The 119,333-nt window shown below is 38.6% G+C and overlaps 2 protein-coding genes across 18 annotated transcripts; one reads left to right on the forward strand and one right to left on the reverse strand.

The window, feature by feature from the left end:
• Positions 1-2,243: 2,243 nt before the first annotated feature.
• Tigd4 (tigger transposable element derived 4) lies at positions 2,244-13,867 on the reverse strand. Of its 4 annotated transcripts, none has more exons than XM_074041296.1 (5): positions 13,728-13,867; positions 9,695-9,803; positions 8,581-8,890; positions 5,021-5,111; positions 2,244-4,869 (listed from the first exon to the last, which is right to left on the reverse strand). In XM_074041296.1, exon 5 carries the CDS (start codon positions 4,365-4,367, stop codon positions 2,829-2,831), a length of 1,539 nt encoding a protein of 512 aa, XP_073897397.1. In that variant the 5' UTR covers positions 4,368-4,869; positions 5,021-5,111; positions 8,581-8,890; positions 9,695-9,803; positions 13,728-13,867; the 3' UTR covers positions 2,244-2,828. The 4 variants fall into 4 exon arrangements, with proteins under 4 accessions (XP_073897397.1, XP_073897400.1, XP_073897399.1 ...); XM_074041299.1 differs by lacking the exon at positions 13,728-13,867 and adding an exon at positions 13,141-13,713; XM_074041298.1 differs by lacking the exon at positions 13,728-13,867 and adding an exon at positions 12,744-13,134.
• Positions 13,868-13,880: 13 nt separating this feature from the next.
• Arfip1 (ARF interacting protein 1) lies at positions 13,881-111,506 on the forward strand. 14 transcript variants are annotated; one of them, XM_020185830.2, is made up of 11 exons: positions 14,172-14,310; positions 26,638-26,693; positions 30,012-30,091; positions 48,031-48,132; positions 70,638-70,746; positions 74,804-74,899; positions 77,093-77,205; positions 80,452-80,673; positions 85,612-85,769; positions 91,725-91,899; positions 110,283-111,506. In XM_020185830.2, the coding sequence occupies exons 3-11, from the start codon at positions 30,014-30,016 to the stop codon at positions 110,436-110,438; spliced, it is 1,209 nt and encodes a 402-aa protein (XP_020041419.1). In that variant the 5' UTR covers positions 14,172-14,310; positions 26,638-26,693; positions 30,012-30,013; the 3' UTR covers positions 110,439-111,506. The 14 variants fall into 14 exon arrangements, with proteins under 14 accessions (XP_020041415.1, XP_020041416.1, XP_073897405.1 ...); XM_020185829.2 differs by having other exon boundaries at positions 14,309-14,442; XM_020185838.2 differs by lacking the exon at positions 30,012-30,091.
• The last annotated feature ends 7,827 nt before the right edge of the window (positions 111,507-119,333 follow it).

Genomic DNA, 119,333 nt, shown 5'->3' on the forward strand with positions numbered 1-119,333 from the left:
CCTCATCAGTAACCCATATGCTGGCCTCCTGGTCTCAGACTTCCAACCTCCAGAGCTGTGAGAAAACACATTTCTGTTGTTTAAGCCACCTAGTCTTCAGTAATATATCATGGTAGCTCAAGAGACCAACACAGTGGTCTATTTATTACTGAGAGTGCTTCCTCATAGATTAATGACAGCTCCAGGACAAATGAGTCAGCTAATGTGGCAACAGAAAGGTGGTGAGCACTTATTTTATTGTATTGCTTTGCAGGAAGATGAAGTTTTCTAAGATACCTTTATTTCTCATTCATAATGAAGTTTTGAACTCGAGAGAGAAGTTGCCCATTTCTAGAAATGTTGGCTTCCCTATTTTATTGCACAGAACAATGCTAATAAAATTGTCATTAGGGCTAGGGTAGCTCAGTGGTAGAGTGTGTGCTTAGCATGGGCAAAGTCCTGAGTTCAATCCTCAGCACCAAAAAAAAAAAAAGTCACTGCTGTCCTAGACTACAGTGTAATATCTGGGCATACTGCAAGCAGTAACATGGAAATACTTTTCTAGTCATTTCTTACAGTTATGGAGCACTTAAGAGTTTTCTATATGTACTTAACATGCAAAAATTTTCTTTCATTCCCAAAATAAATACAAATGAAGTATCATCAATGTCATTTTATGACTGGAGCAAACTGAGATTCAGAAATGGGTGTCTTTCACAAGGAAATATAGAACTAGATACAGATTTAATTTACTCCATTGAACGAATCCTTTTCTGAGAACTTGCGTGCACACAATGGCCTTGAACATGGGGCTTTCTGTCTATGGTAGGATCTTCCCTTCACCTGGTATAGCTGCTTGCAGGCTGACTTATGCCATTGTGTGCTTAGCTTTGGTAGTACCTAGTGCCTGAGATCCTGTCCACCACTGGACAGGAACCAACAGACAGATGTGGTAGGGCCCCTCTTAAGGTGTAAACCTCTCTCTGCTAGTTCGTACAAGCTAGAATCCCTATTGGACAAGAAAAGGGGCTTCTCTTGACAGATGAAGTGCTTGCTCAGAAAGCTCTCCTTCAACTCTCCTTTCTCTCTGCTTCCAATTAATCTGTTTTGCACACAATGAAAGGAAGGTTGGTGAGTTGAGCTCAAGTCTAAATGAGAAGCTGGGCAGGCAACAAGAAACCCACAGGTCTTGATTTACTCATTGCCCTACTTTATCCTGAACTAAACCTTTCACTAGTACTTCAGGAGCCACAGGTAGTGAAACAATGTCCCAGGTTCAATATGAGTTGTTCTTGATGAGAAAGGAGGAAAAACATTCTTGAAACAGTAGGATTTATAAAGCAAGAACAATGAAAATAATGCTACATTTAATGTAAAAAAAAAAGGCAAATTTGTAAATCAAGTTGTTTTTTGAAAAGAGAAATGGGACTCTTTTAAGATGCTCTTAATTTAAATAAACCATGCTTTATTTGAAAAAAATCTTGCAAAATATCAATATATTTTAAGGATACTACTAAATATCCAAAGTAGACTAAATCAACAATGAACAAAAAAGATGCTTCTGCAAATATTTTCTTCCAAGTGGGTTATCTGTTAGCAGATGAATAATTCATAATAAAAATAATTTTTATGCTTTATATTTTTATAAAATACTTTTCAAAGGGGACCTAAATTAGGGATAATAAATTAAATAAGCATACTGTTTGAATAGTGAACAATGGAAAAGTCCAACACAGCATTATAATTTTCTGTTTAAAGACTATTTTATACATAGAGATTAAGTAATTTCACACAGTATTTTAAAACATTCTGTAGATAAAACTTTTTTCAAAAAATTTTAATCCAAAATGTTACCAATTAAATTTAGGGGAAGAAAGGGTTAAGCATCAAAATATGCTGAAAGGCCATTCTGTTTTTCCTGAAAATAAGATTTAGTAAAACCAAGAAAATAATCAAATATCAGAAATTAAAAGCTTAGCTATTGATATTAGGAAAATATCTAAACACCATAGATTCTTCTTTAGTAACTACATTTTTTTTGTAATTTTTGGTTTTTTTTTTTTAGTAACTACATTCTTCACATTTACTTCTTAAGAGTAATACTATTAAAGTATAAATATATGAGCTTAATAAATGTTTCAGTGAAGTATTTTTCTATTAAACACATGTGTTTAGAAGGATCCATTTCTTCTGGTGACAGATGACAAACCACCTGAGAGTCACAGCCTTTCATTTGAACTTAAATACAAACGACTTGAAAGTAGTATGATGATATATACTTTTAATCTTTTTTTTTTTTTTTTTTTTTTACTTTTAATCATCTTGATGTATAAGGAGGTCAGAATTTATTTTTAAAGCTTTAGGTAATTTTTAATTAGGAAGATTAGCTAGACTACTTTGATACTTAAAAGTTTGGCTGGAATACATATGGCATATATGTCTTTATGAAAATAAATATCTAAGCTATAGAATTTTTTTTCTTAGACTAGGGAGATAAATTAAAATTTTCTAGAACAAGATCCAAACTTTAAAAAATACAAAGAAAATAGCAATCATCAATTGGATGTGTATGATGCAGACAGCTGAAGTTTTTATGTCTAACATGTACATTACATGTGCTAAGCATGAAGCCTCGGAAACATATTTTTCTACTCCCCAAAACCTTGCTCAACAAGATTTTGCATTTTTATTGCCTTAATCACTATTTACTAAGGAGCTTTGCTATTCAGATCAAAGGCTTTTGCAATTAAAAGATTGTTTTTTCATTTTTCATGTTTCTCTTTTACATACCTTACATAATAAAATACATCAGGAAAACTATTACTCTTCAGATGCTCTACAATAAGTAATTACTTAGGTGATATGGAGTTAATAAAATTTTCAAGGTCTGCTAAAGAATTATGAAGGCCATCATTCATATCTTGACTTCTAAGAAATCTTTTAAGAGTATCTAAAGCAGTTGTTGCTTCAGTTTTTGATGGTAAGGAGGGTTGTGTTTCTAGAGGCTCACTGATGTCCTCTTCGTCAGAAGTATCAAATCCAGTTTCGTCTGATTTCCGTTCCTTGTTCCACTCTGAGCCGCCGTCCGGAGCCCGTTCGCAGGCCTCCAGCTCGTCATCCAGGGCAGCATACTCCTCTACAGACAAGCCTTCCGGAAGTTCCACTCCTGCCTTCAGAGCATGCGGAACCAGATCAAGACCAGTGTCACCGCCTGCACTTGGGGGGTCATCTTCTCCCTTCTGAGACTTGAACCCTGCTTCTTCAAAGCTTTTAATGATAGTCTCTGGGGTTATAGCCCTCCAACAGAGATGCAATGTGTCAACTGCATCTAATAGCGAAAACGTAAATTCTTTGCTACCTTCAACAGAGCTTAAAAATTTCTTGATAAGGCAATGTCGATATTTGATTTTAAGGCTTTTAATAACACCTTGTTTCATAGCTATAAATTTGGAAGATAAACATGATGGAAAGAATGCTAACTCAATGGACTTTAGGTTCTTTACCTCTGGATGTGCAGGAAAAGAATCAACAAAAATCACCACTCTTCGTTGCTGGGCTTGAAATTTCTCATCGAGCTTCTGCATCCATCGTTCAAATATATCTGAGGTCATCCATGCCATTCTGTTAGCTTCATAATCCACAGGCAATGACTTTATACCTTTGAAGCAATGTGGACTTGGGTTTTTTCCAATAATGAGCAAAGGAAGTTTCTCTGAGCCGTCCATGTTTGTACCAACCACCACAGTTACCCTGTCTTTGCATAACTTTCCAATTGAGCATGTTTCTCCTTTAAATGCAAATGTATTTGTAGGCAACATTCGATAAAGCAGTCCAGTCTCTTTTACATTAAAAACATTTTTCGGATGATAATCATTTAAATAATAGGGAAGTATATTTTGGTGCCAGACAATTGAAGGGTCTACTGATGTACCTGTGGCTTCTTCAGGTTGTGCCCTGAATACTAAACCATACCTGGATTTAAAACGATCCAGCCAACCATTACTACACTTAAAATCATTATGTCCCAGTTTCTGGGCAAAATCATTAGCTTTTAGACGCAACATTGGACCATTAACCGGTACATTTAGACACTGAGCAATTCGATACCACCTCACTAATGCCTCTTCCAGATCTGTGTAAAAAGCAGTTCTCAGTCTTTTTCTCTTTGGATCAAATCTCAGAGATTCAAAGGCTTCTAGAACTTTGTCCTTATTCTTCATAATAGAAGACAATGAATTTTTCTTTATCCCATACTCAGCTGCAATCTCTGCTTTTTTCTTGCCGCTTTCCACCGCATTTATGATATCAATCTTCTCCTCAATGGACAGACTTTTCTTCTTCTTTACTGTTGCGGGTGGAGTTGAGGTGTCCACCGAGGCTTCTGCCATCTCAGTAGGTGCTTCTGTAGAGCTTTCTCTCTTCCTTCCTGGGATGGGTTTCTTTCATTTGCTCTTTAGTATCGTATAGATTGCTGCTTTCTACTCCACTTTATGTATTACAAGTTGGTAAATGTCTAGTAAGTCTTATTCCTCAGGAAATTGAAATGTTAGATGCAGCTAGGATGTTTTTGAAGAGAATCTTCCTTGTTAGGACCTTGGGTAGCTCAGTTTATAGTTTATTCACTGTTCCAGAAGTCAAGCTAAAATAGAAGTCTCATTATGCCAAACCTGTCCCGTCTTGCTAGTATATTTTTGGAACTTCAATCCTTTAAGATGATCCATTTTATCCACACACACATTCAACCTTTTATTAATTCTCCACAGAAGGCCTCAAAGATAAGGAAAAAAAGTTCAAAAAATTTTCATATAACTGTTACCCATTAAATTCCCAATCTCTTCAAGGGTAGAGCAGAAAATGGCAGGATTCTTCTATAACTTGCCAGTTCATCTTCTTGAAAATGCAAAAAAAAAAAAAAAATTAGCAACGTGTCAATTGAATATGAAAAAGAATACTTATACCAATTATCATGCTCTTAATGATGAAAAGACTGGGAAGATGTTTCTGAAAATGCTAGAACCAAAGCTTCCAGGAAAATGCTTACCTCCTGAAGGGCCTCTCCATAAAAAGCAGTCTAGCTCTCCTCTGTGCATCTGAGTTCTCGCTTGTCTTTGAATGCTTTGTAATATATACCACTGAAGTAAATCAGACAAATTTAATCTGTTTTGAAACTGTGAACATACCAAAATTAAAGAACTAAAAATGATGCCTTGATGGCTATTTTTTACATGAAGTCACAGACTGTACCCTCTGACTTCTCTAACAGAAAAAAAAAACATAGTCAGACAGTAGTCATGAGGCTTAACTTTTAATAGCACATGGGAGACAGTGTCTCCTTATAGGAGTCTGGTAGAAAATATTTCACTAAAAAAAAAAATCAAGTGATTGATAATTCCATTAAAAAATCTAAATCTCACTCTACCTAAAAACTAACAAAATCTTTTAAACTTTTATATCAATTTAATACATTACCTGAACATTTCCAGGTCAGAAATACTTGAGAAAATGCACAGGAATAAACATGTTATTTAGAGGGCATAATGTAGGGCTACAGGTAGGCTCAAGTGGTCTGTGTAGCAAGAGTGGGAGGCCCTGAGTTCAAACATTAATACCACCAAAACAAGCAAACCCCTCAAACTCCAATGATGACAAAGAGGGTATAATGTAGAAAAAGACCTAAACCAAAAGCAGAAAGTAGGATGATCATGGGTCTTACTTTCACAGGACTTCCACTACTCATGTATAAAAAAGGGACTTATTACAGTATAAGGACATAAGCTTTGGTGCTAGAAAGATCTGGACTGAGAAGTGACTCTGCCACTTAGTATTTACTCAGTCCTACTCACTTACTTAAGAATGCCTCAGCATTCTTATCTGTAAAAGGGGTACTACAGGATTGACCTCACAGTGAGATTCAGTGAGCAAGTATGAGACACCCAGCATGGGATTTAACAACAAATATATGGCAAATATCTCATCGCCTTCTTTCTTAACTCCTGTTAGCTGTGTGAATCTGCAATCCAGGGATTTTATGAAATCCCACCCGCAAATGGAAACAAGAATCCCACCTTAAACATCTGCTAGAAGCAGGACTCTTTTTAAGGCCAGCAGTAGTATGAGAACAGTTACAGGGCCTCAGTCAGCACCTCTTACCAGAATCTACCTGCTCCTGCCTGCTGCAGCCCAGATAACCAGAAGCTGAGTTGATGAGTGGATATTACCACTGTGTGGCACCCCGTTCTTCTCCCCCACTTCCAGGTTTCCCAGACTTTTTTTTAAGACAGGGTCCTGCTGTGTGGCCCAGGCTGGCCTTGTACTTGTGGTCCTTCTGCCTCAGTCTCCCGAATGCTGCGATTATAGTTGTGCACTGCCATACCCAGCCTGCACAGCATTATCTGTGCAAAACTTTTTGTCAAAATTCTTCTGCTCTTGTTGTCCAACTCAAAGGAACACTTTATTATAGGAATTACCAACAGACATTTGTTTTTCTAAATTGCTGTTGTGAAAAGGTTTTAATAATAATGATGACAGTTCAGGAATTTCTCTTCTGAAGTGCTTTATTACCTGTATCCCAAAAAATATAACAACAGTTGAGTGTCGTGGTATGAACCCATAATTCCAGCTGCGCTGAGGCAGAGGCAGGAAGATTGAGAGTCTGAGGCCAGTCCAAGGAAAAAGGAAGAGACACTGTCTCGAAAACAAAATAAAGCAAAGGGGCTGGGTAAAAGCAAAAGGGTGTAGCATGGGTAAGGTGCTGGGTTCAATTCCTAGAACCACAAAAAGAAAACAAAGAGCAACCAACTAAAAAAACTCACCAAATAATAACAAGGAAGGCAAAACTGGATTTCAGTGGCCACACAGTTGTGATTGAGTGCATTCTGGATCCAGGCATTTTGATGTTACTATGCTATAGCTCCCTTGAATCATACTAGTGGGCCTTCTCTGGCCACAGTTACACATTCTATGCTCCCAGAATCAAACCAAGTTAGTACTTCCAATACTAAAAGGCGGGGTGGGGTGGGGAGGTGGCCCAAACAATGTATACACAAGCAAGCAAATGTAAAAACTATAAAATAAAATTTAAAAAAAGAACAACATCAGGCCTCTGTGGAGGAACAGACCATTACCGATGCTGTGAACCCTGTTTGATTCTTTAGAGGGTAATCATTCTAAGTAAGATTTGATCATTTGACTGATGGAAAAAAAAACCAACAACCAAACAACAACCTTGCTCATATATATAGAGTCTCCCCATACACTTTCCTGTAAATCTGCAATTATCAAAAAAAATTTTTTAATACTTTGCTCTTATTAGGAAGATGCCAGCACTCAGAAAATTGAGGTAGCAAGAACCAGTTTTATAAGAAAAAAAAGAACTGACCAAAATTACTCTCTAAGAGAGAAAAAGTATCTTCTGTCTCCTCTCTCCCTCCTACCTTATTTCATTTGTCAGAAATAAACTCTGTCGTCTCAAACAACAAGGATTATAGAAAAAGCAACTTCAATTTCCTCTTTACCCCATCCTGATTACAGTGATACAATACAGGCTGAAACCCTGTATCTGAAACCCAGGGGACTGATAGATTAGGAATGCTCAACGGGGTAACATCTTTATAACTATTCCAAATCCCCAAAAATCCAAAATCTGAACTACTCCAGATTACAGGCTGCCTTGATCAAATTGAAAACAGTGATATCTTTATTTAGAAAGGTATTGCAACACCCTCCCTCCCCAGTTAACTAAAGCATTTCCTTTAAAAAAAAGTCAAAGCTACAATTTTCCAAGGCAAACTACAGCAGATCCCTAAACTATCATGTTTCTGATGCCAATACTACTTAAGCAATGAAGTAAGCATTCTCCAATTTCCCAAGATACAATGTCTGGCTTTTTTTTTAAGGAGTAGTGGCAGTGACTAACATTTCTTATAAGTACTCATCCTCTCAATTGAGCTCATTAATCGTTGTCCCCCCACACACACTACAACACAGAAATACTGTGCTACAAGCCAGGGAATATTTTTCCTTATGTTAACAGTAAAGGTAACCAAAGACCAGCAACAAAGCAAAGCAGATCTGCCACCTGAACTCCAAGTAAAGGAAACAGTGGTCACTCCTACTAGTAATAAGGAAAATATAAGTCCTCTTTTATTTGGCTATATTTTTTATTTTTGCCTTTGAGAATGGTAATATAGGCTATTAGGAAGCACATAAATTGGTATAAAACTTATGGAGGGAAGCTGGGTGTGGTAGTACATATCTCTAATCTCAGTACTTGGGAAGATGAGGTAGTAGGATCTCAAGTTTGAGGGCAGCCTAGGCTACATAGCAAGTTCCAAGCCAGCTTGGCTACATGGTGAGACCCTTTCTCAAAAACAAAATAAAGGAAAACAGTAACAACTTATAAAGGGTAAAGACCTTAAAAATGTGTATAACTTTTTTTGTTTTCTTGGCTGCACACTAGCAAGTCTGTATCCTAGAATTTTATCCCAAAGGAATAATTACAGATGTAAAAATAATTTCTTACAAATGTGCTAATTTTTTATTGCTATGTAAGAAATTACCATACACTTAGTGGCTTAAAACAACAACTATTTATTATCTCACAGTTCTGTAGGTCAGAAGTCCAGGTAGACTCAACTGAGTCCTCTGCTTAGGGTCTCTCAAAGCAGAAATCCTGCTGTCACTCAGAGGCTGGGCTCTTCTCTGGATGCTCTGGAAAGAATTTTCTTCTGAGGCCATAGGCGTTGTTTGCAGAATTCTGCTCCTTGCTGTGGTAGGACTGAGGTCTCTGGTCTTTTGTTGGCTGTTGGTAGGAACACTCTCAGCATCTGAGTCTCCATCAGTTCCTTGTCTGTGCCCTCTTTACCTCACAACACAGAACATTCCTCCTCTTGAATCTCTCTGGCTTCCTCTCCTGCACAAGAAAACCACTCTTAAAGGGCTCATGTGATTAGGTTAAACACATCCAAATTATCTCCCTCTTGACGAACTTAAAAAGTACCTGACTAGTAACCTTAATTACATCTGTAAAATTGATCATGGAAGTGTTATCCCATCATGTTCTTGAGGAGGGAATAAAACAAGGTAAGAGTCATTGGAGGTCTGCGAGAATAGTCCTCGTGCTGTTATATAATTATAGACAAAGCTAGAAAGGATCTTCACGCACAACAAAAGGGTTACTTAAAGTCACTTAAGAAACATGTTGAAATACTCCTGACACTGAGGGCAGTATTTAATAGTATGAGGGAAATCTATGGCATATTAAGTGAAAAAAGTAAAATATGAAACTATATAGCAACAAATACTGCAAATTACCTGAGGGGAGAGGCTCATAGCTATTCCTGCAGTGCTCAGTGCCAGCGAGTACAGGTTCTCAATAGCAATTTTGTAAATGGATGAAAAAAGATACAGAGGAAGAAAAAGAGACACTGGTCCAAAATGGTGAGTATTCCTTCTAGATAACTGAATTACAAGTAAGTTCAGTAATTTTATGGTTGAATTTTTTTTATAACTCTAATGTTCTTTTTGTATCATATTATAATAAAATTCCCAGGATTAGGAAACATAAAATTGCACTCTTCCCATTCAGACTATCTACAGGTAATAAGTTACTCTCTTTTATCAGTAGTTTACAGTCCTCAGCAGAGACTCAACCCCTTCCCAAACACTCACTCTTTGTCTTCTACAAAGAGACAGCAACCATATCCACATATCCTACCTGTACCACTGGTCTAAGCAGCAGCAGTTGCTAGTATTCTGGAATTTGCCTGGTGTTCAGCAGATAACACAATTCCATAAGTCAAGCAGTGTGAGTCAGATTCCTGGTGCTGTGAGAGAATAAAATGAGTCCATAGTTCAGTATTTAAAAGGATCATGGGAAACAGATATGCAGAAACAGTAGAATAAGGTCAACCAAATTGGGGCTCAGATCAAGAGATGTGGGGTTAGAGATGGCAAAAATGAATTCTCACAGGGAAGAGAGTAAGTTCATAATAGAAGTAGCACCTGAGCTCAACTGTATAGCACAGACGAGACATGACATACAAGGAGAGATAAGAAAATGTTTCTGCTAATGAGAATAGAGAGTAAAAACTTGTAGGAGGGCAATTACAGGGCAGCATGAAGCACATTAAATAGTTATACGTAACTACATCCTCCTATCTGTATTGATAGCTATATTATTAGTTGGCTAGATGAGCATATAAAAAGAGTGTTGCTGCCAGGTACTGGTGGCACATGCCTGTAATCCTAGCTAATCAGGAGGCAGAGATCAGGAGGATCGAGGTTCAAGGCCAGCCCAGGCAAACATCAAAAAACAAACAAACAAAACTATCACCAGTGGAGTGCTTCAAGGTGTAGGCCCTGAGTTCAAACCCCAGAACTGCAAATAAATAAATAAATAAATAAATAAATAAATAAATAAATAAATAAAAGCTTCTGTAGTTGTCTATGCACTGTATACACAAGAAAGCAAGATTGGGGCCAGACCTTGGTAAGCCCTGAACGCCAGGATAAGGAATTAGATTTTGTTTAGCATGGCCACAAATACCACTGGAAGGTTTTGAGGGAGAGGAGTGACAGGATCACAAGAGAAGTTTCCTCGGCTGTTATAACAAATGCATGAGAACACTCCTGCTTTAGAAAGAAGTGATTCTTAGAGCCTTAACATCACTAAGCTCGTCTATACATGAATGAATGAAGTATATGCACCTGACATACATGTACCTGATATAAAGCTTTCTTAAAATGCAAGAAACCCTAGTAACTCACACTGTACATCTTTACTTTGTAGCCTATTGGGGGATTGAACTCCAGGCCTCACACTTGATAGGCAAGCATTCTACCATTTGAGCCATTCCACCAGCCCTTTAGCTTTTTTTAGATAGATTTTTGTGCTCTTTGTTCAGGCCAGCCTTCTACCTATGTTCCCTACATAGCTGGGATTATAGACATCCACCACCATGCCTTGCTTGTTCTTTTAAGATAGGGTCTCTATAACTTTTTTGCCCAGTCTGGTCTTTCCATCTTTTTGGTTTTTTTAATTTTTATTTTATTCATATGTGCCCAGTCTGGTCTTCAACTTTGATTCTCCCAATCTCTGCCTCCCGAGTACCTGGGATTATGGTTGAGTCACCATGCCTTGTTCTATTTGGGAGTTCTTAAAATGTTCCATTATTCAGCATTCTCTAATAAAAGGTTTGTTTCTATAGGTTACACCATGAGCTCTTCCTAGCAAGCACCAAGTTCTGTACTGTGCAGGGGTGGGGGGGGGGAGAGAACTACTGATGAAGAGTGATGGAATTTCGGAGATAACCACAATTCCCATAGAAAAGATCTGAAGGTAGCAACTTTTCATGAGAAAATAATATCAATAAATAGTATACAGCATTTAGCATCAAAACCAGAGGTAAAGGAGGCATGCACATTTACTTCATGTACAAAGATTAAAACAATAGTCTTTAATCTGTTTGTCTCCTTTCTTTCCTAATACAGTGAAAGACAGGAAGGCCACTAGAGTCCTCCTCATGCTCAGTGAATAAACAGAATCTAACTTTTCATCACTGTATATGACAGATAGCTATTCCCTTTCTTCCCCCTAGCTCTCTAACCATCCAAGTGAGAAGAATGGTAATCCTCTATTCTTCTAACAGAATAGACTGGCAGAATTCCCCAAGCCTTCCATACTTCCTAGTATGGAAGAAAGGAAAGAAGGAAGGAGGGAAGAAAGGAAGTGGGGGAGCCCGGGGCTTGTGGCTCACACCTGTAATCCTACCAACTCAGGAGGCAGAGATCAGGAAGATCATGAATGGCGGCCAGCCCTGGACTCTATATCAAAAAAACCTTCACAAAATAAGGGCTGGTGGAGTGGCTCAAGGTGTAGATCCTGAGTTCAAACTCCAGTATTGGCAAAAAAGAAAAGAAAAGAAAAGGTGGAGGGGGGCAAGAAAGAAAAGAAGGGAAAATAAGTCTCCATCTAGACAGGATTAGGTTAAAATTCCGTCATCAAAATTTTTCCTCATTCCCTTGGTTTGATCCCCAAGGGGAAAAAAAAAGGGACGAAATTCCCTAAATCCAAAGCACATTAGCTTCTGCTTCTTTTATCCCAAAGGATGTACACAATTTTTCACAATTCTATCATCAGCTGAAGGAACTTCCAGTGCTACTTTTTTTTTTTTGGCAGTACTAGAGTTTGAACTTAGGACTTCCAGGCCCTCTACCACTTGAGCCACACTCCCAGCCCTTTTTGCTTTAGTTCTTTTTCAAATAGGGTCTTCCATGTTTTGTCCTGGCTGGCCTCCAACCTAGATCCTCCTACATACTCCTCCCATATAGCTGGGATTATAGTAGTGTACCATCATACCTGACCAGCTTCCAATATTTTCTTAGGACCAGTCCACATTCTAATTTCCCTTGGGGCAGTAAAAATCAGCAGTCCTGTATATATTACTGCTCATTATAATACCATGGGTGAGGATTAATCATACACAGTATGGATCTCACTGCACTGAAGACTAGTCAATGTAATTAACAGCATCATCAGCACAGAGCAATTAGCATTAGTTCCAAGTCCATCAGAATCTATCAAAATCATCAACAGTTGCCAAGAAAACTAACCAGCTAAGGGCAAAAAGCCCCAAAGCAAGTGTCCACCTTTTTACTATAAGAAACACTTCTAAGATGTCTAACAGACTAGACTGAAGCTAAACTCAAGACACAGCAAGCAGAAATCTTTAAAGAGATAGCAGCTCTAACTGTTAAGTGCTCACTGTCTGCATCATTCAAGCACAGAGGAGCCCTGCCAGGCACGTCCGAAGTCACCCTTCCGAAACGCTGGGAAGAATGTACACTTAGCTACAAGTTCTGTAGCTACTTTGTTCCCACACAGTAAGAGCAGTGATCACTCCGGATCGGCATCCTTTTCTTGGACTTGAAAAGATTCATGGCTCCAAACCAAGACGATGGCTTTGAACAGAACTGAAGTTAGGGCTTGAGTGAGCTGGCACACGTATTTGCTCTATCTTACAAAGAGCCACTATAAGGAAGTCTCCTTTCTACTGAATTGCTGTTTGGGGTGTCAGTACTGTTTCTGTAAGAGGCAATATCTTGGAGGTCTCAGATTTTAGTGTCACAGGTGTTTACTATTCACGAACCCGGGGAAGATACCTGCACAGAGCTGTTTTCACTGTCTATCTGAAACTTCGTGGAAGCATGCAGAGGTAGAGCTCTGTCTGGGGTACTTTGCCCTTAAAAATGCCTTGTCTGTCAGCTAACAAGGAAGGGAAGAATCCCGCCATGTGCGCGATTACTAGCGAAATCACAATAAAGATGCACAACCAAGGCTGTCAGAGGGAAGCCGTTCGAAGGGAGATGCGTGCCATAGGTCGGGGAGCGCCAGGTACGTGTAGCACCACTGTCCCCCGATTCCGTGCTGGGGCTGGGGTCGGGGGAGGACCCGAAGTGCAGGTTGGGGCCTGGACTTAAGCGGAGAGGGGATGGTTGAGCGGTTTCTGCAGACAGGACGACGATCTGCAGAGCTCGGTCACGTGGAGAAGCACGAGTATTAGGGACGGACTGTCGCGAGCGAACAGAGCGCGCGACAAGCGTCGAGGACGTGGGCGCTGGGGTCCAGTCCCTCCGAGGGAACAGCACGAGTGGCGTGGCCTGGAAAGGGGACTGTCCGGGACCTGGGGAGGCGGGGGCGCGGAGGCCTCTCCATCCCTCCCTCACCCCGCCCCCGGGGCCGGATTAACCTTCGCGCTCCCCGGCGGCTGAGAAAGCGGCTTTGGGTTCTCGGTGATGGCGTGGCAGGACGCTGCGTCCACCTCCACCTTTCCTGGCCTTGGCGCGCCGTCTGTGGGCGACGCTTAACTTGTGAGGCTGGGGTGTGGGGGTGAGAAATGAGAGACGCAGGAGACTCGGGAGACCCCCAGCCACTGGAGAGCAGGTCGGCGCGCCAGCGGACGTCTCAGGAGCGGAGCGCAAGCTGCACGACTCAGCCGCGGCCGGAAAATTACCCGGGCAACGGCGGAACCCCGGATGTGGTTGCTAGGGCCGCACAGGGGGCGGGGCCAGCCTCTGGAGAGGGGCGGAGGGAGTCCCGTGGGAGGTGCGCTGGCACCATCGAGACGTGGCGGCGTCGGGCCCGATTTCTGGAGCGAGAGGCCGTCCAGGGTTAAGGACACCACCACTTCCGGTCTCCTCACTTCCGGCTTGGCTGCTCCGGGTGCTGGTGCTGGAGGCCGGCTGGAGCGGTCGCTGATCCGAGTGTCCTCGGCGGTTGGTCAGTGTGAGACTGTGACAGCTGAAGTTGCTCCCCGCCCCCTAGGATCCGAGGTGCGTGGGGGAGGGGAGAAGGAAAAGGTCCGGGTCGCGTTTCCGCTCACTTCTTGCCAGGGTTGAGGCAATTCCCGAGAGCAGCGGCCGGGATAGTCCTGGACTTGAGCGCTGCCGGGTTCCTATAGACAGGTGAGGACCGAGCGGGTCCGCTGGGGCAGACGCAGGAGGGGGAAGATGGCTTGAGAGGGTTGGGGGGCGGACACGCCACCTCTGGGCTCGCCGCTCCCGACTTTGTCCACGCACTTCTGCCCCAAAAGCAGTGGAGTGAAGGGGGAGGACCGGCGCTGCAGGGCGGCACCCCGGCTTTGCATGCATGCATTGAGCAGAAAAAGGTTGCAGAATCCAGGTCTCTCCTGACTGAGTGTCCAGCCTTTCCCTCTCTCCTCCCTCCCTGCATCCTCCCTCTCTGCGCGCCTCCCTCTCTCTCTCTCTCTCTCTCTCTCTCTCTCTCTCTCTCTCTCGATACTCCCTTGGAGAGGCTCATCTGGCAGCGGTGCAGGGAGGGGCCCTGCCCATGAAGTGTCCCGAGCCTGACTGCTGGTGAGGACGTCCAAGGAATGCTGGAGTTGTGGAGAAGGGATTGTCACCCTGTCTACCACTGCGGGCGTCCTTGCCAATTTAGTGCTGTTTACGTGTCTAGGAAAGGGAAAGAAGTTTTGTTTTTTTTTTGAACAATTTTTAGACACTAGGCTTCCCCCACCCCTTTAATTTTATTATTGCTCTCTTTGCTTTGTTCTTATCTTCCTCTTGAGTCCTTTGATCTCAAAAAGTTTGTGCTTTACATTTCCTGCAGATCCTTTAGGATTTCTGCCCTCATCCCCCTTTTATTTTCTCCTACAGTAAGTCACTCAGTTCTTATTTGACAGGAAAAAACAAAGGTAGAATTGCAAGACTTTTCATTAACAGTGCTTTCCCCTGCAAGGGTGTGTTCCCGATTGCCATTTAATTAACTTCCTTGACTTAGAAAAGTGCATTGGATTGGTGACATTCACTCAGCTCTCCATACCGCCTCCAGTAATTGGTCATTTCATTATTGCTCTTTCAGAGCAAGTACAAGTACTGTATTTTAGCACTGTTTTAATTATACTTTTCTTCCTGTGGGTTTTTTTTTATTTCTTGCTCAACAGACCAACGCCCTCTTCCAACCACAAAGTCTAATGCATTATCTGGAAAAATAGAAAATGTTTCCACTTCTATTTTCTGGATTAAACTCCCTGCCTCAATTACTTTGAATTGATAAATTTGTTTTCCTTGGATTATGATTTGCCTTAATCCTAGATTATGAGTTTGGACCTGTGCTGTAGTTATCAGTGACTTTTAGGGGGTCTTCTTTATCCCCACCCCTATGTGCAGAATTTTGTTTGAATACTTTCCTTTTCTTTTGGGAAGAATGTCCATTTTTTTTAAATCAAATTCTCAACAGAGATATACAATGTCCAGATTGATAGAAACCATTGCTTAGCTCAGACAGTTTCTTGTTGAAGTTAGTGAAAACAGGTTGTTTGTGGAGCTGTTATTTTCGCAAATTTATATGGCTTCCTTGGGGGCTAAGGAGAGTAGACTGAAGGGATTGTAGCTTGATACTGAAATCTCCCACTACTTCTTAACTTCAGTGTTTCTAAATTCCTTCCTAGACTTACAAAAGGAAGCAACAGTGTCTACTAAGTAAGTTCCTGATTTGTGGTTTTGAGATTTCTTTTTAGGAATGACTGGCTGTGGCACTGCTTTGACAATTCAATGGATTTATAAGTTGATTGTGTTATTTAATACATTTTAAGTATCACCAACCCACCTGCTCAACTCAGAATAAAACATCAAAATTCTGGTTGAACTTGGCTTTTGTTTTCTTGCTTTCCAGTTGAGGCATCTGCCTTGGGCTTTGGCTCTGCTAGGAATGGCACAGATGCTTGAGTGGTATAGTCCATAAGCTCTTGGTATATTGTTGCTTTACAAAATACCTAATATATATCCTTTATATATTAGGTATTTTAATGATTGTTTCTCTCTTCTAAGTTAGAATCTTTCCAAGCTTCACGTAAGTTTCAGAGTGCATTATTTGCTTACTGACTTGGTTGTGAATTGTTTGTTGATTGTTGGTTTAAATTCTGAAGGTTTGAAGCTAATTTCATAGATTGTTAGAGCTTGAAGGGTCCTGCACAATCATAATCATTGGTCCGCATTATAATTTGTCTAAATTAAGCAGTTGGTTCTGCTCATACAGTAAAATAGATTTCTCCCTATGTAGCATCCTCACTTGGGGAAGCAATCAACTTAACTTGGTAAAGATTAAGTTGTGCTAAATTAGTTTCCTTTTAAGGCAATGACAAATTCAGAAGATAAATTATATCTAACACCATAATGACAGTTACATTTGTTTCTTACTGTGTGCCAGGAATTATGCTAAGGGCTTTATGTGATTATCTCATTTACTCCTCCGAGCAACCTTACAAGGTGGCTAACACCTCCCATTTTTGTAGATGAAGAGACTGAAACTGAATGTCTAGCTGAAGCTAAAATAATTTGCACGGAGTAACACTGGTGGAGCCCGGGTTTGATCCTAAGTGTGTGACTCTACACTAGACAGTTTCAATTATACTTCCATTGCAAGCTTTTTGGAATGAATTGTTGATTGCTCACCTGATATTCTGCCAGACATTAAGAAAAGGTCTTTTCAAGCTGGGTGCCAGTGGCTATCGCCTGTAATCCTATCTACTTGGAAGGCTGAGATTGGGAGGATCGTGGTTTGAGACCAGCCAGGGCAAATAGTTTGTGAGACCACCCCCCATCTCCAAAATAACCAAAGCAAAATGGACTGAAAGTGTTGCTCAGGTGATTGAGTGCCTGCTTTGCAAATGTGAAGCCCTCTGTTCAAATCCCAGTCCCACCCCTCCCCCCCAAAAGAGGTCTTTTCCCTTTTTACTCTTTAGTGGATGAACACCTAGTTGAATGTCCATACTAAAAGTGTGACAAAAAGAAGTGAGTTTGAAGGTGGTCTCTGGAGTGGTAGAAAATAGAGTTTTTTCATGCAGATGGATGTGAGTCTGTTGGGGAGTGTGTATTACGACATAAGAGGGGTGGAAATTATGAAAATCAAGGTTATAACCTTGACATAAGATCTGGAAGCATAAATGGATTTCAGAATGATAAATTTGGGATGGAGGAAGGAGTAAATTCAGCAGGGTACTTAAAATAATACAGGTATGGATAGAAAACTAGAAGTATTATTATGACTGGAAGATGACAACTTAGGGTCCATGACAATCTAAAAGTCAGATATGTACCAGTGTTACTTCTGATGTATATGAAGCTATAAAACAAAAGGGTCTGAAAATAATCTTGTTCTTGGTTTCTACTAGCCTTAGGCAGCCATTGTATATATGCATTATATATATGCTTTATACCTATGCATATATATGTATACATGTATACATATATACATGTGTATATATACACATATATGTACTGTATGTATAAAACTCTATAACTACATCTGGACACACACACACACACACGCATGCATACTCTCTTTTCTTTTTTCCTTTCTTATTCTTCCTCCTGTCTCTTATACCCTCTCCTCCAGTTCTTCTAAGCCTTTGTCTTAGGGTGGGTATAGGAAGGTGCTGCATTTTTCTTTTAGCAGTTGATTTCTTATAAAAGATTATTTAGTATCTTTATGAACAGTCTTTTTCCCTTTAGCATACATACTTACTGATTGAATATTGTTCTAAGTAGGCAGTCTTCTTTAAAATCTACTTCCAGAACTACTGTCAATTCATTATGAAGACATACAAAAGTCAAAAGGTCTTGTCTGGCTTTATCACTTCACCTGAATTACTACAATGTGAATAACTGTTTTGTTTTGTTTTGTTTTGTGTTTCTGGGGATCAAACCCAAGGCCTGGTGCATGCTAAGCACCAGGTAGGGTAGATGCTCTACCCTAGCCTATAATGACAGGGAGGAAAAACCAGATCCTTTCCCAAAAAAAGAAGTTTTAGAATATTTTGGTCTCTGAAAGTAGTAATTACCAGAACAACTGGTAATTGTTCAGAAGTTTTGTGAAAACATGGCTTTATTGTCATTTTTGCACCTAGGAGTTTTTCTTCGTTTTGTTTTTGTCTGATCATGTTGGAATAGCAGTTCCTTGAGGTTCAGACTCCCTTCTCTTTGATCCTTTGGGGAGCAGTGCTATACTGCTTTTGGAGTTGAACCATAAGAAGAGCAGAATTGGGGATTAGGCCTAAAGTCAAACAGAAGAGGGGATCCTTAGTTCCAGTGTCTGCTAGAAGGAAATAGTATTTTAAAGCAAGTTTTCTGAAGTTCTCTGCATTATGGAACACATAAAAAATGGTTCTATTTATGTCTCAGACCGTAGGTAAGCCCTCTGAGCTTCCTGAAAGCTGTGTGTGTGTGTGGGGGGGTGGGTGTCAGAATGTAATCACGTCTGTAATCCATTCTTGGCACATTGGATGGAATGCTTTGCCCTAGAGAAGCAAATGTTACTCGTTGTTTAATTCTTATTTGTTTAGCATGTAATAGGTTACAGAGCACTCTGGCTGCATTCTCATTTTTACTCCAGCCATGACATATAGGCAGAACAGTAAAATTACCCTGTTAGAAGTGAAGAGATTGAAATTTAGGTAAAGTGCTTGGTATAGGGTCATACTCCTAAAAAGGATGGGTCAAGAATCCAAGCCACAGGTAGAAAGAGTTTTCAGGGTTCAGGTAGTACCTGTAATGTCTAGGATGGACTTTATCTGCTTTGAGTGCTATTTCTAGAATCTGGGACAGTGCCAGGCATATGGAGCTCCATAATGGTTATCTTTCACTGAGTGCAACTCTGACTCAGCATTGGTTATAGATCTTATCTGTGTATTAGAAGGTCTTTTTTATTATTATTATTAACAAATGGAGAAACGGTACAGAAACCAGAAGAAATTATTGGTCCCAGATCATCAAAGTGTTGGAAGAATCACAGGACTCATAATCAAAGTGCTTGACTCCAAAGCTTGTAGTTTTTTCATTGCAGTGACTAGATAATTCCAGGACCTTGAAAGTAGAGATCAGGTTCTAGTTAAAGTGTGTGTGACGTTGGTGGTAGGGTGGTGGTGTGATAGGGTGGTGGTGTAATATTGCTAAGGGAAGTATGGCAGGTGAACTGTTGAGTGTTTATCTTTCATAGTTTTCAGGTAGAGGTCTAGAGATGATGGCTTTCCAAGATTTCCAAGGTGTTTAGGGTAGAGGTGGTTCAGAAGAGAAATGTGAAAGATAGTAAATTGAGCCACTAGTGGTGCAGGTATGTCTAACAAAATGGTAAAAAATGTAGGTCTTCTTCATAGATGGCTAAATATTAATTATAGATCTTTCTTTTCCTACCCCGTCTACTTCCCCTTTGGTGACAGGGATGAAGCCAGGAACTTGCATGTGCTAAGCTGTATTCCTAGCCATAAATTACTTTTTTTTATTTTCAGTGGTAATACTGGGGTTTGATCTTAAGGCCTTGAGCTTGCAAGATTGACACTTCACCACTTGAGTCATGCCCCCAGCCCTTTTTTGCTTTAGTTATTTTTCCAATAACATCTGTAGTTTTTGCTGGGGCCTGCCTCAGATCAATATCCTCCTACTTACTTGCTTAGCTGTGTTACAGATTTGTACCACCCTGCCCTGCTTATTTGTTGAGATGGGGTCTCCATAACTTTTTGCCAGGGCTGGCCTTAAACCATGATCTTCCTAATCTATGCCTGTAGGATAGGATTACAGATGTGAACTGCTGTACCTGACCTCTACATTATTTCTTAAAGATAGGCTTATAGATGATTTTTTCTTTCCTCTTTCTAGACTTCCTAATTTTTCTATAGTGCACTTAATTATGTTTAAGATTAAAAAATATTTCAGTTGCCAAAGTACTAAACTGTATATTCTTGAAATAAAGTTCAAAGCTCAGAAGCTGACACCCAAATACTGGCCCATTAAATTTCTAAGTTGATGGTGTTAAAGATTCAGGTCATAAGACATTGAGTGTAAATTTTTATAAACTTATAGTTGAAATAGCATAGTTAAATTACCAGACTAAATTGTCAGTTTTTCAAATATATAGAAATAAGTTATTAATAGTTATACCTTCTACTCCCCAGTCCCCATGACCCCTTCCCCAGTTAATTCAAAAAGTAGTTGTTGAGGATCAGATATAATATCTGAGGAAGGTCTAAACCTGTTCTCTCTAATACCATAGCCACTGGCCACATGTGGCTGTTTAAGTTAGTTGAAATTAAATACAAAATTCAGTTCCTCATTTGTGTCAGCCACATTGCAGTACTCACCAGCCACTGTGGCTAATGACTACTTTATTAATCAGTGCAGATTTAGAACATTTTCAACAACATTCACTAGCCCTGCTAAAACCTTAAAATGCTATGTGTTTTGTTACGTAATTAGTGTATTACTGAACCAAAGTTTAAAAAATCTTCAGTGTTCCTCATGGTGCCTAGCAGTTTTGTTTAGCTGATAAAATACTATTGCCATGTTTTCTCTCAGGTTTTTAACTAAATCCAGATGGTCAAAGTCTAAGTCTAATGTTTTTCTTGGATACTTGGTGATTACAGTTAGCTGCTTTTCTGGGATAAAGATATCAACTTTTCTAAGGGCATGAGTGTTTTCTATCTCCTTTGAGCTCAGATCTTGGTATCTTGCTGTATGGTTGACGCCCTCTTCTGAGTATCCTAAAGGTATCTCAAATCTAGTATGTTTAAAACTAAACTGATTTCCCTTCCTTCTCCTCCAAACCCTTAGCACATTGGTCTTCTTTCTTTCTTTCTTTCTTTTTTTTTTTTTGGTGAATGATGCCATTATTTCATTATAAAATCTAGAAATCTCACAGTGATCTTTAACATCTGTCTCCTGATAAATCACTTGTGTCCACAGGGTTTATTAATCTTACTTCTTAATGGCTCTTGAACCTATTTTTTCCTTTTTCCACTACCACCACTTCAGTTTATACCTTGCTTTTGCCAGTAGCCTCGTTCTTGTGTACTTTTGTCCCCCCTCTAATCCATTATCTATCCTAAAGTCACTGTGATTTATTTTGAAACACGTTATTCTTCTTCCCCTTGTGCATTAAAAATAAAACTCCTTAGCAGTGTGAACTTCTCCAGTCTTGGCTTGTATTATGTTCTGGGAAAGTCTCCATTTCAACCATGTTGGCCTCCTTCTATCCTTTGTGTCTGACTTGCTCCTTGCCATTTTCGCAGGGTTTTTGCACATGCTTTTCACTTTTCTTTTTGTTGGGATCATTGTTTCTTTACCTCACTTGTTAGCTCCTAGTCATCCTTCTCATCTGAGCTGAATGAAGTTTCGCCTCCTTTTGGAATACTCTAACCCTCCAGATTAAAGTAACAGCGTCATGCCTTTCTGCAGTTGTCATTTGTTTGTTGAATTATAAGGTTGTCTTTCTCTTCAGTGGAACAAACTCCATGAAGTTATTGACAATGTCTTGTCTTTTTTTTGGCTCATTATTGAATCTCTAGGACCTAGCTCAGGAGCTGACACCTAAATATTGTCTCATTAAATTGCTAAGTTGGTGGTGTTAAAGATTCAGATCATAACATATTGAGTGTAAATTTTTATAAATTTAATATTTAAAATAGCATAGTTAAGTTGCCAGTTTTTCAAATATTTAAGTAAGTTATTAATAGTTATATAAAATATAACACTTTTAGATTATTTATAATAAACTTATTTTTGAGTGGTTTTAGATATTCAGAATTATTGCACCAATAGTTCTGTGCATTGGGGATACAGTTCCTCTATAACCCCATATCAGGTTTCCTCTATTACTAACAGATTTCATTAGTGTGGCACATTTGCTATGATTAATGAACCAACATTCACACATAATTACTAACTAAAGTCCATATTTTATTCACATTGCCTCAGTTTTCCTCTCATTTCCTTTTTTGTTCCAGGATCCCATCCAGGGTGCCATATTCTGTTTAGTCTTCATGTGTTCTCTTGATTTTGACAGTTTCTCAGATTTCCTTGTTTTTGACAAGTTGATAGTTTTGAAGAGTACTAGTTAGGTTTTGTAGACTGTTCCTCAGTTGGGATTCATCTGATGTTTTCCTCATGACTAGACAGGGTAACATGCTTTGGGAGGAAGACTACAGTGGTTTTGCCATTACGTCATGATTGAGGGAACATACTGTTCGGGTGACGTAGCACTGTGGATGTTAACCCAGATCAGGTAAAACCTGGTTTGAGGTTTGTCCACCGTGACATTCCTCTTTTTTCTCCCTTCCTTTGAATGCTGTACTTTATGGAGAAAAAAATCTCTCCGTGAACTACACTGTTGGAGAGTGGGGAATTAATGCTCTACCTCGTTAAGGGTGGAATATTTACATACATTTTTTGGAAATACTCTGTAAAGGAGATTTGTCTCTTCTCTCCCATTTATTGACTTATTCAATTATTTAATCCGTATTGACTTATGAATACTTATTTTATAGTTTGGATTATAATCCAGTAGTACATTAACTTATTGTTCAAATTGTTCCAGTTTTGGCCATTGGGAGCTCATTTAGTTAATTTTTCTTTTTTTTTTTTTTTTTTTGCAGCACTGGGATTTGAACTAGAGGCTTCATGCTTGCTAGGCAGGCGTTCTACCACTGATCTACTCTGCCAGCCCTCATTTAGTTAATTTCCATATTTCTTTAACATACCCTCATCATTGAGCGATTTATTGATTTATTTATTTTTGGAGACAGGGTCTTGCTGTGTAGTCCAGGCTGGCCTTTAACTTGTGATACTCCTGCCTTCGCCTTCCAAGTGCTAGAGTTACAGGTATGCGACTAAGCACTTCTTTTTGTTGTTCATTTGTTTTTACTTTCTGAGACTGAAATAGGTACTCAGAAGCTGCTTTTACTAAAAAGTACTGACTCCTTACTTGGGCCCACAAATTAATGAAAAGCTTGGCATCTCTCTCTCCATTTGGTCTCTGTCTTTGCTCTGAGCCATTCACCTTGCAGCCACCTTGGAGTCCAGGAAGGACAAGATTGATCCTATAACATCTTTACAATGGAAACTACCCGTAAGCAAAGGAACATCGGGGTCTCTGCAGGACAGACCCCCTGCCAGGCAGCAATGACTCTTGTAAAAAGCGCTCTGATCAATCCTGAGACAGTGGGCTACTGAACCACTTGTACCCACCACCTATGACTATAAGAACACATCTGTGACTGGGCTGCTTCATAATTAGCCACACTTCTCTCCTTCCCCCCAATTCTTTCTCCTCTATTTAAAAGTAAAGCAAATGTCTGTACAGGGAAGACGGATTAAAATGCAACCTTGCCTCCTCCCACAGTATGGCTTGGATGCATCAGTTAACTCTCCTGACCTCCCTTTATTTGGCATATTGAGGCAAGTGGCTGGACCAGACCTATGGAATCCAGGAGCTTGGGTCTGGGGCCTAAAATTCCTATAACAGTACTACAAGATGGTCTAGGCTCCTTTAGTGTATTACCTGCCTCAGTTCTAGAATTAACCATTTCTCTAAGGAGCCCTGGTTCCTTTTATTGGAAAATGGTATTAGAAAGAATATCTGGGCTATGTGTATCCTCATTACTACTGGGATATCTTGGCCTTTAGGTCCTCTCAGCAGACAGAGCAAAGAAATGTACGTGTTTATGCTAATTCTTGTATATGCACATATCTACATATTTTTTTATATGTAATGATCCGCATCTGTATTAAGCTATATTGTTACTTACCTTGAGCCTTTTTCCATTGAAAAGAATTACCTGTGAATTTTGAGGGAATTTATTTGATATAATTTGGGAAATTTAGTAACAGTTACAGTAATTCTAGTTATCCATTACTAAAGAAAAACAACTCTGGGGAAATAGTTTGCCAGACCCCATCTCCCAAATAACTACAGCAAAATAGACTGGATGTATGGCTCAAGTGGTAGAACGCCTGCTCTATAAGCATGAAGTCCTGAGTTCAAATCCCAGTACCACCCAAAAAAAAACGAGAAAGAAAGAAAAGAAAAACAGTTCATACATACAATACCAAATAACAAGATATTTGATCTTGGAATGGAATCAGTTACAGCACACCCTGAACACATTGTACCTCTTGGTTCTTGGTGGCTTCACAGGTAATGTTCTGGAACTCAGCTAGCCCTCTATTGATGAATGAGGCTACAGTACACTGAATAATTTAGTTCTAGTTTTCTTTTCAGAGTAATGTAGTTTTGAGAGACTTATCATTTTACTTCTCATTGGTTTCTCCATAACATACTCTGAATGGGGAACATAAAAATTGCCCCAAACAGTTAATTTTGTTATTTGGTTAAAAATTGATTATGGTAATTAGGATGGGCATAGTTATATGTTAGATTGAGTTTTAAATTGTTTCTCTTTACTACTTGTAATTAAGAATTAGCTGTACTTGGTCAGCGCTTTCTACTTTTTAATTCTCTAGATGGATTTGTCTATCTCAAAGATCAACCTGAATTTAGTTTATTAGTATCTAAAATGATTTGCAGTTGTCTATCAAAATAGCTGTTAAAGTTATAGATAGCTGTCATTTAGTTATTCTGTTTATGAAAGGAAGTGTGTACTTTGAATTTATGTGATAAGCCATTTTCAGTTCAGTACCATTTGCATTGGACTTTAGGGAAAATAACCAATGAGAAAAAGGCTGGCAGTGTTCAAGTGGTAGAGCACCTGCCTAGTAAGCATGAGGCCCTGAATTCAGTTTCCAGCATGGTAATACATAGATAGATAGAAAGATAGAATCTAAATTCATGTCCTGGTATGGTACACCATATATATTCTGTTTATTTGTGCCCTGCTGGGTATGCTATTTCACATGTCCTGTGGTATATGAGCGCCTTAATTTGAAAACCTTAAACTATGATTTCTGTTCTGCAGCACTCATCCTGTAGTATTAGATCCTATAAGGACTTCTGAGTCTAAAGCCAGTGATACCATGGAGACTGTGAATGCAGGCTTTTTGCTTGATTTTCTGCTATCTGTGGAGTCTTGTTTCCTCTTATCTTAGGAGATATAGAAAGTTTAGCACCTCCTGCTCCCTCTTCCCAGGGTCCAAATAAGACTCTAAATGCATTTAAGAGTTGTAGAGTGCATAATTTTCCCTCATTAAATTCTCCCACATTAAAAATTATGAAGTGTTTTCCCTCTGGATAGATTTATTCAGTTTATAAAAATCAAAAGATGATTTTTATAGTAAAATCAAAGTAATTGTTTAATACCAGTTAAGTGACTTACAAACTTCAGGTAATATTATGTACACATTTTTACAAATGCCAATTAGTACTTTGCTTTGTAGGCTTTTGGTCCTTAAATGCATCAGTTAATACCTGTGGCTGATGAGAGGAGACAACCCTACCAATGACTTACGTCATTCTTGGCTTCCAGTATAATTGGCCTGTGAGGCCTGAATATTGGTGGTAGTTTATAGCAGTAATTTTCATTCCGTGCTAATGTTTTAAGAAAAATGAATTCATAGAAGGATGAGAAAACATATCTTTTTGTGGGGAGGGGGCGCTGGAGATTGAACCCAGGGCCTTGCTAATGCCAAGCATGGGCTGTACTACTGAGCTGGCCCTCAAGCAGAAGATGAATATCTTAAACAGCACAAATTACAAGCCATTAGCTTTTCAAATCTCGTCACTCCCACGCACGTTAGTCATCAAAGTAGCGAGTGACATACCTTCAGAGTATGAATGTGAAGTGGCTCAGAGCCCTTTCAAATATGAGTAGCATGGATTTACTACCTGTCCTTCCAGTTCTCAGGATTTTGTTGTTTCCCTATCTGCCCCAGGTTACTTTGGTCTTTTCTAGAGTTGAGTGATAATGTATTTTCTTAATTGGTGCTACTGTCTACAAATACAGTGGAACAGATGGTGACTCCTATTTTGCAAGAAAGTAAGACAGTGAAAGTGAACTGCCCAATCTGGCTTTTATTTTCCAGTCCACTCTTCACTGTTTCTGTAGGTTCCTTCCTCCTCCTATTCCTGTCGCAGTGGAAGAGATCGCTTCCCTCTAAGGGTAATTCCTTTACCTCTGCTCAGAATTTCTTGCTGTTATTCAAAAACTTTTTGATCTAATTTTAGACTCGCAGAACAGATGCAAAAATAGTACAGAGAATTTCCTTATATTCTTCACCCCACTTCCCCTGCTGCTAACATCTTACATAACCATAGTTATCAAGAGTCAGGAATTAACATTGGTGTAATAAAGTTAACTAAGCTACAGACCTCATTAGAATTAACCCAGATTTTCATCTGCTGTCCTTTTTCTGTTCCAGGATCCTTTGCAGGAACCCACATTGAATTTAGTTATTACTCCAGTCTCTTCTGATCTGTAAGTTCTCACACTTCCCTTTACCTTTTTGTTTGTTTGTTTGTTTTATGGTATTGGGGTTTGAACTCAGGGTCTCTTGCTTGCTAGGCAACTGTTAAACCACTTGAGCCTCACCCCTATCCCTTTTTGCTTTAGTTTCTTTTTCATATAGGGTCTCATGCCTATGCCAAGGACAGCCTTGGAACATGATCTCCCCTTTTGCCTCTAAGTAGCTAGGATTACAAGCATGTGCCACTATGCCCGGCCCTACCCTGGCCCTTCTGAAGAGTACTGATCAGTTATTTTTTAGAATGTCTCTTAATTTGTGGGGCTTTAAAAATTGTAAATTATACAAGCCAATAGGTTTGTGACATTTCATATATGAAAATGTTTGTCTGATGTTTCACATAACTGGTCTAAGCTTATGGTTCTTGGCAGGAATACCATAAAAATGATATATCCTCAGTACATTGCATTAAGGGGCTTATAATATTGATATGTTTACTGTGTATGGTTATTTGATCATCTGGTTAAGTTGGTATGCTAACTTTCTCCAAAGTAAATTACTGCCTTTCCCATTTTAGCTGATAAATATCTTGTGGATGATACTTGGAGACTGTGCAAATCCTGTATCTCTTTAAATGTTGGCTGTTTACGTTTTGAATCTTAATCTTCAATGTTTGTGATGTTTGCCTGATGTTTTCCTAATTGCTTTCTTTCTCTTTATGTGTACATATGTATGTATATATATGTGTGTACATATGTATGTATATATGTATATATATGTGTACATATATATAAGTATATTTGTATAAATATATATATATTTTTTTCTCTTGTGGTGCTGGAGATTGAACCCAGGGACTTTTGAATGCTAGGCAAGTGCTCTACCACTAAGCTAAATCCCCAATCCCCCTCTTTGTATTTTTAATTGAAGGTCTTTTGTTAAGAAAGCGCCTCTTTTCCCCTGTTTACTTTTTTGGTTATTTGTTTATGTCAGTATGGTTTCGTTAATGTTATTTTTATTCTGTGTGTTTAAATGTAGTACTATCATTTTTTTATTGTTTATTTTATTCTAGCTTTGACCATTAAGAGTTCTGCGACGTTAGCTTCTGTGTTTTTTGGACAAGCCCCATCTTTTTTTTTGACACCAGCAGATGTTTCAGGTTTGTCCTGAATTTTCTTGTCTCAGCCTTAGGGTCCACTATTTCTCCTTAAGAGCGTTGGTGCTTTGTTATTGGAGAACGGTGTTTAGAGACTAAGAGCTGGGAACCAGGTACATTTATCCATGTTGGAGCGTCATTGCTTGTAGGCCCCTCAGTGAGCAGAGCTAGGAAAGTAAGCTAGCACATATGTGCACACATGTATTAAAATCATGAGTTTGTACTGATAATCCTATTCCAGTCTTAACACTCATTCTTCCTGTCTTATAACTTGAGCCCAGTTCTCACTGTCTGCATTGTTTCCTTTCCTTCCTTTCCTTCCTCATTTGTAATACAGTTAGGTACTGTTATATGTACTATATTTGTCCTATACATATACTCATACAATAAAGTTTAATTTGTAAGTTAGGCACAGTAAGATTAACAATAATAAAAATAGAACAATTGTAACAATATGCTGTAATAAAAGTTATGTGAGTATGGTCTCTTTCTCAAAATATCTTAGAGTACTTTCACTTTTTCACTTACAGGAAGCACTTTATGGTTTCTCTTTGGCCTGTTTGACTGGCTAGCACTATTACTCTAGCACTCTGGAGTCATTATTAAATAAGGGTTTCTTGAACATACGTGCTGTGATGCTGTGACAGTCAATCTGATAACCAAAACAGCTACTAATGGATGAGTAGCCTATACAATGTGGATATGCTAGACAAGGGACGGTTTCTATTTGGGTAGGATGGAACAAGATAATGTGTGACATTGTTGATGTCATGCAAACTGAAACTTATGACTTATCCTGTAAATTTTCATTTAATATCTTCAGACCATAGTTAAGCACAGAAAATAAAACTGGCTAGGGTGGAACTACTGTATGTCCTGGAAGTCACTCCATATCATAAAGATTATCCTCATTCTTTTTTCCCCCACAGTTGCACAGTTGAAATGTATGGTGGTTTATTCAATCACTTTCATATGTATAGACATAGGTTGCTTCCAGTATTTCACAATTACAAGAAGTGCTGCAATGTGTATGTATTTTTGTATCTTTGAATGTTGTCATCTGTCCACAATAGGGGGTGTCTTTTCATTTGCTCAAGTCTCATGCTTTACATTCACGTGTAGAAATCGTTCTCATATAGGTTTTGCGTATTATTTAGCTTGTTTCTAGGTAATTCTTCTGCGTTGTTGCTGTTGTAAATGGGATTTTCCCTGCCATTATGGCCCCTGATTGTTGTTTTTGTATGTGGAGGCTATTGATTTCTTTATGCTTATGTTGTATCTTGCTACTTCAGTGAATTCTTTGATTTGTTAGTTGCTTTTATCATTGATTCCTTGGAGTTTTCTCTCAGACCTTCATATTATCTGCAAATAGAGATGATTTCTTTATTTTTCCTTTAATTGATTTCTGTTAACTAATTGGATTGTTCTTCATATATAGTTGACATTCTCTAAGTGATACTGACTAAATTAGAAACAGAAATAGCTCATTGAACTTGTATTGAGTGAAATCTGTGTTTTACTGAGACAATGAGCAATCATATCTGTTATCAATACAAAGACTATTCTCCACAAGGGTGGGAGGAGTGTGAGTTCTGGTTTGGAACTTAGTTTTGTATAGGTCACAAGTGACTAACATTTTGGCTTCAGATGTGTTTGGATCTCAGTTTTCCGTATGTCAATCAAGTTGGTAGTCTGATCTTATACATTGTTTTATATCTAAGTGATTTTATGAATTTCTTTCTTGTTTCTTTTTCTTTCTTTTTGAGACAGGGTCTTGCCTTGTAGTCCAAGCTAGCCTTGAACTCAGGAGCCTCTTGCCTCCAACTTTCAAGTGTTGGGATTACAGATGTGCACACCTGGCTCTGAAATTATTTTTAAGCATTCTGCCTAAGTGCTTCTTTTTAATTTTTGTTTTACGTATAGTTTACCTATTGTAATGAATAGATACTCATATAATTGTAGATGTTGTGGTGGTGGTACTGAGGATTGAACTCGGGCCTCTAGCTTTCTGGGTGAGTGCTCTGCCACTTGAGCCATGTCCCAAAGCTTTAGTTTTGAAAAGCAAATTATGACTATAAATAAGTTATGCTGTGGAATATTTGTAAGAGTATCAGTAGGATGATGCAGCTCTTTTAAGTAAACTATTTAATATGTTCCTAACACATTTTACTTTTAGGTATGTCTGACTGCAGCAATGGTACTACAGCTCTTGGTGCATCTAAGCCAGCCACGGAAGAAGTCAAGTCTGATTCCGAGGTGATTTGGTGGTGGTTATGTTGTAAAGTCAGCCCATGTGAATCAGGGTCTCACTGTCCATATTGACTGAGTTTCTCTAAATGTGCCATTCTGTAAATACACTTTCTCACACATACAGTGACAGGAAGAGGGTAAGAGGAGAGAGAGGTTTCTTAGTAATAGAAGGGCATCTGAAATTTTAGGCTTACATTGCGTCTCATTCACTGCCATCAGTGCTCTCTGGTGTGCGTCAGAATCCAGGTGAGAAGTGTTTAAAAACTATTGAAGTCCATTCTTGAGACTGACTGAACCTGTGGTGACAGACACTGCTCTGGCCTGAGGCATTTTTTTCTTTAGTAGCACATTAAACTAAGAAGAAAGATGAAGCAGTTAATTTTATATTGAATACAAGTCAATATAAATGGTTTTGAATTTGTAGCACTAATAATACTTTTATATTTATAGTGCTTAACGATTTACCAGATAATACTATTTTTTAGTTGAAAACAAACTTAACTTTCGGAGGGGTAGTGATTGATTGGAGGGATTGGCATGACAACATGGGGTCTTTTGACTCCAGATGTGGTGTTTCTGTAGCAATTCATGACTTGTATATGTGGCTCAATGCTAAGCACATTATTTTTTCAATTAAGCAAGATACTGTGAATCTGTGTGGCAGGGTTTGGCGTAGCATTTACAAAAGTATTTGGCAAATACGTATTATTGGTGGAGGATTTAGGATTCTTTGTGATTTAAAATAAGTTAGCTATTTGTTAGTTGCCACAGCAGTGTTGTAGTTGTACATAGTCCTGAAAAACTAGAGAACTGTGTGTGCTGTAGCCTAGTTATGGCTTTGATTTTGTATGATCAGAGCTCTGAGTCTGTACTGCTGTGGAATTCATAGTACTCTGTTCATGGTTTGCACCATGAGTTTCCTCTATGTGAATGTCCCTCGTGTAGGAGCTAGACTAGAAATGCAAATGAAGCAGTGAAGCTTAGACGATCTGAGGAAAATCACGGCCAAGTAATAGATTGTTCGAAGTTGTAAGTTAACATTAAAATCCATATTAGTCATTGCCTGTGTTTTTAGTCGTACCCAAATATGCAGTGTCCTTAGGGAACATAGTAATAATAACAGCATAACAATAATAATGATGATGATGGGTCAGGTGTGTGAGTATAAGCTGTGTAAGTACACTCCAACTTAAATACATGACAGGAGTATGATTTAGGAACTTTGCAACTTTAAAATTTCTTATTTCGAACAAAATCCTGTCATTTTTGAAAACAATCCATTTATGTGTCATTTGCACCTTTGCACCCACAGACAGAAGGTAATTTTATACAGTATTTTTAGTGTTTTTGTGTTTTGATTGTGATCTGTCACATGAGGTCACTGTGGAGCTTTCCACTTGGGATGTCATGTTAGCAGCATTTCCAATTTTCAGATTACAGGATTTTTGGAAACACCCATTCTGGTGTCAATGGAACTCCTCCAGTACTTGAGCTGGTGTTTGAGCTGAAGTTAACATCTTTATGTAGTGTTCATGTTACACAATACAGTATTTCACATTTAATTCCCACAGTAGCTATATGACATAAGTTTAGTAGTCTCATTTTAGGATGAGGAAATGAAAAGTTAAAGGGACAGTCAGAGCTGGACCTGAAGTCCATGTCTTGTAATACCTTGGCCAGTTCTGCGATGCATCCATTAGGCTTACTCACCTAATGCTTTTGAACCATGCTGAATGAGGGTTTTGCAGTAAATAACCATTTTTAAAAGATCATGTTTCACTAGTAGTAAGGCAATTTCAAAGAATATTTGAATTATGAATTTAATAGAATTGTTTTCTTTTTGTATTCAACCAAAAATCTGAATAATTTCATCCGACACAGAAGGCGATTGTGCTTTTTGGTGTTAGCATAGAATATGGTCTCTGTTGAGCTGCATAATTTAGTGTACTGAGAACTGCAGCCTTCGTTGTCTGAAGCCAGGGCTAGAATAATTAGCATTGAACATTTGCAGCTTCTCTTCTTTCTTCGTCCTCTTCGTTTACTTTCTTCACTGCTCTTTGTCCAGAATTGACTGAAGTGAAGAATTTAGTCCTTTAAATTGGAAGAAAATATAAGCATTTGATAGCAGAACAAAATGCCTTCTGACACGTGTAGTCAGTGACCTGAGCACCAAACTGTTCGACAGTATTTCTTACGACATTTTCAAATAACTTTTTAAAAAGCATGCACATTTAAGAAATAATTAGAAAAAGTTAAAGCTTATTATTATACGATAGCACTTTATTTTTGTTTGCTCCGTAGTAAGCTGGCTTAAGAACAATTTAGTGTGTGTTTGAGAAGACATAATGCCTCACATGGTTCCATGAGACCAACTAAGGCTAAGATAAGTTCTTTTAGATCTTTTCTAGAAAGTTTCTAGGTTGTTTCTAAGCATTTTAGATTAAATTTTCCCATACATAATATAATTTATTGATAATAGTAAGAAACTTCTTCTAATATGCGTTGAGATGGTCGTTTAATCTTTAGGTTTACCTTTGTTAATTTCTCTTCCCAAATGACATTTACTTATAAATGCTGAGTTGTCAGATGTAAAGCTTTTTGTTATGTTAACATCAAGGTATATTTTCAGGATTCAGAAAACATAAGTAGTGCAAGAAAAAAATTGCACGAACTTTTTTAATCCTAAGTCTGGAGCAGCTGAAAAAAGGCTCCAAGACTAGGAGTGGAATTAATGGGAAGAGAGTTACTGTGTGTCTTTCAGGCAGACATGAAGGTGGTGGGCCAATGTGGCCAGTGTGAAGAGAGTTGGGGGAGGCGGTGGTCTGAGAAGCGTTTGGCAAAGTGGGTAGGGGTCAGACTGCAATGCTTTGGTCTGTAGTGCCGAGAAAGCATGCTGGATTGCTGAGTATTTGGTTCATCAGAGGATGGCCTGGGGTGTCTTTCTCTTCTAATGCAGCTGAAGTGGGTTCTGTTCATGACATTAAAGTAAGGGAATGCTGAGACCTCTGGGGCCTGCTGTTCTAAAAAGCAATTTGTAACTGTAAAGTGCTGAGTTTCTTAGCACTTCAGTTTTGTTCGGCTAGATGATGTTTTAGTGTGGTGGATTGTTCTGTGCAGCATTGTAGACTGCTTAGTGGCATCCATGGCCTCTGCCTTCAGAATGCCAGTATCACCCCCTCCCCAGCTGTATCCATAAGATGTCACTGAATGTCCCCTGGCAAAATCCACCCTCCTCCCCTTTTGAAAAACCACAGAGTGATCAGGATCAATGACAGCATGTGTACATTTTCTGGCTGTTGGAGTAAATTAGACAGGAGTTGCTTGTTAACTATACATGATGATGTGGAAGTAGATGAAAAAACAGTGTAAGTTGGCAACATCAAGTAAGTAGTGGGGTTGAGGCCATTCACAGGGCTCATGTCTGTAATCCCAGTACAGGGGAGGCAGAGATAGAAGGAGCATGCATTGATGCCAGCCTGAGCAAAAACAAGTTAGTGAGATCCTATCTTAAAGAACAAACCAGGAGTGGTGGCATATACCTATAAATCTCAGCTGTGTGGGAGCTGAAAATAGGATTGTGGTCAGGGGGCACCCTGGGCAAGAATTCAAGACTCCATCCAAAAAATAACTAAAGCTGAAAGGGCTGATGGCATGACTCAAGTAGTAGAGTGCTTGCCAAGGCCCCAAGTTCAAAACTCCACTTCCCCCCACCAAAAAAAAAGTGCTATATATGCATGTGAGTCAGGCCCGTTGATGTGTTTCAGTCATCTTTGGAGAGGCGTGGAGTGTAGAGGCTGAAAGTTCTAATCAGGCTGCCAGGTATGAGTCCCAGTTCATCACTTGCTGTGTGTGATTAAATTTCCTAAAAACTGGAGTAATGGTACCTAGGTCAGAGGGTGACTGTGAGGTGACATGAGGTGATACACATGAAGTGAAGAGAATTGAAACCGTTCATGGGTGAGGAACACACAGAATGGTGCCTGGCTTGAGGTAAGTACTCATTAAGTGTTAGGCTTAGTCCTGAAGGGCTTCTTTTGAAGAGGATGCATTATTTAATTTATCTAAGTTTCTTAACCTTTCTAGGCCTTAGTCTTCTCCTATGTAAAATTGGGAAACCATATTTATCTCATGGGCAGTTGTGAAGGTTGACTACAGTAACTCATGCGGTGTGCTCAGCAGTGTTTAGCCTGGCTCTTGCAGACGTGCAGTCAGTTTTTAGTGATCACTGTTAGCATTAGAGTAGGGAATGACAGAGCTGTCAAACAAACTTCATCACTTTCTGATATCCTGAAAAGTTGCTAGACCACTTCAGCTATCTATGTACGCGAGCTATTCATAAAGATATCAGAAGACTTGTTTAGTTTATCCACCTCTGGGTGATAAGTCTGATGTTGGAGACTTAGGTTGCAAGCAAATGAAACCAGCTGCAGCTCTCTCACTCAGAAAAGAGGTAGGAAGTGGACACAGACGTGGCAGGTGGACTGGGAAAGCAGGATCCAGGCCACAGCTCTGAAAGCACTGACCCAAAGCATGCCCAGCATAGCTGTGGTGCCAGGCGCTCACTGAGCTGTGAGCTGCACTGATCTTCCTGCAGCCATTGCTGTCCCCAGTGACTTTCTTCATTTCTTTTTTTTTTTTAGTGGTGGTACTGGCATTTGAACTCAGGACTTGCACATGTTAAGCAAATATTCTACCACTTGTGTCATGCCCCTAGCAATCTTTTTCTTTTTTTTAAAAACACTAGATTTTGATTCTAAGTCTGGGGCTAGTGCCTTTGATTTGGAAGAGTGTAGGTGATAGGACAGTGTGCCTCAGAGCTTGGGAAATAAATATTAATGTGACTTATAAAGCACTTGCTGTGTACCGACACTTTATAGGTTTTTTTATTTATTCTACAAAAATGTTACGAGGTACATGCAATTATCATTTTACACCAAGCAAAGAGAACCTTAGGAGTTTGCTTAAGGTTTACAGCTAGGAAGTGGAGGAGCCAGGAGTTGAATCCAGGCAGTCTGACTCCAGATTGTTGCCTCATATTTTCTTTCTTTTCTTTTTTTTTTTTTTTTTTGGTGGTGGCACTGGGCACTGAGGGCTTGAAGGCAGGGTTTCATGCTTGCTAGACAAGAGCTCTGCCACTTGAGCCATGCCTCCAGCCCTAATATTTTCAGTTTTTGTAGAATAAGAGGTTGGCTCTGCCTTTCCCCAACGCTCAAATGTAGAGGCTTTCCCCAACATTGAGAGTGTGGGAGCTGAGCAGCCAAAAAGATCGAGATATAAGCAGTTCTTGGCTAAAGTCTGACTTGGCAAACCAGGGTTACTCCTGTTTTTGTTTTAAAAGATCTATGATGAGTAACAGGAATTTTTCCCCATGACTGATTGCAGCTGATGCTCTGCTGTTCTTTAGATATTTGCTATTCTTTATATATTCTCTTAGAGGCAGCACTTAGGATTTTCACACTGAACCACACGGGGGGGAATGAACTTTGACAGTGATACAGTCATTTTTAGTGAGACATTGTTATAATTTAGTTTTATAGGTGAGACATATTTTGGTAAATGACAAATTTCTTTTGCTCCTGAATTATGGCCTTGCAGTGACCTGCAAGTCCCTCCTTCTGGGACTGACTTCATCGTGCCTTCCTCACCATCCCCAGGCTGGTGCAGTTGCTCTATAGATGGATTTTGGGCTTTAGGGGGAAAGTAATCCTTTGCCATTAGAGATGCAAAGAGATTTCATTAGATGAACTTCTACCATTTTTCAAAATGAACAAGCAGAATATTGTGGTAAAATCTAAGTATGATAAAATGCACCTGTTTTAAATGTACAATCCAGTGAGTTTTTTGTTTGTTTTAGCGGTACTGGGGCTTGAACTCAGGGCCTACACCTTGAACCACTCCACCAGCCTTTTTTTGTGAAGGGTTTTTTCCAGACGTGGTCTCTTGAATTATTTTCCCAGACTGGCTTCAAACCCTGATCCTCCTGATCTCTGTTTCCTGACTAACTAGGATTACAGGCGTAGGCGTGAGCCACTGGTACCTGGTTTCCAATGAGTATTGACAAATATATAAACTCGAAAAATCACAATCACAGTCAAGGTGCCAAATGTTTTCCTCACCCTAAAGTTTGTGTCCTTTTGCAGTCAACCCTCCCCTACATCACCTCTCTCCCAGGCAACCATGGATCTGTCAGGACAGATTAGCTTTGTACATTTTGGAATTCTGCATAAATGGAATCTTACAGTATGTATACTTTTGTGTCTGACTTTTTTCACTCAGCTGAATGTTTTTCTAGTTTTGGGCTTTTATGAGTAAAGCTGCCATGAATACACATATACAAATCAGAACATTTGTTGTAGCTTTTCTTTGGTGAATGCTTAGATGTAGAAAGGATAAGTTACATAGCCAACTGTGTATTTACTTATGTAAGAACAGTTCTCTAAAGTGAAGTACCTTTTTATGTTCCCTTCAGCAGTGTACTCAGCTTTCAGTTGTTCTTGGCTAACACTTGGTAAGATCAGTCTTTTTTTTAACTTGAGCCATTGGAGTGGTATCTTATTGTTTTAATTTGCATTTTCTTGATGGCTAGTGAGGAGGAACATCTTCTCATGTACCCAATTTTTGTTGGTATTTTTCTTTTGTGAAGTGTACTAAAATTTTGACCATTATAAGCTGGGTGCTGGTAGCTCACGCCTATAATCCTAGCTACTTGAGAGGTTGAGATCAGGAAGATCTCAGTGTGAGGTCAGCTCAGGCAAATAGTTACGGAGATCCCATCTGAACTAGTAGCTGGACATCTGTCATCCCAAGGTACACAGGAGACCAAGATTAGGAGGATAAGATGTTCAAGGCTAGTCCGGTCAAGGAAAGTTTTTGAGTCCCAATTTTAATGGAAAAAACCTGCTGTGGTGGCATGTGCCTGTCATCCTAGCTATGGCAGGAAGTATAAATAGGAAGCTTGAGCTCCAGGCTGCCCTAGGCAAAAAGTGAGACCTTTTCTCCATAATAACCAGACCAAAAGGCTGGGGGGTGTGGCTCGGGTGATTATAACACCTTCCTAGCAAATACACAGCCCAGACTTCAAACCCCACTACTACCAAAATAAATTTTTTGACAATTTTATATTTGAATATTTTTATTGACTTGCATGAGTTGTTTATTTTGAGTCTCATTGTCTCTCATACAAACTCTTTTCTCCCGGTCTGTGACTTGTCTTTTCATTTTTTAATGATGTCATTTGGAAGTTTTAGTTTTGATAAAGTACAGGTTGTCAGTTTTTTCTTTGCTGTTCTTTCTTTTTGTGATGAAGAAATGTTTGCCTACTCCAACAACATGACTCAGTGCTCTCCTACCCCTTGATAACCACCTATTCTGCCTGCTGTCAACATCACTTACTGGTTTTGTTTTTGAATTGAATCATAGGATTTTCTTTTTTGTTCTGGCTTCATTTCTGAACATCAAATCCGTGAACTTTTTCTACTTGGTTTTTTTTTTAGTAGCAATAGTTCTGTTTCACTGCTATGTGGTATTCCACTTTGTGTGTGGGGGGGGCGGTTACTGGGGATTGAACCCAGGGCTTTGTGAATTTTATGCAAGTGCTCTATCACTTGGGCCATACCTGCAGCCATTTTGTTTTGAGATAGAGTCTTACTAATTTTGCTGGGTTGACCTCAAACTCGTGACCTTTCTGCATCTGCCTGCTGAGTAGCTGAGATTACAAGTGTGTACCACCATGTGTGGCTACCACAGTTTGATACACATTTGGATTACTTCCAGTTCTTGGCGATTCTGAATACAGCTGCTCTGAATATTTTTAATATTTGTCCCTTGATGGACATATGTACTTACTTTTTCTGGATATAGTTTGTAGGAGTGGAATCAATTAGCTATTAAATAGGCACATATTTAACTCAATACTACATGGTTTTCCAAAGAAATTTTGTCAGTTTTTACTTGCACCAGCAACATACAAGTCTAGTTGTTCCATGTATGTGTTCACACTTGTTTTTGGCCACTCTAATGAATCTAGAGTGCTGTCTTAACTTGGGTTTTAATCTCCATGACATGTTGAGCCAAGTGGCTTTATAGATCCTTCCCAACACTAAGGTTTTCTGTTTGTTTTAAAGAAAGGCAAAGGTTATGTAGCAGAGGTCCTTAAATGATCATAAGTGTTCTTGTTTGTTTTTTTTTCTTTAAAATAATGCAACAGATATTTGTTTGTGTAACTGATTTTGCTGTGTTCACCTTCTTCTCTTGTCCATGGCATGCTTATCAGTGGTTTTTGCTTGGCTGTACTTTTGGTGAGCTTTGAAAAGTAGTTCAAAAACTTCCATTCATTTAATGGGGCTCACCATTAAATGCGCCCTCTGTCGATGGCTAAAGCTCCCTGGGTAGTTGTAGGGTGCTGAAGGTTGACAACCATGGCATATGTGAATGAAGCGTTCCATTGCTTTGCTGTACATTTAGTAGTAGAATGCCACTATAAAGTCTTCTTTTTAATTTTTATTATTGTATTATTGTACTGGCGGGTACATTGTGACATTTACAAAAGTGCTTACAATTTATCTTAGTTAAGTTCACCCCTTTCATCACTCTCCTTTATCCCCCTCCCCTTCTTAGAATAGTTTCAGCAGGTCTCATTTTTCCAGTTCAAAAACTTTATTAGATATGTGCCCTGATAATTTATTTCCAATTTTGACCCAGTTAAAGGATTCAAGAAAGTAGTTCCCCCATTCCACTTTTTTGCTTATACAATATACTAATTTTCTAGGTCAGTTCCATGCAGATAAAGAGATACATACTTAGATAGACATTTGATTTTATTTTTTGGCAGTATGGGGGTTTGAACTCAGGGCTTCACACTTGCTGGGTGGGCACTCTACCACTTGAGGCACATCTCCAGCCCCATGCTCATATTTTCGATTTTGTATTTCTCTTTATGTTCCAGGCTAACTCTGGTGTGGGGAGGTTGTTTTGTTTTTGTGGCTTTTGGTGGTACTAGGGTTTGAACTGAGGGCCCTGCACTTGCTAGGCAGGTCTACTGTCACCTGTTTTTAAAAGTGCATCAACTGCATATGAATCAAGACTAGTTGGGTTTTATAAAAATGAATGCACTTTTTCTCTCAGCACATGAAGCAGTGTTTAGTCACATAGTGTTTGATAAACTTTGATCTTTTCCTTAAACACGACTGTGATTTAGAATGTACTTGAAGCTAACAAGGCATGAAAGGAAAGGGGCATGACTTGGTTGTTGCCTAGTAAAATGAAAATGAGTAAATGTGTTCAGGTTTTTATTCATCTATGAACAATAACAAAGATTGTTTCCAAAGGTGCAGTTAGATACTGTGTATGTCTAATACTTATTTCCTAACTTGGACATAATTGAGCAGTGGCAGAGCTGGCTTGTACTGACCTGCTAAAGCTGATTGTTAAATTTTCAAGAAATTGTAAGTCATCTTTTAAACATAGCCATTATTTACAAAAACTAAATGATGCAAACTTACAGATAAATACACATGTTAAAAACCAAGGTAATATATAGCCAAAATGTACTGCTCCTGTTTGTGTCTGTGGCATTTCTGTGGTAGAAAATCGTGTCACGTGGGGTACTGCACATCCCTTTCCCGCCTTGACTCAGTGAGGTCGTGTTGGATCTTGGAATCGGCCTCAGTACCAGTGTTGATACCACAGGAATAGACAGGTGCTAAGACCAGGGATATTTTTTTCTTAATTTGGAGACATAATTACTAAACACTAGCACATTATGAAGGCATCATTCTGTATTCAGTGAATGCCTGCTGTGTGCTAGCAGTCTTTATAAGTGCTCTGAATACACCTTTACTTAAGTTCCTCATATTTTATTTTATACTTTTAATTTTTTTTTTTTTGGTGCACTGGAGTTTGAACTCAGGACCTCATGCTGGTTAGGCAGCCACTCCACCACTTAAGTGGTGCCAACTATACTTTTAATTTTATGGATGAGAAAAATAAGGTTAAATTAAAGAATATTGAAAGCACATGTTGTAGAGCTGAGATTTTTTAACCCAAGTCTCTCAGATTCCAAAGTTCATATCCTCCTACTGGAACATTTGAGCTGAGTGTTACATTGTGGACAGGATTTTATTTGATCATGAAGATGAAAGAATATTTCAAACATTGGAGACGTTTAAGCATATGTTCAGAGATAGCAAAGTGCATTTTATGGTCCACAAATAACAAGATTTAGTAGTAGAGGATAAAGTAAAGCATGAGAAGTCGATTGGATCCTATTGAGAAGGCCCTGAAATAACATGGACCTTGAAACAAGAGGTTCTGTTTTTATCAAATGACATGGAGGTTTTGGTTTTGAGCTCCATTCTGCTGTTAATATTAGCTATTAATATTCAGTACCAAAATTAATGGTTAATGAATGGTATTTCCAAAATACCATTCATTCTCTGTGGGGGTTAAAAATGAATACAGTGTTTATACACCTTTTGGCAAATAAGTATTTGTTACCTGTTTTATGTCATAAAGTGGTTATATTTTTCATTTTCGGAACATTTAATTCCTATTTAAGGTCACAAACTAGAATAGTACATAGTACCACTGCTGTAATTTTCTCTGCTGTGTCTACATCAGGAACTGTTTACTCCTGGCCCCTGAATTTTTTTTTGCAGTGTGCTCTACATTTAATGCTTCTCTTGAATTCTCCTCTTGCTAGTCTTCCTTGATGCCTTCCACAACCCTGTAGTGGTAACTCCCAGATCTGTGTCTTTAGCCTGGAGCTTTAGCCTTGCATTCTGAAATTCTTAAGGACTTGGATACCCATGTGTGTTCTCAAATTTGGAATGTCTACAGCTGGGCCCGTTCTCTGACTTTCTCAAGGCAAAATGAATGATATTCATCTTTCCAGTTGCTCAAGCTACTGGTTGAGGAGTGAGGAGGGGTAAGCCATCTTAGATTCCCCTTCCTTTTTCATTTATAATGCAGTCACGCTGTACCTGCCTTCCTTTTGCCTTCTCCTCATAGCCTGAATTCAGATCTTTTCTTACCTGAATATAAACTAGCCTTCTAACTAGCTTTTCCACTCCTAATCTTTCCTTCCGTTCCCCAAAATAAATTGATCAGACGCTTCTGCTTTCTCTTTGTCCCATTTAGTTTTGTTTTTTATCTTCTCTCCTCCTCCACTTTCCTACCTTTTTATTTGTTCTTTGATTCTTTGAGTATTTTTTTAAAATCTCATTCTCATTTTCCTGGTAACTTTGCTCATACTTCTTTGCATTATATTTTACTGCTTGACTTAAGGATTACAGTACATATCCTGAACTTTTCATATTCCTCTTATAATTACTAATATAGTCACTTAAAGAATAGAAATCTTAGTCTTTTAGGCTCACATTTCCCTTATCTTCTCCTTGTCCTTTGATATACTTGCAGTGTATAGATGTCTAGATAAATTATGAACTGTAGAAGATAACATTTGCTCCAAGCAACTGTATGGCTTATAAAAAGTTGAGGGGAAAGACAAAGAGAAAAATCTTTGTGTTTCCCGCTGTTTACCATTTGTATTCCTCATTTTTTTTTTCTGAAGATCTGTTTCTGTCTGTCTGGTTTTATTTCCCTTTGGCCTAAAGAACTTCCTTGTGCATTTCTTTTTCTTTTTTTTTCCTTGGTGGGACTGGGATTTCTCACTTGTAAGGCAGGCACTCTACCATTTGCACCACACCTCCAGTCTACTTTGCTCTGGTTATTTTGGAGATGGGGTCTTGTGAACTCTTTGTCCGGGATGGCATCGAACTTTGATCCTCCTGATCTTAGCCTCCCGAGTAGCTAGGATTATAGGTCTGAGCCACCTTGCCCTGGCTCCTTGAACATTTCTTACCATGTAGGTCTGCTGTTGCCAAATTCTCTTTATCTGAAAATGTTTATTTCCTGTGTTCCTGTTGTGTGTGGGGGGAGGGTACTGAAGTTTGAACTCAAGGTCACACCAACCACTCTACCACCTCACCTGAGTCATGCCCCCAGCCCTCTCTTTGTTCTTGAAGTCTATTGTCACCGAATATAGTATTCTGAGTGGACAGTTTTCTTCTTTTATCACTTTAAAAAAAATTCCCTTCTCTTTTGACCGTTGCAAATTCCAGCAAGAAGTCAGCTATTAACTGGATTGTTGTTCCTTGATAGTAATGTCTTGTCTTTGGGGTTTTGGTGGTACTGGGGTTTGAACTCAGGGTCTCACGGTTGCTAGGTACAATGTCTTTCCTTTTGGTTTTAAATACAGTTACATACTGCATAATGATGTTTGGTCAACAACAGTGGTTCTCATAAGATTTTATCACTTAGTGACAGCTCATGTAAGTACCTGTCTTTGTTGACCTGTCTCTGTGATGTTTGTAGGGCAGGACTGTCTGACTCATTTCTCAGAATGCAGTCCCATTGTTAAGCAGTACATGACTGTAGTGTGGTATACCTATGCATGGAAATGTGCACACTGTGTGTGTGTGTGTGTGTGTGTGTGTGTGTGTGTGTGTTTGTGGTGTTGGAGTTAAACTCAGAGCCTTGTACTTGCTATATAAACACTCTACTACTTGAGCCATGCCTCCAGTCCTTTTTGCTTAAGTTATTTTTTCAGATAGGTCTTGTTCTTTTTGCCTAGTGCTGGCTTTGGGCTGTGACCCTCGTGTGTATGCCTCCTGCATAGCTAGGCTATAAGTGCATACCACTATAGCTGGCTTATTTGTTGAGATGGGGGTCTTGCTAACTTTTTGCCAGGGCTGGCCTTAAGCTGTAGTCCTTCCAATCTCTGCCTTCCAATGGGTCTGCTGGACCCATTGCCCTCGCCCTTTGGCATGGACTTCTTTGGCTTATTTTACGTAGTGTTTTTGAGCATCTTCTGTCTACAGTTTTGTCTTATTAAATTTGGGGAAATTTTGACCATTAAGTCCTTGTTTTTGTTTTTTAGGGTTTTATTTTATTTATTTATTTATTTATTTATTTTTAAGAAAGAGTCTCATTGTATAGCCTACAGTGGTTCTTGAACCTGCTATGCAACCCAGGCTGGCTATAAACTTGCCATCCTTCTGCCTCAGCTTCCAGAGTGCAGGGATTACAGAAGTGCACCACTATGGCCAGCTCCTTAGTTTTTCAGATACCTTTTCTGTACCATTTTCTCCCTCTTCTCCTGGTATTTCCATTATGTGTATGCTGTACTGTTTAATATCATCTAACAGGCTCTTAAAGCTTTCTTCTTCAATCAAATCTACTTTACGTTCTTACCCTTGGATAATTTATTTTTGTTTTTCTTAAGTTCATTTATATGGCTATTAAATCCACCCGCTGATTTTTTTTCCTGAAAAACTGTGATTTTTCGGTTTTACAATTTTCATTTTTATCGTTTACATTTGTGCACTCTGATTTCTGGTTTTTTGTTGTGTTGTTTTGCAGCGAACTACGGCCTAGTGTAAGAAGGGCAGGCACTCCGCCATTGAGCTACACTCCCAGGCCTGAGATTCTCCGCCTGCACTGGGATTTTCATTCATTGAAAATATTGCATTTTATTTACTTGATAATAATCAATAGCTTCTTTAAAATCCTTGTCAGTTTCAACGTCTGCTTCACCTCAGAGTCAGACGAGATGTGCGTTGACTTTCTTTTCCTTGGGGATACGTTTCCATTTCCTTGGTATGTAGTGATTTTGGGTTGCATCGTGAGCAGTGAGGTATGGAGATTCTAGAGTCTGATTTCCTCTGTTTTAACAGGTGGTTTTCTTGGCTGGGCTTGCACTGCACCTGTTTCTTGGCGGTGACTCTGGTCTTAGTTCAGCTCTCTTCTCTTTAGCTGCACTGCTTCAAGTCTGTTCTACCCAAGTGAATTTAAGGGTTAGTCAGAGATGAGGGTAGACAGAGTTTGGGACCTCCTTTGTGGCCCTTCCCTTTTCAGGATTCTTTATTTCCTTCTCATTTTCTTAGCTTTTGCCTGGCCCAGAAAGACTGCAGGTTTCCCTCCAGGTGTCTATGCTGTGCTTAGTCCAAACTAAAAGCCAAGGAGATGGAAACTCGCTTGCATGGTAAGTCTTTGTCTCCCTCCCCCAACTGACCATTCACTTCCACCAGTTTCTGCTTTTCCTTACTTTCTAGTACCTTAAACTGACTGCTTTTTAAATTGTATGCTTATATAGTTTTCTCTAGCATTAGGGAGATTGAGTAGGGTCTTAGTCTGTCAGTCTCTGCAACAGAAGTTTTCTGAGCTTGCACTCCTTTATGGTTCTCATCCTACCTCATGTGGCCTTCATCCTGAATTTCTTTTGCTGGCTCCTCCTCATTTCCCTGTGTTTCAGGTGTTGAGATGCTCAGAGCTCAGTCTGCAGACTCTTTTCAGTCAGAACCAACTTCCTAGGGCATGGGTGAGGCCAAATCCAAGCTCATTCATTTACACATCGTCCCTGGTGCCCTGGGCTATGACAGCAAGGTTGAAGATTTGCAGGGAGGATCTTTGGGCCCATGGAACACAGGATACTTACTATTCGACGTGCATAGAAAACATGTTGATGCCTGTTCTAGATGATGTCTTCCAGTCAGAAATTAAATGGTGTGCACACTGATGTTTTCTCAATGTCGTTTTCCACCTTCAGGCTTTCTCTGGATCTCATCTTTTCCCCTTGTCTATACCACAGGCTTATGGCCGTTGTGTCCTAAACGAAACCCTTGACATTGTCCCTTCATTTGCTTCTCCTGTAGTCTTCCCCACGTCTGTTAATGGCAGATCCATTTCTGTGTAGTCCAGACCCTTGGGAACTTTTCCTGACCTCCTTTTTAAAACTGATTTTTTGTTTTTTTAAAAGGTGTACATCTCACATGTGTGAGACCCTATTTAAAAATAAACTAAATTAAAAAGGGCTGGGTTGTGGCTCAGGTGGTAGAGTGTCTGCCTAGCAAGTGGGAGGCCCTGAATTCAACCCCCAGTGCTACTAATAAGCAGAAAAAAAAAATCAGTGCTTGAGGTAGATATGGCAACTGTGACTTAGTTCTTTTAATCTTTTTATTCCCCAATTACCCACTCAAAAAATTTCTACTTCTGCCAGTGTACACCAGGTCTTCCACACAGCCCTTCTATCCCCACTCCACCACCCAGGACAACACTTGCCATGTGCCACCCTCACCCCTTAGGTATTAAAAAAAAAGAGAGAACTGTGTAGGAGAGGTTCTGGCAAAGAGGCCAGCTTCCTGAGGATGTGGGGAAGAAGGGAAAGGAGCCCTCCTACACTGTTGGTGGGAATGTGTAAATTAGTCCAGCCACTACGGAAATTAGCATGGAAGGTTATCAAATAGCTTAAAATAGGTCTACCTGTGACCCTGCTGCATCACTCTTGGGCATACATCTGAAGGTGTGTAAGTCAACATATAAGAGGGACACCTGCACACCCATGTTTATTGCAGTACTCTTCACAGTAGCCAAGTGCTAGAGTCAGCCTAGGTGCTCAACAACTGATGAATGGATAAAATAAAATGTGGTATTTAACACAATGGAATACTACTGAGCTATAAAGAAGAAACAAATTGTGCTGTTTACAAGAAAATGAATGAAACTGGAGAACATCATATTGAATGACATAAGCCAAGCTCAAGAAGCCAGATATGTGGAATCTAGGTCAAAATGACAAAAAAAAAAATAGCAATAATAATGGGACAAGAGGCAAAAAGGGACACTGTGGGGGAGATGGAGAGGGTACAGGGATGAAGAGGATCAAAATATGTTACTTATACATGTATGGAGATAGCATAAAGAAACCCACCACATCCTGTTTTTAAAGGGGGGAGGGAAAAGGGAGAGTGGTTAAAGGAATGTAATGGAAGGGGTGAGCTTGCTCAAAACACACCATATGCAGATAGGGAGTTTTTGCACAAAACCCTGTTGTACTATTAATGAATCCTAAATTAAAAAAAAAATTAGGCCAGCTCCCTCCAGCTCATGCTGGTTGCAGTTAGGCTGGGCAGGAAAGGAGGGTGCTGCCCATGTTGTAGCACTCAGCCAGGGGCTCCTGGACTCCTGCAAATGGCAATGAAGGTCTCCTGAGATGTTTCCTTGTCCCCTCGTGACCAGCTGCAGGAGAGAGTCCGTGGAATATTCTTTTCTTTGTGTGTGTGTGTGTGTGTGTGTGTGTACACATACACACTTAGAGATAGAAACAGCAGATAGACTTTACTGTCCTCTTTCTGCATGAAGCACCATAGCAGAATGACCCACCCTGTCTCTGGGAGCTTTTGGTGAAGTGTGGACCTCCAGGCCTGAGACCCTGCCATGCCATTCTTGTGCCACTGTCATGCTAGTCAGACTTGGAGATGCAGATTTCACAGGATAGTCTGGGCATAAGGGCCATTTGTTCCTTTAGACAGACCCTGTCATGTGAATCTGGGGAGAGGAGGTCTATACTGCCCAAGTTGGGAGGCAGCTGGAGGTTTAGATCTTTGGGTAGCACCTGGAAATGTTGGGTCCTCACAGAGGTTGCTGTAGGCTGAGCACGTAAGGCTCCCTTTCCTGTTGGTTAAGTGGGAAGGTCAGAGCTTGTCTTGCTGCCTGGGTCATTCTGCGACTTGTGCTTGACTGTCAGTGTTGAGGGCTGGGAGCTGTGGCTGCCTGTGGCATGCCAGGTAATGGCAGCTGAAGTGTGCCCACTGACAGGAAGCAGAGGGGAGGAGGTGTCTGGAAGGAGCCAGCCTTCCTCTTGGCCAGAGGCAAGAGAAGTGGTTGAGTGGTTCTGGGTGGAAGAGGGCAGCTAACCCCCACAGGATTCTATATTTTCAGGGGTCTCCCATTCAAGACTTATCAGGTCCACCCACTGAGCTTCTGTGAAGAGCAGATGGGGCTCTGTTAGACTGGCAAGCCGTAGAGAATTGGGCCCTTGCATTGAGGGCCCCGCAATTACTTTAACTGCTTTAAAAAATATCTTCCATTGAAGAACTTCTTAGTAATATTTTTGGCAAGAGATTCAGGTCCACACACTTGCATGCATACTTTAGCCATTCTGTCTGGGTTTGGTAATTCTGCATAGTGCAGGTGTGGCAGCAGCTGGACTCAGATGTAAGCATTAGAACACGTGCACTCTGCAAGTTATTGATTTGTCCCTACCACGTTTCTGTCAAGGCCTTTATTCTAGTGGGCACTATTTGGGGAGTGTGTGTGTGTGTGTGTGTGTGTGTGTGTTCCCATGGATACACATGTAACTTTTCAGACCATTGGTGATTTAAAAACAAAAAGGGGGAAGAAAAGGGAAAATGTTGAATAAATTATTGCTTAGTTTATTTACTCTGAAATTTTAACGTTTTTTAAGTAGGAGAAAATAGATTTTAAGACCTTTTAAATATATGAAGTTTTCCTTTGTTACTCATTTTTAAGGAAAATCATGATTGGAATTTTTTTTTAACAGCCATAGTTGATGTTCTGTTTTCGATTGTTTGATTTCTGGAAAAAATTTATATTTTCTGTAGTTATAAAATTAAGAAGTGTGTTTTTAAGTATTTTTGGAACTGTGAAACCAAAGTATAAAACTTAACTCTTCTGGTACAAAGGTGTAAAATTTTTTGCTCTATCATGAAAACTCTTCTTTAGAGAAAAGCCTACTTAGAATCCTGTTAGATACAACATGAAAAACAGCCGCTGTAGGTGTTTCTTCCAGCTGTGAGCGGTGGCCTGTCATTACACGCTGTCAGAGCTAAGGACGGTAACCTCCTGGTACCTGTAACAGGTAACTTGTTTTTAATCAAGAAATTTAGATTAAGTGAAGTGAAAGCGGCCAAGTGTGTTTTTTAAATATATTACTATCATGTTTATTCAAGTATTAGGTAAGTGGCAATTATAAGAAAGAGTAAACTGATGACTAGTAAGTACTTTACACATGGACGCAGTCTATCACATATTTGCCTTTTTATAACTTGGTATTAGTATGCCTTTTTTTCTCTCTCTCTTTTATAAAGGAGTCTATCATGGCTCAAGAATCTCCCAAAAATTCAGCAGCAGAAATTCCAGTGACGAGTAATGGAGAAGTGGATAACTCCCACGAACATGGCTTTAACAGGGTAAGAGCACTTTCCTTTCTGGTTATGCAGAGGATCATGATAAGCCTTTAAATGCTGAGGTAAAAGTATTAGACAAAATTTAATATGAAATGTCTTCTTAGATTGGCTTATGAAGCTAATGTGATTGTAAGGGTGAGGAGGTTAGCCATGCTGGTGATTTGTTAAGATCACGCTCCAGAGCCAGTAGGCTTAGGTGTTTATCTCAGTGGTAGAAGAGAATGAAAGTGTGTCTGATAACTCTGGCATATAACCACATAAAACTGCTTAATTTTATTTGTCATAACTAAAATGTCAAATATAGATTATTTTTTAAAAAATTGGCACTGTCTAACCTCTTGACTTCATATCCTAAGTTCATAATTCCTCAGCAGCTGCTCTTGATTTTGCTGGTAACTTTCTAAAGTGGCATACTTAAAGAAATTGAAATTTGAGGTGCTTTTTTTTCCTTTTGATTTTGGGATTGAGCCCAGGGCCTTGGGCACGTTAAATACACATTCTACCACTGAGCTACACAGCCCAGTGCTTTTAATTTTGAACTGCCTCCATGTTGAAATTTAAATTTAATACATTTTAATGGAAACACCATGGGTTTAGAGGTAATCAGGTTCAAATTTCAGCTCTGTCATTTCTGGCGGTACAACCTTGAGAAGGTATTCAATGTTTTCCAGGTTTGTCTTTATAATGAACGTCTTACTTACTTACATGAGGATATTAATGTTGAATGGGATAAGTGATAGGCCTAATGTAGTCTTAGAAATGATAGTGATAGCTGTGACTTCTGGGATTAAACATCTTTTAATGACATTTAATACAGTTGTATAACTTTAAGTAACTTTAAAAACACAGTTTACATATTCTTGAAAAAGTAATGAGTAAAAGGTTCTTGAATTATTTTATAGTTTAATTAGGACTCTCTGCTTAATATGCTTAAGAAGAAGATCCTTTAGTTTACAGAAGGTGATGGTTTCCTTTGGGATTTCTCAACCTCAGCACTATTGATGGTTTTGAGGCAGATAATTCTTAGTTGTGGGGTGCTGGCCTGTGCACTATAGGTTGTCTAGCACATCTCTCGCCTTTTCCTCCTGGATACCAGTAGCACTCCCTGTTATAACAAGCAAAAATGTCTTCAAATGATGCCAGATGTCCCCAAGAGTGGGGAGAAACTCACCTCTGGTTGAGAACCACAGTTTTAGGTAAATCATTATCATATTAGAATATCATATCATATTAGAAACTTCCATTGAATTTCACTCATTTTTGCCTCAACATCTTTTGAAAAGTATCTTCAAGCTTGAGGATTATGTCTGATTCTGTTTTCTGTTGCTATAACAGAATAGTTGAGACTTGGATAATTGATTAATGAAAGAGGTTTATGTAATTCACAATTATGGAGATGGAAAAGTTCAAAATTGGGTGGCTGCATCTGTTGAGGTGTTCATGTTACATCCTAACGTTTCAGATGGCATCATATGACAGGAGTACACGTATGAGCAGCAAATGAGTGCATGTGGGAGGAAATAGGGCACAAAGGGGCCAAGTACTTTGTGAGAACCGTTCTTGAGAGAACTAATGCATCTCGAGGCCAAGGCCCCGTACCCCCTCAGCACGGCCACATGGCAGCCACATTTCAACATGAGTTTTGGAGGGGGCAGACACATCTAAACCACAGTGGCTTATTTTACTTGCAAGGATTTCAACTTGGTTTTGAGCATGGTCCAAAATAGAGTGATTCATAGAAGAAAAAGACTCAAATTCCAGGCTCATAAAGGAAATTTTTACCTCAGACTTCAGTTTTCTAAGATACATCTACATAATAAGGAAACTCGTGTTGCCATTGTTATCCTTTACCAGTTACTTTTAAACTTATATTATTGAAGTACTCATTATACTAAGATTTTAGTTAATGATTTTTTTTCAGATAACTTTTGGTAGCTATTCCTTTCATACATTTATTCAGCAAATATTGAGTATCTGCCAGTGCCCAGGCAGGCACTGGGGATAGAGCAATGAACAGAAACATCTGCCGCCAGGGAGTTGACATTCTAAAAGACAGTCCAGTGAAAGCCAAGGACCTTTATCCAAGCAAATGGATATATTTGAAACATTGCAGGGGTTGGAGTATAGCTCAGTGGCAGAGCATGCGCTTAGCATGTAGGGCTCTGGATGTGACTCCCAGCACTCCCCGCCAAAAGCATCAGTGTTGGGAAAGTCATCTGCCACCTTGAGCCTTATCCTTTGTTGTTGGAGTATGGTTTACACATAGTTCAAAGCACAGATGGGAGTGTGCAGCTCAATGGAATCACCACCCAGACCAAGACATGGAACATTTCCGGAACCTCAGAAGGCTCCCACATGCCCTCTCGTAGGCAATGCATCTCCCTCTTCCCAGGGTAACTACCACTAATGTGAGTCTGTCATCAGAGATGGTGTTTCGTTTTGTTTTTTTGAGACAAGTTCTCACTGTGTAACCCAGGGTAGCCTCAAACTCACAGTCCTCCTGTCTCAGCCTCCTGAGTGCAGCGGTTATAGGTGTGCAGCTCCTTGTCCAGTTCATAGATTGCTTTTGTCTGTACCTCAGCTGCGTAGCAGTGTGATCACACAGTCTGTACCTTTTGGACTGGCTTTCACTAAACATTGTGTCTATGAGACTCATTTGTGTTGCTGCAGTATTTCATTATTTGTAATTATAGCTTTCCATTCGCACATCTGTGTTTTAGTTGATGGATATCTGGGTTGTTTCCAGTCCGTGGCCATTATGAAGAAAGCTGCTGTTACCACTCTTGTGCAGGTCTTCCATGCACACAATTCACTGTTTCTTTGAGGTACATACCCAAGAGTGAAACTGCCAGGTCATAAGTACATGACTATGTGGCAAGCAGCTGAAGCAGTTTCACGTGCGGTGAATAAGAGTTCTGGGTTCTCAGCAGCTTTCCCAACTCGTGAGATTTATAACCCCTGTCAGTTTAGCAGCTCTGATGGAGGCATAATGGAGACCCATTTACTCCACTGTGCATTTTCCTGATGACTAATGGGATTGAGCACATGTTCAGGTTAATTGACCATTTGGATATGGTCTTTTATGAAGCCTTTTTTGAAGTCTTTTGACGTCTGCCAGTTTTTCTACTGGCTGTGTACCTGTTTCAGATTCATTTGTAGGAATTTATGTTCTGGGGTAAGTCATGTGTTTGAATGTATAACGCAGATAGCCTTTTATGGTCTGTCGTTTGCTTTTGTGCTCTATAACAGTAGCTTTTATTGTTTTCTTTTTGTTAACATATTAATTATAGAAGACAATGGGTTTCATTACAACATTTTCATACATGTGTATAATGTACTTTGGTCACATTTATCCTTAAGGCATGTTTTGATGAATACAAGTTGGAAAGTTTTTTTGTTTGTTTATTTTTGAGACAGAATCTGACTGTGTAGCTGAGGCCTGTCTCCTAGCTAGGATTACAGGTACACACCACACACCACCATGCCTGGCCAGAAGTTGTTGATTTTAACCAAGTTCATTTAATCAGTCTTTTCTTCTATAGTTAGTGATTTTTTGTGTTTCAGTTGTGAACTCTTTGCCTATGCAGTACCTTGAAGATACTTTGTTTCTCCTAAGAATTTTATTTTGCTTCTTATGCTTAGGTCTGTGATTCATCTCGAGTTACTTTTGTGTATGGTGTGAAAAAAGGGTCATGGTTTTTTTTTCCCCTCATGAGAATATCCATCCAGTTGATCCAGCACTGTTTATTGAAAAGATTGTCCTCTCTGTACACACATATAAAATAAGATTGGATCCTTACCTTACACCTGAAACAAGAGTTAACTCAAAATGGATTAAAGACATAAATGTAAGTCCTGAAACTATAAAACCTGTGGAAGAAAGTGTAAGAGAAGAGGTTCTGGCATGGTTGTGGCTGTGACTTTTTGGGTATGACATCAAAAGCCAGAACAAAAGAGTGGGAACCAAAAAGTTTCTGTACAGCAAAGGAAACTCAATAAGATGAAAAGGCAGCCCACAGAATGGGAGAAAACATTTACAAACCATATGTCTGATAAGGGGTTAATGTCTCAAAATAAGGAACTCAGTACAGCTCAGTACCAGAAAATAATCTCACTTAAAAATGAACAATGGATCTGGGTAAACCCTTTTTTTTTTTTTTTTTTCAGTGCTGGGGGTAGACCCCAGAGCCTAACATAGGATGACTATTATCAGTAGTCAAAGGCTAATTGTTGGTGAGATTGTGGAGAAAAGGAAACCCTTAAATACTGTTGGTGGAATTACAAACAGCCATTATGGAAACAGTGTGGAGGTTCCTCAAAAAAAAAAAAAAAAAAAACCAATAATAAAATAAATAGAGGTAGAAACAAGGGAATTGGACTTTGATCACATGATAAAGCGAGAACACACAAGGAAGGTATGAGGATAGGTAAGACACCCAAAAAACTAGATAGCATTTGTTGCCCTCAACGCAGAGAAACTAAAGCAGATACTTTAAAGCAACTGAGGCCAATAGGAGAAGGGGACCAGGAACTAGAGAAAAGGTTAGTTTGAGAAGAATTAACTTAGAAGGTAACACACATGTACAGGAAATCAATGCGAGTCAACTCCTTGTATAGCTATCCTTATCTCAACTAGCAAAAACCCTTGGTCCTTCCTATTATTGCTTATACTCTCTCTTCAACAAAATTAGAGATAAGGGCAGAATAGTTTCTGCCTGGTAGCAAAGGGTAAAGGGGCGGGTAAGGGGGGGGGTAAGGGAGAGAGTTGAGGGGAAGGAGGGAGAAATGACCCAAACAATGTTTGTACATATGAATAAAATAAAAATTTTAAAATAAATAAATAAATAGAGGTAGAGAAGAAGCAATTCAATTTCTGGATATATCTTCAAAGGAAATAAAATCCACTACCTTGAAGAGATGTCTGTTTATTAAAAGAAATCTTGGCTGGGTGTGGTGGCATACTTAAAATCCCATCACTCCAGAGACTGAGAGAGGAGAATTGTGATTGTGAGGCCAGCCTGGAATGCTTAGTGAGACCCTGTCTCCAAAAATACCAAATACAAAAAGAAGAAGAAAAATTTGACATTTGTGATAATATAGATAAACCTGGAGGATATTATGCTAAGTAAAATAAGCCAAACATAGAAAGACAAATACTGCATTATCTCACTTACATGTGCAGTCTAAAAAGTCCAAATTATAGAAACAGAGTTGAAGGGTGGTTAGAGGGGAAGATGAGGAAGGTGTTGGTTAAGGATACAAACTTGCAGTTAGTTCTAAGATGAGTCAGTTACTGGAGACCTAATGTATAACAGGGTAACTATAGTTAGCAATGCATTAAAAGTAGAATTTGCTGAGTGAGGTCTTAAGAATTCTCAGCACACACAAACAAGTGGTAACTGTGTCAGGTGATGGGTGTTAACTAGCTTGCTGGCGGTAATCATTTCATAGCATTACGCCACACATCGATGCATCAGTATATACCTTACCATTGTAGACAGCTTTGTCAGTTATTCCTCAGTAATTCTGGGGTCAGAAAGACTATCGTCCCTCCCCTAGGGGCTTTTACTAGCATCTGGATCATACATGTGTGAGTTTGTTTTTCCAAGTCTGTGCTTTATTTCTTGGTCTTTTTGTCTGTTCTCAAAACACCATCATGCCATCTTACTACGGTAACAAAGACTGGAGCAACTGTCAGCTGCCACCTTGGTACTTGGTGACTGATCCCTCTGGCTTTGTTCTTCTCCAGGGTTCCCTTACACATGAGGCCCATTCTGGGTCTCTAGTGAAGAATCTTTACCTTTGAGCAGCACTGAGGAAGTGCTTCGCTTAGGCAGGCAAAGCCATAATTTGCTGCTTTGCAGTTTTACTCATTGGTTAGTAACAGATTCTCCTTTTTTTGGAAGGTAGAGAAAAGAAAAAAGACCTTGTCCTGGAGGTCTCTCTCCTTACTGGTGTGAACCTTATCAGTGGGGAAGCCCTCAAAGAGGCAATAACCCACTTCAACCCATCCATCTACCTCTTCTCCCCACAAAAACTCAGCATCATAAAACCTCATTGCTTTTGTTTATACCACTTTTATTGAAAATATGCATATCATAAGAGTCTCATGTGTTTACTATCCTTTAATTAAGATAAAACTTAGCTATGTGCTCCCTGTCCCCGTGAGTGAAAACAACACTTGAGAAGATTTTTGTGCTTTACACTCAAGATCCATTAGGCATATGTATCTTTAAATGCTGGCTCACACTGCCCACTCTACCTTCCTGAGCAGTAAGAAAATTGTGTTGAACTCCCATTTTTCTGTATTTGTTTATTTAGAGGTAAATATCATAGAGACAATAAGGGTGAAGTGTATGGTGGGGCATTAATTAGACTGCAGCTGTGCATACGCTAGTGAAGTGACCTTGTGTAACTCTGCCTTGTATCAGAGTTTTCTGATTATTAATTCCACACATCTTTCTTTTATATCTAGTCTATATTTATTTTATATATCTTATATTTATTTGCTGTTTAAAATCTTATAATGAGTTGTATTTGATGCAAAGTCTTACATAAAATCAAAGTGGTAGCTTACTGAGTTGCCATCCCTGGGCTGGCCAGCTGGTGTCACTGTAGCACAGGCAATGACATTACACATTTTTTTTTCTGTTCTTGTTTCTCGTTGCAGATGTTTGAGTTTTCATTTGACTCTTGCTTAGTCTGTTCTAAGAGGCCCTGTTGCACCCATGCTCAGCATTTACACTTACATAGGGTTTATAATAGAAACAGTCATTCTGGAAATCCCCTCACCAGCAGTTTTATCGTTATCTTGATAGTGTTCTAGTTTTTAAGACAAGCTAACAAGTTTCTCCATTCCCAGTCTGGAGAATATGTATCAGAAATAGTCAAACACCTCCCACCCCATACCAACCCAGTGTTATAACTGATTTATTTATCATTCAGTCTTTATTTATTCATTTACTTTTCCTAAGAGATTACAATCACAGTTCAAGCAGAGGCGGTGTTATGGTTCACAGCAGTTGCTTTAAAGAAAAAAGAGAAGAATAAGGCTAGGCATGGTGGTACAGGTCTGTAATCCCAGTTACAGCAGAGGTGGAGATGGGAGGATTGTGGTGCACGGCCCAATCCAGCAAAAAAGTTAGCAAGACCCTATCTCAAAATATAGCTGGGAGTGGTGGTATAGCACTTGTAATCCCATCTGTGTGGGAGGCAGAGGTAGGAGGACTGCAGTCTGAGGCCAGCCCTCTACTAAATTATGATACCCTATCTAAAAGTAATCTTAAAAAAAAAAGGCAGAAATGGCTGGGGGTGTGGCTCAAGTGGTAGAGCACTTGCTAGTGTAAGGACCTGAATTCAAAGCCCAATACCAGCAAAAAAAAAAAAAAAGAATAAATTCAAGTATAAGGACTTAAAATTTGATGCTTTTTATTTTTGTCATCCTACCCTAGCATTTGAGTAGCGTGTGATGACAGCTTGCCTCCATTCTGTGTGGTATTACAGAATTCCATGCCCCTGTTAGTCACTCCTAAACACTTAGTGGCCCAGTCAGTGGCAACATTGATTTGACGGCAGCTTGTTCATGCCAGTTTTTGCCAAATGTACATTTTGTGACCCTTTTAGAGGTATAGAGAATGTTTTCCAAGGATTATGTAACCTATTCAAATACAGATTCATTTCTAAATTGATACACCAAAACTGTACATATCACGGGGTACCATGTGATGTATATATTGTGAAATTTCAAATCGGGGCAGCATTTATCACTTCTTTGTGGCAAAACATTCCAGATCCTTTCTTGTACCTTTTTGGGGATGTACAGCATGTTATTGTTACCTAATCATCCACTGTGCAGTAAGTAGCACGTCAGAGCGTCTAACTCCCGTCTGACTGTATTTTATACCTGTTGGCCAGCCTTTAGATTTATTTTAATAGTGACTTTTCATTTAGAGTCCTAGTACTGTTACCACAAAGGAAGAATTTTGATATGTATTTATTGTATGCACATACATGAAATTAATTCTGATTGAGATTCCTTGTTGAAAATTATAAATACATAATTGATATTCCTTGTTGAAAATTATAAATACATAATTGAGATTCCTTGTTGAAAATTATAAATACATAATCTGTAATGAAAAGCTGAAGCCGAGGGCTGGTTGTGTGGCTCAAGCAGTAAGAGCACCTACCTGCCTAGCAGGCGTGAGGCCCTGAGTTCAAACTCCAGTGCCACCAAAACACACAAACAAACAAACAAAACAGTTGAAAGGCTGAACCCCTACTTAATTATACTCTGTAGATTTGTGCCCTTATTTATAAACAGAAGCTATGGTGAATAATTGTTTTGATCTCTGAGAGGAATGATTTTGAACGCAGATACACACAGTTGTTCCCACCGTGATAGTCTTTGAATGAACCCGGCATCTGTTAGGTGCAAAGTTGGCCTATGATTTCATTCTTATCGAGTAGTTATACTTTTTAGACTCTAGTAAAGTGGGTAGGGCTGGGTGAGGCCAGGAGGGTTGGCAGTGAATAGACAAAAAGTAGCACTAATGTAAGTTCTTATCAAATGTTTGTTGAAAGAATGAATGAGATAGATTGAGATCATGCATCTGTATCACCTGTCTCTCTGGATAGCGATAACATGGACAGAAGAGATAAATCAGAAGACTTACTATCTTGGTCAGGTGAATTGTCATCAGAGTGAGATCCAGAAATGTTGTTCTCTAAGTGATGGCAGGTCCAAACAGAGGCCATTCGGGTTAGGGTGCCTCCGTGGAAGGGGGTTGGAAAGATGAAAGTCATTAGAAATGAAGGAGTTGGCCATTGTGTGAGACTAAGGCATAGGTTGGGTTGTGCTGCACTTTGTTTTGTTTTGTTTTTTAAATCTGCCTTTACTCTTTCTTAGTCTTTTGTCCACCTAAAATTCTCTAAGCCTGATTCCCATTACCAGCTCTAGGCATTCACACAAATACACTGAGGAGAAATAAGTCATGCACCTTTGTGTATTTTATTACTACGCCCCATCGTGCTGCATCAGCAGGGGTATTAGGCTCGTGCAATAGATTTTATCTCATTTTAAGTATTATACAATTTGTACCCAACATAGCAACATGCTGTGCTATTAGTGGACTATGTTTTTGGTGATCTGTGAGAACTTCTCAGTTTACACAGCTTATCTGTCAGCGTGGAAGAAATTGCTAGCTTGAACATATAATCATTCCCTAAAAATGTGTGCAATGGCACGCAGAAGGTTAGAAGCATTTGGGATGCTGAAAAATTAAATGTGCCAAGACCTCAGCTAGTATTTGGGATTGACAGGAAAGAAGGTAGATGACAGTGTTGAGATGGACGAGGGCAGTGAGGGTGGCACACAGGAAGCAGTGTGGGTGTAGGGCATGGGTCTTCTTGTACAGATGGGAAGACGATTCTCTACAGCAAGAGCCTCTGAAATAAACGAAGATCCCCACATCAGTCACCTGACTTGCTTGTTTGAAATTCTGACTCATGGGTTCCAGAATCATAGGGGCAGCTGAGGAATCTGCATTTCTAACAGGTCATCAGGTAATTCTTACTGGAATTGACATGTGAGAACTGATCATTTAGAAGTAGCAGGGGAGAGCTGGGAACATGTTGATCCAGCCTTCTAGCTGTAGCATGTTGGCAAGCAGAATGTTGGAGAATGTCTGCTTTGACTCAGGTAGTTGTAGAGGGACACTATAAGGAAGTGAATGGCAGTGTCATCACTGCAAACAGGGAGAATGCAATGGGGAGGCCATGTGAATAGTAGCTTTGCTTCTGGCACAGGGTCGTCATAGACATCTAGCTAACTGTTGAAACAAGCAAGTGGGTTTCAAGCTACCAAAATGCATAGAGCATTTACTAGGAGATTTGTGGTTTGTTTCTTTTAAAGTTATATTACTTAGCAGCTTTGGAAGATTTCGTCCATTTTAAAGAGTGAGCTGAGGCATTTAAATTGAGAAGGTTCCATAGTAAATGAAATAATAGGCACTTGGCCAGATGTTAAGAATTCAAAGGGAGCAAGATAGGTAAGCTCCCTGGCCTATCTTGGGGGGAAGGGCAATAGACAGATTAATATTCAATAGCATATGGAAAGTGATGCACCAGGCCAAGTGTAGCATGGTCTGAGAACTGGTGGGAGTGTAGGAAGATTGCCTGAGAAATTGTCCATGCTGAGAGATGAAAGATGAAGCAGGCAGATGAAGAAGAGTAAAGAATTTTCCCATGAGAGGCTCTTGTAAAGACCTGAAAGAGGTGTGAGGTATGGAATTGGAAATGCATATTGTCAGAGTCAGGGATGTAAGGTACACGGGTATGAGAAATGATACCAGAGATATAACTAGGGTGTACATCCTGCAAAGCCTTGGAACCAGGTTGAGGAACTGAACTTTACTGAAAGCCAGTGCAGAGCTACTAAATGATATAAAAATGGGGTGCTCAGTAAGATCCATATTTGAGGAAGCTGTCTCTGAGCCAGGCATGATGGCACACAGCTGTATACTCCAGCATTCAGGAAGCCTCCTGAAACAAGAGGAGATCAAGAGGATCATCAGTTCGAGGGCATCCTGGTCTGTGTAGCAAGAGAGACTATATCTAAAAAGCAAACGGGAAAAAATTTTAAAAAGGTATCTCTGGCTGCAGTTTGAAGATTCAGTTGCAGGTAAGCCCTGGGACTTTCTCTGGTAGAGAAACTAGAACCAGTGGAGAGCACCAAACCATGTTAAAAGACACAGACAGGGAGAACTTTAGGAGAATGTGCTCTCAGGAAACTAGAGGAGAAGAGAGCTGGGGTGATTTACAGAATACTTTGGGGCTCTTATAGCCTGCAGTTATGTGTTACAGAATATGCTTTCAGAATTGCTCCTGTATTCAAGATTTCTCCTCCTGGCTCTAAATAAAAGGGAGGGTTGATGAATAATTCTCCAGTTCTTCTTATAGATTCCAGTATTGTGTGTGTAATTGAAGATATCTATGTTAAAGCAGGTTTGCTGAGCATTTTTGTGTTTTTTATGGGTTGGTTTCACACTAGCTGTAGTTTGAAAGTAGATTGCCATTCTAAATTGTAAGTTATAAACATGTTTTTAACTTCATTCTTATTCTAGCCAATGTAAAAATGCAAAATGGAGGCAAGTTACTTTGGTTTGAAATGAGCACTACTTCACAGCTTTATGAAAAGGATGAGACTTACTTAGAGTTTTTTTTTTCCAAAAGCATTATTTTGTTTTAATTATCTAATTATCTGAAAGTGTATTTTTAAAAATGTTAAATGCTTTAGCATTATCCTATGAGCTTCAATAGAAGTTTATTTCAAGTTTATTTCACATTATTGTGCAACTGTTAGGCTGAGCCTTGCAGAGTCTTAAAAGTTTGAGTTGAATGTCAGCAACATAAAATGCAAATCATTGATTTGATATTGTTTGTGAATGAGCTTATTGTCTCTGAAATGTACTCTGAAGTCACAGAAACAACTGCTGTAGCATACATTTAAAAAGATACCAAGCTATGCACAGCCTTAGAATGGAGACACTTTTTAAAGTTTAGAGGTTATATGGAGAAGGCATGTTTAAAATTTTTGCACTAGCCAGAGCAATTAGGCAAGAAGAAGGAATAAAAGGAATACAAATAGGTAAAGAAACTGTCAAAATATCCCTATTTGCAGACGACATGATCCTATACCTTAAAGACCCAAAAAACTCTACTCAGAAGCTTCTAGACATCATCAATAGCTATAGCAAGGTAGCAGGATATAAAATCAACATAGAAAAATCATTAGCATTTCTATACACTAACAATGAGCAAATGGAAAAAGAATGTATGAAAACAATTCCATTTACAATAGCCTCAAACAAAATCAAATACTTAGGTGTAAACCTAACAAAAGATGTGAAAGACCTCTACAAGGAAAACTATACACTTCTGAAGAAAGAGATTGAGGAAGACTATAGAAAGTGGAGAGATCTCCCATGCTCATGGATTGGTAGAATCAACATAGTAAAAATGTCGATACTCCCCAAAGTAATCTACATGTTTAATGCAATTCCCATCAAAATTCCAATGATATTCATTAAAGAGATTGAAAAATCTACTGTGAAATTTATATGGAAACACAAGAGGCCACGAATAGCCAAGGCAATACTCAGTCAAAAGAACAATGCAGGTGGTATCACAATACCTGACTTCAAACTATATTACAAAGCAATAACAATAAAAACAGCATGGTACTGGCACAAAAACAGACATGAAGACCAGTGGAACAGAATAGAGGATCCAGATATGAAGCCACACAACTATAAGCAACTTATCTTTGACAAAGGAGCTAAAAATATACGATGGAGAAATAGCAGCCTCTTCAACAAAAACTGCTGGGAAAACTGGTTAGCAGTCTGCAAAAAACTGAAACTAGATCCATGTATATCACCCTATACCAAGATTAACTCAAAATGGATCAAGGATCTTAATATCAGACCCCAAACTCTTAAGTTGATACAAGAAAGAGTAGGAAATACTCTGGAGTTAGTAGGTATAGGTAAGAACTTTCTCAATGAAACCCCAGCAGCACAGCAACTAAGAGATAGCATAGATAAATGGGACCTCATAAAACTAAAAAGCTTCTGTTCATCAAAAGAAATGGTCTCTAAACTGAAGAGAACACCCACAGAGTGGGAGAAAATATTTGCCAACTATACATCAGACAAAGGACTGATAACCAGAATATACAGGGAACTTAAAAAACTAAATTCTCCCAAAAGTAATGAACCAATAAAGAAATGGGCACGTGAACTAAACAGAACTTTCTCAAAAGAAGAAATTCAAATGGCCAGAAAACACATGAAAAAATGCTCACCATCTCTAGCAATAAAGGAAATGCAAATTAAAACCACACTAAGATTCCACCTCACCCCTGTTAGAATAGCCATCATCAGCAACACCACCAACAACAGGTGTTGGCGAGGATGCGGGGAAAAAGGAACCCTCTTACACTGTTGGTGGGAATGTAGACTAGTACAACCACTCTGGAAAAACATTTGGAGGCTACTTAAAAAGCTGGACGTCGATCTACCATTTGATCCAGCAATACCACTCTTGGGGATATACCCAAAAGACTGTTACTCCAGAGGCACCTGTACATCCATGTTTATTGCGGCACTATTCACAATAGCCAAGTTATGGAAACAGCCAAGATGCCCCAGCACTGACGAATGGATTAAGAAAATGTGGTATCTATACACAATGGAATTTTATGCAGCCATGAAGAAGAACGAAATGTTATCATTCGCTGGTAAATGGATGGAATTGGAGAACATCATTCTGAGTGAGGTTAGCCTGGCCCAAAAGACCAAAAAGCGTATGTTCTCCCTCATATGTGGACATTAGATCAAGGGCAAACACAACAAGGGGATTGGACTATGAGCACATGATAAAAGCGAGAGCACACAAGGGAGGGGTGAGGATAGGTAAGACACCTAAAAAACTAGCTAGCATTTGTTGCCCTTAACGCAGAGAAACTAAAGCAGATACCTTAAAGCAACTGAGGCCAATAGGAAAAGGGGACCAGGAACTAGAGAAAAGGTGAGATCAAAAAGAATTAACCTAGAAGGTAACACCCACGCACAGGAAATCAATGTGAGTCAATGCCCTGTATAGCTATCCTTATCTCAACCAGCAAAACCCCTTGTTCCTTCCTATTATTGCTTATACTCTCTCTACAACAAAATTAGAAATAAGGGCAAAATAGTTTCTGCTGGGTACTGGGGGGGGGGGAGAGGGAGGGGGCGGAGTGGGTGGTAATGGAGGGGGTGGGGGCGGGGGGAAAAATGAACCAAGCCTTGTATGCACATATGAATAATAAAAGAAAAAAAAAAAGAAATGGCACCAGCAAAATTATGGAACCATAAAAAAAAAAATAAATAAATAAATAAAATTTTTGCAGGCCATGAGGCTATATTCTATTGCTTAGGGAATGAGTAATACAACAACAAAAAGACAAGTGGACAGAGTCAGAATCTGAGTGTCATCTCACAAGTCAGCCTTCCTGTCACATAACCCATCATGGTGGGTTGCCCCTGGCTTTGGGATCAACTGTCCACCTGCTGGTCCTCTTCAGAATTGGAGCGGGCCCGTTTGCACCACTTTGGGTTAAGCTTTTCTGTTAGTGGCAGCTTAGTGCTGTTCAGATTTTATAGCTGTTTACATGAAGGACAGACGTTTGTTTCTGGAAGAACTTTTGCTTGTTGAGTAAAGGAATCCTGGAGACTGTGGGGTTTTGAGTGAGGAGAACCAGCCTCAGCACTGAAGTCATGTAGTCCAGAGGCCGTGCATGACAAGGTGGGAGGTGGCTCCAAAACTTCTTAAAAACTCACATGGTCACAGATAATCTGTCTTTCCTATCTGTTATTTAGCCCCTTCTTAGCTCCCTCCTCCCCAGTACTGCTACTATAATGTCTCTTTTCTAAGAATTTATACAATATTCTCTGGGGAAAATGATTCAAATATTAATGTTCTTTCAGATAAATACCATGAAAAAGCAGACACAACTGTCCCATACCAGTATACCGTTTGTAGGTTGTTTGAAAGTGTTTAGATGATAGGATTTTTTTTTTTATTCCTCATATTTTGAGGAGTGTCTGTGATACTTTTTGGGCAGTACTAGAGGTTGCACTCAGGGCCTCACGATGCTCTACCACTTGAACTACCCCCCCAGCCCCTCTTGCTTTTAGGTATTTTTCAAGTAGGGTCTTGCATTTAAGCCCTACCCTGGACCACCAACCTATTTATGCTTTCTGCTTAGCTAGGATGACAGACTTGTGCCACTGCACCTAGCTTTTTATTGGTTGGGATGGAGTCTGGCTAACTTTTTGCCTGGGCTTTGAACCATGATCCTCCCAATCTGCCTCCCAAGAAGCTAGAATTACAGGTTTGAGTTACTGTGCCCAACTGGTGCTTTTTCCCTTTTTTTTTTTTTTGACAGTACTCTGGGCTTAAACTCGGGGTCTTCACATTAGCTAGACTTGCTAGGCAGGTGCACTACCACTTGAGCCACTCCTCCCTGATAACTTTCTTCTTAAAGAGAGCTTTTGTCTTCACTGAAAGATAAATTTCTGAAAAGCTGTCAAGACTTAAACAAGGGAGCTAGAGGTGTGGCTCAAGAGGTAGAATGCTTACCTGGCAAATGCAAAGTCCTGAGTTCAAACCCCAGTACCGCAAAAAAAAAAAAGACTTAGGGTAACATTCATGGAAACCTTTCCAAAACTAGTTGACTTCAGAGCAAACTTGCAAAATTTAAAAAATATTTCAGGGTTTGGCAGGATTTTATTTTGTAGAAAATCTATCTTTCATAGAGAGAATTTTCTGATTTTAATGTAAATATGAATAAAAAGAATACTAATATGTAAAAGTGGAAATCGTTGGTGTAGGTATTAAAAAAATAAATTGGAAAGCTAAAGGTTATTCATTCCACCAGATGAATAGACTCAGAGACTTGGTTTGAAAATGGGAAGTAAATAAAAATGAAATGTAAAGAATGCTTTCTGTTTCTTTCTTCTATTTCTTCTTCTTTTTTTTTTTTGTGGTGTTTTTGAGACAGGGTCTCATTTTATAGTCCAGCCTTGGCTCAAATTCTCAGTCCTCCTGCTTCAGCCTCCTGAGTGCTAGGATTACAGCCATGTACCACCATACTGGGCTCAAGAATATTTTCTTTCTGATTTTAAGTACTTCAAACAATAGTTGAAAAATACGTGCCATAACAAACGAAGTGAAACCAAATAAAAGTCCTGTTCACCTGTTTTGTATTCAATAGGAAATTACAAGTTGAGAACTTATTTTCATTAAGTGCGGTCTGAAATAATTATTTTAAAGAGGGTTTTCTTTAAACAGATATTTCAGAAAACAAACTATTAAGCTGAACTCTAAATCTCTAATCCATTGCTTGTAGCTATTTCTACTTCCTATACAGCTCAGTTAATAGTCCAACCATACTGCTAGTAATAAAATGACACACCTCTTCGTCCCAGCTGCCTCAGCTGTAAAATGGGAGTGGTAGTAGCACTGGCAGTGTTCTGTGTCAAGATTAAGTGAGGTCGTGTACACACAGTTCTTGCTTTGTGTCACTTTAATACACATTACTTTTGTTTAAATAGCACCAGTCCCACAATGAGACAGCTCACTCCCTCGCTTTGTGCAGAAGGCTGTCACATTTTGGCTCCTCAGAGAGACCTCTCTGTATACCTCATATAGAGTAGCAGCCTTAGCCTGTCACTCTGTTCTTCTTGACTTGCTCATGGCATACTCCAGTGCTGTTGGAGGCTGGCTCTCATTAGAGGCCGAGCGGTAAGACAGCCTTTATGTTTGGAGCTCATGCCGTGCTTTCTGCTCTTCGTTCTTAGGGACTTTTGTAGATTCTTTGTTCCTCTGATACTTCATTGTTTTTACTTTGGTTCCAAGTTCAACTTTTATGTTAATGTATATCTTGTCCCTCCAACGAAATTGCAAGGAATGTACTGTATCTTTTTCTTTACTCAGAAAGTCTAACATATAGTAAGAATATGCAGATACTCATTATAATAAATTTAAAAATAAACCAGTGGGTATTGCAGCTTCTTAATCTATATGCTGTGGAGTTGTAAGGCCTTTAGTTCATTCAACAAGTCCATTAATTCATTCAACAAATGTTTAGTGAATACATACTATTCGGGTGCTGCTATATAGCAGTAAACAAGATACAGGTAACGACTCTTGTCATGAAACTCACAGTATAGTAAAAGATGTATCATTTTGTGATAACTGACTGCTATGAGAAAAATAAGACAAGGTGTAGGGATTCCAGGTAGAAGAAACAGCAGATAGAAAGGGCCTGAAACAGGTGAATTTAGTGTTTTGGAAGAACCAGTGTGACTGAAGCAGAGTCAGCAGAGCTGGGACAAGTAGCAGATGAAGCCAAATCATGTAAGCCCTTGAGGACAGCTGATAGCTTGGGTTTTATCCCAAGCGAGAGTGGGCAGGACTAAAGAGCTCTGACTAGAGCTTCTCAAGAAAAACTCCTCTTGATACTCACCAGTGGTGAGAAACCATATATGTAAGTTTTGATTTTGCAAATTGGAAAGCTCAAAATGTTAGAAAGTTCTGAGTCTTCCCATTTAACCTTATGTTGTATGTGGTGAGACAGAGTGCTAAGAAAGGGTTGGGAGAATAGCTCAGTGGTAGAGAGATTGCCTAGCAATATGAGGCCCTGGGCTCCGTCCCTAGCACTGCAAAAGAAAAAAATTAAAAAGACATGTATCTTTAGTTTAATCATTAAGTTGTCATTGTTGTAGAAAACCAGTAGAATTCATTCATGGACTCTGGTTATGTAATTCCTCATGTCCACACCGGAGGAAAAAAGGGGAATTTTAATTAGAAATCTAGTGCTTCAGGAAACCCATTTGATACCTAAGACCAATATTTTTCTCTTCCTTTACAAGAGACTTATTTGGTTTACCTCTTGAAAAAAGGATTTTGACCTAAGATTCATGGTCTTGAATTCCTAGATGCCTGACTTATTGACTGTAAAGTGTATTCTTAGGAAATCGCAAACTGACAGGAGTGTTCCAATGGTTGTTTGAAAGACCTGCATTTCTTTCAGCTACATTTCTTTCTTTATCACTACTGATTTACTATAGTTTTATGGAAGTTCATGATTTTCCAGCTGGCCCTTTTCCCCTTACTTTTTTGGCTTGTTTTCTATATGTTCCTTACTTTTGGGATCAAATTCATCACTTATCTTTAAAGCATGTCTTGCCCACGTTTCTCTCTATCTTCATTTTTATTCACAGGCAGTTTCTGTTAAAGACACTATCACCGTATACCCTGAGTTGTCATTTTATTTTATTTTTATTTGTTTGTTTATGTTGAGATGAGGACTTTCTGTGCTGCTCAGGCTGGCTTCAAACTCCTGGGCTCACAGGATCCTCTTGAGTAGCTGGCACTATAGGGAAGTGCTACTGTACCCAGTTAGTGTGTACATTTTAAAACTAAGGCCTCTGAGACCTGTAATCTCTGTGTAGTTGTTCTGTTTTGAGTCAGTAGATATCAGAGGTTAATTAATATGGTTGTTTTCAGATACAAGCATGCCCTAGTTTAATTAAGGTGGCACTGTCAAGTGTAAAACTAAGGGCAGGAATCCTTATAATTCCATGTTTCTGGTATGATAAAGAGATACAGTAAGGACTTTGGTGTATTCTACTGTTGCGATTATTCAAAAAATAAAAAACACTCATTCTAAATTATATGAAAACACATATAATGCCTGGAGTTTTTTGTTTGTTTCATTTTTGAGGCACTAGCTATTAAGTCCAGGGCCTCAAGCATGCTAGGCAAGCACCCTATCACTTGAGCCACACCCCCAGGTCGTCTTATTTTGTTTTTGAGGTAGGGTCTTGGTAACTTTGCCTGGAATGGCCTCGAACTTGACCTCTTCCTGCCTCTGCCTCCCAAATTACTGGGATTGGACCACTATGCCCAGTCTTAAGTATAAGAAAACAATCTTTTATTGCTTCAACTTCAGATCTCCAAAAGAATTCTGTTTATAAGAGAAGGATGCTAATATTTCAAGTGCCAGGTGTTACCCTATATACTTTTTGTGTGTTGTCTGTGAAGTAAGAATTATCCCTTAGCCATCCTCATTTAGCAGTAAAGAAACTCCGTGATACAGAGAACTTGCCTGGGATTGTGTAGCCATCACGTGATGGAGCCAGATTCCATCTCAGGTTATCTGACCTGACTTCAGAGCAAGCACTGCAACCATTACATCAAGTGGTTGCTGCCTATTATTTTTTGAAATAATGGACACATTTCGAGTCAGAGCCAGTGCTCATGTGTTCAGTGATATCCAAAGTGCCATACAGTCTCGTTGGCCTTCTGAAACTCTGCTTGAGCCTCTCAGTCCAGAACGCATGTTGGAATGCAGTTGAAGAGGAAGTTAGGGTCCCTTGAACCTACCACAGTATGAATATCTCATACACTGACATTGATAAATGTTTTGGTTTCAACTACTCTTAGTAACAAATCACTTGACACACTCCTTACTACCAGAGAAGACATGAGTGTAGTGAAATCCCAAGGGTGAGGAGTGTCGGGTTAAGGCGCCATTTCCAGACACAATCCTCTCCATTTAATTTATTCCCACTAGCAAATTACTCAGTAACTGGACAGATACTTGTCTAGCTGGAAGAGGGAAATCAAGCTATGAAGTTGGAGATTTAAGATTGAATAAATAGAACAGAAATTCCCAAACTAAGCAAAGATGCTTTAAAACTAATGCATGTGATTATTTATGACAAAGTAAATTTCAGAGTTGCTATACTGCCTACAAACGTTAGACAATAGGAGGTCAGTATATAGGTGTTTATTTTACATTCTTAGGGCCTGGAGGAAAACCTGAAAATAATTTTCAATTTAATTGAACCAAATTAGTTCTTTTTGTAGCACTACTGGGATTTGAACTCAGGGCTTCCCACTTGATAAGCAGGTTCTCTACCAGTTGAGCCACTCTACCAGCCCTTTTTGTGTGTGTTTATGGGGTCTTATGAACTGTTTGCCCAGGCTGGCTTCAAACCTTGGTCCTCCCAATATCTGTCTCCTGAGTAGCTAGGATTTACAGGTGCCCAGTTCCAATTAGCTTTTTAATATTGTAGTTACTGAAGTGCTTTAGTAAAAATGTGTAAGAAAAGGGCTGGTAGAGCAACAAGGTCCTGAGTTCAGTCCCCAGTACTGCCCCCTAAATATATATATACAAATGTAAATATATAGATATATGCATATGAGTAGTTTTAAGCCATATTAAAGCTGAAGGGTATCCTAAAAGGATTATTTTAAATCCTGTATAATTTGAAATCATGTATTCCTTTACATGTTTACAGTTAGAATATGGAATTTAATGTAAACATTCAGCACATTCAGGACCTGGTACCCAGTCTTCATATGGTGAAGATTTGGGGCTCCTCCAAAAGTGATCTCAAAGTACAGAAAAGCTTTCCATACATGCACGGTCTTTATAAGGCTATTCATCCTCAGGAAGTGGTTTACTTCTCTGCTCAAACTAGATACCTATTTTCATTTACAGCATGCGCTTTCTCCCAGAAGCGTACCGATAATAAACCTCATCATTTTTATTGCAGTCCTGCCACTTTGTGCAACAAGAGCCATGTTGATAGTAGTGAAAAGTTTCAGGAAGCACATTGGGGACTGCTAGTCCATAGATCAAGAAAAACATCATGGGTACATTTAAGGGCTGGAAGAACATTAGAAGGCAAACTTCTTCAGCAAACATTCCAAAATATTGTATGTTAAACCCATATCATAAACACAGATGTCACTAAACCTGTGCTGTTTTGACTTCTCTGCAGATAGAAACAGTTGTTTAAAAACAGTTCTGTCTTTGACCAGTGGCTTAAATAACACCTTCATATCCTGGTTTATGTTTTTGGAAATTAATTTCTGTATAGGCCTTTATGTCAGTTACATATATAAGTCAGTTGTATGTATTATCCTAACTACGCTACTTTATTATTATATTTAATATTTTGCTATACCCTGAATTTTCATTAAGGTTTGTCTTTAATTACTGTTAATTATTCCTAAGCGTCATCTTTCCTCTCCATTCCCTCGGCTCCTTCTCTGGCCCTAGGCTGTCCTTACTGAGATCTGGTAGCATCTTACTGATTTTGCTTTTAGTGTCTAGCTCTTTTTCAGCTCTTCTTACATGTCTCCCAAATCAATCAAGCAAGCCAGCTATTCAAGACTTAAAACTTCCTAATCCAGTCATGGCCACATTTCCTGCCCTAGTATTTTATATGGTTTCCTCCTAATTCCTTTGCCCCCTTCTGTCAACATAGATAGCTGCATTGGCCATGGGACCTGGTTGCTGACCTCCCTGCTGTGCCAATGACATGATAATGACTGCCCAGGACCTCCCTGCATTCTCCCCAACAAGTGTTTTTATTAGTTTGTGAATGCAGCTACCTTCTCTTCATTCCATCTCCCCAGCCTTCTATATCCTCCACCTCAATAATGCAGCTCAGAATCCATCCCTTCCTTTGAGACTTGTGTTCCACAAAATATTGAGAAGAATATTTTAACTGCATCATAAATTGTTACATTCTTTCTTGATGTCTTGTCTTCAGCTACTGATTAAGATATGTATGTCCCATCCTAGTAAACATGTCTCCACTCCGCCTTTGGAGAAATATGCTGGCCCCTGCTGCAGGCTCCATTCTTTAGCATTACATTGAAAGAGGTGTGATGGCTTAGTAAAAATATATGACACTAGTTGTTTATCTTTATTATCTAAAATCTGATACCTTGAGCTACAATCAAGATAGTGCACAAATGTAGCTTAACTATTAGCTGCATTTATTTATAGTTATGGTCCTAAAATTCTTGTGAAAATGTGATAAAGGTAAATAGAAAAGTGGTTTTATTTTAAATTTAACATCTTACTTTGTGTCAGTGCATTTCTTTGAAACTCCAATTATGTAGATAGGCCAGTTCTTAGTCTACGGTAAGCCCTGAGATTTCATTTACGAGGTCCTATATAAGAATATACTTAACTTGATTTATGCCATTTAAAGCTTTTAAAAGTGTGAGATTCAATGTTGAATAGTATTTTTATTACGACTAAGGTTCAGTTATAAGTTAATTTATATTTAGAGCTGACTATTATCAGGATTTAATATATAATAAAAGGAAATTTCCTTTACCTCATCCTGATTGAAGCTAAAGGAACCCAGTTTACTTAGGTTACCTTGAAACTGAAGATAAATTGACATTGCAAGTCAATAGTTGGTTTATACTGCCCACTGGCTAGGTTCATTATGATTGTATTAGGCAGTCAGTCAGCTTCTAAATGTTAGACATGACAATTTATTGATCTTAGTTCTGCTCCTTAAATGATTTTTCTGATGTAGATTAACATTTTAAAATTGAATTTTAGTATCTATCTGCTGCTTAGTTGAAAATAATGAAAGTATGTTTGACATATACTTTACCACTTTACCACTTAGTAGCAAATCTTGCTAGACTCATAGAATACCATGACAGGCTGGACACAGTGACTCCAGTCTTTAATCCCTGCTACTCAGAGATCAGAAGGATCATGCTTCAAGGTCAGCCTGAGCAAAAAAAGTTAGTGAGACCCCATCTCAACCAATAAACTGAGCATAGTGGTACATGCCTGTCATCCCAGCTACATGAGAAGTATAAATAGGAGGATCACTGTGCAGGGAAACCCCATGAGACCCTACTGGAAAAATAACTAAAGCAGAAAGGGCTGGGGGCATGGCTCAAGTAGTAGAGCACTTGCCCAAGTTCAAACCCTACTACCACCGGGGGTCGGGGGGAACAGTAAAAGAGAAAAATAGTATGAGATGATATTAAAAGGACACAATTATTCTGAACTACTTTGTGATGTGGGAGTTTTTACAAAGTTTTTTTTCTTTTATTCAAATGTTACTAAGGATTTGAAGCATTCATTACCATCTGGACTTGGTCTCTCAGAAACTCAAATCACATCTCATGGCTTTGACAGTACCAGAGAGGGGGTTATTGAAGCGGGAACATACCAAGGTAAGCGCCCACACATTTTAAATACGGCTGGGGTGGAGAGGGGAGAGTTCCTTAGATGCTGCCTTTGTGAAGAAAGCACAAAAGTCCAGCTCTTTCATCAGCGATAACACACTGATCATAATCCTTGTCCTTTGCAATTAAGTAATTTAGGAACTCTTTAATAATTGTCTTTCCATAAATAGATCAGTGTGTGTACTTTCACTGATTATCACTTGGGGATGAACCCAGGGCCTCTCCCCCACTGAGTCATACCCCAAATCCCTCAGATTATTATTTAAGAATTATTTTTTAAATACTGAAATCAAAACTCAAAAATTATATCAAAATATGAATTTAGATTGCTTGAGCTTGCGACCACAAATATCTATAAGTATTGATTTATATAAATACGTGTTTTCTATTTCAAAACCGGTAGGAAGATGAGCTTTTATTTTTCCTGCTCTACATGGCATATGGCAGGTCTCCAAGGTTCAGTGATTGGCTAGGAGGACTCACAGGACTGTCACATTCATGGCTTTGCTTTATCACAATTGAGGAGACCAGGCACCATCAGTAAAGGCAAAAGCTGTGGGAAACAAAGTTTGTGGGAAGCATAAGCTTCCCAGGGTCTTCTCCCAAGGCCTTCACACGGACATTTCCTACTACCCTCAGCAGTGAGTTGTGATGACATACATGAAATGTTGCTAATGGGAATCTCCTTTACAGACTCAGTGCCCGCTTAGGTGGGCACCCTCTGTCCAGCAGTGTCAAGACTGCAGATATCCGAAGGAGTGTGTGCAGGCACTCAGCGTGAGCCATGTTGTTTGTATGAGCAGTCTAGACCCAGCGAGCCCGTCCTTCTGGGAATGGAGACATCCTTCCAAAGCCGAGGCTCCCAGGCGCCAGTAAAGGGCCAGTCTCGTAAGCAGTTAGATAGGCAGTTAGGTCTGCTGTGTTAACTCTTTTTTGCACACATCCTGTGTATATGAATGTATTTATATATGTATGTTTTAATAGAAAGGAAAAACTTACCCCCCTTAAATGGTCTTGCCTAAATTATTTCAAGCGTTCTTTCATTTGAGTGAAAGAAAAACCATGTAAACATTTGGATGTGGAAAAATAGATCATTTTCTAAACAGAGCTATTGTCAACATAGTTCATAGTTAGAGTTGCTGCTCAGTGAAATATCAATGTTAGTACTACCCTGTAATTCACAAAATGGAAAGTCTCCATGCCTTTGCAGTACTTAGCCCTCCTGCAGATAACAGCCATCTATATTTTTATTATATTATTGGGTAATTCTTAATTCAAGAACAATTTAGGTTTTGAAATACACTCTTTTTTGTATTGGTCCTGGAAACAGGCCTCTTGTGTAATCCAGGATCACGTGCTCTAGGCGGTGGTGAGTGGACTATTCAGTGACTTTTTTTTTCCTTTTCATTCTTATGTTTAGAGAAACAGATATAAAAAGGAAGCAAGCATGTCAGTGTCTTAGCAGTGTGCATCTAAGACCTCTGGACACTCTATGTAAAACTCTCGAAAACAAAACAGAACTTGATCTTTAAAAAATGCAATCTATACTTCATTCCCAAGTGTTGTGGCATTCTTATATAGGGGATAACTGAATTTGAAAGGTTGACTGACTACCTAACGTTATGATTGCTTGAAGGGTTAAGGCTTACTTTGCATAATTTGACACCATTTTTGGGTCAATCATCAGTTTCAGATTTTATTTATTTGTTTATTTATTTTGCAGTCTTTAGGGATCAGACACAGGGCCTTGTACATAAACCAACCCCAGTTTCAAAATTTAAATGTCAACATAGAATGAAACACTAATTTATTATTCAGATATTGTAAGTATTTTAAGTGAAGTTATTTAGCTTAATATTTGATTCGATCTCTGCCCTGAGTACTGAGATTACAGGTATGCACCACCATGCCTGACTATATGATTCTCAATTTTCAAGTGATATTGTAGTGGGTATTCATGAATACTCTTAAAGGGTTAATTTAAGTAAACCAGTTTAAAGGTTAGAATCCTGAAGACACAGAGAAGTTCAGTTACCTTGAAGGTGAGGCAAAAGAGCTGACAGTCCAGTTTCTGTTTCTGTGTGGAACCTAGGCCTCGTTTGTTATGTGTGACACATGTCTCATGCTCCACTGTGGCAGTGTTTCTGAAGCAAGATGAATGAACTGTCACAAGAACAACAGACATGGAGCTACTGTCTTGGACAGTAGAGATATCTTTGTTTTAAATGATGATTGGACTGGTTAACCTATTAAAATGCCTTCCAACTCAGCAACTGCCTTACTTTAGAGAAGTGTTTTATGTATTGCTTTCATAGGAGACAGTATGGTGTGGATTCATGAAACCTGAGTCTCATAAGAACCTTTTAACCTCTCTCGACCTCATTTTCATACAGTTTAACGTGAGAGTGCAGACGAGTTGATTACCATCACCCTGCCTCGTTTTAAATTTTATAGTCCAACAGGTTTAAAGAGACAAGTATCTCTTATTTTGAAAGGTAGTAACAGTCTATTTAGGTCTACGTTGCTTGAATTTTAATGTGAGAGCCAGGCTAAATTTAGATTTTCATCCTAGTGGAACTGGTGGCCTTTAGCAGAACTTAGTATATCTGGGAAATGTAGAATTATTCCCAATTACAAGTAAAGAAGGTGGGTGTTGTTTCATTCCTATTAGAATATTTAATTTTGTATTTTCCATAAAACTGGGAAAGATTATAATTGAAATAAAAGTACATTGTGGACATTAAAATATTCTGAGCTCAATGTTAAAGGACTTCTACATTTTTCTCAACATCTTCCCTTTTCCTTGGTTTATACAAGACATTAGCAACAATCATAGGTAGCCAGTATTTCTTACTCTGCAGATGACTAAAGGCTCAGAGATTCTAAGTAAACTGCTAGGGTGTTCTTGATACTATGTGGTAAACAGAGCCAGAATTTCAAACCCAGAATTAGAATGTAAAGCTCAGTTGTGTTTCACTCAAAAATTGCATTCTTTTCTCTAGTCCAACTTGGTGGTGTTTGAGAATCATCTGAGTGGCTTTATAAAACAACAGGTACCTGTTGCACTGGTTGGTGATCAGGAGATCTTAGGACGTGCCTCAAGGATATTTTCAAGCTCAAGGAGTGACTCTTAGGATCAGTCAGAAAATGCATCAACACTTATGAAACCTTCAGTCCATACAGGTCACCTGAGGATCTTATAACAGTGCACATCTGGCTCAGGAGGGTGGGCAGGGCCTGAGAGTATGTGTTTCTATCAGTCTTAAAGGTGACTGTGTGCCTGCATCCCCACTGGGAATAGCAGTGTTCTGCACTATGTGATGTTTGATTTATGATTTGAAATTTTGGGCTACAGTTCTTGTGAAGGACATAATTTATTCACATTTCTCTAGGTAGTATAAAAGCACACTTTCATATCCCTCATGTGCTTTAGGATTTTGACTTGAGTTTTCTCCATGTTTAAGAGTAGCATGCTATGGAATATTTACTTAAGCTTTGATCATTCAACTATGGGTCTTTGACCATACTCTGTTAATTGTTTTGGAAACAGCAGAGTGCAGGTAGCGTTGTTTAGATGTGATCTTGCCAAGACCTTTCGTGGAGCTAGATGGCTTTGTTTGGTTTTTATGAAAAGTTTATAGAGGAACTCAGTCTGGTAGCATCCACTTATTATTAGTCCTTTACAGCAAGAAGTCAAGCATATATCTTAAAAGAAATGTATAGCATGTTGGGGAGGAAAGGATTTTCAGTTAAATGTCTGCCCTTAGAGGGGAGGTGGCAGGGAAAGGGGATAGGAGGGTGAATAGGGTGCAAAAACATGTGTGCACATGTATGTAAATGCAAAAATGATACCTGTTATAACTATTCCATGAATGGGAGAGGAGGGGTAAAGGGGAGCAGTGGAGGGGTGAATTAAGTATGATATGGTTGATACATTGTAAGAACCTTTGTAAATGCCACAATGCTCCCCCACCCAACATAACAATAAAGGGGAAAAAAAAGCAAAAATAAAATAAATATGAAAAAATATGTCTGCCCTTTCCAGGTTCCCCAGCACCACCTTTGCCGTCTGTTCTATCTCCTAGCAGGGTTGCAGCTAGTCAACTGGCTCAACAAGGAAGTGATTTAATTGTTGCTGCAGGTATTCAGTACACCGATTGGATAAAGCCCTTCTTGCTCCTGTGAAGCTAACTAACTCAGTTTCATAATCACTTGCTTTGTATTCTTAGGTGTGTGTGTCTTTCTGGCTTTTGGTGGCTGTTGCTTTTTTCTTAACAATGAGGAAAGTAATTTTTCTAGCCATAGCCTATCTTTCTGCCTTTCCAAAGTGATTAGGCCACAACTCACACCTCAAATTTAATCTTTTTTAAGGTTAAAAAAAATGTTAGAACGTGGTTTGTTTAAATCATCCTATCTTTCCTCTGGGTGACGTAGGTTTGCTTATTTGATCCTAACCTCTCAGCTTTGCAGCTCTGTGGTTTTCAGCTAAGCCAAAAAGAAAACTTCAACAATTGCATTGTTTATTACTGGGAATGGGTCAAGTGGAAACCTTGCTAGCCTTGACTTACAAATAGTTTGCAGATCGCAGCAAAATGCTATGTAATTTACCAACTAGACCCAGTGAAAAACACTTGGGGAAAATGTGTCTTTGCACTTTAATGTTGCTGAACGATAAAAACAGAAAAAATGATCTGACATGGTGGTGTCCACTATAATCCCAGCACTTGGGAGGCTGAGGCAAGAGGATTGCAAGTTCCAGGCCAGCCTGAGCTACAGAGTGAGACCTGTCCCAGAAAATACAAACGATCCCCACATTTCTTTTTGTATGGAATGTTGGCGTTTATATTTTATTTCTATGAGAGTTGTGTAAAATTTTTAACGTTTTTGATTTTATATACCATTTTCAATCTCAGTTGTTAGTAAAGCTGTGTTAAAGTCTAGTCTCACTTTAAGAGTATGTCAGAAAAGAAATTTTTGCTCTGATTTTTTCAAATCATGTTTTATAGTTTCTTTTCTCTGTATTTCATTATTTTTAATTTATTAGAAAGTTTCCATCCCAAATCGTTGGTATGATAAACATTTATGAAACATTTTTCTGCTATGGAAAATATTTTACTAGAAATATTTTATTATAAACTCTAGAGTTTCTAATAGATAGTCACCTTACATACTTTCTATAGAAACTTTAACGTTATGTAAGAAAAATGAACTGGACATGGTTGTGCTCTCACCATGTATAGTTTCTAGTAATTCTGAGAAACTCTATAGAGTTTCTAGTAGTAGACATGCTTTTATGCCATAAAATCTTAATTGTTGGAACATATACCTAACTTCTTAAAACTTTTTTGGGGGGTGGGGGAGACTCTTGAGAAAAAGGTACTATTTAGGTCTTACTTCATCCCATTAGCCCAGCTTGTTATACTGGTAGTAAGGTGTTTTAAATTAAATTTGCCTTTTATATATAGTATAATGTTTAAATCAGGCCAAACATATCTATCTCCTCAAAGGTTTACCATTTTTTATGGTGAAAACATATTCTCTCTCTTTCTCTCTCTCTCTCTCTCTCTCTCTCTCTCTCTCTCTCTCTCTCTCTCTCTCTCTCTCCAGTACTGAAGTTTGAACTTAGGACTTTGAACTAGCTACCATTTAGCCACACCTTCAGCCCTTTTCCCTCTGGTTACTTTACTTATAGGGTCTCACTTTTTGCCCAGGCTGGTTGGACTGAGATCCTTCGATTTATGCTCCCTGAAGTAGCTGGGATGACAGGTGCACGCCACCATACCCAGTCATTGGTTGAGACGTAATCTTGTGAACTTTTTGCCCAGGCAGGCCTATAACTGTGATACTCCCCATCTCTGCCTCCCAGATAGCTAGAATTACTGGGCATGAGCCATGGGCAGCCAGCTGAAAACATTTTTTAAAGACAATTTGAAACATTTTTTTCAAATTGTACAAAATTATAGCAACATTCTATTGTTGTTCTGTTGTGCATAGTACATAGAAAGGATACCACTCCAGAGATTTTTACTGAAAAAACAGGCTACAAGATTAGTTGTGAAATTTTTATTTTTGTTGAAGTCAACATCAGCAGAATTTATTTTTTTAAAGAAGACAAATCACATGACATTTGTGTATAATGGATAAAAATGTTTCTTAAGTCATTAGGAAATTATCTTCCATGATTCCAAGAAGTTCTAGTCTTTCACTTTGTGGAAACCTTTCTTATTTTTCTAAATACATAAGTAGTTTAATTTGAACACCAAAGGGGCTTTGTTTTCTTTCTCCTCTGGTCTTTATCTGGACTGTCTTTTTGTCTTTTGTTATGATCATGCAGGTGGCCAGAGAACACAGACAAAAAGTGGACCAGTTATTCTAGCAGATGAAATTAAAAATCCTGCAATGGAAAAGTTAGAACTTGTTAGAAAATGGAGTCTAAATACATATAAGGTTTGCAAATTTTTTTTTACTCTTTTTAGCGTAAATGGTGCTTAAGAATTTTCATTTATATGCTATTCACATTGTTATATTACACTTATGTGGATATGTAGGAGAGAATAATGCTATCTAAATGTGGAAATACAGTGAGAAAATGAAATATTTTGTTATTGATCTTCATATATAATTTAAAAATTGGTACAGAAATGTAAAAACCTACCTAAATGCTTAACTGACAGTGTATATACTTGAAAATATACTGCCTTAAAATACATTTAATTGTAGAAACGGCTATAGCTATATTTGCCCCCTTTTCTTGGTACTTTACTTATTTTTAATTTTAAGAGATAGGGTCTCACTTTGTTACCCAGACTGGTCTCCGCCTCCTGCTCTCAAAAGATCTTCCTGTCTCAGCCTGAGTAGCTAGTATTACAGGCACACAACACTGCCCTATAGTCACTAAAGGTCGAAAGGCGTGTTAGTTCTCCAAAGTCTGAAATTCTCAGATCTTCCTGTAATAACCAAGTAGTGACTGTACAGATAGCACCAGATCACAAATAAATTCAATTTTAATAATTTAACATTACTTTCATTGCTTCATGGAAATTGTAGTTAATTTCCTTATGATTTCTGTAAAAACAAGCAAATTATTTAATCTACGGTATATTTGATGTAGTACAGACAGCCCAAGCCCCAAATCCACTTCATACTTGTGCATCTTCATAGAGATGAGGCAGTAGAATTCATGGAGTAGTTAAGTAGCTGAAAGTGCCACGAGCTCAGGCTACAGCATGAGGCACAACTCTGTACTTGGGATTGGCTGTTTTGTCTTAGTGCCTGGCAAATGAAGAACTGTCTACGTTTTTACACAGTAGTTCTCTTACATGTCTTTGTAAGAGTAAAACAGAGTGAATTACTTGGCTATTCCAAACCAGGTCACGAGAGAAAAAGAAAGTTCTGACTTACAAGCTCTGCAGGGCTTGTAGCCTGTTTGTTGGAGCTGACAACACCTCTCAACCAAAGGAAGCCCAGAGTATAATGACCTCAGTGGGTCTACATGACTTTCTTGGCTTTTTTACCTTTTTGGTAGCTATGTTATGCATTCGTTGTCATGGGATAATGCTTCAAATACTTGTTTTGATTTGGTTGATTTAGGACTGTGCCTGTTATTCTCACCGTTCTTGAATAACTTTATTCTGGTCGTGACTTTGACCCTCCCTCCTTCATGAGTTCTACCTTTAATTTCTTCTCTCTAGCAAATACTTTTGGGCTTTTCTTCAAAGAAAATGTTTAGTATTTCATTTTATTTTGTTGTTAATTTTGCCCGAAGACCAGTCCTGTGATTAAAGCTGAATATACAGTAGGAGGAATTTTAAGTTTGGGCCTTGTACTCATATTTATTCTCATCTGCAAAAATAGTTGTGAATAACGAATTCTGTTTTATCTTTTTGTTTGTCTGGTTTTGGTTTTTCCTAGTCTACAAGAGCACTTTTTGCATTTTTTTTTTGAGATGGAGTCTTGTAAGGTTGCCCAGCTTGAAATCTTTTTTTAGAGATAATCATCTCAGTTTCAGCATTCAGAGTTCTTTGACAACTTTCTTCAACAAAGCATTTTTAAAAATACTTTTTTAAAAGTGTTTAAGATTTTTCCATTAGCAACCACACTCTTATTAAATTAATCTTTGTTGACTTTAAGCCAGTATATTTTAAACTCTCATGTCTGTTTTTCTTGTCATATTGTCTCATTCATTTATTGGTTGAACTATTTCCCCCATTCATTTTCTTTTTATTCTCCCTTCCCTATGTGTCATCTTAATCACCATTTTTAAATGGCATTCATTGCTGTGGATTTATTCTTTTACTTGTACTTAAATGCCTTTATTTTTTTGGCATTAGGAAAAATCTCTTGGTGCTCCTTAAATACTTGGAGTACATAGTGACTATCTTATAAATTCATGAGCCACTACGATGATGACTAATGGCATTTTGTACACTGTGTATTATTTTCTTTCAACCATTCTTCCTCAAGTTAGAGATTTCTATAGGTCAGTGGTTTACTTTAGCTTCCTTCTACTCCTTTAATTTAGCTTCATTTGTTGGTTGCCTTCAAAATGAATTCTTAATTTATATAGACAACTTTTACCAAGCTGATAAGTGGTCTCCATTTAAAGGACTTTGAGGAAAGGTAGAGAACTTAGATTCTTAACTCTCTTCTATTTTAAACTTGCTCTAAACACACACTAGTCTTTAATTTTGCATTTTAATTTCAGTATGCATTGTACTAGGAATCAATTTAAATAAAAACCCGGTCTTCTGGTATTATGTGAGAAAATTCCTCTAAGACCCTGATAGAGGGAGACCCTGATGAGGGGCAAAATGCCTGGCCACCTCCTATCTTCTCACCAGAACTTTCTTTTCAAAGCTGGGCAACCTGAAGTGCTCTCATTTCCAGATTATTTCCAGCGCCCAGCACGAGAAATTCTTAACTATATAGAAAAATGATAGTACAAGCAAAGTAAGGGAAAAACCTCTAAGGGATTAAAGGAAGAGGGAATTAATTCACCTTTTACTTTATTCATTATCTTAATTTTTACAACAAAAATTAATCCTGAGACCAAACATTTGAAAGACAATAAAGAGAAAATTTAAGTTTCTATGGCAGAATAGCGGAACATACTTTATACTAAATTGTTATGCTGTCTGGACAAAAGTAAAAGAATTCAAGAACCTGTAATCAGTGTCTGTCTGTCTGTCTCTCACTGTCTCTCTCTCTCTCACTTCCCTCTCCCTCTTCTTTCCTCTTTTCTTCCCTCATTCCTCCTTCACATACACATGAAGTATGTAAGGGAAAGCTAGAAGAGACAAAAGCATTTGAAACCCATTCTTTATCACTCTTGTACTAACACTCTTAATTTTACACTTCACACAATGCCAGGTATCTCTCAATAATTTATCCAAGTGCAGTAAACCTGAAGTATGATTATGTGAGAGAATTGATCTGTTAGAATATAAACTAGCTAGATAAATCTTAAAACTTCCTCTGATTGCTGTAGTTATTAGAAATGCCTGGTAAATTTATTTTCTGACTCCTGATGAACATCCAAAGGGGCTGACCATTTCCAATTTGTTAGGCTAAGTCTTTTGAAGTTAAAAATAAACTGTGTATGTGATGTGCTCTAGCATTTGTATTTGAGATTGCTGTATTACTTTGTTCTTTTTTTTCCCCCTTGCTAAACAAAGTACATCTTTCTACTTTTAGTGTACTCGACAAATTATCTCTGAGAAACTAGGCCGTGGCTCAAGAACTGTGGACCTTGAACTTGAAGCTCAGATTGATATATTAAGAGATAATAAGAAAAAATATGAAAATATTCTAAGACTGGCTCAGACATTGTCAACCCAGCTTTTCCAGATGGTGCATACCCAGAAGCAACTTGGAGATGCATTTGCTGACCTGAGTTTGAAGTCCCTAGAACTCCATGTAAGATTATGTTTAAACAAACTATTGGGGAGGATGGTAATAGAAGTATTCTAAAAGGTAATTCCTTACATTTGTGACTTGCTGAACTCTTAATAAAATTGGAAACTTCGGGTTGTTTGGGTGCTGGGGATTGAACCACACTTCATCACTGAGCCACATGTCCACACTGTGTCATTGGAATTTTGAGGTATTCTTTTTAAGATATTTCATATAATCTTTAAGAAGAAGAACCAACTAACTTCTGTCAATGTATGATCCATTTTTACCCTAGGGTAGATGTCAGTTGGAGGTTTTAGAAAAAAAAAACTTGGTTCGTAGAGAAGGTTACCCAGCCTGCCAAAGCCTAGAAAGAATCATACCTCTGTGATTGCTTGGTGTGGATAAAAAGTAAATTAGTCTCTTAATGAAAATCTTACCCAGGCTCCAAATGTGTTGAACAGAGTATAAGTTACTTAAAATAGATCTGTGATATACTTTTACTGAAATCATTAATATGAATTATGAAGTTTAGGACTGGGAATGTAGCTCATTGTAGAGTGTGTGCTTAGCACATGCAAGGCCCTGGGTTAGATCGCTAGCACTGCAAAAATAAAAGAAATTATGGACTTTAGGATGCAATTATTCAACATTTATCTCTATAAGTATTCAGCAAAACATTCTGAAGAATTTCTTTTGCTATCTTGTGACCCTATTTGTGTCTAGATGTTTTTGTTTGTTTCTGAGCCAAAAGGCACAGATATTCTTTGCCTACAGACTTTTAACTTGAAGAATTAGGTACTTTAGAGCATTAAATGACTTTGAACAAAGAAAATTTGCTATAGATAGTGCTTCATATCATAGTAATGAAAATATTGAAATTCAGTTTTAATTGAGCATTAAACAGACAAAAAGAAGGGCTCACCTCGTATTTGGGATGCTGAGTATCAAAACAGCTGCAATTATTAAGTGTCCACAATGTAAATGCATCACACGTTAAGTACCCCTTACTCAAAATGTGTGGGGCCAGAAGTAGTTCATATTTAGAGTGTTTTGGGTTTTGGAATATTTGCATGGACTTTATTGGTTGAACATCCTAATATGAAATGTAAAATGCTCCAAATCCAAAACTTTCTGCTCATCCTACAATCAGGTGATTTTGAAGAGGCACTGCATGCAGGGAAGACAAAGCTGTTTGCAATCTGTGTGCTCCACAGATGTGGTCCAGGGCTTTTAAATATGTCTTATTAATACATATGCACATACCATAGTGTTCATCATGTAAGTGTGCAGTTCAGAAAACAGGCATTCAACTGAAGATAATTCTTACCCCTCTAAGAGATTTTTTGAGGGACTGCAATGTAGCTCAGTTGTAGAGTACTTGCTGGGTTCAATATCCAACCCCACAAAAAGAGATTTTTAAACTGATTAGTATATCACAAAGTGGTGCATTGGTTACCACTGTAATTCTAGAACATTTTTATCACCCAAAAAGAAGACCCCCACATCCACTGTCTTCTCCCTACAGCTCCTGGCAAATGCTAATCTACTTTGTCTCCGGATTTGCAGACTATGGACTTTTGATATAAATGGAACCATTCAGTCTGTGCCTTTTGTGTTCAGGATAATGATTAGGTTTCCTTTGGATGTAGCGGAATTGCTGGGTCATGTGATAGGGTTTTTTTGTTCGTTTGTTTTGAGGAATACTGTTGTGCATAGCCAACAGCATGTAAGAGCTCCTCTTTCTCCCTATCCTCACCAGCATTTTTTTCTTTTGTCTTATAACCAGTTTAACTGGGGTGAAATTATAACTCACTGTGGTTTTGATTTGCATTCCCCTTGCATTTTGATTAGTGATGGTGAATATTTTTTCATGTACTTGTTGGACATTCATTTGTTCTCTTTTGAGAAGTTCCCATTCAGATCTTTTGCTTATTGTTTAATCAGATTCTTTTTTTTTTTTTTGGTGGTGGTGGTACTAGGATTTAAATTCATTGCCCCACAGTTGCTGGGCAGAACTCTACCTTCAATTATTTGTTTTGTTGAGTTCTTTATATATTCTGGATATTAATCCCTTGTCAGATGAATAGTTTGCAAATACAGGACTTCCTCCCATTCTGTAGCTTGTCTCATTGTTTATTGCTTCCTTTGCTGTGCATAAACTTCTTAATTTGATATAATCCCACTTAGTCTTGCTTTTGCTGCCAAAAAAGTTCTCCAAAAAATGTTGAGGTCTTATCCAAACAACAATTGCCTATACTGGTGTCTTGAAGTGTTTTCCCCATATTTCCTTCAAGTAGTTTTGTAGTTTCTGGTTCTACATTTAGGTCTTTGGTACCTAAATGAGTGGATTTTTGTAGATGATGAGCAATAAGGATCTAGTTTAATTCTTCTGCATGTGGATATAGTTGTCCCTATACCATTTATTGAAGAGAACGTCGTTTTTTCCAGTGTATGTTGCTGATGCCTTTGTTAAAGATCAGTCTGCTGTAGATGGCACGAATTTATTTCTGCTTCTCTATTTTGTTCGATCGTTCTGTGCATTGGTTTTTATGCTGGTATGATACTGCTTTAGCAACTAAATTTTTAGTTATGGGAGTTGTGTTGACCCTCCATTTTCAGTGGCAGGTTGGAACTACAGCCCTATTCGTGATGGGTACACACTGATTATTCTGTTTATTTGTAATTGCTAAGGCAGTTTATGATAATGATTATTCAATTTAGAATACTAAGATAATTGTCATTGACTAAATAATTGTCATATTTTATCTTATTTTCAGTGCAAAATGTGTACTTATTTATAATCCATATATATATATGTATTTCCACTTCTTATTGGTGTTCTAATTATTTTATAATACTGACTACAATATTTTGCATCTTACTCTAATAAAAGCTTTTAATTTTAGCCAGTTTAGTTTTCAATTTATACATTAAACTCCTAAGGATTTTTTTATGTGTGTTTTGTTGTGGGCTTTCCCATTTCTCCACCTCTTTCCCATTGCTGGGAATTGAACCCAGGACTTCCCACATGCTAGGGCAGCACTTTACCACTGAACTATATCCCCAGTCCTAAAATCTGACATTTTATGCACATTTTCTTCCTAAAATTAAGGTGAAATTTACATTTGTGAAAAAGAATAATGTCACTTTGCTCTTCCTGTCTGCTTTGAATGTAGGCATTATAAATGAGCCTCTGGTGTAAATTTAAGATTCCAAATTCTGCTAACTCCTCAGTTTGCCAAAATTTCATCTTACTATACTGTTAGTTGTTATTTATTTATTTTTTTATAAAAGAGCAGCATTCTGTGTTGTATATATTTCACTGTGGTTAAATCAGGTCTTTGGCCATTTTCATAGTTAACAGTATGTATGGTAGATATTGGGAACTTTTAGAAATAAACAGTGTTGTAAGGAGATGGTATAATGGTACACAGTTTGTTACACAGGGAGCAGAAAAGGTTTCCTTACTTTTCATCAAGTGTAGTATTATATAAATCTGTCCTTCATAGTTTTCTTCATCATGTTGTTTTTTATTTATTTTGCTTTTTTATCTCTGAATGAACATCAAAGAAAATAATACTTGTGATATATTTTGTTAACATTTTCAAAAAGGTGTAAAAATGGTCTATCCTGTACTATTTTATTTAGTAACATTAGGCGTCATGTATAATTTACCTTGTAGAGACTGAGTGCCAAAAAATCTTCACTTGTTCTGCCTTTCATTTTAGTTTTTACATGCACTGATTAATACTCTTTATATCATCCAATATCTGCCAAAATTTGCAATCCAAGTCTATATAATTTTGAAGACTAAGTCCAGAGTAGAGTTACATTGACCTCTCTTAAGGGAAAATGCTCACAGCATTTTAAGATAATTTTACTGTCTTGCTCTTTATTTATCTAGAAATTTAATTATAATGATAGCACTAGCATTAAATTTTCATCTTCCATTCTAGTTAACTTGTTACTTTTTAGCTAAAATTGAAGTGTTTTATAACAAACTGGAGAATTTGCAAGGTGAATTATACATCTTACAATAAAATATTGTAAGATTTGATGGTGGATGGACTTCGTATACTTCCTTATATGAAATAAACCAAAAAATCCTTTTGCAGTTGTTTTAATTGGGATGGGAGTGGGTCAAGGGGGAAAGACAGTGGGCGTGATCTAACCAATGAAGGATCTACACCTATTTGGAATTGTCACAATGAATATATCAATAAAAAATTGAAAAAAATGCTATAAGATTGGTTTTTATTTGGTCAGCTATACTCCTGATTAATCTGTTAATTAATAAAACATAGACTGGGGAGCTTTCACTGCTGAATATTTAGGGTTCATTCTTACCATATCTGAAGGAGTTGTGTGTTATTTTGGTGAGCCAAGATGTAGTTTATTCAGAGAGAATGAGTTAAATCTGGTGCTGAGTGATCCTCAGCTGTGCCTCCATAGACCTGAGCTTGTGGTCAGTTGGTCAGTAAGTTTACTGTGTCTTGTTAATATTTATACTTTGAGGAGATTCAGTCAAAATATACAAAAAAATTGCAGTCTATTTTATGTCTTGATAGTTTTCACCAATTCTTACCTAATTTGGTTGTAAAAGTTAAAGTCTCTCTGATTAATAATCTGCTCTATTTTTCCCTAACAGCTGTGCTTATAGCATAATAGAAACAAAATGTAAAAACTAAAATACTCTTTCTAGTACAAAGTAGTTTAATGTTTAAAAATTATTCAGGTCTAGCTATGCATCTGAGCTGATGGCAATTTTGGTTGGCTAAACTTTTTGGTAATTAGGTAACTGTGATTTAGATTAAGTATTTAAAGATTAAAAGAAAAAGTAAAACTTTTGTTGCTAAATTTCTACATTAAATATTTTCCCATTAGAGATATGTTTGAGATTTTCAAAGTCATGTCTGCTGATGTATTAGTGGCTAAGTTAAGATGAATTCTTTGTTTTAGGAAGAATTTGGCTATAATGCAGATACCCAGAAGCTGCTAGCTAAAAATGGAGAGACTCTTCTTGGGGCCATTAATTTTTTCATTGCCAGTGTGAATACTTTGGTGAATAAAACAATTGAAGATACATTAATGACTGTGAAACAGTACGAAAGTGCCAGGTAGGTATCAATTATATTGGCCGTTTTACAAGTGACATTTATTTCAGTTAAGGTTTTTGGTTGCAAGCAACAGAAAACCACTCTGTCCAGTACTTGCAGAAAAACAATGTACCGGAAGGTTATAGGGTAGCCTACAGAACTAACAGAAAGGGAGAGAAACAAGCTTCTGAGACTAAGCAAGAACCAAAGACAAGGAGTGTCTCAGGATAGCTAGAGAGGACCCTGGCCTGGGTGCCTGTGGCACTTGATGCTGACACAGCTGCTGTAAGTAACGCTCAGGGCCACATGCTTGCTTCAGTGCCTTGAGAATGTGCCCGAACCTTGCCTGCTGGTGGGCAAAGAAATGGATCTTGGCTCCAGCTTCCTCAGAAGAGCACAGGGCCCTATGTCCTACCACGTAGGGAGGACATGGTCCTCTGCAATCTAGCTTAAGTGTACCTGTCCCTCATGTTTCAGGTGCTTCCACGCTGCACTCCTTTCTGTCTCCAAGATGATGTCTGTGGTATGGATACCAGCTTCCTGTTTTCTTTTGTCCAGTTGTAACCAGCCTTCATACTCTTCCACACTTTACCTTTTACATCAGTATTATTGGAGTTTGGATTGTTGTTGATGTTTGGGTTTTGGTTTGGTTTGGTTTGGTTTGGTTTTCTGTTTGTTTTGTTTTTTTGATACAGGGTCTTGCTTTGTAGCTCAGGCTGTCCTCAAATTCACAATTCTCAGGTGTGTGCCACCTGAGTCCTGGTAGGGTACTGTGTCCTACTAGGTAGAGAATAGATGGTCCTCTATAATCTGGCCCAAGTGCACCTGTCACTCTTGTTGCTGGGACTTGCCTAACATTTTGAAGCTGTCTGTAATGCAGACATTCCGTACATTCTACTTCATACATATATCTATCATAACCATTTTGTCAGGTGAATAAAATGTATGTTAACAAATGCTTACAGATGTCTAAAAGTAGCAAACCCATCATAGCACTGTTTAGCTTTGAGTCCAGGTCCCATTTTTTCCTCATATGCCCTACCGCTTTTATTTATCTGTCTAGTTGCCTTGGAGTTTTTTTCCTCTGAACACTTGAAGTTATTATAGTACAGCTGAAAATGGGTACAAACTTTACCTTTTACAAGTATAACTTTTCGTTTTTCTCTCTTGCCCTCGTTTAATGATGTGACAAATACTTCCGAGAACTCTTAAGCTCATCTAGTCCTTTTGCAGTTGAGTGCTTATTCTTTTTGTTTTTGTTTTGTTTTTTTTTTTTTTTTGAGACAAAATCTCACTATGTAGGCCAAGCTGGCTTCAAACTCACACTCCTCCTGCCTCAGTTTCCCTAGTACTACAGCACCACACCCAGCTTGAGTGCTTATTTTTATTTGAATATGCCTTTTACTTAAATAAGTAGAAGCCCAAATACTTGAAAAAGCTTATTTTTGATCTTTTCACAAGAGGAGAGGTTTCATCCCATACTGTATTTATAATTTTCAGTTTCATATCAACATTTGAAATTCTCATTGACTTAGAAATAAAGTTCAAGACAAACATCTGAGATTGTTTGGTGGGGGAAGGGCAGGATTAAGGCTTTGTGACTTTAATTTAGGCTTAGGTTTTACTTTTCTTTATTGTTTGAATGATTTATTAACATGGTATTAAAATGCGAAGGTAGAAAAAAGGAACAGAAGAAATCTATCAACAGGAAATCCTTCACGAACATTGAAGGAATCCATCAGTAAGATACCCTTTAATAGGGATCCGTTCAGTTACATTCCTGGAAATTGGCTTTACAGTTCTCATGGACATCACATTTTCACAGGATTCATTATGTGTGTATTCATTATGAATAAAGCATTTCATTTACATAGGTTCTATTCGATTCTTTTCTAAATTTGTTCCTTATTCATAATGTCCTAATTTCTTCATAGTGGTTACTGTTCCTTTCATCTCTCTGGTCGTCTTAAGCTTCTTGTTTTCCGGTCTTTTCAGTTACTCTAATACTCCTGCAATTTGAGGATGAGAATTAATTTGTTTTGTTCCAAAAGTACTCCCACCATCTTCCAGTTAAGAGTAAGTGAGCCTAGTTTATTTCTCTACTGCATAATTATCCATCTGTCCAGAAATATATTTTAATTACTTAGCATGTAACATTTTTCTCTTCAACCTTTATCTCTAGCATGCCTTTTAAAATATCAGCCCACATTAAAGAAAGCTAGATTTTTTAAGGCAAATTACTGTTGATATATAAAACATTTTATATTTCATTTACAAAGGAGAAAAATAAGGCTGTAGAGATTAAGTAGTCTGCTCATTTGTAGTCAGTTTCAAAGTCAAGATGAGAGCCCATTTGCTCCCTGTCTTTCACACTGGGTGAGGATTAATTTTAAGTTTTGGAATAGTTATAGTTCGGTGGTAGAGCACTTGCCTAAACTGCACAAGGTCTAGGGTTTAATCCCCAGCACCACAAAACAATAATAATATAATTTATTAAAAAACATAAAGTTTTCACATCTAATTATGAAAAACAGTTTTTACATCTTATAATAAGAAACCTAACTTAAAAGATAATGTGGTGTAAGACCTCAATTTGTACAACATATGTTTGTTGGAACTTTCGAATGAAACTAAGTTAAGTTATATATACTTGGTAGCTGGTTACTTAAAGGAAATCTCTTTGTGTGCTGGATAGAGCCACAGCAGCCTCACACCCTAATTTAGCCTCTTTTATTCAAATTATAAAATATATTATTTAAGCTTAGCCTGGGCTTTGGCTTCTGTTAATGAAGTAGCTGAGGAACTGGCTGGTTTTGACCCTGGAACACTGGCTGCTGAGAGATAATATTCAAAAAAGAATCCAAGGCGAGAAGTTTCTCAGTAGCTGAATTTTATTCTCTGTCAAAACCAGAATTGACTGACTCTCAGGGCAGAGGTCACCTATTTGATCAGTACAAAAAGTGGTAGTTTAGGCAATTCCTGGGTGGCCTTTTAATGCTCCCTATTCATTGTGTACAAGTATTTCCTAGTTCTCTGGCGCTTTGTGTATAGAAGATCTTAGACTCGCCCGTTCAGCTTTTCTCCACAGAAGCACCGACAAGGGAGTCAGTTGTGGTCAAGACTTGTCAGATGTGGACACCTGTGCTCTAGAAGTGTCACATGAGCCTTGAAGTAACCATTAATAACTGTTGATGTGGACTCAGTTTAGACTGGCAATCTTGAGTGCAGAGTTGCATTTTGAAAACTTAGTGCCCTCCCTTCTTGGTGGCAACAAGCACTGTTAGAGAAGTCTTGTGGGAAGTTTTGCTTTGACACCATCTACATGCGAAGTTAAGGAACATAAGTAAGGTCAATATTAAAATTTGAGTAAGTTTAAATTAGTAAAACTGCTGTAGAAATGTGCGCTAGGGCTATTGAAGGATGTTTATCTTTCCATTAAATCACCACATACCATTTTAAATTTAGTTCCTATTTTTTTTATCAGTACTGAGGTTTTGAACTCAGGACCTTGTGTTTGAACCTTGCCTTCAGTCTTTTTTGCTTTTAGTTATTTTTCAGATAGGGTCTCACACTTTTTGCCCAGAGGATTGCAATCCTCTTCCTACCTGAGTCTCCCAAGTAGCTGGGATTGCAGAGTGAAGTGCCATATCTTACTCTAGGTCTACTTTTTTTTATTACTTAATTTCCACAATGTTTGCTTCTAGCTATTCCTTTTCTAATTTGGCTATCATAATAAGCATTCTAAAGGTTTTAGTTATTACCAGGTGTCCTAAATGTGTGTATGAAGTTGGGAGCACAAAGAGATGCAATACTAGCTAAAGACATTGAAGCCAGTGAAGGGTGGAGTTGGGCTACTGAACCCATGGATTTAAGTAACTTGTTACTCTTAGAAGGTTAGTCCTGCATCTAATTCTTCTATTTGTCTCAGCTCCACCTCCTTTGTCTTGCTTCAGTAACTGATTTCTTGTAGTCTTACACTTGGTTTTCTTTCTTCTGCTTTCTTAATCTTCTGCTCCAGTCCATCACCATTCTTTGCACTACCATAACCAGAGTCATCTCTCTGTCCTAAACAAATAGAATCATGTTTCTTTCATGTCAGATCACAGTACTTCACTGGCTCCCATCACTTGTCCTACTGAATTAAGCCTGAACAGTTTAGCAGGACCCACAGGACTGCTTAATCTTAATCCTGCCTACCTGTCTTGATAAGTCTCTGTTTAATTCTTCCCGTTATCATGTTCTGACTTCACATTATACCATACTGAGTTAATTCCCTAATGGGTTAGAATCTTTCACACCCATTCCTTTGTCCACACTATTCTCTTCCTTGAATGTTCTACCAATCTTTTTGTTTCCAATCAACCCAGTAAACTATTATCCTTTAAATTGTAAGTATAGTGTTTTAATTCTGAGGTGCCTTTTTGGATACCTAATTAGTTCATTCTTTCTTTTGATTTCCATTATTCCTTACCTGCTACCCCCACCTGTAATGGTAGTTTCCCTTATTCCATTTTGTTATGATTAGGTACAAGCTTGTCTTTCTCTGGACCACAGATTCTTGAGGATACACTTACCTGTTCATCTTTGTAGCTCGTTTTCAAGCGAGAGCCTGAAACATAGAAGGTGCTCACTTGATAACTTGAGTGAGTCAAGGTATCAGTGAATAAATGAATGATCCTTTCTGGCCCTGAAATACCAAGTTTGTTAAATTTGGTATGAGTTAAGAATACTTTAGGATCAGCATGAGCAACTGATGTATTCCTAAGTCATGTCTGCAATATAACTTGTGCTATTTAAAGTATTCTTAATTCCCAGACCGAGATGTAAATCCATGCTATAGGTATCTGAATACCGTTAGTTTTAGAGTACAAGCTTTGTGATTCTGATTTTGACCAAATTAAAGGTCACTCTGCTTCTTTGCAGCTGAGTACTGAATAGTTGAGGCTGCTGGGTAAGTCACTGTATAATCATAGCAGTGTACTTGCTTACACAGGTGCTGTGGTAGAGGCATTAGGAAGTGCTGTGAGGGGGGTAGACTAACTGTTTCAGTTAGTGGTGGGACAGTATTGGGGTGAAACACCTCAGAACAAAGGTAGCAATAAGTGTTCTCCAGCAGATGCATGGTCACATACAGCAGCCACAGGTATCTGTAGATAACTTGAAATGTGGCTTGTCTGAATTGGTATGTAATGATAGTGGAAAATACACAGTGAATTTCCAAGACTTAGCACCCAACCCCCTTTTGTAAAATAGGTTATTAGCATTTTTTCACATTGATTACATGTTACAGTGATGTATTTTAGATGTATTGGAGAAAAGAAAATAAACTGTTTAAAAGCAGGAGAATTTTTTTTATCATTTTAGTGTAGCCACTAGAAGAATTTTAATTGCATATATGAGTCACGTTAACTTTCTGTTGTGCATTGCTATAGGACTATACTAAGAGCTACAGCCCCTCAGCCTAACTCCTTTTTTCCTGTTATTTGTATTATGGCATTCTAAAGCCTGCCAGCCTTTTCTGCTTTGCTGCATCAAGATTAATCAGTCTACATGGGGGATCCACGTCTACTCTTGATCTTGTTTTGACAGCCGTTAGGTTAACATCTGTTTTTTAAAACTGGTTTTTAAATTTTAGAAAATTTCTGACTGTACTTTGGAAGTTCTAGTCAATGAGATTATATTCTTACATCACACTTTTTTCTTCCCCCATTCATGTGTGTGTATGTGTGTCTTTGTGGATTTTGTAGTACAGGGCTCAAACACAGGGCTTCATACATACTAAACAAGCCTCCTACCCTACCTCCATTCTTATATTAATAGCTCTTTGTGTTTAAAAAATAATGATTTCAGAAGCATAAGGGAGAGAATCTATATGACAATTTTGTTATTTTATATGACACTGAATATTTTCAACCCATCTTCAAATGTATTTCACTCCATCTTTGTAGTATATATTATTTACTCTTTTCTTTCCAGGATTGAATATGATGCATATCGCACTGATTTGGAAGAACTGAATCTTGGACCACGTGATGCAAATACCCTACCAAAAATTGAGCAGTCACAGCATTTGTTCCAAGCACATAAAGAAAAATATGATAAAATGCGCAATGATGTTTCTATCAAATTGAAATTTCTAGAAGAAAATAAGGTAAATGTATTCTTTACCTTCTGACACCTTTCTGTGAACTTTATAATAAAGTCACCCCAAAGAGAAATTAATAGAAAGTTCTTTGCTTCTATTAACTCTTTCATGACAACTGTTAGAAGGAATTCCATCGATAGCCAATTTGCATTTTTAGAAGTATACAAAATATATTTGCCCATTATAAAAGTAATTATACAGTACCAATGTTTCATATCTAAAAAAAGCAAAAAAAAAAATGCTTGTGTTCAGCTGTGGCTCATCGAATTGGTGTTAGCAGTGAGTGTTTTAAATAGCTAAACAATGGTAACATGTAGTCTAATATTTTGAAACCTTTTTATTAAGGTAGGTGCAGATTTCAGGAAGAGAACTATAGCATTCTTCCCAGTAACTGATAAAGGAGTATGACTAAAGGATCCAGTGTAGGACTGAAGGTAGCATACCTTAGAAGGAATAAGTTAAGAAATCAACTTCCCACATTGTTTTCATGTAACATGAACACATCTAAAGACTAGGACAGTGAGAGCTGAGATGAACCTGCTATAGGCTTTATGTGGAGTTGTATTCATAATAACAGGCTTCTGAGTTTAGATCCTTTGGTTTTTTTGAGTATTGCAGTGCTAGGGATAGACACTAAGCCTCACACATGCTAAGTGCCTACCACTGAGCTACACTCTTCAACGTATCTTCAGTTTTGTGTGTGGGATTGCAGTTCTGTAAGTGGGAAATCCAGTAGTGGGCATAGTACAGAACAGGTGTAGCTCAGTCCTGTGAAGACAGGTCTTACCGTTGCACAATAGTAGTACCTCTCTGTGCTTTTCACATCCTCTGAAGTCTTGACAGGCCTTCAACCATACTTTCTTCCAGGTTCCTTCTTGAAATTATTGTGTTAGTCAGGTTTCCATTGCTATAACAGACACCTGAGATAATCAGTTTATAAAGAGGAAAGTTTTACTTTGGCTCACCATGTCAGAGGTGTCGGTCCTAGATAAATTGGCCCCATCACTTTGTGCCTGCAATGAGGCAATGCATCACAGCATGGCACTTCTCACCTCATGACAGCCAGGAAGCAAACCAGGAGGGGAAGACCCCTTCAAGAGCATGCCCCTGGTGACCTAACTTCCTCTCCCTGGGCCCCACTTCTTAAAAGTTCCAACACCTCCCAATAGTGTTCTAGGTTCATAACACACGGGCTTTGGTAACATTGAAGATCCAAACTGTAACAATTATTTTTCAGTTCTCCTAGGAAACAGTTATGTGTATATTATTGTCCATTACATAAAAGGGCTGTATTAAATTACTGTGTGTTGTTATCTTCTTATTTTCCTTAACCTGACCTTAGAAACTCTTAGGGCTATCATTAAACCTACAGAATAATACACTTTTTTTTGGGATCTACCAAATCCAGCCCTATCACTCATTTTTTTAAAGGTACTACAAATGAAACTTACTTACCTGAAAACATGTAGTGGCAGGAAAGGAAGACTCAGTAGATTCTCCAACATCGTTCAAACAAGAGTATAGCACAGACTTTCAACATTCATTAGCTAAGTACATAAGAGTGCATTCATTTCAGTAATGTGTTTGTCAGTTAACTTCCTCACTATTTTGATGGCTATGAATATGTCAATATTTAGATATAGACACTGTACATTTTGAATATAAAGATATTTTTGACATTCTTCCCTATTATCCCTATTTCAATACAATGTTGTATTGAAAGAGGTGTGCTAGAGGAATATGCCTGTTGACACCTTTGTAGCTAGCCAGGTCATCTCTGTAAATTTTAAATGTCAGACAGATGGGTTTCACTCACAACTTTATCTTATAAGCACTGAAAAGGAATCTTTTGTTTCCCAATGAAATGACAAGAGCCTAAATGAGTGTCGCTGTTATTGCAGTGAAATGCTGATGTAAGGCAGCATGACAGGGATAGGAAAATCCACATAGGAAGCTGGTTTGGCTTGCAGGGGGTGAGGGTGATGGATGGGGATTTGTTTTTTTGTTCCTTTTTATGTTTGACTATGTTTAATTTGAGATAATGCCAAAATGTTTAAGTGTAAACAATTGGTAGGAAGTTAATGGTGAGTTTGGAGACAGGATTTAAGCTTCAAAGATAAGGTTTTGGAAGTCATTGCTTTGAGAATAATTGCATTATCACATATTTTCTTTTTAACTATAAAAGAGAGAAAGTTGTTCCGTTCTTAAGGCTTTTATGTTGTTAGATCATGCCTTAGTTTGTCCAGGCCACTGTAACAAGGTACCATGCATTGTACTTCATAAACAGGAGTGTGTTTGGCAGAGTCCTTGAGACTGGCAAGTCTCACATCAAGGCACCAGCAGATTTGGTATCCGGTGAGGGCCTGCCTCTGGCTCATAGATAGCTTTCTTGCCGTGCCCTTACTTGGTGGAAAAATCTTTCTTAGGACTCTTTTAGAAGGTCACAAATTCCATTTATGCGGGCTCTATCCCTGTGAGACCTAGTCACCTCCCAAAACCCCCTTCTGACTTCCATTACCTTGGGGCTGAGGTTTTCAACATAGGAATCTAGAGGAGACCCAAGCATTCAGACCAGAGCAGCAAATTGCCTGAGATGAGATAGCCTGTTTTTGACTTCCCACCATTGCCATCAAGCTAGATTTCAGTGTGTACTTAGTAATCAGCTGTGTATAAAATAAAGCCTATATGGAATCTTCAATCTTATCTTGTTAACTCTTCAGAACTATTAGGAGATATTGTCAATGTGTTATTTTAAACAGTAACTAATTTGGATGAAGACTTAGATCTGTGAGAGAGCTTTGTTTTTGTTGCTATCGAGTAACTTTCACCCTTTTATTTTTGTTTCCACAAAAAAAAAAAAGGGGGGGTGGAAATCAAGCCTACTGTAGTATATACTTCCTGAGCAGTTTGATATGCCTCAGATCTTGGCGGAGGGGGATGTTCTTTTGTTAAAGTACAGCTGAATTTGTTCCTTACCATCTCTCTTAGTACAGATGTCAGCTAACCTACTGAGCACCTGAACTTTAACAAAATGTTGTATGTTGACTTTAAAAAAAAAAACAAAACAACGAAATATCATTGAGTATGCTGTTTTTAATTTGATGATGTCCTAAAGACCTGGTTTTCTACTTCTGCTGCGTTTTGGGGGGAAGGGGAGAATTTCTGATGGTTCTCATGTAATGTCTTTTGGAGTATCCTACTGTGGGAATACTCTTGCTAGGCAAGTGCCCTACCTCTGAGCTACATCCCTGGGCCAAATTCTCTTCTAAAATGAGAAGACAGATGGCAAGGAGCTAAAATGGTTCATAAAGTAGATGAGACTAGTCCTTGAGTATAGGACTAAGAATCAGTCCTCTGACTATCAGAAGTTCCGTGTTTAGGGTTATTGTTGGTTTCTTTTTAGACCTTTTTTCCCCTAATTTTGAGGCAGGTCATCAGTTAGGTTCTCAGTTCTATTTTAGAAGTTGAGGTGTTTATAGTGTGTGCTTAGTCTAGTTTTCCTTCCCTCTGACAAAACAAAGAGGGGTAGGTATGTAAAAGTGCACATTTTTGTATATGTGTATGCATTAATATTCAGTGGTAAATGCACATATCTAGATTTTTCATTTGCCCTTACTGTGAAACTTGAGTTCTCTTCATAATTTGTATTTTCTATCTCTCCACCCCATGATACAGGGCTGCCTTTAACCTGAATAGTCCTTATTAGTCTCCAATATTCTTCTTTGTTTACTAAACAACATTGAGTTGCATAGCAGTAAGAATTAGACTCTAGAAGAAACACTAGAACTGTTTCTCCTTTCATTAGTGTTTCTGTTTTTGGAGACCTTTAAATAATGTAACTTGAGCTTTTTGTAATTTGTTTACCTGTTATTGTTCCTTTCAAGGTTCAAAACAGAACTCAGGCTACTTTAGTAAAGAGAAGGAAAACTGACTTCCTACCGCTTTGCAGACTGTGTGAGAGTAGGTATATAATAGTCACTCAGCAAATGCATGTTTGCATTCTTCCTGGAATTAGAAGTACAGAATTAGGTAGAGAAAAATAGGCAGATTAGTATAAGCAACTTGTGTTCGCTTTTAAACAAACAACTTTTTAATATGATTTGGAACACAGAATGTGAGAAAAAACGGTTTAAGATTAATTTTTAGAGCTGCAGGGTAGGGTGTGTGTCGTTCAGCAGTAGAGTACTTGTATGCAATGGCCCTGGGTTCTAGAACCCAGTGCTGTAAGAAAAAGAAGATTAATTTTCCCCTTAAGAGGACTATAATTTAATTTGGGAATGATAAATCTCTTTTTAGAACTACGACTATGTTGTGGGGGTACTAAGTGTCTCAAAAGATTCAGTAAGGTAGTTTGGTGTACAAATATAAATAGTAAGGATTTTACTATGTACTTATTTTAAGAAAGGTAAAATATACTCTTAATGTCAGGCAATATTAATTAGCTATAACCCTTAAATGCAGTTTTCTTTCATTATTATTTTATATTTTAGTGACTAAAAGGATAATGGGGTGGCCAAAAAAGATAAACTAGGTGTAGAATCTGTCCTGAATTAATACGGTTACTTAATTTAAGAAAGTTTTTCAGTCAGACAAATAAAATGACTCAACAACAGAGAGAGGAGAATGCACAGAAAATAGCAAATGTAGAATAGGGTAAACATACTGCTATAATATGAAATAGCTAGATATATAGTTGTGCTGACTCTGACTTTACAGACATACGTGCTGTAATAGGAAGTGTACAAACCTCGTACTCTTGTAAAAACACTGTCAAGGGTTGACAAAGATTTTCTTTGCTTACTGAAACTTGTCATTGAGAGAAAAATACAGAAGTTTCTGAATTTTTTTATTTTTACATCATTATGTAGTTTTGCCTAATGCTTGTTAGGCAAGCATTGTACCGCTGAGCTGTAATCCCTAGCCTGAACCTCTAAATTTAAAAAATGGTAATTGCTTAATTATTACCTAATATGCACAAGCAAATATTCTTGAAAATTTGTCCCATTGTCAAAAGAAAAAGAACCAACTTTTAATCTTTTTGAAGTATTCATGGTAATGATTTCATATCTTATTCACTTCTATAACTTGGGGCTATACAGCAGTACTTGGTATAACTGGTTATGAAATTAAGTAATAGAAGTGAAAGAATCCTATCTGGTTCTAAATAAAAAGTAAGTGAATTGAAATTTGTAAGTGCAATAGGCAGCTAGTGTGGTGCTAAACACAAAATAAGCAGTCTTTTCAACAACTGTGCCAAACACGACTGCTACATTTGGATCCCAAGGACGTCCCCTGTGCACTCAGCTTTACTTCCTAAGTATATTTCATCACATAATTTGATGTAATTTCTCATTGCTATTTTTACTTTTTCATTCATTTAACATCTATCAAGTATTTACTGTGTGCTGGGAAGTTTTCTGGTTATTGATAATAGCCAGTGAACAAAAATAAACACAAACTCTACCCTCCATGTAGCCTTATAATGAAATCTTAGTCAAATCATACCAAGTATAAATCTACATATTTATATATTTGTATATATCATACGTATTTATTACATTTATATTATATGTCATTTTGGCTGTGACTGGTGCTGGACAATTCAGGAAAGGTACATGGTCAGTGAAGAATGTGGGGGAAGGCTTCCATGAGAAGTGACATTGAGTATTAACCAGGTAAGTGAGAAGCAGTGTTCCAGCTAGAACAAACAGCAGGTGTAATAGCGCTGTGGCAGCAGGGGTGTGGTATTTTCAAAGAGTAAATGTAACTGTGGCCTGGAGAGAAGAATAGAGAGGTGAGTAGAGGACAGACCATGTAGGCCTTATAGTCCACACTAAGGAAAGTTAGTATCAGTGCGAAGCCCTTAAAAGAATTCCTAGCAAATGGTAGGGTGGATATACAGAGGGAGGACACATTTTAATAAGAGCTAAGATTGAAGACAGTAGTTTAGGAAAGAGACGATAGGAGCTTAGATGAGAGTGATAGTAAAAGAAATGGGGTAGAGCCGGGTGCCAGTGGCTCACGCCTGTAATCCTGCTATGCAAGAGGCAGAGATCAGGAGGAACACAGTTCAAAGCCAGCCCCAGGCAAATCCTATCTCCAACATGTGCAACACAAAAAAAGGGCTCTTGGAGTAGCTCAAGTGGTAAAGGCCTGCCTAGCAAGCATGAGGCAGTGGCGACAGCAACAACAAAGAAATGGAGCAGATCAAAGATTTCAAGGGATACTTAAAAGATAAAAATATATATGAAACAATGAGAGTGTTTTCTTCAGCAAATATTCATCAATTTCTTTTTGTGTGCTAGCCACTGGGCTCAGAAATAGAGGTAGACTGGTCTTTTCCTCATAGAGTTTGTAGTCAAGTAGGGAAATAAACATTAGGCAAACAATTACATGAACGTAAGCTATGGTAAGTGTTGTGAAGGAAAAATAGAAAGATTAAGTGAATACGCAAAAGATACCTGACTGGGTGTGGGCAATCATGGAAGACTTCCCTGAGGAAGTAACTTTGAGGACAAGATTCAAAGGGGTGGGAAGGGGTTAACCAAAAGTGTGTGAAGGGAGTCTTAAATAAGAAGGAGCTGCATGTGCTAAGGTGAGTGAGGCCAGATCAAACTGAGGATAGGGGACACACTCTGGATGAAGCTGGAATGATGGTAGAGGTCTGCAAAAGAATGAAATAAGGGACGTACAGGGTCTTCATTACATCCTCACTTTTGATACCAAAAGAGGAACATCGTATCCATTTAGCAGTAAGGGACTAGCTGAATAAACTGGTTCATCCATGTAATAGAACACTTACATGGGAGCTATTGCTAGAAAGACCCCCTCCCCAGGCAGGCTGTTAAATTAAGATTTAGGTGCAAAGCACTTTATATCGTGTATATGGAGATATATAAATATTCCTATTTGAATGACAGGGTTTTGCTGTGTAGCCCAGGATGGCCTCAAAACTCATGATTCTCCTGCCTCAGACTCTGAGTGCTGAGATTATAGATGTGTACCATCATACCCAACTGGTACAGTAGCTTTCATGTAGGAAAGGGAGGCATATGAATGTGTAATCTTTTTCTGTGTTTGTGTAAAGAAAAACCAGAAGGATTAACTAATTAATAAAATCATTCACATATAAAAGAAACAGGGTTGCTGGAGACAGGAATGAAAATGATACTTCTCATTTAAACTTTCATGTTCTTTCAGTTTGGGTCTACATAAATGTCCCACCTAAGCTGGGTGCAGTTGTAGTCCCAACTACTCAGGAAGCTGAAGCAGGAGGATCATGAGTTCAAGGCCAGCCAGGGCAACATAATAAAACACCATCTCAAAAAAGTCCCTCCTACTCAGAAAATGAAGAGAGGAAAATAAGTACAGCCAGAAGCTGTTCGTTTTTAAGTATCATGTCATATTTTTTCCACAATAAGACTCAAAATAGATTTCTGTCTTCCAGACCTAGTCAGAGCCTATAATTTTCTTCTTTGCTTTAAAATCCAATGATTAATTCTGTGTTGGAAAGAATAGAAAACTGACTAAGTTAGTGGGCATGTTACCTGCATCGTTCTTAAACAACAGTAGACAGTGGTTCATTTATGTAAGAAATCATTTTTACAGATGGTGCAGTGTGGTCCCTCTTCTACGTAACTTAAAATTTCTTCCCAAACCTAAATGGAGGAGGAAAAATTTGCAGGTGGTTTTCATTGCCTCCTCCTTTTGTCTCTTCAGAAATGAGGCAGAAATTAATCGTATATAAACCATGCAGTAAAAAGAATTGTGAGTTGTGAGTTGGTTTTGAAATTAGACTCATCCAAGCCATTCCTGTCCAGAACCAATCAGGGTAATTCACAATCCCAGAGTCTGTTGGGAAAAGAGTCTGGGGTGCTGGGGAGAATAAGTATGCCTAGTTAACAAGTTCCTATCATTAGTCAGCTGTGCTCAGATTTCCAGCATGGAGGTGTTTTCAAAGAAGCATAGCATCCCAGAGGGATCGCTCTATAAGCATAAATTGGTGTTTTACATATTAGACTGGGCTTTGGGGCAATCATAAGGTACTTAATGTTTTCTGGCCCTTGTTAGTCAGAGTGACAGACAGGGTAGAGCTAAACTTTGATTTTTCTGTTATGTTAATTAGAGGAGACTGAATTGTTTGTGCCTTTCACTTTAAGTGAAAAAATGATTGCTGTGATGTGTCTGTCCTATAAAATACTCAATACCTGTGTCCTCCTCTGACCCACGTTTCACTTTTGCCTGCTTGGGTATCACCCAAGTTGCTTTCAGGTTTGCTTTTAAGGTTACTTAATGATTGCAGCAGTCTGGGTGTTTCAGTGGTGCTGGTGCTTAGGCTATGGGAGCACTACACTGTCTAGTCTTATTTACAGTCTCTTCGGTATGCTCAAAAGCAAAACCTTTAACCAGGATTCTGACAGCAGTGCTCAAGAATTCGACTTTGGAGCCAGTTGCCAGTGGCTCACACCTGTAATCCTAGCTACTTAGGAGACAGAGATCAGGAGGATCACGGTTCGAAGGCAGCCCAGGCAAATAGTTTTTGAGACTCTTATCTCAAAAAATCCCATCACAAAAATTGGACTGGTGAAGCAGCTCAAGGTGTAGGCCCTGAGTTCAAGCCCCAGTACCACAAAAAAAAAAAAAAAAAAAGAATTTGACTTTGCAGTTTCCTTTGGCCTACCTGGCCATCCTTAGCAGTGACTGAGCACTTCAGGTTGATGTGGGCTCCTTCCATGACTTACCTATACTGCTGTGTTTGGTTAAAAAAATGATTTGATGACAAGAGTTTTTCCTTTATTCCTCTTCAACTTAATAGTATTTGGATTTTTCAGTCCTTATTGCTTTAAATTTTCAAAAGATGCTTTTTAAGAATTCCTTACATTTTTTAAGATACTTGTTTAAGGCTGTTACCATATCTTATCCTAAAGAAATATCCTATAAGCTCCCTGCTGACAAGCAACTCACAGTGTGATGAAGGACACATAATAAAATCTGTTAGGTACAAAATGCTAAGTGAAGCATGAAAAAGAAATAGATTTGATGAAGAAAAGTGTCCGTGGGGGCCTGAAGCACGTGCTAAGCGAGGTGAAAATGAGTAAAGTGTATAAATGGAAAGGGTCAGAAAACAATTGTGAAAGGCCACTAGATCAAATGTCTAAATGATTTGTAAACTTATTGTGATGTCTTCTCTCTTTATTCTTGAGGGTGGTTTGGTGTTGGGAGTGCTGGGGGTGGAACCCAAGGCCTCACAGGTGCTAGCAAGTGCTCTACCACTGAGCCACATCCCCAGTCCTTCTGTTCCCTTCTTAGAATTGAGCATATTATTAATGCTTACATATTTTTAAAGTACTGCTTACAAAGATTTTGATAAAGCTTTTCCATTAAGTTTATAAATAGTTGGTGAGTGAGTAGGATCAGAATTTTGCAAGCTGTACAAGAGATTGGGGTTTTTTTTACATTTTTCACAAACATACTAGTACAAAGAAGTTTCATATATGATAGTTCCATATATGCACACAATGTACTATGAACAAATTCACACCCTCTATTACTCTTTCTCATCCTCCCCCACCTTTTAAAATAATTTGAACAGTTTTCATTATTCTGCTTTCATACATGTGTATAAAGTACTTCAACCACATTCACACCACCACCCTTCACCCTCTCCTTTCACCCTCCCGTCTCCCATCGCACCCACCCCAGACAGAACCTGTTTTGCATTCCTGCCATTCATTTTTAAGGAGTAGATTCTGCATATGAGAGAGAACATGCACTATTTGTCTTTTTTGGTCTTGCTTATTTTGCTTAACATGATGGTCTAGTTTCAGTCTTCCACGTATGGATATCCAGTTTTCCCAGCATCATTTGTTGAAGAAGCTGTCTTTTCTCTAATTTAAGTTTTTGGTGCCTTTGTCACAAATCAAGTGAGAATGTAACTGTGTAGGCCCATTTCTGGATCTTATTCTGCTCCATTGATCTACGTCTCTGTTTTTGTGCCAGAACCATGCTGTTCGTGTTACTGTATAATTTAAAGTCAGTTATTGTGTTACTTTCAGCATTGCTCTTTCTGTCAGGATAGATTGCTTTGACTATCTGGGGTCTTTTGTGCTTCCAAATGAATTTTAGGATGGATTTTTCTATTTCTGTGACAAATTATATTGGAATTTTGATGGGGATTGCATTGAATCTGCATTGCTTCAATTAGTAGTATATTCAATATAGTGTAGCCATTTCCACAGTATCAGTTCTGCTAATCCATGATAGAATTTTTCTTAAAACTTAGTTTTTCATGGTGTGGTGCACTGTGATCTTCTGAAGGAAAGTTAACTTTGTAAATACAAAGGTGAGTGGACAGGCCATTTGTTTTCCTGAGTTCTTATGGCCTAATATCCAAAGGCAAGTGTACACAAGGTCTGTTGGTGCCTGTGGTGATTTTCTGTCCACTCCTGGCCCCATTTTGCTACTAGCACATGGCTCTATCAGATCTGTGGCTTGTTATCTGATAGGAGTTTGGTGACGTGGAGCCATCCCTGACACCTGCCTACAAAGTTTTTTTTTTTTTTTTTTTTTTTCTGGATTTCATGAGTACCTGCAAGGACAGGAACTAATTCTAAACTTGAGATCAGGGATCAAGCAAGGATGGAAGAGAAATTGTCAGACAGTAAAGGAAGGATGGGAGGGAACCTCCTCTTTCTACCCCAGTCTGTATCGCTGGATTTCTGCATGGCTTTGTGACAGCACTGCTAGTGCTCTTAGCCTGTGATTGCTAGGTTCTCTAGTAGGTTAATGGTAATCCCCCAACTCCTTCTGAAATGATTCTCTTTCTCTCTTTTTCTTTGTCTGTCCTTGTCTCTCTATATATATCTCTTTCTCTCTCTCTCTCTTCTCTCACACACACCCCTCCTTCTGTCCTTTCCCTGTGTACTCCCATGGGGCTCAGGCCTTTGTTCACTTACAGTGTGTGTCATGATGTATTGTGCTTGCTGTTCCTCTGGAGAATCCATAGAGCACTGAATATTGGGTTAGCTAGTGAACGCTGATCTTTGAGTGATCTGTAAGTGGGGGACACTTGCTGTAAGGATTCTATACATTGAAATATCTCTATATAATCTGTCATCTAGATCATATACCTAGGTACAGATCATGATACTGAGGGTCAGAGAGGTTAAGTAACTTGCCCAAAGTCTCACAGCCAGACTAGGATTTCAACCTATGTATCTCTGGCTCCAGAGTTCCATTTTTAGTTGTACACAGTGCTATATTGTTGCTCAAGGAAGGTTCTTAAAATATCAGTGGGAGGAGATAGAGAGATAGCCTTGGAAAACAGAAGCCATCTTGATCACATCTAAATTAGGAATAATCAAAAGGAAGCAGGGGAGGGACTTAGGGAAGAGAGCTAGCAGTGTGAAATATAGAGTAGAAAGAACAGCAGACATCTTTTGGCTAAAGATGAGAAAAATCTCTCATTCAGTGATTTTTTTTTTTTTCTTTTTCCTTGAGATGGGACCTTGGCTGTTGCCCAGGCGGGCCTTGAACTCCTGAGCTTAAGCAGTGCTTCCTAGTAGCTCCATGCATGCTCCACCCCTGGCCAGTATTGAGAGAGAGAGAGAGAGATTGAGATTGATTTTGTGTGTGTGTGTGCTGAAGCCATTTTCAGAATTGTCAATTTATCTTTAGCAGTATAATTGTAAGGTGTTGCTGAAGGTCCTGACACTGGGCTTTGCAGGGGTCTTATCAGTTATCAGAACACAGACCACCCCCCCTTCCTTCAGACTCTTTTTTTTTTTTTTAACCTTTTGCTCATCATTGATTTGTTGAAACCTATCCCAGTGAGTCAGAAAAATAAAATCTGTTCTTCCACCCCCATTCGCAGTTCCTATTTGTCTTTCCGTCTTTCACTCCCTTCCCAGTGCTCACACCCATATTTTTGATAGTGTTTTTCTTTCTCAACCGGTAGTTGCTTTGACATGACAGGCATTTCCAACGCTGTTGTGAGCTAATAAAATTATTCTCCACAAACCTAATGAAAGGCTGAGACAGGTCCACTTTCCTGCTTGTTCTTCTGGTGTCTTGGTTACTGGGAAAAGATTGATTGTGGGCAGGGAGAGCCTGTAATTGTCAATTTTGAAATAGTTGGGTGTGAAGAAAGAAGTTAATACTTTACATGCTAGTGATAGGGAGCCTCTTACTAAAGAATGACTTTGTTCCACTTCTCCTTCATGGTCCACTTTTCCTCAAGCTACTGCTCCAGTATTTTGGTATACTTAACAGAAACCCCTGTTTCTTAAACTTATTGGGAGAGCCAGTAATTACTTTGACAAATTTAACAAATTATAAGTGTGTTAAGACTAATAACTTATTTAAACTGGAAACACATGTTTTTAAACTAATTCTCAGAATAAGAAGGATACATGATCTAAATTTGACTTGGAACAAAAGTTTACACGTTTTACGGTTTTGGTGTAAAGCTTACGTTCAGGTTACAGTTGTAACTCGGTAAACCACATCTTGTGATGTCATTGCTAGGTAACCAGGAGAGTTGCCAGTGTCACCACCTGACCGTTTCTGTTTAAAATCCCATTCCTCTTTGCCTTACAGTCAGTGTTGGAGTCTGCCTTCCCTTTAACAATTAAGCATTGTGTGGTGTATTTAGGTCACTCAGCAGATGTTGCTGTAGTGGTTTTTGCTTGTATCCCATCTGCTTGCTCATTGTTTGGCAGATCTTTCTGAAAGTTCTTTGTAGTTGAGCTCACAATGATTTAGTGTATTCCTAAATTTCTGTAATTGTCTGATGTTAGATTTTGAAAATTTGTCAAATTACAGGCTCATGCCTGTAATCTTAGCCACTCAGGAGGCGGAGATCAGGAGGATCGCAATTTGAAACCAGTTCCTGAGACCTTATCTCGAAAAAACCCATCACTAAATTGGACTGGTAGAGTGACTTGAGGTATAGGCCTTGAGTTCAAGCCCCACTACTAAAAAAAAAAAAAAATAGACATCATCTCATTCCTGCTATAATTATTACCTGTACCTTTTTTCCTCTTTTAAATCTCTGCCTTCATGTTCTATTTTACCTTTTAAACCACTTTAAACTTTTCAAAGTTAGAATATAAATGGTTAGATATTAAGATTTTCTCTTGCTCCGTATATATAGAACAATTATACAGAAGTTTACTATTGGGCTTGCAGTGTAGTTCACTGGTAGAGTGCTTACCTAGCATGGATAAGACTCTGAATTCCATCCTTAGTACCATAGAAAGAAAGAGAGCGGGAAAGAAAGAGAGGGAAGAGAGAAGGAAAGAGAAAGGGATATTTAATATTGTATTATTCTTTGTAATTTTAAAATTAGCTTCTTTCTTTCATCTGTTCCAATCCTGTATTAGATCCTTGTCCCAAGGATATTTAAATGCAAAGGGCGGAGACAACATTGCAAGGAGAATAAAGTATCTTTTGTGTACTACTACCCTTCCTGCAAATGTTCTGCTGCCCTTGTTTGTTTGTTTGTTTGTTTTAAACTTTTGTTTAAAGGCTTTCTAAATGGCTGGTGGAGTGGCTGAAGAGATCGAGTGCCTGCCTAGCAAGCATGAGGCCCTGAGTTCTAATCCCAGTACTGCCAAACAAATAAAAAGCTTTCTAAAATGCTTCCTGCCTTATGAATGGCAGATACATGAGCATGAACCAGTGTAGGTCAGACATTTCCCAGTTCCTTAAATCCGTGGTGCAAATTACTTACTCAGAAATAGGCAAAAAAGGAAACTATTCTCTTTTGAATTCATTTAACTTTAAAAAATAAATTCATGTTAGAATTGGTATATTAATTTCCCTTTACTTGTGATTTAGTAATGTTTTAATTGCATGAGTCAACTTAATACTCTTATTTAAATTTGGATTTGAGCTGGGCGTAGTAGCTCACGCCCAGGAATCTTAGCTGTTGAGAGGATCATGATTCTAGGCCAGCCTAAGCAAAAAGTTAATGAGACCCCCATCTCAACCAATAGCTGCTTGTGGTGGCCTGCACCTGTCATTCCAACTACATGGGAGGCAGACCAGCTCAGAAATAAACAGGAGACTGTATTTGAAAAGTAACGAAAGCAAAAAGGGCTGGGGGCATGATTCAAGTGATGGAGCACTTGCCTGGGAAGCATGAGGCCCTGAGTTCAAACCCCATTCCTGCCCACCTCCCCAAAAAAATTCTATTTGATTTTGAAGACATTACTTTGAAAACTACAAATGTATACTAAGTAATAATAATCAGTACTAATAGAAAACTGATTGGCCTTCTTAGTATAAGGCAAAGTGAAAAGAGTTTGTTAGAAACAGCTTCTGGAGCCAGGTAGGTGGTATACACCTGTCATCCCACTACTTGGGAATCGGAGGCAGGGGAATCACAAATTAAAGGCAATCCTAGGCAAAGGTAGAGAGGCCCCTGTCTCTAAGAGGGAAAGGGGTTACTAGGGGTATAGCTTAAGTTGTAGAAAAGAACTTGCTTAACATGCATGAAGCCCTGGGTTCAATCTCCAGTACCACAGAAAAAGGAAGGAAGGAAGAAGAGAGGAGAGGGCATGATGGCTTATGTCTGTAATTCCAGCACTTGGGAGGTAGAGATAGGGACAATTGGGCTTCAAGGCCAGCCTGGGCAAAAAGTTAGGAATATCCTATCTGAAAAATAATTAAAGCAAAAAGAGCTGGGGGTGGGTGGTTAAAGTGGTGGAACTCCAGCCTAGCAAGTGTGAGGCTGAGAGTTCAATTCCCAGAACCACCAGAAGAAAAACATAGCTTCTCTGAAGTGAGGGTGAAATGTTATGCTTACACTTGGAGGGTTTTTTACCTTTTGTTTTTACATTATAGTTGCAAAGCTGAAAACCAGTGAAGGGTCTGTCTGTACCAAGGACTGCTGTGGAGTGGACGCATACTTTAAAAGACTTTACAAATCCACCTTCTCACGGTTATTGGGGATGTGTTTGTGGACACAGTATTTGAATCGTGGTGTGGTGCAAACTAGAACTCAGTCCTAAAAGCCCCCTTTCCCCAAGGATTACGTTTCAGTGGGGGCAGGGAGCAGCCAGGCGAGGCTGTTTGTGGCCACCAAATCTGAGCTCCAGGAGGGCTGAGTTTGTTGTACTCCTTGGGTGGGAAGCATGACATTTATGGGTGTCAGTGCTTTCTCCCCTTGATCTCTCACACCGTGACTTTCACCTTCCACACTGTGATCATGTTTCATGGGGGCTGCACATTAGTTAAAGTCCCTTAGTTACTGTGTAATCCCAGGAACCAAGGATCATCCAAACAGAACAAAAAAACAGGCCAAATAATACTAGGAGAGCAAGGTGGAAAATGATTGGTCATTTATGTGAAAGCCTTGGCAGAGGGAAAGGTTTGCAGCTTCCAAACATGATAGAATGAATCAGTTTGAACTTTTTTTTTTTTGAGTCAGGCTTTGTCATTCTCCTGTTAGAAGCTGCCAGTGGCTTTCCATCTTACCCTTAAGAGCCAGAGTGTTCATTATGACATCATGACATCTAAGGTCCCGTGTTGGTGAGCGCCATTAACAATCTACCCCGTTTTACCACACCCTCCCTCCTCAGCTCCACTCACGCTGGTCTTCATGCTGCTTCCTAAATACGCAAACACCCTGCCTCCCTCAAGACCCTTGTGCCCACTCCTTGCTCTGTCTGGGGTATTCTTCCTCCAGCTTGTCACCTCACTTCCTCGGCTGTTTATTCATCTGTCACTTCAGTGACGCCTCCTCTAGTCTCCTTTTCAACCCTCAGCACACTCACCCACACAGGCATCAATGTGCCCCATTCCTGCTTTAGTTTTCTCTGCAGCATGTGTTGCCATCTGACATACTACATGCCTCACCTGCCTTGTTTCTCCTTTCCCCAATCAAGGCCTGATTTCTTGAGGGCAGAAGTATTTGTCTTTCTTGTTGATTGCTTGCATTCCCAACTACTATAGGAGTGCCTGACAAGTAACAGACCCCCAGTAATGCTCATTCAGTGAATGAATCTAATATTTTGAGTGGTTTTTCTCTTAATGTCTGTAGTTCATTAGGACGTTGGGAACAATTCAGGTGCTCAGCAAAGTTATGATATAGGCAGACTTTATCTTTCATAACCTTTCTCCTCTATTTATTTTTTTAAATATTTTGTGGGGCTGAAAATAGAACCCAGGGCCTCACACATGCCAGGCAAGTGTTCCACCACTGAGCTACATTCCTAGCCCTCTCTTGTCTTCGTGAATTAAAAATGTTAAGTACATTCAAAACAATGTCAAATGAGCCGGGTGCCTGTGGCTAACACCTGCAATACTGTCTATTCAGGAGGCAGAGATGAGGAGGGTCATGATTCGGAGCCAGTCCCAGGCAAATAGTTCATGAGACCCTATCTCGAAAAAAACTCTTCACAAAAAAGTGCTGGTGGAGTGGCTCAAGCAGTAAGAGCACCTGCCTAGCAACCATGAAACCATGAGGCGCTGGGTTCAAACCCCAGTGTCACAAAAAAAAAAGAAGTTAAACATACAGGCAAAATATAAATTACAACAAAAACAAGTAATGGCAGCCATCTTCCCATCACTCAAGTTAAACACAAGACATTATCAGCCTCCTTGGTGCTTTCCCTTACCTCATCCTCCCTACCTCCTCCCCCCAAGACCCTTCTGAATTTGTGTTTGCTGTTCCTGTTGGGTTTCTATATAGCTTTTTTCACATGAACATGTGTCTCAGTTACAGGTTTTTGAACTTTACATAAATGGAATCCCACTTAATATTCTCTGCTGCTTGCCTGCAGTTCCTGAGTCTCATCTGTGTTGGTGCATATTCATTGCTTCTTACTCATATAGGGTATTCTTATTGCATGAGGAGACCACAACTTATCCATTCACCTATTAGTACAGATTTGGGGTGATGTGGGGTTTTTTGGATGCTAAACATATTTGTACATGTTTCGTGGTATGCTCATGCATATTTTTCTAGGGCAGATATATAGGAGTTAAATTACTGGTTCATAATACATGTATCTTTCATTTTACTTGTTAATGCCCCTTGTTTTCAAAAGTAACATACCAATTAGCAGTATCTATGAGTATTCGTAGATACTTCCCTAATGTGGAAGATATAAAATGTTAGCCTATGTTTTCATTTGCATTTTCCTGTTTCCTAATGAAGCTAGATGTGAAATGTTATCCTTGTTATTTGCTGGTTTTTTGATGGGACAGTTTTTGGTTTGCGGGAGTTCTTCCCATACTTGGTACATGTCCTTTGTCTACCTGTAGAGTAGATACCATTTCCCAATTTGTAGTTTGTCTTTTCACCATCTTTTGATGAAGAGAAATTCTAACTTTAATATAATTTATCAGTCTTCTCCTTCATGTGGGTTTTTAAAAAAAAATCTTTGCCTAAGAAATTCTTTCATATGTCAAAGCAGATTACCCTTGAGCTTCTCCATTGACCAATCCTGACAGCTTACTCTCCAGAAGAGAAATTCAGTGACAATGGCAGAGGCAGCTGAGAGCAGCTCAGACTAGAAGATTTTTTTGAAACAGAGAGAGGGAAAGAACAGATGATAACCACATGTAGAATTTCATATACTAGTTTTGCACCTCATATTTCAAATGTTCTACATCATTAAAATTGTTAAGGTTCAGTTTTAATAACTTGCATTGAATGGGTAAATGAGAATAAACTTTGTACCTTTTTGTTGAACATTTTGTGCAGTTGTAAATAAGACCTCAGGAAACAACTCATGCATGTTTATGATGGCTTGTTTATCTTCTCAAGAAAGAGTTATAGAGGTGGTGTTAAAACATACTCTTGATATCATTAGAAGAAATAAGCAATTGAAAATATCAGAGCTATATGAACTTTAAATAACTGACTTCTGATCAACATTTTCTGCTGTTTGATCCTTTACAAGGAAATGCAGTATTAAAAAGTATTCAGCCTACACAGCTGTATACAGAGTCTCTCTGTAATGTCCACCCCTGATATTGACAGACATTCTAAGGTGATTAAATGTTTCCCTTTCCAGTGTCTCACATAATTTTGACTATACTTCGTTTGAAGAGAAATTCAATGATATTTTCAAGTAATGCTCTCAGTAATATTTGAAAATTATTAGAAGGGCTAGGAATTAGCTGAGTGGTAGAGCCTTGAAGGTCCTATATTCCATCCCCAGCACTGGGGAAGGGGGATCAACATATATACTCCATGTGTATCATCTTAAATGAACCTCTTCCCTTGGGGTAATTCAAAAGTCATCAGAGGTTCCATGACCCCACAGGGCAGTGCGAGGGGTCTGTGTGAGGAGAGAAAAGCAGGGATGTAAAAAATCACTGTCCAGTTCACTGTCAGTGCTGTTAATGCCGGGTCTCTTGCCCTGCTCTGCCCACAGGTTAAAGTGTTGCACAATCAGCTGGTCCTTTTCCACAATGCCATCGCTGCCTACTTTGCTGGGAATCAGAAGCAGCTTGAACAGACACTTAAACAGTTTCATATCAAATTGAAAACCCCTGGAGTGGACGCCCCATCTTGGCTGGAAGAACAGTAAAACCTCACCTGGCAGGAAAAGAAAGTCTCCTTGTGCTGTAAACAAAACTAATGAGTTGAGTGCAGTGGGGAAAGTGGCAGGGTGACAACCATTGCAGTGATTCTCGCACAGACAGCTTTAATTTTTCCCTTTTCATACCTTAACAATTGAACTGTTAAATTTGATAGGAAAGTGAGTGGTTTTATTGTAAACATAATTTCTATAATCTGAACACAGTAATTTCCCTTTTTGAGAAATCCTTTTGTATTGTGAGGGTTGATGGCTATTTCTGTAGTTTGAAAACACCTAATATAGATTTGCACTGACAAGATAAAAATTCAATGTTTTTGGTCCTGGAAGTGAGGGCCAGTTGAAACTTTCCAAAGGAGGTTTATGTGATTTGTATCAGCATCAGACATTTTATATATGAATATATTAAACATCTTTAAGAGATTCATTTTCATGTATTGTCTTTAAAAAGAAACTATTTTAGAGTAAATTATATGATGTTCCTGCAGCATCCACACAGAGTTGGCAGCTTTAATGAATGATGGATTGGCTCATGGAGTTGTGGCAAATACCTTTTGAAAATTTAATCCATACCTTTGTAATTTTGTTTAGACTTTTTTTTTTTTAAAGGCAAAGGACTCACACTGTCATTCCTGTGAGGAGTTTTAAGCTAATGGATTTGTATCACCCAAAGTCATTGGGTAGTTATATCAACAACTTATTTTGATTTATAATGAAATCTGCTAAAGATAATTTTTTTTTTTAACATGTAGACTTGGGAATGGAAGTTCTTGATGGTTTCTAGGGTAGAAATCTATACTTAGAAAGCTAGTTTTAGGGAAGATTCCATTTTGACAGAAGTGAATTCCTAGACAGCTTTCATTGACTTCCCTACGTAAGATGCCGATTAAGCCTTAAGTCACAGATATGTGCCTTCTCATTCAACCAGTGTACATAATCCATGACGATCCCTCTTTGAGATATTGTTACATGTATCTGTTCCTTGGAAAGGAGCACCATGTATAAATGTTAGGGTCTTTGTTTCTCATTAAACCACTTAGAGGTTTATGTTGAAATCAACTTTTGACTTTGCTGTTTGGTTTCTCCTGGTCCTTTTGAGGAACGGGAATGTGGGAGGTGTTTTTCATTTGGATAATAAGGTCACGTGGGACTGTGGTGGTCACGGGATGGGAAGGGTGAGTGGACAGGCCAGCACTGTTTAAATGGTGTAGCACTGCTAGTGTGTGTCACTTGGTTGGCCTGTCCACTGCGTGCGTCTTCATCTTAAAAGTTCCTTTGATTTTTGTCATAATCATAAATTAGTATTTTGAGAGATCGCCCACCCTTCACCTGTTAGTTTCTGTTATGTTAAAATGAAGTCCTTAAGATTACCATTGTACATGAACTTTCGTGGGCTGTAAGATTTGTTTCATGTCCAGATGCCTGGTAGCTGGCTTTTTAATTAATATGCCCATTTGAGTGCTTAATGCAGTGTAATGTGATTGTAATCATAAGCCTATTTTAAATCATTCCCTCCTATATATTTGTACTCTGAGAGCCTTATTTTATTCTTTCAGAATAACTACTTGTGATAGTTCATTTACATTCCCCAGAATGTGCCTCTGGTGTGACTTTTGTATTCTTATTAAAAGTGCTTGCTGCAATGTCCTCATTCTCTGGCCCTCATAGTTTTAAATAAGAAGTAACTTTGGGAATTCTGAGGACATAGGATTTTCCCCTGAACTTTAAAAGGAACAACAACAAAATATGGTGCTTCTGTTACTTATAATTTTCATGCTCCGTAAGTTGTTCTTTTTCCCTCAATCTGAATCTCTTGGGAACTGAACCTGTCCAGTCTTCCCACATTTCAATAATGGTTATAGTAGCCAAAGATCTGAATAGTGTCATGGATTAAAGATTTGTCAGAATAAACTAAAAATGTGTTTCTGTGTAGTGGGTACATGTGCAAAAGAAATACTAACCAGGGACAAGTTTGCTTTCTTAGGAAAGAAATTCACAGCCATTGTAGAAACAAGAGCCTTCTGTAAAATGGATGCTGATAACCTTCCCAAGTGAGTGAACACTGCATCAAACCAGCTGACTGCCCTGAGTTAGGTATTTTATAGTATAAGCTCAGGGTTTCAATATCCTTTAATAGGCATGTGTCTGTCTTTGTACCCATACCTGGTTATACCACTAGGTTATCCCTAGAAGGGAAGATTGCCCCTCAAAATATCTACACACAGTCAAGATGGCATTGTATATTGCTTGTTTGCTTTCCCCAGTGAGCCCACTTACCAGTAAGAACAGACACATGAGCTTAGTTGGGATATTTTTAAAGCTACTATGCAGAAAAAGGAAATGATGCATAGAACCAGCAGGACATCACTTTACAAATGTTTTAGGTGGAAAGGGAAAATCCGTCAGGAAGATGGATAAAGACTCAACCATGAGGAGTTGGGAGGTTTTCAGATATGGGGCTCAGGGGCAGGAGATGGATAGAGATAGCTGATTTTTCACTCATTAAAATAGAATTAATCCTAGCTACTCAGGAGGCAGAGATCAGGAGGATCAAGGTTCGAAGCCAGCCCTGGCAAATAGTTCACAAGACCCTATCTTTAAAATACCCAACACAAAAAAAGGGCTGGCAGAGTGGCTCAAGTAGTAAGAGCACAACAGGCCTAACAAGTGTGAGGCCCTGAGTTCAAACCCCAGTACAGTAATTTATACATATAAAAACTCAAGGAAAAACATACACTGAAGAAACTTGTCTGTGCAGTTGAGCTCTTCATGTCAATGCATTTAAGTCTTAGAGTCCAGGAATTACCTGGGCTTGCAGAAGCAGGTTAGCTGAAATCTAAACCTTAAGCTTTTCCATATTCAAATCACGCTGATGATGGTATCCTGTAGAATATGAGACTGGAAGATTCCTTAAAGATTATCTAGCACTTTCTTACATGTGAAGAAACCAAGGCCTCAAAATATATTCAACTAACTTGGCCAGTCCAGCACCTTCAAATGCAATGCCAGACAAGTGTTTGCAGCTAAATACGTGATTCCCCTGCAATTCTGCCATTTCAACAACAGAATAAAGCAATATGTTGTGTCAAGTTCCTTCAGTACAGATATGTTAGCTGTCTTCTCACTTGAAAAAATAACCCATTGACTTCCAAATGGGTTGATACTAGATACAGTGTAAACTATGTAAGATATATCCATCCTATCTTTCATGATGTAAGTCTGCAAAGTGTTATACAAAGTAAAATTATGTATATTGAAAAAACCAAAGATTAGTTTTCTTTTCATCGTGTGACTGTTAATTTGAAAAATAATGTATCTCCAAAGGTGCCGTCTCCTTTAGTTTTCAGTGGAGTTGACGGTAAGTGTGGAAAATGAAAGCAGACTGTCTAAATTGCTAATCCACTGCAACACTTGAATGTAATTTTTGTTAATATTGGTGAAATACTGTTTAGAATGCCTGTATTGTATAATAATCCTGAATATCTTCTGCCAGTAGCTAACTTCTTGGCCCAGTCAGTTGAAACCACCTACGATCCTTCTTCGCTCAGTTCTAACCAAATTTAGATATTAAAAAATTCTGATTCCTCTTTAAGATTACAAACTTTCACATCAGCTCAGGCCATCCAGTCATGAATGGGCTGTTTTCTGATTAAGAGACCAGTTAAATTTTGCATTAGTTCAAAGCTTTTCCAAGGTCATGAGTCCTTTACTATTTTTACAATATGGCGAGACCTATTAAAGTAGAACAATGTGAACAACTTTCCTCTGCTGAGGACTTTCATTAAATTCTGTTCTGTGTTCCCACTTAAGGGTTTCCTGCTTAACAGGTTTCCTGGCATAAGTGGTTCTTTATAATAAATTGCCAAAGGGTCTTCCTACATGAACAGGAAGCTGAAGTTCATCTTTACTTGTGTGAAATAAAGGTTGGCTCTTAGAGTTTATGTATATTAAGTGAGAACTATTTGTTATTCTGATATGGAGGAAAGAGATTATCAAAATGGGGAAGGGGAGCTGGACCCAGTCTACCTTCTGTGTAGTTAATTCACTAACATGCAATCAGAGTTGCGAATTTGAATGACAGTTTTACAAATGAAACTATTCCACAAAAACCAAAAGCATTGTCTCTTTGTTTGGACCCACACAAGGCTTTGCCAACAGCAAACGGGAAGGAGCCTTCTGCGACTGTAGTTCAACTATGAATTGTTGATTCATAAGGAAGATGTAAGGGCAATCAAATACCATTTTATCATTCCTAAAAGTGACTTTCTGTGCCTGAGGCTTTCATACTGCTTTGCTTTGGGTACATACATGTTTATATGAGTAGCTTAGGGGTGAGATGTATACCTAGCCAACGTTGGCCGCAAAGGAAGAAAGTGGAATCAAGTAAGTCTTCACACTTATCTTGGGGCTTTGCTTATTGTAATTCCACTAGAAGAACAGCAGACTCTCACTATAAAAAGGCTCTTAAGTGCAGCTTATGGACTAGGGGACAGAAAGTAGCTTTAATCCTACTGACGATTCCAAAAAAAGGATTTAAAACAACGCTGGTTTTAGAATAAAGAATGAAATAGTCCAGAGAAATTATTTATATGTGCTACACTTATTCTTGCTCTATTTTTGATTCTCATTAGGAAGCATCTCGTAAATAAGTGCACAGAGTTTGGGGCCCATAATTACAATTCTTTCTTTGAGGAGTATATACTTACTATGGCTAGACGCTAGGCTGAGAACGGCAGGGTGTGTGCCATGTATCTTTAGACCACAGTCCAGAAACATTGCTATGTAAAACCTTTGTAGAACAACTGAGCAGGTCCTGTGCTCGGTGCTGCAAAGAGTTTGCATTAATTTTTTTAGCCATGATTATTATCATCATGGTAGTGTAGGAAGTAACATTGTTAGTAGTTGTGTACCTGAAGCATTTGAAGGTGAAAGGTCATGGAGCCTGCGATTTACTTTTAAAAGGCTTAGCAAAAGTACTCATGCATACTCACATACGGTGAGAAAGCTGGAAGAGAGAGGAAAGAAGTCTTAAATGTGGCAAAATAAGACAGGCAGATATGTGGAATTTCATAGTACTAGGCTTTTAACTTTTTTTAGCATTTTCATAAGAATTTATTTATTTTGGGTGGGATGAGTTTAAACCCAGGGCTTTGCACTTGCAAAGCAGGCTCTCTGCCACTTGAGCAACACCTCCAGTTCATTTTGCTCTGGTTGTTTTGGAGATGAGGTCTCTCAAACTGTTTTCCCGGACTGGCCTCAAGCCTCGGTCTTCTCCGATCTCAGCCTCCCTCGTAGCTCAGATTACAGGCATGAGTCACTGGCATGGCAAGAATTTAATTTTGTAAGAGGTTCTTTTATCCAGAAAATTGATAGGATGCTGCTGAATCTTCCATCTTCCACAAGGTGGGTGGCTGAACTGTTTGGGTTATAGTTAGTAACACCTTGCTTCACTCCTGCAGATTTCAACCAATGTGTTTTTTTTTTTTTTCTCTGTTTTTTTTTAAGTTTTTGTTGGTGGTACTGGGCTTCAAACTCAGGGCTTCATGCTTGCTAGGCAAGCGCTTTACCACTTGAGCCACTCTGCCAGTCCTCCCTGCAGATTTCAGAATCCCTCCTCTAGCATGAGAAGTAAATTAGGTTTGTGTTTGAAACAGAAACTCAAGTGAGTGCAAACTTGGACAGTTTTCTAGGCAGGTGCTGTATTGCTTGGGCTACTCCACCAGCCCATGGTACAGTTTTCTGTTTGTCAGTAAAGATTACAGAGACACAGCAAATAAGAAGCAGAAATTCTTGACACTATGAGGCTAAAGGAAAATTTCCACGTTGGAAAACGTGTATTCACTACACTAAACTATTCACTATTCACTAAACTAGCTATTTCTAAATAACTATCTGAGAGGACAAGAGAAGTTAAGATCAAAAGAAAACAGTAACTTTATTTCAGCTTAAGTAGGATGATTTCTTCTATTTTTCTTTTTTTTCCTTTTTCTTACAAATAAGCATATGCTACCATTGTGTATGACTATGGATTTCTTAAGGATTTAGCTATTTATAACTTCATTTACTACAGCAGTTTAAGGCTGCTTAAAATAAATAATTTTTCATGTAAAAAAACCATTTTATGAGCCAGCCAAGTTTTCCCTAATTCAGACATCATAAATCAACAGCTTAACTCAAATGGAAAATAGATGTTTACAATAATCTCGTTCACTTCCCCCACTATCTCAGAAGAACAAGGAACATACTATGGATTCAAATATCCTAGTTGGTTTGTATCCATATAGGAGCTACAAAAACCAGATAATGTTTTGAGAATGCATTTTAACCATGGCAATGGTTGCTATAGTCACTTGTTATTGGGAGGTTTTTTTAAGTGCGTACGTTTAAACAGTCATGAGTATTTGCTCAATGACTGGGCAGCTAATTCATGTTGACTTCCCTCACCTGATTCCACTAGCACCCTGAAGAGGTGTAGATGATCCCTGAAGTGATACCAACAAGGTCTCCTTTGACTGCTGTTCCACCCAAGGTCATTTATATTTCTTGTGGTATAGGTCTTAAAAAAAAGAAAAATGAAGGGGCTGGAGGTGTGACTCAATGACTGTGCTTGCCTGCTTGTTCAAGGCCCTGGGTTAGATCCCCAACACCGCAAAAATAGCATCATCAAAATGCCTTTATTTTTCAATTTTTTTTTCTCTAAGAAGACCATATTTTCTTCATGACACTGAGTTAGCATTTTTGTCCAATTGAGCCAGCCATAAAAGGAGAGAAATTCACTAGAAATTGCAAATGGACAGCCACTAACAATCTTTTTTTTTTTTGAATAATGGAGATCTTGCTTAAACTTACAAGGAAAGGGAAAGTAAAGCTTCGGAACAGACTCTGGTCCTAACTTGCCTCTTTGTCCTTTAAAAAAAAGAAAGAAATGAGTGACATATAAGAGGCTGTTGTGCCTCAGAGCTTTCAGAGTCACTATTTCTGCTCACAACTAGAGCAATGAAAACAAGTCTTTTTTCTCCACAACACAAGATGCTTCAGTCTAAGTCACTCCAGACTTCCTCACCAGTGACCTCTACACTGACCTTGATGTATTCTAGGAAGAACTCTTGCCTGTTTAGTCCTTTTAGCTCATTTTTATGAGTTCCTGTTCACTAGTATTGAACTAGTTTCACCCAATTCAGGGGAAAAATTTTTTTCACCATTAATTTAATTTTTAATCTGCTGACTTTTCATTATTATAGTACAGCTTTTCTCTTGCATTGGACTTAAAATTTTCAATTTAATTTTTAATCTGCTGACTTTTCATTATTATAGTACAGTTTTTCTCTTGCATTGGATTTTTTGGAGTTGTGTACACTTAGCTTGTGGAAACAGTTTGGCCCAAGTAGTGACAGAGCCAGAAAATTGTCTTGCCAAGGGCATACTTAGTCTCTGTCTGAGGTCAGGAGTCCGGTCCCCATCTGTTTGGTGTCGCCCTAAAAAAGTGGAGGATCCTAGCTACATGCTTTGATTCTGAATCCTCTTTGCCTGTCATTTTCTCAAGTTTTAGATGAAATAACCCAGTCCCTATCACTCCTCTTTCCAAGCCTCGTCAGAGCTAGAATTGTTTTTCCATCCAACACCAGGCTTCATTGCTTTGGGTCAAGCATCAGCACGTGTTTTTCAAATGCTAACTGGCAAGTGCGTGTTTCTTCAGTTCACCATAAAATGTTACCTGACTACTGTTCTTAGAGCCTGCTTCAAAGAGCTTGAATCTGGGGGTTCCCTTCTGGACCACAGAAGTCTGTGGAGGACAAAACCATTCTGGACATTTTGTAGCCCTCCCTGTGGCTTGCACATCAAAGGCACTCAGTGTTTCCAACAGTGAGGATTCACGTTGCTGGGGCCGCTGGCCTTGAATGACTGAAGATCCATTGCTGTTATTTGCTGGTGAGGAGGACCACAAGTTTCGGTGGCAGACATTGACTGCCACCACTGGCAGAGTCTTGAGTGTCAGTACTACTGAGATCTGAAGATGGGGAAGACAGTTCTGCCCTCGCACTTTATGGTTTAATGTAGAGAGAGTCTACACAAATCATAGGCATGCATGGTGTGAGGAAGGGAAGATCAGTACAGAGAACACAATATTGGTGGTTGAACGTGGAAGAAGCTCACCTTGGACTCCAGATAGGAAGTCTTCATTCTGCACATCGTGTGTGTTGAGTGTGCATTTTACCATTCTCCTATAGCAGCTTGATCCAGGACATCATTCCCCATCCATGCCCAACTAGACCTTACACAAATCAAATCTTAAATACAGGACGCGCGCGTGCACACACACACACACACACACACAACCAGTCGGTCAAATGTCGAACACTTGCATGATTTGAGTCCCTTTTACCTGGTGGCACTAGGACACACTTGAGCAGTCCAAGTGGCAAAATTCACCTGAACCTTCTGGGGCATCAGGGAAGAAATCTTAGTTAGAAAATTTAGCTGTTTAGTTTTGATCTGAAGCTCTACTTCTGTAATGCTGTATTCTAGAAGGAAAAAGAATTACTAACTAGCTGTTTTAAGTATATCAGTGATGAGTGCAGACACACGGGGATGAGGGTGCGTGGGTGTTTCAGGGTCACCAGGAGAGCCTTTAATCTACACAAATGACTGGAACTTGAAAACAATTCAGGCAGGTGAATCTTGTATTGCAGCATCAGTTTTGCAGCCTAATGCAGAAGCAATGGGCATATGACCCAGAACACAAATGCAAAAGAAAAAAGGTTGTCTGGTGGTTTTCTCAAGAGCTTTGGCTAAAAGCATGTGTCATTTGTTAAAACTCTGGATGCTAAGAAAACTGCAGGATGAGTCACAGTCCCCAGGTCTCCCTTTCTCCCTCGATGCCCTGTG

Source organism: Castor canadensis, chromosome 9, assembly GCF_047511655.1.
Source record: "Castor canadensis chromosome 9, mCasCan1.hap1v2, whole genome shotgun sequence".
Classification (NCBI taxonomy): domain Eukaryota; kingdom Metazoa; phylum Chordata; class Mammalia; order Rodentia; family Castoridae; genus Castor; species Castor canadensis.

What these genes read in the sequence shown, in the direction of transcription:
- Tigd4 (XM_074041297.1), bottom strand. Translation starts at nt 4,367, where the DNA reads ATGGCAGAAGCCTCGGTGGACACCTCAACTCCACCCGCAACAGTAAAG.
- Arfip1 (XM_020185826.2), top strand. Translation starts at nt 14,014, where the DNA reads ATGTGGTTGCTAGGGCCGCACAGGGGGCGGGGCCAGCCTCTGGAGAGG. An exon ending in GGAGTCTAAATACATATAAG is followed by an intron (nt 77,206 to 80,451) that starts GTTTGCAAATTT and finishes TTCTACTTTTAG; the next exon opens with TGTACTCGACAAATTATCTC. An exon ending in AAACAGTACGAAAGTGCCAG is followed by an intron (nt 85,770 to 91,724) that starts GTAGGTATCAAT and finishes TTTTCTTTCCAG; the next exon opens with GATTGAATATGATGCATATC.